The sequence below is a fragment of the Herpailurus yagouaroundi genome, unplaced genomic scaffold (genome assembly GCF_014898765.1).
Source record: "Herpailurus yagouaroundi ecotype Mexico unplaced genomic scaffold, PumYag 184, whole genome shotgun sequence".
Lineage (NCBI taxonomy): Eukaryota > Metazoa > Chordata > Mammalia > Carnivora > Felidae > Herpailurus > Herpailurus yagouaroundi.
Genome location: NW_024412415.1, coordinates 38351261 through 38486865, shown reverse-complemented (window position 1 = coordinate 38486865; position 135605 = coordinate 38351261). Strand labels below are relative to the sequence as shown.

At 54.9% G+C, this 135605-nt stretch overlaps 3 protein-coding genes across 5 annotated transcripts; 1 reads left to right on the top strand and 2 right to left on the bottom strand.

Annotated features, from left to right (window-relative positions):
* Nucleotides 1-14219: 14219 nt before the first annotated feature.
* On the bottom strand, nucleotides 14220-86275 carry LOC121041982 (coiled-coil domain-containing protein 33-like). Its single transcript, XM_040493249.1, is given in 17 exon segments — nucleotides 14220-14781; nucleotides 26587-26658; nucleotides 27615-27748; nucleotides 28378-28507; nucleotides 34420-34540; nucleotides 35389-35480; nucleotides 38932-39048; nucleotides 40613-40724; nucleotides 44794-44925; nucleotides 58675-58826; nucleotides 58829-58838; nucleotides 65254-65354; nucleotides 79783-79911; nucleotides 80230-80594; nucleotides 81483-83300; nucleotides 84473-84665; nucleotides 85868-86275. Coding segments are annotated over 15 exon segments (2169 nt in total). The 5' UTR covers nucleotides 81793-83300; nucleotides 84473-84665; nucleotides 85868-86275; the 3' UTR covers nucleotides 14220-14589.
* A 6312-nt stretch (nucleotides 86276-92587) lies between these two features.
* On the top strand, nucleotides 92588-116269 carry STRA6 (signaling receptor and transporter of retinol STRA6). 2 transcript variants are annotated; one of them, XM_040493240.1, is made up of 20 exons: nucleotides 92588-93072; nucleotides 93817-93855; nucleotides 95888-96065; nucleotides 99523-99589; nucleotides 99904-99989; nucleotides 101190-101329; nucleotides 101965-101988; nucleotides 102170-102336; nucleotides 103663-103785; nucleotides 105953-106020; nucleotides 106201-106277; nucleotides 106550-106611; nucleotides 107551-107713; nucleotides 110815-110890; nucleotides 111896-112029; nucleotides 113145-113262; nucleotides 113346-113447; nucleotides 114145-114308; nucleotides 114569-114718; nucleotides 115358-116269. In XM_040493240.1, the coding sequence occupies exons 1-20, from the start codon at nucleotides 92958-92960 to the stop codon at nucleotides 115504-115506; spliced, it is 2202 nt and encodes a 733-aa protein (XP_040349174.1). In that variant the 5' UTR covers nucleotides 92588-92957; the 3' UTR covers nucleotides 115507-116269. The 2 variants fall into 2 exon arrangements, with proteins under 2 accessions (XP_040349174.1, XP_040349175.1); XM_040493241.1 differs by lacking the exons at nucleotides 92588-93072; nucleotides 93817-93855; nucleotides 95888-96065 and adding an exon at nucleotides 97779-99370.
* Nucleotides 116270-118712: 2443 nt separating this feature from the next.
* ISLR (immunoglobulin superfamily containing leucine rich repeat) lies at nucleotides 118713-121968 on the bottom strand. 2 transcript variants are annotated; one of them, XM_040493245.1, is made up of 2 exons: nucleotides 121518-121968; nucleotides 118713-120715 (listed from the first exon to the last, which is right to left on the bottom strand). In XM_040493245.1, the coding sequence occupies exon 2, from the start codon at nucleotides 120705-120707 to the stop codon at nucleotides 119421-119423; it is 1287 nt and encodes a 428-aa protein (XP_040349179.1). In that variant the 5' UTR covers nucleotides 120708-120715; nucleotides 121518-121968; the 3' UTR covers nucleotides 118713-119420. The 2 variants fall into 2 exon arrangements, with proteins under 2 accessions (XP_040349179.1, XP_040349180.1); XM_040493246.1 differs by lacking the exon at nucleotides 121518-121968 and adding an exon at nucleotides 120917-121012.
* Between the last annotated feature and the right edge of the window lie 13637 nt (nucleotides 121969-135605).

Below are 135605 nucleotides of genomic sequence, written 5' to 3'. Positions count from 1 at the left end.
CCCCCCCCCCCCCCCCCGTCTCCCTGCCTAAAGCTCCTGAGAGAGAGCAAAGCAGCCCCAGGGGCCAGGAGCTGGCCCAGCCGCACCGCTACACCTACACCTGGGTGTTCTGTGGGCCTACTTCACAGCATCACATTAAGCCACTTTCTGACCGTGATGGAGCAAGACAAAAACAAAGCCACTCGGAAATCATGTCTGAACACAGCTAAAACACGAATATTGTTCAAACCACAAAAATGAGGGGCGCCTGGGTGACTCAGTCAGTTAAGCGTCCGGCTTCGGCTCAGGTCACGATCTCGCGGTTTGTGAGTTCGAGCCCTGCGTCTGGCCTGTGCTGATAGCTCGGAGTCTGGAGCCTGCTTCTGATTCTGTATCTCCCTATCTCTCTGCTCCTCCCCTGTTCTCTCTCTCTCTCTCTCTCTCTCTCTCAAAAATAAATAAACATTAAAAAAATTAAAAAAAACAACAACAACACAAAAATGACCAGACAGTCGACTTCTCTGGCCAAATTGAGTGCCTGCTCCTTTATCAAGGACAGCTTTGTTCCTCCTGCCTTCTGGATGAGAATTCAGAATTATTCCACCTCCTGAGAGCATGCAACCAGAGCAAAGGCCTGTGTCCTCAAACACTGTCTCAAATCACCTAACTAGAGCTGAATCCTTTCCGTCCTTTCCAACACATCCTTCCAGATGCCCCCACTCCTTGGCTGCAATGAATCAATAAACTCAGTTCTATTACAGGTGTGCACTTGGCTGTCTTTGGCTGGAGGGGATTGGGAGTACAGAGTACAGAGCACTGTCTTTTTAGATTCTTGTGTTCTCCAGGGTGGAATTCTAGGCTATTTTCACCCACCCATGCCCCTTTCATCATTTCTGTGAAGGTGTGCGTGCCCCCTGCTTTCAATTCATTGTCTCCTCCTCAAGCCACAAGAGGAAAGCCTCAGAGCCGGGCTGCAAGGAAGGGGGAGAGGTCCTGAGGGCCACCTGCCAGGTCTCTGGTGTGGGGGGGAGGAGCCGCAGGCAGGACATCCGGGCATCTGGAGGGATCCAAGGAGGCTGAGATAATCTTGAGCCAAGGGGACAGTGGATGGAGAGACTGGAGCTCCCTGTTTCCTAGCGCTCACCTTAGCCCCTGGAAAACCAGCACTAGGACAGTCAATGAGCTTCTAGTGAGCTAGAAGGAGCAGATTCCCAAGGGCTTTCTGGAGGGGAGGTTGGCATGACTGGGCAATCTCTTAGGGTACTTGAGGTTGGGACATCTGTAGGGCCCCATCCCTGGGAGCTCACCTACTTTGCCTCTGCCTCTCCAACCTCATCTAGATTCTTTCTTAGGGGCCATTATGTCCTCTACTCACCCCCATCCTCATTGGCTGGACCCTTTCTGGCTGGTTTGCCTCTCCTGCCTCCAGCTCATGCCAGCACATCCTTCGCAGCCTTGAGTTGCTAGAAATGGTACTCCCTCTCTGCCAGGCTCCGGGCTCACCCCACAGCTTCACAAAGTGGCTCTGCTTTCAGACTCCTGTGCAATGCTTCTGGTAATCCATGTGTCACACACTTCGCCTCTGGGAACTCGAGCCTCGCGGCAGTTGGCACCTTCAGAAACCCTTCTCATCTGGCTTGTCACCCGGCCTCTTTTGGCTACTTCCCCCCTCATGACTCACCTCCCCCCATGAATCCTCCTGGGCCCAGACCTTCACGATGCAGGCAGCGGTGAGGGGAGGGGCTTCCTGAGGGGCACTCCCACCTGGGGGCACCCTCCCCTACTCAGTCTCCTGGGATGCCTGTGCCCCTGCCCACCTCGGGCCCAGGGTTCCGTCTCAGAATCCTGAGCTAGACTTCTGCTTCAAGAAGAAGAATCTTCTTCTAGAATCTCAGCTAGACTTCTGCTTCAAGTCCATCTCCAGTCGTGCCTCAGGACCACCCTCCCAGAGTTCTTAAGCTCCCTGCCCATTTTTGAGGTCCAGATCTCAGGCCCTGCCTGCTGAGATGGAAGTAAAATCCTCAGTAGGGCAGCGGACTTGGAGAGGTCTGGGATAGGCAGGGCTGATAGTTGGCAACGGATTCCCTTAGGGAGGGGCTGATGGTTGTCTGTTGTCTGATAGGAAGGTTTTGGAGGGGCTGAGAGAGATAGGCTCTCTATCCCTTCTCCCCACTTCCCTACACTGTCCCCTATATCTTTCTGTGAATGAAGGTGCCAGAGGCCCCTCACGGCTCACAGAGCCCTCTGCAGGCACCATGGGATTTTTGCAGCCAGCCTACAGGGTAAGGGTTATCATTATCCCATTTCACAGCTGGAAAGACTCAGCTTCTTGTAGGCGCTGGCTGGGAGCTGAGCGGAAAGCAAACTTCCAGTGTCTGATCCAGACCTATCATCTCCCCGGGCTATGTGGCTGCCTAGGAAGCGGCCTTTTTATGTATTAATGGCCACATTTACTGAGTACCTACTGTGTACCAGGCACCTGGGGTGGGGTTGGGGAAGGGGACATAAGACAGAATGTAGAAGAGCCAAGGCTCAGAGCTGTGAGTGAATACTATTATGGTTAGGCGTGGGTAGAATATTCTGGGTTGGAGCACAGGTTTCAGAGGTCACGGGGGCCACCAAGGCTGAGGGACTCATGCTGCAGGTGAGGGAGCCATGGGCAGGTTTACAATAAGGGCAACATGCCTGGATTTGCACTTAGGATAGGTCACCTGGTAGCTATGTCCTAGAACGGAGGGGGCCGAGTGAGCAGGAGGGCCCCATTAGTGGACTGTCAGCTCCTGGTCTCTGAGTTAGCCTGCTGAGGGAGCCCCCCACCCACATAGAGGAGAAGAAGGGGTCTTCCTCTTGGCCTCCATGAGGCTCTCCCCCACTGTGAAGCAGGGTTCCCCACGCAGCCAAAGGAGGAAGGATGAGATGCCTCCAGTCTCCCCAACCAGTCCTCTGAGGGGGTCTGGCCGCCAGGCCCTTGCCCTTGCTGGCCCTTCTAAATCCCCAGACCACTGTTCAGCTGTCCCCAGGGTCCACCGCGAGGAGGTGGATTTGCATATCTGAGAGTAAAAAAAAATTCTGTAGGCAGAAGCTTAGCGCCATCAGGGCTGCTGAGCCCCCCTTTTGTCTGTTTGTGTAAGAGCTGGCTAAAGGCTGAAGGATAATTAGTCCCCCGTGGGCAATGCTGTCCCCCCTCCTTGAAGATTTAAAGGCACAGCCCACCTACTCAACCCGTGTCTCCTCCCCACAGTTCCCCGTGGGCTCCAGCCCTTCTCCTGCAGCCTCTCCCGCCCCCTCTTCTCAGTCCTGGAGGCTGAGGAGGGGATGGCTGCCGCTGGCAGGAGCCGATGAATGGGCATTTTATCTGATTAAACTGGGAGTGAACTGGCTCTTCTCTATTATCTTTGGAACTGATTGGATATTTAACACCAAATGTATTGTGTGTGTGTGTGTGTGTGTGTGTGTGTGTGTGCGCGCGCGCGTGCGCGCAGGGACCGGGCTTTTCTAGTCCATGTCAGGGGGAAATTGGATTGTACTGAAAAGCATTTAATCGGAGCTCAAGAGTACAGCCTAATAGAGTCACAGAGATGGGGGAGGGGCTGTTTGGCCCTTAGCCTTGGACAAGCAGGGCCCCTGCCTTGGGCCCTGTGTGTTTGAGGGTCCTGCTCTGGGCCTCCTAGGGCCACAACCTTCCCCATGGGCTGAGGAGTTGGTAGGGCCAAGGAGACATGTCCACCTAGAGCCTAAGCACCTTCCAGACCACAGCCTGTTACCTGGGACCCCGTAATTCCCTCTGACTTCCAGGGCCCATCCTCCTGAAGGCAATGTTTCATTGGGCCATTAAGGTGTGGGACTGAAACTGAGCCAGGTTAACAGGAAAGGGGCCATCTTCTAGGATCTGGGGGACTGGGGGCTGGGGGCTGGGCACCGCTCTCCCCATGTAGCCAGGGTCCAACGTAGATAGAATCTGGGAATTCTCTGAGGTGGTTAATAAGGTGTATTTGTTGAGGCAGATACAGCTTAATTCATAGTTTTCAGTTATTTGGGGTTCAGACAGAGGGTGTGTAGGTCTCCACCTGTGCTCTCAAAGGTTTGGGGTGGGCCTGGGGAGGGGACCTGCAGCCACAGAGCTCTGTTTTGCTCTTGACTAGGAAACTGAGGCAGCCCTCCCACCCAGACAGATGGGCTGGGAACACGATGAGTCAAGCTCACAAGGCTCTTGACTTCTGAGTCACGAGGCTTGGCCAAGGCAGCTGCAGGAGCAGGCTCTGGGCTGGAGACCCCATGCCTGTGCTGGACCAGTGACTGCTCTCCCTCTGTCTTGCCCCATGGTCCCGGGAGGGCTAACTGAGCTTCCAGTAGTTTGCTCACCTCTAAAGTGGGGATGATAACTGTGCGTCCTTCATCAGGTTGGTGCAAGGATGCAATGAGATTATGGCTAAAGTTCGGGGAGCAGAGTACGAGCTCAATAAAGATTGATGGATGTAATTAGCATTGTTAAAAGGAGGGCTAAGCTGGCAGTTTGTGGAAGGAATGGGTCCCAGTTCCCAGGTGTCACCCCTGGTTCTGTAGTCCCTCCCACCCTCACCAATCAATGATTCAAGCCTTCAGCAATTTATGGCCTCATCATCTTGGCTTTATTTACCGGGAGAGCTGCACTTCTGCCCCACCCACCCACTGTTCAATCAGGAGCGGAGATGGGCAATGACACAGGGATGCATCAGCGGTCTTGCTAAGGAGCAGAGCCAGAGGCCATCCCATCTCCATCTGCCTTGTTTGCTAGGACAAAAAGGGCAAATCACCAAGACCAGGTCTCTGACTCCACAGAGGGGAAGCTGGGGCCCAGAGAGGGGACGCATGCAGCCAGGGTGACTGCTCTGGTCGGCGGACCCAGGTCTCTCGGTGCCCCTCCTACCCCACGCTCCATCAGCTGTTAATTTTCTCTCTGCACTGGGCAGGGGGGCAGGGTGGTGGGGGAGGCTCTGCCCCAGTGGGCCTCTCATCCACATCTCCTCTCAGCCCGATGTTTGGGTGCTGGGGGCAGGTCCTGGTTTGGCCAACTCACTGTCCCATCTGTTCCCTCCATTCTAACCTCCATGCCCTAAGACTTCCTCATCTCTCACTGCATGGATGGGTTCTCCCCATTTTGCACATAAAGAAACAGAGGTCCAGAGAGGGAAGGGACTAGCATGAAGGCCCCACAGTGCCTCTTGGTGAGACCCCAGGCTAGGACCCCACCTGGGAGAGAGACCCAGAGACAGACAGACAGACAGACATAGGTAATCTTGACTCAACACATTCCTCTGGCAGGAACAAGTTCACCAACCTATATTTCTACTAGCAAATCAAAGATCTATCATGCTTTCATACTAACAACTACTGATGACTGACATCTGGGGTGGGATGGGGTGGGGGTGGGGGTAGGTACACTCCCCTCTGTGCTCTCACAGTCTCCTGAGCCGACTGCACCCCAGTCCTGGCCACCCTCCCACACTGATTCCCCATGTGTCTTTTGTAGGACAAGGACTTTTGGAGGGAGTTATCTTTTTTTTTTTAAGTGGGTTAAAAAAATTTTTTTTAAACATTTATTCATTTTTGAGAGACACAGTGCAAGTGGGAGTGGGGCAGAGAGAGAGGGAGACACAGAATCTGAAGCAGGCTCCAGGCTCTGAGCTGTCAGCATATGGCCTGATGAGGGGCTCAAACTCACAAGCTGTGAGATCATGACCTGAGCCCAAGTCGGAAGTTCAACCAACTGAGCCACCCAGGCGCCCCTGTAGGGAGTTATCTTTATGTTACTATCACTGAGCTTGGGGATGTGCTTCCAGAGAAGGGTCAGAGGGGAGGCCTGGGTGAGTCATGTTGCTACCCCCTCCCCCCTTCCCCCAGCTCGAAGGGTCCACGAACACAGTGGCCTTTAATAAACCTCCTGCGAAGTGGACAGCCCTTCAGTTTCCTGTGCTCTCTTGTCAATCTCTCCATTCTCTCCAAAGCCTCGACAGTCAGGTACAGGGAGAGTATTCCCTCCACTTAACAGATGCCACAGGCCCAGAGGGGTGGAACGATTTATCCAAGGTCACACAGCTCTTGAGTGGTAGAGACCGGACTCAAATGTCCGACAGCTGCACAGATTAGAGGGCTCTGCAGGGCAGGGTAACAGGGCACATGTGAAAAAAGCTGGCCAAATGAATGAATGAATGAATACATGTGTCAGACTACAAAGTCAATAGGGGAGGAGAGAGGAAGCTCAGGGTCCATGGGGGTGCAGGCATACTTGACATTGGTTTGCTGTGTCCCCTTCTTGGCTCCTCAAGCACTCTTATCCTTGGGGCACCCCTGGGGCTGGTGCCCCTTTCTTAGCAGCCTCCCCATGCTGTCTCACTCTCCGTGGTCCCTGCAGACTCCTCCCCAGCTGGGCTGGGAAGCTTTCTCATTGGACGTGTACCTCCCACTGTCCAGATCCAGTCCCTAATGTCTGTGGGTCCTGAGACAGTCTCTCAGCATGTGCCACACTCCTTCCCCAAGGGGCCATCCCCTGGGCCTAGTGGTGCTTCTCCCTGAAAGTACTGGGCTCTGGGGAGGGTGGGCTTTGGGAAGAGGCCGGCATGGCTCTCAAGGGCAGGCTCAGGTCCATCTGAGCAGGGAATTCTCGGGTCTTGGCTACCTAGAAAGTGATCTAGAATTGTGGGCCTTGGGCTCTGGGGTGCGTTTAACCAGCCCCTTGGACCCCTGCCCCCTGGGGAGAGATGGGTATGGAGAAAGCCCAGGAAGGACCCTCTGAATCATCTAAGGAGGGTACCCCCATCTTGTCCAATAACCCTGTTCCATGGGCCTGGACGCCCTTTCCTGGGGCCAAGGTCACTTGCTCCTTTGGTCAAGTTGATCAGGAAGACAAGCCCACTCCAGAGGCCAGTGGCTTTCCCGTGCTGGGCTGCACCAGGCTCCCCACCTGCTCTAGGGACCAGGCAGAGGGTGGTGCACCCATAAGTGCTGTGAGTATGTGGAGTGGGGGAGGGCAGCTGGCCTGCGGGGGGGCCTTGCTCAGCGCTCACACACACCGAGAGACAATAAATCGACAAACACTTAATCTCTCTGCAAATTGAAACGGAGCCGTAAATATCTGCTGCATCCCGGCAGCTGAGTTATGAGTCTTGTTTATTAATCTCTTTAGTCCCAGGTGATGGATGGGGGAGGAGAATGGCCCACCAGAGACTCAGAGGGCGGGGGCAAGGAGGGGAGAGGAGTGGGCCGGGGGTCTGGGAACGTCCCTTCTGGAGAAAGGGTCAGAGGGTGGAGGCCTGCAGGATTTGCAGGATTTGCAAGATTTGCAGGCCTCCCCCCCCCCCCCCCCCCCCCCCCCTGCAAGGACTCATGAACACAGTGACTCATCATAAGCCTCCTGCACAGTGGACAGCCCTTCACTTTCCAACACACTGCCATCCGCTATTATCAGTCCTCACAGCCTCAAGAGCGGGACAGGGGAGAGCATTCCCTCTACTTAACCATGAGGAGACAGGCCCAGAGAGATGGACTGATTTATCCAAGGTCACACAGATCTTGAGTGGTGGGGACAGACCAAAGCCTTCCAGAGCTGCATGAAGAGGAGGGGAGGAGGGGCCGCAGGGGGAGACAACAGGGTACATGTAGGACGGGCTCCTTATTTCTTCCTTTCCACTTTTCTCGCCTCCCTCCCTTCCTCAAACGCTGGTGAACCTGCCCTCTCTCTGTCTCTCTTTCTGTGTCTCTCTGCTTTTCTGTATGTGTAGGAACTGGTAGAGGCGGAGAAGAAGAGTCAGGAGAGGTAGAGTCAGGAGCTGATGAGGGCTTCAGCTGAGCCCGGGAGCTGTGACTGTGGCACACTCACAAGATCTGTTTTCAGGAATCCACCCCCAGTGTCAGCACTCAGGGCTCACAACTTAGGGGTCGCAGGAGTGCAGGGGCAGAACCGTGGAGGGCTGGATCCCTGAGAGGACTTCCTGCCTGCGGGAGCTGGGCCTGGAGGGGTGGGTGGGGTGGGCGTGATGTGGTGCTTGTGCGTGATGAACACATACCTGGGCCTCTGGCCATGGGGACAGATGGGACAGGGGTACTTGTGGAGGTGACGGGACAGAAGACTGACCTGGCAAACTGGGGCCATGAGCACTGGGCAGTGGAGTTGGGGAGCTAGAGGGATAAGGTGGTGTTTGGGGGACGTGTCTGGTGGTTTCTGTGGCGTGGCCTGGGAGTTGGGGGCATCTGATTGGAGGCTGCTGGCTGTACTTTCTTTGTCTGTCTCTGATTCCAAAGTATTGGGGTCCCCTGGTGGGCTTAGACACAGGACCTGGGTGATCTGCCTCCCAGTGTCACTCCAGCTCATGGGGGCCAACGCCAGGCTCCTGGGCTTTGTGATACCACCATCCCAGGCAGACATTCCTGCAAGTGACCAACGTGGGCAGTGTCATCAGGTTAACCACTGCCTGTGGCTGCAGGAAGCTCCTGCTCAGGACCCATCACCTGCCACCAGGTGGTGCCTGAGGAGCAGGGCCTGGTCTGAGCCTCTCAGCCTCACCAGCCTGCAGACCTCATCCTGGAGGGGGGCCAAAGGCAAGACCATGGCCCCAGTCACAGTGCAGGGGCCCCAAGGGACCCCGGAACATCTGCTCCAACCTCCTCTGCCAATGGAGGAAAGGAACTGGGGATCAGGGAGGGGAAGAGAGCTCAAGGTCACTTTAAGGAGGTGCAGAGAGCTCTGTGAGAGCAGGGGACCATGTGGAGCAGAGCTGGGTGGGCAGAGGGTGTGTGCCCTGTCGCTATGGGGCTCAGAGGGCAAGGGCATGGCAACCGTGAGTGGAGCGGGCCCAGGTCAGGGGAGCTCCCAGGCCATGCAGGGTGAGACTGTCTCTGGTTTAGCACCACAAGTCCTACGGCTCTGGGATACCTCAGATCTGGGCAGGGGTGGTTGGGCACCCTGGGGCCATGCCAGGCAGGCATGCAGGACCATGCTCCCAGGTATCTCTGCTGCACGGCCAGCCCCCCTTTATGAAGGCCCTCACCTGCCCCATCTGGCCCTAAGGGGCACTTAGAGCAGGGTGTGCAGTTCTGTGCTGTCAAAGCTCAGGGACGCAAAGTGCTCACAGCCACCATGGGAAGGTGTGGCAGGGCTGGCCCCTCTCCACCTGGCTGGGGGGGTCTCCTGCCTACCTGCGGTCCGGACCCCACCCCTGCTGCTGTGTGGCCTGGGAGAGGTCACCAATCCTCAGGCCTTCCTCCCCGTCCTTGCCCATGAAATGGGGCCCCCTCTCTTGGGGCAATGGTGTCCAGAGGAGCAGAAGTCAACTTACCACCCTTAGCAGAGGTTAAATGGGGTGGCGCAGCCAGCAAGCGAAGTTAAAGAAATGAGGACCAAGGGATCATTCTGGGGTCCAGCAGATTTAAGAAAGGAGAAGAGACAGAAGCTGTGCGAAAGCGGGGGCGGGCACGTGGGGTCAGGAAGGGGAGAGATGGAGGGAGGGGGAAAGGCTTTCAAAGACAGAATGAAAGAGATGAGTTATTCCAGTGTGGTGAGGTTGAGAAAACTCCACTGAATCTTTAAACAACCCTTGTCAATTATTCATCTGCTGGTATGAGGGCCCTCTGGTCTGCCACAAATCTCCTCTGAGCACAGGAGGAAAAGGGGGGGGGAGATAGGGGGAGTCAGAGAGAGAGAGAAAGCCAGAGAATCAAAAAGAAATAGAAATAACTGAAAAAAGGCAGAAGCAGGGAGAGGCAGAAATAAGGGCGGGGGAGAGGGAGAAAAGAAGGGGTGTGTTGGGGGAGAATGGAGGGAGAGGGCCAGAGAGAGGAGGGTAATGTCCCTGTGCTGGAATTTCTACACTAGAAACAGCACTGATCACACATTTCTTGAATAGCAACTGAGTACTTCTGCCTCCGTTCCTCTCTCTGTACTGAGGGCTTACTAGGTGTGCCCAGCAATGCTGGGTAAGTGTGGCACTTAAGAAGATAAACTGTCTCAGCCATGCCCCTTTGCCATTTATCCCTCGCCAAATATTTCCTGTGTGCGTACCCTGGGTTACTCTGTTGTTTCCTGAAGTGTGGCTTGCTCCTACCTGCTGGGAACTTCCAGACTCAGGGCCTTGGCTTCTTCCTCCACCACCCTGTCCCCCCACACAGCTGGACATAGCAACTAGGAACCTGGAAGGGGTAGGGAGTTCTGGTTTTCTGGAAGGTTGGAGGAAGTGCTTGATGATAGAGCTGCCGGGGGAATGGGGAATCCTGGCACACGACAGGTGCTTTATAAGCCCTTTGTGAATGGAACCAGGCCTGTCTGGAGACTGCACGGAGCCCCTCATCTTACCTGCTCTTGACATTGCCTGGCTCAGCATGAGGTGGGCTCAGGAGGGATGGGGGTGAAGGGGACCGCTTGCAAGTTGTTTAATATTTGGGAATTGCCATGTTCAAGACAAGTCTTAACATCACACTCTTCACACTCAGAAGCCTAGCTCTTCCAAAAAAGACTTCCTGGGTTGCTCAAAAGGGAGGTGAAGACTTCCTTTAGCTCTGCCTGGGCCCTTACACTTGACCTGAGATCACACCTGCAGAACCCTGGCTCTGGTGGGTCCACTCAGGACAGGAGCTTTGCCCCACATGGACAAAGTGGCGCCTGAAAGGCCTGTGTTAAAACCAGCCCCAGATTAGAAAACACGCATAGACACTTCTCTAAAGAAGACATCCGGATGGCCAACAGGCACATGAAAAGATGCTCAACGTCGCTCCTCATCAGGGAAATACAAATCAAAACCACACTCAGATATCACCTCATGCCAGTCAGAGTGGCCAAAATGAACAAATCAGGAGACTATAGATGCTGGAGAGGATGTGGAGAAACGGGAACCCTCTTGCACTGTTGGTGGGAATGCAAATTGGTGCAGCCACTCTGGAAAACAGTGTGGAGGTTCCTCAAAAAATTAAAAATAGACCTACCCTATGACCCAGCAATAGCACTGCTAGGAATTTACCCAAGGGATACAGGAGTGCTGATGCATAGGGGCACATGTACCCCAATGTTTATAGCAGCACTCTCAACAATAGCCGAATTCTGGAAAGAGCCTAAATGTCCATCAACTGATGAATGGATAAAGAAATTGTGGTTTATATACACAATGGAGTACTACGTGGCAATGAGAAAGAATGAAATATGGCCCTTTGTAGCAACATGAATGGAACTGGGGAGTGTTATGCTAAGTGAAATAAGCCATACAGAGAAAGACAGATACCATATGGTTTCACTCTTATGTGGATCCTGAGAAACTTAACAGAAACCCATGGGGGAGGGGAAGGAAAAAAAAAAGAGGTTAGAGTGGAAGAGAGCCAAAGCATAAGAGACTCTTAAAAACTGAGAACAAACTGAGGGTTGATGGGGGGTGGGAGGGAGGGGAGGGTGGGTGATGGGTATTGAGGGGGGCACCTTTTGGGATGAGCACTGGGTGTTGTATGGAAATCAATTTGACAATAAACTTCATATATTGGAAAAAAAATTAAAAATAAAATAAAATAAAATAAAACCAGCCCCAGATGGAAGAGTTGGCAGCTGAGAATGAAGAATGAAGGCGGACCCATGGGTGCACTTGGGAATGGGTGCCAAGTGGGCTTGTTGGGGCCACAGAGGTGAGACTGGCAGGCCCTGGGGCAGCGGGAAGCATCTGTGGCTCCCGGCAGAGAGGGCAACAGACCATGTGTCCCCTCCACTTCCTTCTCCCTTCCCAAGGTGCTCCTTTCTCCAGAAAATGTTCCATTTCTTATTAAGCCAGAGTAGCCTCTGGAGGGACTCAGAAGCAAAATTGTTTCTTGGGCTCTGGAAATGTGCTACAAGACTAAACTCAGACAAACCACGCTCCAGGAATCTGGTGCCACCGAGAGGCTCACAGCCTGAACACAGAGTCAGAGAGCCGAGGGAGGTAGGTTGTCACCTGCCATGTCACTGGGGCCCACTGCCACCCCCCAGGCTCTGCTGCTGACCTCACGTCCAGGCGTCACACACTGTGATGGCACCATCGCCACCCAGATGTGTTCCAGTGTTAGTCGAGTGTCTCCTCCTGCTCTGTGACTCTGTCCGCAGCTTACACACTGTGTTCTATGCTCGTTACTATGTTCTATGACTGCATCTCCTATAATACAGTGCTGTTTAATATCACTGTATGGCTTGGGTCTACCACTATGCAACTATACTCCACTGCTCCCTCACTGTGTTCTATTGCTTGTCGCTTTGTCTCTTGGTTGCGTGAATGAGCTTGTCTATTGCTATGTAATTTTGCTTGGTTGCTATGAAACAGTGACCCATTGTTACATGGCTACCTGTGATTTCACGGAGCTACAGATTGTTGTTACCCACCCACGTTCAATTGCTTGTGATGGGGCTCTGCTGGGCATGTGAATGTCTGGGTCCTGCCCTGGTCCTGGCAGACTCTGGTGAGTGGGTAGGAGCTGGAGCTGGGGGTTGGGTCTCCAGGACCCAACTAGGGCAGAGAGTCCGAGGTGGGAATAGCCAGATGGTAAATCCAAGCCGAGAGAGGGAGAGAGAGAGAGACAGAGAGAGGAAGGAAGGAAGGGGCGAATAATGGGTTGGAGGACAAAGGCAAGGGAGGGAGGGAAAATGGAATGGAACCAAGAGTCAGGATCAAGGAGGGAGCAGGCTGGGCCTGAGGAAGGCTGTGATGGGCAAGGGGAAAGAGCAGGCCCACTGTACTGAATACTATATGTATTCAGTACAGACTCACTGGGTCTGAGGGACCCAGTGGTGTGAGGTTGGCCAAACAGTATAGGGCTGGGTGTGTAGGCTTCTGCCACTCTCTGGTATTCACCTGGTTATAAGCAAGACAGCATGGGATAGTGGGGTCAGGAAGCCTTGGGCAGGGTCATCCCACCTCAGAGCCTCCTCATGGCCATCCTTCATAAAATTAGGAGATTGGACTAGATGCTCTCTAAGGTTCTTTTGGATGCCCTTGCTGTCTAGCCAGGGGTTCTATCACAAGGCCCAGTAAGTATTTACCAACATCTTGCCAGGTGCCCAGCAAGGGGGAGGGTGGAGGAACCAGCCCACCAACAGGAGTGCTGGGGAGATTTCCAGAATCACAACACCTCTGATAGTCCGTGGGTATAGGGGAGCCCTAAGCCCCCCTGCATGCACTCAGAGCCTTCTAGAATCTTGTCTTAGTGCTCTTGGGCCACTTATTTCTCCCCCTCCCTTTGTTGCTCAGTTTCTTGCTCAGTTACTCGGTCTCTTGCTCAAAAGTTACTCAGCTTGTTTTCTCAGGCTGCAGTCTAGTGCCATCTCTTAGGGTTTCATCCTTAAGGGAAGATGAAGACGGACTGCAGGCCAGTCACACTGCCAGAGTCTCCAAATGCAAGGTCTGAATGTTTATTCAACCAAGGTGAGGGCTGAGCTGGCAGGTCAGGCCTGAGAGCTGCTTTCCCAAGGGGCAGAGGTGAGAGAAAGGGGTACAGAAGGTGGCCCACGAGTGCTCTGGCACCTGCCAGTGGGGGCCTGCTCTGGGGTGGGCAGGGACACCCATGTGGGAGCATCCTGGGCACACCCAGCAGATAGCAACCCTTTCTATTCATCTGATGGGACACGTTCCAGAAAGGTGCAGAAGTGCCAGGGGAAGATGTGGAGGCTGTCGGTGGAGAGGGGCAGGTCCTGAGAAGAGGAGGCCGAGGGCTTCCCTATGGACTGGTGGCCTTGCTCAGGATCTTTCTGAGCAGCGTTCCCCATGGGATCCGCTGTGGAAGAGGGAAGGAAACCACATGTGAATTCACCCACGGTCATTGGGGTGGAACCCCAAGTGGGGACTTCAACTGGACTGTCTTTTGGTAGCCTGTTCTTAAGCTCTCTGCATCAAGGGGCCAGGATTCAGCACCGACTCCTCACCAAATTAAGATACTGCCTTGGCCATCTTCACCAACCCTTTCCCAGCATCTGGTCAACTGGCAATAGGAAGCCACTGCAGCTCCCATGACCAAGGACACAGACTTTGTAATCAAAGATGGTGTCCTCTTTTCTTTAAGTCCCAATTTCTTCTTTTAGAAATTAAAACTAATGGGGTACCTGGGTGGCTCAATCAGTTGAGCATCCGTCTGACTCTTGATTTTGGCTCAGGTCATGATCTTGTGGTTCACAGGTTTGAGCCCTGTGTCGGGCTCTGCAGTAACAGCATGTATGTAGCCTGCTTGGGATTCTCTCCCTCTCCCCCCTCTCTGCTCTCTCTTGCTCATTCTTTCTCTCTCTCTCTCTCTTTCCCTCAAAATAAATAAACTTAAAAAGGAAGCCAATGACTCAAAGGGGCTTCCCATTACCCAGTGGACCTGCTCCTGAGAAAGTTCTGGGTTGATCACTACGTGAGTCAATGGATCCCTGCCTTACAAGTGTTGCAAGGGTGTGCTTTGAAGGAAATTGTGTGAGAGTTCCATTCAAAAGGTGAAGAAACTGTAAGATAAAGAATCCATACCTTCTACCAGTTTAGCTTTGGGGTGAGTCACTCACAGAGTATATCTGAAGGGAAGTCTTACTTGCCACCTATGGAATGAATCAGGTGGCAGTCAAACCTCTTCTCTGTGGCCCTTATTACCGCTCTGGTCCTCCTAGCACTAGGTGGAGACACTCACCATTTCGTGGGATATCTTGGGCGCCAGAGGTTCTTCCTCTGCTTCCTGAGAGTCCATTGTAGAGCTCACCAGGGTGTTGGACGCATGGATGGTACCCAGCTTCTCATCTAAGACCTTGGGGTCTAGGATGGGCAGAACCTTGCTGTTGTTTGGTGTCAAGAAGTTTTCTGGCTTCTGGGGAGAGAAGGTGCAAAGAAATTTCTGTCTTTCTACCGCAAGTGTGCTTACGAGACCCCCAAGCCTCTCCTCCTCCTGGCTCAGGAGGCCCTGCAGGCTTGGCCCCTGTCTACCTCTTAGCACCTGCCCCCTTGCTCCGTGGGGTCTTACCACACTGTCCTTGGCATTCCCCCAACATGCCAAGCTCTTTCCTGCCTCAGGGCCTTTCCATCTGTTTTTCTCTCCGCCCAGAAGTCTCATGAGTCTTTACATGGCTGTCCCCTTCTCATCATTCAGGTCGCAGCCCAGATGTGATCTTTCTAGAGAGGCCCTGGCCTTCAAGATAGAGGCTTATCCTCTCTAAAGTCAGCCCTGCTCCAATATACTCTCTATTCACATTATCCCATTTTACTGTCCAGAGTACTTAACTCTACCAGAAAATTAACTTTCAAAAAATGCGGTCTGTCTCCCTCCTCTAGTACCCACACTAGGAACGCAAGTGACATGTGAGCAGATACTTTGTTTATCCCCAGTGTCTGCCTCATTGTAAGTGCTCAGTAAATATTTGTCACAAGAATAAATAAACCATGCCATCTAGGACTCTCATACTTGGTGCAGTAACAATAGCCTCTAAAATCTCCAAGCTCCTTTGACACCCTTTGCTGGGTAGATTTCTTTTCCATTCCATCTCTGCTGTTCCCTTCCCCATATTACAACCCATTCGTCTCCTCTCTCTGTACTCCACTGGGCCTCCTCTTTGGCCTTCCCTGTTCTTTTTCCCCTTCTCTTCTTCCCTTGGCATGACTATTTCTCTCATCTCTGCTTGTCTACAACTCAGCCTCTCCATGAAATCTTGATGGCCTCCACCCATACTTGCACAAAGCTTTCCTGGGATCTTCCAGCCCAGCAGCTGGCTCTCTCTGCTCTTACACTGTTCTCTAATTCCAGGCTTATTTGCCATTTTTATTTTTTTGTTCAAATTTTAAGTTCCCTGGGCTTAGGGACATGTGTTAGGCTCCCTTTGGGGAGAGGTTACTTTAAAGCTCTTTTGGAAATCCATGGTTAGCCCTAACACATGCCCGTTGTTCAAAGGCTGTAGGGACCTCAAAGGTCCTTCCTATATCAATTGTTGGAATTCTGTCATGGCCACGTAGCAGATAAAAATGGCATCGTCTGCACCAGAAGCTGAGAGAACAATGGGCACAGTGCCAACCAGGACAGATGTTCTCAGCATTACAGGTGCCTGAATGCCTGACCCTGAACAAACAGAGAGAATGAGTACAGGTGGGCCTCTCTTTAAGTGTAAACTCTATACGAAAACCCACACATATGAGACAGATGAATCAGGACAAGGATGCTTAACGCTACCACTCAGATCCTTTAAATAATGATTCCTTTATGCCCTTAGAAAATACAATTTAGGGGGGCACCTGGGTGACCCAGTTGGTTGGGTATCCAACTCCTGATTTCGGCTCAGGTCATGATCCCAGGGTCGTGGGATCGAGCCCCGAGTCGGGCTCTGCCCTGAGCGTGGAGCCTACTTGGGATTCTCTCCCTCCCTCTATCTCTTCCCCTCCTCCCCTCTCAAAATAAATAAACTTAAAAAAAGTAAAATTTGGTATGCAGGAATTCATTAACATGAAGTCTTTTCAGGCTTATGTCAGTAGAGTAAGGGATGGATAGTGGTACAAGGACAGAGGCATCCAGTCCAGTATGGGTCTCATCTCCCACTCCTGTCAGATGGGTACAAGGACAGATAATTCCAAAGAGAAAGCAGCTATATGAGGACTCTTGGAATGAGAAGTGTGGAGCATTGGGTGACCTTGAGGCTGATTTTGGTACCTATTGTGGTTTAAAAAAATTTTTTTTAATGTTTATTTATTATTGAGAGAGACACACAGAGCGTGAGCAGGGGAGGGGTAGAGAGAGCGGGAGACACAGAATCTGAAGTAGGCTCCAGGCTCTGAGCTGTCAGCACAGAGCCTGACACGGGGCTCGAACTCACAGACTGTGAGATCACGACCTCAGCCGAAGTCGGTCGCCTAACCAACTGAGCCACCCAGGCACCCCACCTATTGTGTTTCATAACCCAAACTGCTAGGCCTGTTTTGTCTCTGAGCTTTAGGCCTGCTATCTCTCTCCCCTGCCTCTCCCAGTGGCTATAGTTTAGGGAGGGCAAGATTCCTTTAAAAAAATTTTTTTAACGTTTATTTAGTCTTGAGAGAGAGAGCGAGAGAGCAAAGGAAGGGCAGAGAGAGTGAGACACAGAATCTGAAGCAGGCTCCAGGCTCTGAGCTGTCAGCACAGAGCACGACACAGGGCTTGAACTCAGGAACTGCGAGATCATGACCTAAGCTGAAGCTCAACTGCTCAACCGACTGAGCCACCCAGGCGCCCCACCGGAGGGCAAGATTCCTTTAGAGGCTCCCCACTGAGCACACCCAGTGCCTCTGTGTAGCATCTGAGTCAGGTGATTTGGGGTTGCCTTATCTCTGTGTTTTAGATAGGAAAAGGCACCACATGTGTCTCCTGTTCTGAACAGCTAAGCACCAAATTGGCTATAGCAGGAGAACTACGGAATACACAGCAGATGCATGCATAGGTAGATGGATGCAGGAGAGAATGAAGGGAAGAACAACTAGCCAGGGCAAAGACTAAGTCCCCATTGACCAGGTGGCCGCTGGGGCTGAGGCGAGATGCTGATTCAGGACCTATAATGACATTTCTCCTCATTTCCAGGCAGAAAGCCAATCTCAATGCCCTGGATTTCATAGACTGCCATCTAATCCAGTTAGGGGAGGAAGTGGAAGTAATGAAATCAAGGGAGAGGTCTCCAGAGGAGCCCCATCAGTTCTAAAGCAGGGACACATTGCAGAGGGTGTCCCCTCCCCCAGACCTGTCTCCCTGACATCCACCCTGTGTGGGTTCAGCACCAGTTGGGTAAACTCAGTGGCCCAGACCTGACATTTACTGGGCCCCTGATCAGAGCTGGGTACTTATTAGCTACTTAAATTTTTTTTTTTCAAAAGAAAGGCAGATTGCCACTTACAGTGCCCCATTTAGATGTGTCTGGGGTCTTGGAAGCTTGACTGCCCTACATTCTCTTACAAATAGACCTTGAGAACTTGTTTGGAAGTTCTAGCAGGGGAGTGCAGCTACTCATATGCTCATATGCCCTTGACCAAGAATGTTCTTCCGCTATCTACCAAGCTGAGTCAGCTTCTGAAGAGATGTACATGTAGTGGTGAGGGAGGAAGGGGACTCCTGCCCACAAGTCTAGTCCCCTGCTCTAATCAACTTCACCAGGATCCATTCTGGCCTGGGGGCAAGTCAGTGGGTGACCTTTACAGAAAAATCTTTATATTTCCATACAGTACAAGCCCTAAAGGAGGTAGTCTGGTCATACAAGGGGTGCCAGGAGGACCACAATGTCCCACACAGTGCCTGAATGCTCCCTAATCATTCCTTTTTCCCAATATTGCCTATTTAGACTCCTCAGTCTCAATCTGCCCACGTTTTGGGGAGGTGATTTTGCCCTCCTTTCCTTGCTTCTCATGAGAGGGGAGCTTGTCTGGGGCTAAAGGAAGGGGCCAGGCTGCTGGAAATGGTGGGTGGTCAAGGTGGAGGATGGGGGAAGAGGACAATGCTTAAATGGGGATGAGGAGGGGGTAGAGCCTTGGGGACTAAATCCTCCCTATGTAAGCCCAGCCTTTCCTAGCTCTCCTCCTTTCTTACAGGTGGGGATGGAGTCTGCTAGCCCTATAAGCCTGCTTGTTTGCTTTTCTATTTGGCAGACCTTGCCCTGCTGGCTGAGGGAGCGTTGGGCTGACAAGTGGCCTCTCCCTCTGTGGTTCCGTGGCTGCAGCATGTCCTGCTTCATTAGAGATGTAATTGGAGACCTACTTTGAAAGCTCAAAGCAATGCACAGCCATGCACTGGCTCAGACTCGATGCGCATCCCACGACTGCTTGTGCTCCGCAGCTGCCCCACACCACGTGAGTGTCGTGGTGGAGAGAAGACACCCCCTTCCTTATGCCTCTCAGCCCTCACTGTTGCCTGCCTGCAGAGGAGGGTCTTTTGAGACAGACCAGGCCAATAGCATCACAGGCTCCAGGCTTCTTGGGTCACCTGTTTCGTCCTCCTCTCCTAACATCTTCTGCCTCCCTCCTACCGACTCCATCCCCTAAATCCCTGATCATGCAAAATGCAACAGTTCCAGCCGGCCCTGGCAATTACAGACTAGCCAGGATGCAGCTGCTGTCCTTGGTGCTGAAAGCGCCCGCCTTCCGGCCTGCCCGCCTCTTGCCCCGCCCTGAGCCTTCTCGCTGGAGCGCACTTGCTCTTAATTCAATTAGCTGGCCCTGAACCCTCCCCAGGGAGCCTGGAGCGGAAACTGACAAATTCTGTTTAACAAAGACATTTGTCCCCCGCCCCACCGGCCTTGGGCTCTGCCTGCCTGTATCCCGCTCATTAGGTATCTAACAAAGTGCGTCCCAAGAAATCTGCTTCCAATCGCTAGTAATTCAGGAGGCCTGATGCAATTTACTCCCTGATAAGGGTGTCTCGCCCGCTGGCAAGCACCATAATGAGCCCTGTGCAGCAGCTCCCCGATCAGTCACTGCTTTGTCATTTCCTGTGGCCCCAGTTGTAGGTTCTTATCTCTTCAGCTGAAGGCGAGGCTCAGAAAACGGGCCTCTCCAAGAGGGCTTGCTGCCTCCCATGCATATCACAAGCCTCATTACGGCATCCCGCATGGTCTTGCAGCTGCGGTGGGGTTTGAAGCTCTGAGTCTGTCTGCCAGCAAAGAAGGGCCTGAGTGTTAATCCTCATTGGGGCCATAATTTATTCTCCAGAAAATGGTATCAGAAGGTTAATCTAAAAGCAAGTTGGGGGTCAGGGGAGGGGAGCCAATGATAAGGATATTTAAAAATTCTGGCAAGGATTTTAGTATTAAATAGAGCCCTAGCTATAGCTGACTGGAGAGTCTGTGGGCTCACTCTTGTTAGCTTGAAACCTGGTCTTTTTGCATTTAATCTTTTCCCTTGGTCTCTCATTTACATCTAGAGAGACTTTGTGCAACATATAGGTCAGATCACATCCTACTGCTGGCCAAAGACCTTCCTTAGCTTTGAACCACTTTATGGCAAAGTCTAAACTCTATATCCTGGCATCTAGGCCCTCCACAATGTAAGCCCCATCTAACTCTCCAGTCTCGCTTCCCACAACAGCCTCCATATGTGCCATGTGCTTCAGATACTGTCATGCCTCCATGGCTTTGCACTTGTGATTCTCTGCCTGAAACACCCTTGCTTTGCCAATTTCCAAGCCACTCTTTGAGGCAGAGTTCAAACCATTCTTCTCTGTGACTCTTCCTCTGACCTTTGTATGCAATGCACTTCAACCAGAACCCTTAGCAACATGGGTGATAATGATCTGTCAGGGTCCTTTACTCCTTGGCACAGATTAGGGATCTAAAAAATGGCTAAGGGGGGAGCCTGGGTGGCTCAGTCAGTTAAGTGTCTCACTTTGACTCAGGTCATGATCTCACGGTTCATGAGATCAAGCCCTGTGTTAGGCTCTCTGAAGTCAGTGCTCTCTGGACCCAGTGTTTTAGGTCCTCTGTCTCCTTCTCTCTCTGCCACTATCCCCTCTCTCAAAAATAAACACTAAGAGGCAAAAATAAAAATACAAGTAAAAAATGGTTAATGAATTCATGCCTGAATGGCCTTGGGTGGACTGGGGTGCATCTGGTTTGGCCGAAGAGAGGTCTAGGCTATGGTAGTCTGGCTTTGAGATGGGGAGAAATCCAAGAGCAGCCCCCACTCTCTGAGTGGTTTGGTCCGGAAGTTTTGCTCTCTCTCTCTCTCTCTCTCTCTTCTCCCCTCCCCCCTTTTCAATACACCAATTGTGCACTGGGGTCATGGGAGAGCAGAGCAGGCCAGAGGAGGGCCCAAATGTCCATCTTCCTTAGCCATCCCTATATCCAGACTCAATGCATTCCATCTCTGGCTGAGGGTCAAAGGCTCACATTCTCAAAGCTACAGAGTCCTGTGGTTGGTGAGGCATTTGGTATGAGCCTGCAGTATGGCTCTTGGTCCAGCCCTGCCCACTCACAGGCCAGGAAGCAGGTCCTCACTTTCTCCACCTCCTCCACAGCCCCAGCTCAAGGCAGGATGTAGTGGAGACTTCAGCAAATCTGGCCTCTAGAGAGATGATTGTCTGTCTCTTCTCCATTTCTTCATTCCCTGAAAAATTGCTGTGAAACCAAATGTGGGGCTGGTGATGTTTATCTTCAGCACTTGACAAGGCCTCCTGATGTCCTTATGTATGTGAATCTGGTGGAGCAGCTGTCATGAAGGGCGGGCGCCGAGTGATGAATTAGCAAGGCTCCATTGTTCCCCTCCCCCAGGAGCCCTGTCCTCATCTCTGATGAGTTCAGCATGTTTGTCAGCAACTACACTGGGCTGGGCACTTACACAGGCTCCTTCATTCAATTGTCACTATATTCCTGGCTGGTAGGGATCATGACTCCCTTCTATGGATGAAGAAGGTGGAACTCAGGGTGAAAGGTCAAGTGAAAGATCCAGGATTCAAACCCAGATCTAAGGATGTACACTCTTTGGGTAGGGGAACTGGGATAGAAGGAAAGGCAGGCAGGGGTGTTGGGAAGTTGTGGGAGGGGAAAGGGTCTTTTTCTCTGGATCCATCATCATCCATGTGGTAGCATTTTCAGAGCTGAGGACTTAGGGGTGGGGACAGAACCAACCTTCCAGAGGATGGAACCAGCCGAGGAGGCTCCTGTGTCATCCTAAACACTGGGCCTTCCAGGCAGCTGCGTTTGGTGAGGAAATGGAGGTAGGTTTGTATTGGGGCTTCTCAGAGGACCAGATCAGGGCTTTCATATGTGGCCTTCAAAGAAATTTATAAAAATTCATCAAAAGCCAGTGTGATTTTGCCTGTCCTCTGGGCTCCCCTCCACATTTGTCAAACAGCCCTTTGTCCCCACGTTGGTCTGGTCTCCAGAGAGCTTTGTAACTGATTGGAATGAAAACACCAGGGCAGTCCATGCATGGCATTGAAGACCTGCCCACCTCTCCCTGTGAGAACAGCAAAGGGGGAGGGTCAGACAGGACTGTGGGAGCCGCCTCTTCCCTCAGTGGGTGGCAGCAGGCGCCACCTCCTTCTCTCCACAAAGGCACTCACTCTGTGCTAACATCCAAGGAAACCTGTGGATTTCAAGTTCTCCCAGCATCTCTCAGGGCTGTGGGCTAAGAAGGAGGCAGCCAACCATGTGAGGGGCCCTATTTTTGCCTGGTGCCCTGGTGCTCTGCCTGGGTAAGACTCTGGATTCCATATTCCAGCTCAAGAGGGCACACGGTTGCCAAACACTCAAAGCTTGCAGGAGGCACATTTCCATGCAAGGAGGCAGGGACTGACACAATGAGCACCTATCGTGTGCATGCTGGGCTCCAATCCGCACGGGTCAACCTAGGAGACCTGGTCAGGTGTGGGCCTCACTTCAAAGAGGTTGCCTGCAAGCTGGAGGGCACCAAAACTGCGGTGGGATCTTGAAACCAGTTCATTAAAAGAGGCAGACTGTTTAGCCTGGAGAAGCACAGATTCCTGAGGGACCAGATCACACTCTTCAAAGAGCAGAGGCCAACATCAGAGGGGGAATGGAGGAGAGCAAGGGGTTATTCATATATGTGTATGTGGAGTAGCCACGGGCTCCTGGATTCTTAGAGCCGAATGGACCTCCAAGGCCAACCCCCACCGAATGTGCAATAAAGAGAAGTCTGCTGTGTATATGCAGGTGTACATTCTTTTTCAGTTTTTGTGAACCTATGTGTAGTTATTCATGTACTATACACACAACTCCAGCTTAAAGCAGATCACTGTAAGCAGCAGGTGCCTGTAGAGAAGTCCCATCAGAGGGAAAAAGCTTAACCCATCACCAACAGAACCACTTCAAACACAATAATATCCCAAACCAGGAGGCCACTCCATCTTGCCATTTACAGAAACTGCAGGGTTTTTGTCAGCTGGTCTGCCAGCCGGCATGCTGAATGGCTGACCATGCGCCAGTGTCCCCAGAACCGGTACAGGAGGCTGGCCAGGGCTTCACTGCAGCTCCAAGTGGCGGAGCCAGGAGCCTGGGCAAAGAGAGAGGGTAGGCTCAATGTGGGGCGATCAGTTCTATCTGTTGTGGCCACTGAGCCATGGGGCAGGGTGCTTCTGGTGGTAGTGAGCTTCCTGTCATGGCAGAGCACGAGTAAGACCACCTGTGGTGGATGTTGTCAAGGAGAATCCTGTCCAGGGGGTGAGACTAAGAGACACCTCTGTGGTCTCTGCCTATTTGGAAATTCCACAATGTTCTTGTTCCCCAGAACGCTGAGAAGGGGTGAAGTGGAAGCAGTGGGTGTGGGGAGATGGTGTTCACCAAAACCTCAATTAACCCGGATGACCAGTCTCATGAGAAAGAGGCTTGTGAGAGAGAGGATGTATCCTCAGGAGGGAGGTACCCAGATAAGGCATGCATATTCACTTCTCCTGAAGCATCGCTTTTCAGTAGCACATCTGATCATGTGCCCCTCAGATGGAATTGTTAGCCACAAGGATGAGGGGCCCCAAGAAGCCCATTATCCCAAGCCCCCCCGCATCTGAGTGTCCACAGGACTCTAAGATCCCAGGCTTCAGGCAGTGGCTTGTGGAGCTTTGAGCTGTGTTTGATTTCAATGGGGGAAGAAGCAATGTTTCTGGTCCCACAGGCTAGAATGCAAATGTGAAGGCCAGGTACCTCCCACCATGGATTTGCAGACACCATCTCAGGTGGAACAATAAGATCGAAGGAATTCAGAACCTGTCAAGTGTTTGCTATTACATCACCTCGCTGGGTTTCATCAGGCCCCTTACGAGGAGGTGATGTCTGCTCATGAACTGACTGGCTCATTGTCTGGTCCACACTCCCTGTCCTCTAAAAATGCAAGCTTTATGAGGACAGGGCCTTTTTCTCATTGTCCTCTGTGTAAGATCGCTAAAACCAGGACAGTATCTGCTACGTAGCAGGTGTCCAATAAACATTTGCAGTTGCACGGAGGACAATGGGGCAAGAAGAGTGAAGGTGATGGTGAGTGATGGAGTTGGGGATGGGCCCTCTGGACTTGGCTGCAATGCCATCCACCTGTTCATCAATTCTCAACATCCTCCCATTACCCCTTAGGGAGAAGGATGCCAAAAGGGCTCATGGCTCTCTAGCAGAGAGCTGTGTTCAAGCCTGATGAGGGAGAATTCAAGGCAGATGGGCTCCATGGCTGCCGGCCCCTCCCTCTCCGCATTGCAATCCACAAGGGCAGCCTAAATTCTAGGCTTCGTCAAATACACGCGGAATAAAAGTATGAATGGATGGTTGCAAGAACCTTATGCCGGGTCCACTACATGAGCAGTCAACCCCCAAATTTGGAGTTCAAGATTCTAGAATCAAAGTGAGTCAGTTATTGGCCAATTCACAGATAGTTTCACCAAGAAACAGTTTAGCCACAAAGAGATTTAGCTTCTTTGTATGCCAATGTGGGTGTGAAAAACGTCTGTGTGTCAAGTCGCATGTGTGTGTGAGCATGTATATATACATTAAATGTGTGCACCTTTGCAAAGCAGTGTGTGTGTGTGCATGTTTGTGCACATGTGTTCTCTGCATGCGGGTATTTGAATGTGATGGTGGGAGAGAGTGTGCACGTGTGCAACTGTGTGTGTGAGCACTTGGCCGCAGAATCTGAATTTCCTCTCGTACTATTTTCCTGGTACACACCCAATCTCGATCCCTTTCTTTTCCTTTCTTCTCGGAAATCCATTACTGAAAGGTTTTCTACCCGCCTCCAGGGGGAGGGGGGCTGGGGGAAGGGGAAGCTAAAATCACAAGGCCCAGATCAAAACACTCAGCAGCTAAATGAATTCGGCAGCGTTTTCCCGCATGACTTGGAGGGATAATTTAGTGAGGCCGCCAGCTGGAAGGAAAGGGATTAATTCTGCACTTAGCACAGCTCCAGTGAATAATTCATTACTGAGACCTTTGTGCCTAGCCCCTGGGCAACTGGGGAAGTGTCCCGTCCACCTGCCTGTTGCCTGCCTGGGTCCCCCAGTGGCCTGACCAGGGGCACTTGATGCTCCTTTCGGTCCTCTGGACACAGGTGCCCAGTAAAGGGACAGGAGGCAGGGCGAGGTGAGGAGGGGACAGGCAGTGGCCACTGACAGACTCTAGACCCCGAGAAGAGGCCGTGGAGTGTTGAGCTCCAATCTGGGAAATCTGTGACATTTTCTTTAAGTACCCTTCTTCTTTCCTGGGGTCTTTCATTGCTTCTGCGTCTTCCCCTCTCAGTACCTTCCTGGTCCTACATGTGGTTTGGTGTTTGGTGTTGGTGAGGGCTGTCTGGCTGTATCTAACAAACTCTCTTTCACCAGGAATTAGAGGAATTAGGAGACAATGCAGAACATTCCAGAAGGGGAAGTGCTAATGGGAGGTTCCAGGTACTCACCAGAGGTCTTGCAGGGACACAACTGCAGGTGACTGCATTCCCAGACTATACCTCTTACCCCTCACCATGGAATTCCTGTGTTCTCCATGCATAAGGCACAGGGCCAAGTATTGCCCCAGTGCTTCTGGCTATTTTTCCTGGTATGGGACGCTGGAAGGAGTGGGCTGACCCAGACATCAGCTCCTGCCAGTATTTCCTGGGTTCATGGTCCTGAACTGCCCATATCCCGGCTTCGTGCCTGTCCCAGCACTACCGACTAAAAAGTGGAAGAATTCCAGGAGGGGCCGGTGCCCTGGGGCCAGATGACCAGGGTCCAACCTGGACTCTGAGTCCAGGGAGGGCTGACGAGAGGAAGAGATCCCATCCATCAGGCAGGGCTCAGCCAGTGGTATCTTTCCACTTGGCTCAACCCAGCTGTGGCAGGCAGGATTCCAAAAACGGGCCCTCAAGATTCCACACCCTAATCCCCAGGACCCATGTCTATGATGAGCTCTGACCCCTGTGATTATGTTACATGGCACAGTTGACCTTAAGATGGGGACATTATCAGAGTGGGCCTGCCCTAATCACATGAGCCCCTTTAAAAGCAGAGGGTTTTCTCTGGCTGCTGACAAAGGAGAAAGCCAGAGAGTTTAGAAGTGTAAGGGGGATTTGACATGCCTGCTGGCTTAAAGATGGAGGGGCCCATTGTGAGAAGGAATGCAGGTGGCCTTCAGCAGCCGAGAGGCCCCTTGGGATATAGCCAGCAAGGAAACAGGGACTTTGGTCCTACAACGGCAGGGAACTGGATTCTGATGACCACCTAAATGAGCTCGGAAGCACATTCTTCCCTAGAGCTTCCAGAACGGAATGTGACCTCGCCAACGTCTTGATTTCAGCCATGCTGTATCAGATTGCCTACCCACAGAAATGTGAGCTCATAAATGGGTGCTGTTTTAAGGTGCTAGTTTGTTCCACAGCAACAGCAGCCAAAATCCTACTTCACCCTGGTAGAACCTTGATCCCAATGAGCGCAGCTTGGCTTGGGCTGGGTTAGAGACTGACTCCCAGATCTGGGTGGCCCTCTGCTTTCAATTCTTTTCTTCCTAATCTCAGCTTTCTATCTTGTTTTCCAGAGCCTCAAATCCCCCTCAGATATTTCTACCCAAAGCAGCTGTCTCCTCCTCCCAGAAGCCCCTGGCCCCAGCCCCTGAACAAGGCCAGCAATTGTGAAGGAGGTTGGAACCCACTGTGGGGCTCCACGAGCTGGCATACGGCTGCCAGGCCCTGACCTTCCCATGTGCTGCAGCCTTACCTCAGAGGAAAGCAGCTGGAAGGAGATATCCACTGTGGGGGCCTCACCATTTATGGTTTTCAGCTTGGTGTCCTAGGGGAGGAGAGGGGAGCAGTCAGCCCATGCTGGCCAAGACAGCTTCTGCCTCTGCTCTGCCCAGTGCTCTGGACTGCCCAAGAAGGTGCCTGCTAGGGGCTCTGCTCGGGGCCTGAGAGGGAGGTGGGAGCTGGTCCCTGCCTCCACTCACCCTCCCTGCCTCAAACCTCGCTTCCCAACTCCACTGTAGACCCGACTGGCACTTCCAGACCTGTTTCCTGGCAGAGTAGGGAAACTCCCATTTATTGGGGTCTATTATGTCAGAATGGCCAGAAGTATTTCAGGGGAAAAGGTGGCATACAAATAAACAATGATGTAATCGTGTATTAATTCTTAATGAGAATTTATTCTGTTCTAAATACTCTACTTTCTAAATACTTTTGCTTCAAAAAAATCTCACAGCCACCCTAGGAGAAAAATTCTATTACTATGAACCCATTTTACAGATAAGGAAACTGAGGCACCGGAACTTTAATTTTCCCATGGTGATGTAATCTGTTAAGGGGTGGAATTGGAATTTGGATCCAGAGAGTCAGGCTCTAGAGCCTGGGCCCTTGGCTCTTTTGTCATACAGAGAGATCCTATATGGGCATGTTGTTCCCATTTTAGAGATCGGCACTTTGAGGTTCAGAAAGGCGAAGACACTTGCCCCAGGTTGCACAGTGAGAACTAGGGCAAGTCAGTATTTAAACCCAGGCTGGTTAAAGGATTGAGCTCTTGCCACCATCCCGTGGGGGCTCCCTGTACTTCTGCTTGTGTTGCTGGGGCAGGAGCTCAGGGGAGCTCAGGGGAGCTCCTTACACATGACAGTGGTTGGCTTCCCTGGTAGGGGCCCTGGTGGAAGCTGCTGGAGAAGCCAGATTCACTTGTGCTAGTGTGGCAAGGTGGAGCAGGGTGCAGAGGGGTGGGAGCAGGCCACCCATCATGAGCTCCGTCCAGGGTTGGGGACTCACGGTGATGGGGAGCCTCTCCACGTGCAGCCCATTCAGACCTTTCCCTGTCAGCATCTTGCGGTACAAACGGTTCTTTAGCGGCAACACGGAGATGCCCAGGGGCTTGCTGAGGGTCCACGGCTCACTGCCTTTCACTGTAGAGGGAGGACCAGCTGGGACTCCCACCAGAGCCCCCACCCCAGGCTCCTCGGATCCCAGCATCTGAGGCCCCACCAGGCGCCCGATCTGTTGGTACCCGACATCTAGTTCTCCCATCCCTCACTGCCAGCCTCTTTCCTGTCTCCCGGCCTTGCCCTGCACAAGGATCCTCCTCCTCTGCTCTTTAGGGCTTCCTGAGTTCCAGGCCAAACTCCAAACGTATTCTGGGTTTTGGGGTGTGTACATGGATCTCCCTTGTCTCTGCCCTTGGGGGCTTTACCCTCTGAAGGTGGAACTCAGGCTTGGATCATCTGGTCTCTGAACTGTTTCTCCTGTAGTCTGTGAGCCCTGGGGGATCCCTCCCTCCTCGCTGACAGGTACATGGGGAGGGGACAGGGGTTCAATAAAAATGCATGGATCTAATACAGGAATAGGACCCATGTATCCTGGCCCGTGCCATGGAACAAGGACAAGGAAGGCTGCCACGTGCTCCTCTACCTGTCTGCATGCACTAGGAACTGGGTCCCCTTAACCCACCCCTGCAGGGGGCAGAGGCAGGTGGTCTGAGCACCCCTTCATCATATGTCCTGATGCACGGCTGCCCTGGCCTGGCAAGCGCACTCACTGGAAGTCGAGGGGTAGAACTCCAGCACCAGGGCTGTGTCTTCCGAGAAGTTGGTGGCTCCGTCTCGGCCTTGGAAGAGGAAGGACTGATTCCATGAGGGCAGCTCCGGGGGTCCCCCAGGCTTGGACAGCTGAAAGGAGGCAGTGGGAGTGGGTGGTGAGCCCACAGCTTCTCCTAAATGAAGGATGTCCAGATATACCCATCTATGTGTGTCTATATATGTCACAAACGTTTGTCCCAATTACCAAAGCAGCATACGTGTAAGGCATGAATTTTGGAAAATACAGAAGAATAAAAAGATTAAAAAGAAAAACGCTAAATTCCTACACACTAAAGACAACTATCCTAAGCCTGTGCATTTCTTTCTAGTTTTTTTTTCTGAAGCCTATTTTGTATATAATTGCCATCCTAACATCTTATGGTTTTCACTCACCATGAAAACCTGAGCATATCCAGAGTCACAGGTAACCCTGTAATCCACGATTTTCATAGCTGCAGGACATTTTCTCACGTCCAAGCACCCTGGCTTCTCCCTTCCCATGTTTTCCTAGACTCTCACTGCATTGAATATTCTTTGACATGTATCTCTGTATCTCAAATTGTCTCCTGAGTGCCCAAAATGGAGACCCTGAGTTAAAGGATGTGCCGTTTAAGGCATTTGACTGATCGCTGGTAAACTAGTTTCCTGAAAAGTCGCACTAGTATTCACACCCAGGGCTGTGGTGGTATCAGAGATGCCAAATTAGACATGGCCTCTACCCTTGTCACCAGTCCCTCTCTGCCCCACACAGGTTCCCCAGGCCTTTGCAGACGCTACGGCAGGTCTGCAGATGCCTGAGCCTTGGTGTGTCTGCAGGGCATGCCAACGGGCATCTGGGGGACTTCATAGCATACTAAGTCCGCAGCTAGAGCACACACGAGTACTATTTAAACAATGAGACAAGACAGCATTGACTATGGCCGCAGAATAAGGGGCTAGATGAGACATTCCTGAAGGTGGTCAGCAGAGTTGTCTTGCGGGACGAAGGACCAGAGGAAGGCTCTGAAGTAAAATATGGCAGGGTGAAGGGAAGGAGGAGGGGCTTCCGGCTGGGAAAACAGCCCAAGAAAAAGGTCCGTGTGGCAGCAAGCGTGGCAAGGGTGGACGACACCTGGAATGAGGAGGGACTCCAGGTAGAGGAGTCCTGGCATCTGCAAAGGCTGGAAAACGGGGAGTGGGGAATGGAACACAGGGGCATCAGCCTGGAACACCCAGCAGGCAGCCCTGCATGGTCCCAACACAGGGAGGGGCTGGGGTCATTGGTGCGGACCCCCGGCAGGCTGCCTTGCCTCTGTCCCCAGCCAGGGGCTGTCAGCAACAGTGGCGGCCGCTCCCACCTCCTGCTCCCCTGCGGGAATCAGTCAGTGCTCAGAAAGGTCAGCACAAATGCACTGCTGGCTCCGGGAGTTATTGATGCAGGACCTCGAAATATCAGTGTGGGTCCACTCCCCCCGTGGTGGCAGGGCCCTGATGCCTGTCACACTAATGTGCCTGCTCTGGTTCTTTGAGGCCCGGCCTGAGGCTCAGCTGTGTCTGCCTTGGCCCCTGCCCCTGGAGACATGAGCTGCAGTCACTTTGGGGCTAGGGGTCCTGAACACAGGGGCAGTGACTGGGGCGATGGGAGTGTTCCTGAGAACAGGCTCTGGAGGGAGCTTGGGGACAGCCACTTGGCCCTGGGGCCAGGTTAGAGAAGCTGCTTTCAGGCTCTGTGGGGCTTGGGAGTGATCTTTCAGGATTGATCCCCAAACCATGCCCATCCCAGAGCCACCCTGTTCTCTTGAGTGCCAGAGGGCCTTCCCCATAGCCTGGATCATCTGCCAGGCCCTGGGACACTCAAGAAGGACCTGTGACTCGGTCCCCTGCTGCCTCCACCCCTGCTTCCCACCCGGCGGTGGGGGGTGGGGAAGAGGGGTATTTAATGGATGCTAGCTGTCCTCTCTGGGGCCTACTAATGTGTCTAAATGGAACCTACTAAGCAAGAAATAGTGTCTGACTGCTCAGTAAGGACAGTTCTTTCCCTGAATGGTTTCCCAGGATGAGTCCTCCAGGAAAGATCCCTTCAGACCCACAACTGGGGAGACAGGGTCCAGCTTCTCCTGTGTATGAACGGAGTGAGGGGGAGGGGCAAGGAATCAAGGATTAATCACATTCACAGTCTGATGCCAAGGCCCTGGTGAAGGTGTCAGTGGCACGCGTGTGTGTGTGCATGCACATGCACGTATGGAGTGGGCAGGGCATGGGGTGGGGAAGCCATTGACCACAGATGCTAATGGGAAAGGCCATAGCAGGCTGTGGAATTAAGGGATGTGATTAACCCTCGGCTGTAATCTTCAGCAAAGCCATTAACCCCTTGCCACTGAGGCAGACCTGCCTTCCCTAGGGACAGAGCCTTCATTACATGGGCCCATGGGCCCTCCTTCCATCCCCCCTGGGCCCACCACATCCACACCCACACCTGCCACTGTCTGCTCTGCCCATTCCAGAAAGAGTAGTTGACAGTGGCTGATGCTGAAGGGCCTCAAGGGAGTCAGGACGCCTTAGCTCTGGGCGCAGGTCTGCCTCAACCTTGCTGCAAGACCTCCGGAAGTCCCTTCCCCTCACTGGAACCGAGCTGTCACTGTCCACTGGGAACTGTCTTATGCTCGATGCCTTGGAAGACTGTTGTGAAGGCTGAAGGAGATAATGGATACTTTGATATCGAGGTGAAAGTTCAGTTGAACTCAGCAAATGCTGACTGGGGGCTCCTGCATGCTCTATACCTCAGGGGTGCTCAGGGCCTACAGGTGACCTAGAGTCAGACCCTGTCCGCTCTGGAGTTCACCGTCTTCCTAGGTGATAGGACACACACACACACACACACACACACACACACACACACTCCTATGATCTATGCAGAGGCCTAAGCAAGTTGTGAGTTCTGGAAGCTGGGATGTCAGAGGAGAAAGTGATGACTTCTGAACGGGGTAAAGGAGGATCTGAGGGAGGAAGACCATTCTAGGCTGAGCACAGCAGAGTTGGGAGGCCAGAGAGGACAGCACGAACGTGGAGAAGAGCTGGGCATCCAGAGTGACTACAGAAAGCCTGTGCGGGTTGTAACAGTGAAACAGGAGGCTGTAGGGGACGAGGCCTTGTGTACCTGGTGGCCAGCGAGGGCTTTGTCCTGTCAGTGAAGGAGTCAGGGATCCAGGGGAAGAGCCTCGATCTGGGGGAGGCATTGCCCTGGCTGCTTCTCACACGCTGAATGAGATGGGCCCAAGTGGAGGCTGCTGCGGTGGGTCACGCCAAGAGAAGACGCGGCCAGCACTAGGGCAAGGTCTGCGGGTTGGAAAGGGGCCCCATGAGAGCTTGGGTACCGACTGGCCATGGGAGCTGAGACAGGAGGAGATGACAGGAGCAGCCTGCTGGCCAATGGCCCTACCCCAAAGGTTCGGGGTGCAGGGGAGGAATAATTCCTAAGTCCCACCCTATTTCGTGTCCCTCCGGTAGAGTCAGGTCAGCCCTACGGGTCCACCTATCTCTTCACTCACCAGTTTTGCCGTCATCACCAGGCTCCGAGAGGGGTGAAGCAGACTCTAAGAGCCGCCTACCCCTCAACCATTCCCCTTCCTCCCTCCTAGCCAACAGAAACTGCTTTGGTCCAGGCGGCCACCCTGCACCTCATCTGTGCACTTTGGCTACAGCAAGGCGATGATGCCACACCCCTCCTCAGTGATTGGCTGTGAGAGAAGTGCATGTGACCCAATTCTGGCCAATGAGACGAGAAAGGAGGTCTGCGGAGGGGCTGCGGGTGGGAGGTTTCCAACGCTACTTAAAAGCCACAGGTGAGAAGGAGAGGAGGCTCCTTCTTTCTCTGGTCTTGGTCATGTCTGGGGTACCCCGAGTATTTTGCCTCCATGAGCTGTTAGCCACCTGAAGATGGCAATCCAGGGATGGTGGAAAGCTCCTGAGTCCTGAGGACATTGCTAAGTGGTGCATCAACCAATTCTGGCAGCATCCTACATGGGGACCCCTTGACAATTGTAACAATAAATATCCTTAGAGCTTAAGTCCATGAGGTTTCTGTTACTTGTAGCCAAATGTAACAAGGGCAATGGCCAGGCTGGCCTCGGGAGGCACTGGACACTAGGAGGGGCAGCTCTGAAAGGGATGGGGTCCACTGAGCTTCCTTCCATCCTGGGCTTGGGCGCCATGCACAGGTTACTCCTTTAATCTCTCCTAACAGCCCAGTAAAGGTAGGAATCTGGAATTGGAGAAATTGAGCTCATGCAGCTGGTAAGTCACAGAGTGGGGTGGGGGTGGGGGTCGAACTCAGGTGTGCCAGGCTCTCAAATCTCTGCCCATGGTGCTTTGGCTTGGTGGGCAGCTGGTGGGAAGTCACAGCAACTGAAGATGTCAGAGAGGCAGGTCCTAGAAATTACCTGGTCCAACCACCACCTCTCAACTCAGAAAGGGGCTGCGGCAGGGGTGTGTATAAGCTGCTGACTGGTGCCCCTTTGAGGTAGGGCTCTGCCCACCCCTACCTTGTACCACAGAGGCCTGTCCCTGTCCTTTCACTGCTGGTACGTGGGCACCTCTGTGAGTTCTCAACCTGACCCAACTACCATGTTGCCTAGTGAACAAGTGTCCTGCCATTACTGGAACCCTGGCCTTGAGTCCCACACATGCATGGGGCACAGGAGGCAAGTCTTTGGAGCTAGGGGCACCTCCCCCCCCCCCCCACAAAGATTCATTAGCAAAGGCAGCCAGAGAGGGTCCAGGGATGGGAGGGGGCTCCCTCATTAAAGCAGCCAGTGCTTCCTGCCCCTTGGGACCGCCTGCTGATTGGTTCATAATTTTCTGGGCAAATGCAGGGCCATGTGTGAGATGACTCTGGGGAAATCAGGCCGAGGATTGGTTTGGGTTTGAAGCCTCTGTCCCCAGGGTCCCCCTTCATCCCACCCCTCCCTGACACCATCACTCTTGCCTGTGTCTGAGCCTTCAAATGTCCTTGCCTTTAAGTGAAGGCTGGGGCTCCAAAGGGGTGCCTCATTCTGTATTTGCCCTGCCAGACATGAACTGTGGTGGGCAGACAACAGGAAGGACTTCCCAGGCACCCCGGTCTTCTTCAAGGCCCAGGAATGTGGGGATCACCATGTGGGGCAAGCTCCCGCTGAAGTAGAGACTATGGGAAGAGACTGAACTGGCCATTGCCTGGAGCCCAGCCACAGTCTGCACATCCCTCCCCAACATATTCAAATACACCACCCTCCTCTCCAGACATGATGTGCTTCATGCCCTGTGTGTCCCATCCCTATTCTCACACTCTTATTCTCTACTGCCCTGCAACAACCCTCCCCTATTGAAAACTCAAGAGCCTTGTGTCTGGATACCCACTCTAATCACCCAGGCTTCATATCCGTATGGCCTCCAAATAAAAAAAAAAATTTTTTTTTATTGTGGTGAAATATACACAAATAAACCGTCCCATTTGAACCATTTTTAGGTGTACAGTTCAGTGGCATTAAGTAAATTCACAGTGTTGCATAACCATCACTACTATCTATTTCCAGAACTTTCTCATCATCCCAAATAGAAACTCTGTACCTATTGAACAATAATACTCTATTGTTCCCCCTGGCAACCACCATTCTACTTTCTGTTTCTATGAATTTGCCTACTCTAGGAACCTCATATAAGTGGCATCAGATAATATTTGTCCGTTTGTGTCTTCTCTGATTTTTACAGCTCTGACAGTCCCTCCTGGTTTGTTATTAGATTACATATTATCTTGTGTTGATGTTTGACCTTTTCCTATGTGCAATGCCTATCTTCTGCGGACAAAGAGTGCCCCGAGGGCAGCTCCTCCCCAGCACAGACAGGCATGGCTCTGGGTACATGGCTGGGTTCAATAAACTCCTTAATAGTCAAGGGAATCGCTGACTGAAGGAATGAATGAATGGACACGTGGGTGAGACACTAGAGGTCTGAGCCAGTGACAGGGTGTGTGGGGGAAGGAGCCATACCTGAGGACACCCGTTCTGGCTGACCTGAGGAACATCCAAGTGCAGAAGAGACGGGATTGGGAAGGGGAGTGGGGTGATGGGCAGCCCCACGAAGGCTGGGTCCTGCTTCATTTGATTGACCCTGGGGAGGCAAGGAGACAGGGGTCAGCCCATGAGTGCTACAGATGCCCAGTGCTCTTGACTCTCTGCCCAAGCCTGGAAGCCATGGAGTCCCGCTTGGACGGACTCTGGACTGATGTGAGAGAGGAGGAGGCTGCAGTGGCTTGGACACCAGGACAGGGGATGGATGGTCCTCCTGATTGCTGGCCCAAGCCTTGGGAAAACTCACCTTGGTCAGGAGATAGGCTGCAACTCCCAGGTTCCTTTCCCCATGGCTCACTGTGGCCTTGGCCACATCTCAATGCCTCAGCTGGCCCATCTTTAAAATGCCTCACCTTTGGAAGTCCTTGTCAGAGTGACCCACCCCCAAGGTTTAGGCTTAAGGTGGGGAGCACGGAGGCTGTAAGGGCAGGATTCAGGGTGTGTGCATGTGCTGAGCTCTTTAGGAGGGCTGGGAATGAGTGAATCAGTCATCTTCATTTCTCCAACAAGCAAGGGGTATTCACAGGTCATCAGAACTCAACAGATGGTTTGGCTGAGTCTTGTTGGGCCACCAGAGGCAGTGACAGAGGCAGAGAGCTCTGCCTCCCCATCCCATACCCACCGCATCAGGTTGGGAGGGGCTGAGGACCTCCTCTCCTCCTCCACATGTTGGCCTGCCCTGCAGCCTGCTCTCCAGAGAGTTCTGAGCCACCCCTCTCCAGGGGCTGAGAGCACCTTCCTGGGACCTCAGACCCAGTGGGAAGGTTTAAAGGGCCTTGGGGAGGGTAGGTTTCTAGGCCTCCTGGAATCATGTGGCAATGATAGCCTTTCCCCTCCTCTGTCCTCTGCCCTCCCCACCCTCCTTAAGTGAGTGTGGGCCCCACTCACTTAAAATCACTGTAGTTGGGAACCACCCTGGCAATGACCACCATGGGGTCAGAGTTGTTGACCAGGGCCTCGTTGATTCCCCGGAGAAAGACCTGGGGAAGAGAGGAGGCAAGTGAGCCTTGGGTGGCCTAGGGCCCTCTCAGAAACAAGGCCAACCCATCTACCATCTTTCTCCCCAGTAATGAGATCATCTTTGCCTCCATCTGCCTCATTCGGTTCTCTGCTCAAGGCTACTCTCCTTCAGACGCTGGGCTAGGCATTGGGAAGGCAGGGGGAGAAGACACAGATTCTGTCCTCCCCATACCTCTATTGCCAACCCAAGAAATTCCTGATCTGGCTACTGGCCCTCACCCCTTACCCACCAAATGGGTTCCCACTAGCCCCTCAGTCCTCACCCCAACTCTCCCCAGCTGTGATTCCTGTGGCTTCTTCTACTTCTCTGACCCCCATCAGTGGCCTCTGCTTCTATTCTGGCCCCCAATCCATCCCCTTTCTCAGGCAATTTGACACATGATGGCAAAAACCACTTTTGTAAAAATAAATGGGATCATGTTATTTCTCCTGCTTGAGACCCAGAGATGACCCTCCTCCCACTGCCCTTAGAATGAATTCTATAATTCTAACCATCATGGTCAAGGCCTGCATGTGTGGCCTGTCTGCCCTCAGCCCACATTTCCACCAATCCCTCAGTCCTTGGCTCTAGCCTCTTTTGTCTCACACCTCCAGCATACTCACTTGTTTCTGCCTCGGAGTCTTTGCATACGCTGATCCCTCTGCCTAGATTCCCCACCCCCACCCCCAGTGACTCAGTGGCTGACTCCTTCTCTTCCTTTAGAGCTTAAATGTCACCACCTTCTGGAGGCCTTCTGTGACCTTACTAAAGTAGCCCACCCCATTCTCTTAGCCCCTGGATTGTCTCTTCTCTAGCACTCATCATAGCCTGTGTTTGTTCTAATTCTTTCTTGCTCACATTGTGTCCATTTGACTAGAACCTAGTCTCCACAGAGGCAGGGATCATGTCTACCTCATTCACTGCTGTATAGCCAGCTGTTAGCAAATGCATGTGATACAGAGTAGGAGCCCAGTATGTGTTTGGGGAATAAATGAGCACCATTTAGGAAGGAGAAAAGTAGAGGATGGGGAGGGAGAGGCTGATTGTGTTTCTGAGCACGAGAGAAACAGAATCACTGAGACCTGGGAGGGCAGGGCAGGAGCCAGGAAGTGACCTCAGCAGGGTGGGAGGGCTGGGCTTGAGCTGGTCTTGGAAGGTGGATGGGGGCCCTAATTACATGGGAAGAAGAGCAGGAAAAAGAAGGGGCTGTGAACACAGCTGAGGGCCCACTCACAACAGCTGAGTCACTATGTCACCATGGCGAGTCCCTGCTCCATGCCGGACCTTAGTATCCCAGCTCATACCCTGAGGGGTTGGACTAGACTGTCTCTGGTCCTCCCAGTTCTGACCTTCAATGGGAGGAGAGTGCCTGAGAGTAAGGGCTTGTTCTGGATCCTCTTTCCTCCTCCCTGGGCACTCTCTCCTAGGACCCTGTGCCAGGACCCATCTTAGCAGGTGGCTAGCAACTCCACACAGCTGTGAGCTGATAAGGCCTTAAGATAGTGCTCAGGGCCTTTCAGTGCTCACTGGGGCCCCTGGAGACTGAATCCCTTCCCCACATTCAAAGGACTGAATCTGATGCGGGCATTTCAAACTTCAGGTGGGGGTGGGAGTCTGGGCTGAGCGAGTCCACTGCAGAGGTGTCAGGCCCTCGTGCACACAGGGACTCTAACAGGTGTAGCGGCCGAGAGCAGGCCTCTGAGAGGTAGGGGTTGCTGGCTAATTTACACCCGTTCAGTGCTATATGCTCAGGTGTGAATGAGAGAGCTGCCCAGGTGCACATGCTCATGACAGCCAGTGAGTAAAAGAAGCAATTTCTCTTCCCACTGTGCTCTCCAGTCTGCTATCAGGACTGGAAGGGGGGCATCTATCTGCGCTGGGGCCGCGGAGTAGGTGGGGTGCTTGAGACTCTCCTAGGTAAGTCTGGAGGCTGGGGTGGGAGTGGGGCAGATCCTCAGTGGGAACCCCCCACTCCCACAGGCAAGGGTTCTGCCAGGTCTTTATTTTTTTTTATTTTATTTATTTTATTTTATTTTTTTTCAACGTTTATTTATTTTCTTTGGGACAGAGAGAGACAGAGCATGAACGGGGGAGGGGCAGAGAGAGAGGGAGACACAGAATCGGAAACAGGCTCCAGGCTCTGAGCCATCAGCCCAGAGCCTGACGCGGGGCTTGAACTCAGGGACCGCGAGATCGTGACCTGGCTGAAGTCGGACGCTTAACCGACTGTGCCACCCAGGCGCCCCTCTGCCAGGTCTTTAAAGGTACGGTCTTCTCCCTGTGGGGTGGGGCCTGGGAACAGCAAGGCCAAGCTGTTACCACTCTTCCTTATTCTGTGTGTGTGTGTGTGTGTGTGTGTGTGTGTGTGTGTGTGTACTGCTGGCAGATCCCAGGAAAGAACATGATGGAAAAGGGAGGGAGATTAGAACAGGGGGAGCCTACAGGTCTGATATACACTGGCATGCAAGGTGGCTGTGGGGAAGCAGAGATGTGAGTCAGGAGCTCTGGACTTCCATACCAGACTCTCCAAGTCTCGGTGTCCCCAGCTGTGAAATGGGACTAAAGAACACTTTTGTCCTGCCAGGCTTATAGTGTCGTGGGGTGGGTCAGATCAGCCACGTTGGGGCAGGGGAAGCCCAGAGCTTGGGCCTTCTCGGATCCCCCTCTCATACTCAGGCCAACACTACTTAAGTCTGTCATCTCTGGGAAGTTTGAAGGCTGTAGGGGAAAGGGAGCGGGGATAGGTCCCTGGACATCTTTCTAGAGCATTGCCCAACTTTCTGAAGCTGCTGAAAAGCTGAGAAATAGAAGGTTGGGGCATTATGTGTGCCAGCTAGGTCTAAGTTGAGCCAAGCCTGGAGGAGGCTCCGTAAGCAGTTATTGAATGAATGAATGAATGAATGAATGAATGCCTAATTGGAAGGCCAGCCAAACCTCTTCAGAAATAGGACTCAAAGAAGAGGGGGAGGCCCTAAAATTTTGGGGGTTGTGGGTCAGGGGTCCCTACTCCAAGTGGGACAGAAAAGGAGAGAAACAGGAAGGGAATGTGGGCCAAGGTGGGGGGTCTTTTCCTCCCCACCCCCCATGAGATTCAAACAGACATAAGGCTTTGGGAGCCTCCCTTTCTCCATCCTCCCTGCTTGGTATGTGTGGAGCAGAGCAGGACTGTATGCCTGGGAAGTGCTGGAAAAGGTTAGGTGTCATTTTCATCTCCATCCCTAACCCATCATCCCCGTCATCCCAGGGTGGGTTCTTCAAAGTACTTTGGCTATTCTTGGAAGGCCTTGTTGCATTCTTCCTTCTTAATTTCTTCCCCAGACACCCCTCCCCGCCCCACAAAGTCAGACTAACCAGAGGTGGCCAAGGAGAGGGCCTGGGGTCTGCTCCAAGCTTGCCCCTTCACCCCCCACCCCCTGCTCCAGTCCTGGTACCTCCAGAGCAGTGTGGTTGCTGCCGATGTCGCGGTGGAAGAAACTGCCTTTCCGAACGATGGTCACATACAGTTGGGTCTTGGCAGTGGCTTCCTCAGCTTTCCCTGACTGGGTGGGCTGGGGACAGGGCAAGGGAAGAAGACACACAAGAAGGAGAGTGACTAAGGGGCAGACCCTGGCCATAAATCCAGCCCTCTGCACACAATCACTTGGCATTGCTCCACCGGGGCTCCGAGTTGATAATTAAAGCTCATGGTCCCTGCGAGCCCTTCCAAGATCAATATAATAAATCTTCCCTTTTCTATTTGAATATTTCATCGCCCTCACAAGGACCACTGCCTGCCTGCTCTCTCTGTAAAGATGTGATAACAAGGCCTGGGTTGTAAGTGGACAGAGAGCCAGGAGGCCTGGGTGATGATCACAGAATCACAGCTAAAGCACTGTCTTCCAGGTGAGTCATGAATCTCTCTGGGCCTTCCTGGCCCTGCCTGCCCCAGGTATCTCATCCAGGCTTAGGGAAGGGGCATAAGGAAGGTAAAGACCCTAGGCCATGGTTGAGGTGGTGCTTGGAAAGAGGATCAACGCAGGACCTGGTGGGAAGCAGGGAGGGAGGAAAGGAGGGGAACTGACCTGAACTGAGCACCCACAATGTGCCAGGTACCTCACTAGAGGCTTTATGTTCATCGTTGCATTCAGTTGTCCAAATGGCCATGCTCAGTGTCTCTATTTTGCCAATGAGAAGTAGAGGCCTAGGGGGTTAAGCGGCTGCTATGGATATATTGTTAGCAAGAGGCAGACCTGGGATAGAAACCCAGACAATCTTGCGTCACATTGTTCTTTCCGCCAAACCATAATAGGGTCTGGAGTGCACACTGAGGGGAAAGTATGCTTCTGTTCATCTCTGGCCCAGTGCCTAGCATGCAATCAAAGAGTGAGTCCTTCCTTCCACCAATTGGCATGGGGGAGAGGGAGTGGGCAGGGGAGCTAGTCTGGGAAGTTCAGACCATGGACTGAGGTCCCTGAGGCTCCCCTCTCCAGGCTCATGTCAAGTTCCCTACAAGAGGGGTGCACTCCAGGGAGCACTTTCTTTCCCACACCCCAACTCTCCTGGGACTTCTTCCTGCTAAAGCAGTGTGTGGAGGCCGCACAGAAAGAACGGACTTGAGAGACAGCGTGACCTGGGCTCACCCTCCACTCTGCTACTCACTTGCTCTCTCACCCAGGTTGAGAGGATTCCTCTCTCTGGGTCCCAGTCCTATGTGTGCAAAACAGAATTCACCTTGATGATTAAAGATGGTGTCTAGCCCAGGACCTGAAACACAGTAGGTACTATGAAAATACTGTATTTCTTTGATTTTTAGATATATTCCCACTTTTAACATACATGAAATCAGAATATATCTTTAATTGGTGTATTCATTTCATGTAGTAGATGTTCTATGCTATTGGGCTGTTTTACAGAGATGAGTTTGGAGAATTCCAAATTTCTCATGGAAATCGTTCATGTCTACCTGTCAGGAGCTGTGCTTCCTGAGTCTCATACGACCCAAGACTTATCTTACTGTACGGTGAGCATGGGAGGCTCTGAGAGAATAGCTGGGCACATGAGGGTGGTTACCATCTGTTCTTCCTCTACCTGTTCCAGGCCCACATGGGCCCAGCACCCAGGGCCCTGACTTACCTTCACCAGCTCAAAGTGGTAGGGGTGGAAGAGACTCAGGTATTTGATGGGGATTTGATAGGACAATAGCTCTTCTTTATTTTTATTGTCCATCACCTTGAGGACCATATCTGAAGAGAGAAAAAATGAGCTCAAGGTCAAAACAGGGCTTAGTGGACCAGCGTCACCCCTGGTGAGGTGAGCCAGTGGGAGGTGAGACATTGCTGAGAGCAGGGAGCAGGGGCCATGCTGAGGAACCAACACATGTGTGGGACACACACATGTACACAACTTTAAAAGCACTGTTTGAGCTCCTGTGCAGGGCAAGTGTCCGTGCTAGGTACTGTTGGGATCCAAAGATGCAATTCTGTCCAGTGGTCCAGAAACTCCCAGCCCAGAGATGGACACACACAGTATGGAGCTCCCATCACAACAGACACACATGAGCTGGCACAGAGATATGCACGCAAGCAGGAATAGTACCTCTTCCTAGGAATAAGGCCGCTTCCCTTAGTCAAAGACATTCTCACCAGCAGCTCAGGCAGGAAGGGGAGGGCTTATCTCCCACATGTTGTGAATGGGGTAACTGAGTCTCAGTAAGGAAAAGTGATTTGCTCAAGAAATCTTCCAATATCAATAAAATATCTTCAAGGACATGAAAATTAGTCTAACACTAAGAATAATGCACCACTTAGAAAACTCCCTCTAAAGAGACTACATTTTGTCAAAAAATGCATGAACTTCAGGATGAACTCTGAGAACATCAATGACTTAGAAATAATCATGGAAATGCTCCTTAGTGAGCACCTGCTGTGTGCAAGACATGGGGATGGGTGCTCCTGAGTCATTATTCCAACAAATCGCCACCACAACCCCTCAAGTAGGCATCACCATCTGTTTTTAAACTGTGGACAGTGGAGCTAAGAGAGGTTTATATTACTTGATCGCCATCACACAGCTAGTAAATGGCTGATGGGAGAGGCTAGGCTTGTAACCCTGGAGGCATCTTTTCATTCTGGAAGTCTATGGTGTGAGAGAGAAGAGGAGATGAGGAGGGAGTAAAAAAAGAGGAGGGAGGAGAATAAGAGAGATGGAGGAGGGAAGGATCTAAAAGATCTAGAGAAGAATGGAAAAGGGAGGATGGGAAGGACGAGAGTACCTGATGGAGACTGGGGTAGCCCCTTGCTCTTTGCCTCTTTCTTGAGACAAGGACACATCAGCACCATGGACAGCTGCTGGAGGGGCGGGTTCAGCAGTCTGGGAGCCCTGTGTGGCTGGGTCACTTGGAGCTGGGTGGGTCATTTGGATGAGCATATGGAGGGTCACCTGGGTGGGTCAGTCGGTTAAGTGTCCAGCTTTGGCTCAGGTCATGACCTCGTAGTTTGTGAGTTCAAGCCCCGCGTCAGGCTCTGTGTTGACAGCTCAGATCCTGGAGCCTGCTTCGAATTCTGTGTCTCCCTCTCTCTCTGCACCACCCCTGCTTGCACTCTATCTCTCTGTCTCTCTGTCTCTCTCTCTCTCAAAAATAAACAAACATTAAAAGAATTTTAAAAATGACTGTTGGAGGAGCATATGGAGGAGGATGAGGAGGAGGAAGAGGAGGAGGAGGAGGCAGAGGAGGAGAAGAGTTTTGCTAATTACTCTTCCTTTCTTCTTTTTTCTCACTGCTACCCTGGAAACAGAGAGGGAAATACATTTGTCAGAGTCCCTCAAGAGCTGGCCAAGTGGGATCTGTGCTCGAAAGAAAGAAGGGGAAATGCGGAAATGGGCATCCAAAAGACCTGAGGTTGCCTTGAAGGAAGTAGAATAAGACAAGAGGTTTGGAGTGAGAAGACCTGGCTTCTAATACAAACACGCCAACTTGCTCTGTGACCTTTGTCAGTCACTTAACCTCTCTGAGCTTCATTTTCCTGCTCTGCAAAATGTTAATATTTTAGAAAGGAAAATCGTTGTCTCTCTCCTAATATTGTTGCGGGGAGGGAAATGTGTTTTTCAAGCTATGAAAGTCTAAGCAAATGCTCCTTGTAGCGGTCACTATTTTCCTCTTCATTAACCATCTGTAGTGCTCTGTATACTCACTGAGCCCTGGGCAGAACTGAAAAAAATTCAGCTAGGGGATTCCAGTGCTCCCAGCCAAAACTTCATCAGTAGCTATGGCGGCTGCAGCCCCTCATGGCCACTACGCATGGGCCCTGAGTCCCTAAATCTGGTTGGAATTTGCTGAAGCTGAAGAAGGGGTGAGTGTCCTGCATTTCCCCCTCCTACCCCAGTCTTTGGAGCCCTGTGTGGGCAGCCAGCAGATGAGCTGTGATTGGGGGGAATGGACAGCCATCCCTCCCTGTTCCTGTCTCCATGCTACAAACACGCTTCATCAGCTTCTTCTCTGGGCATTGTGCCTCTCCAGTCTCCCACCGCTCCCTTTGTGTGGCCAACAAGCCATTTCTGCCACCTGCCTGCTTTGGCCCTGACACGGGTCTGCAACTCCCCTTTGCTTTCATTAACACCTCCTTGAGCTCCCTCCCCCTTCCCTCCACCTCTTGGCTTGGCCCCCACCTCCCCACCCCCACCACAGACATCACCACAGCAACCAGTTCCAACCAGGTTCCAATGAGCATCCAGCTACTTCAATCTGCAAAGAGGCACCTGCCAATATTCCCTGCCTGCCCATGAGGCCTCACTACCCTCTTGTTCCTGCAGTGAGTCCTGTCCCCTCTCTGCTGCACAGATGGGCCCCAAGGCCACTGACTCATCATGTCCTTTCCTATAGTTACATGACATGTGCAGAGCTCAAGGTGGGGTCCCAGACCACGTCCACTCACCACAAACCCTAACTTCCTGTCAGCCACATAGATACATGCACACACACACACACACACGCATACACACATACATGACACACAAACATGCATGCCTCTGTGTACAGACACAAGCATGTACTCACACACACCACGTTCACACATACATACGAGCCAGCGGGCAGGCATTCACAGAGACATGCACATTCAGGCGCACACAGGCACATGCGTGAAATCCTAGGTCAATTTTTTGTCCTCTTCCACATTTTCTCAATTCATCCCAACAGCCCCACCTACCCCTTTAGAGGCAGAAAAATATCGTCTGGTGTGACCCAGAATTGGCTCTGTCCCCCTTTATTGATGGGCCTCCTCACCCTCTGTCTCTCATCTTCCTGTATCTTTAGCAGCTGGCTTTCTGCTCTTTATGAGGCAGACGGGAATTCTAAGTCCCTGGTGAGATTTCAAGGGGGGGAAGTAAAGCCGGTCCTCTGAGGGAAGGGCCACCTGCAAGATAGGAACTTGAGGTTCTTCTGACCGGATAAGAGCACAGACGCTGTGCACACCTGTGGGTCTGTGCTGACTATGCCTGATGCCAGTGCCCATAGCTGTCCTGGCATCTGCCAGTCAATACTCCTGGGTGCCCAGCCCCAGGTCTCACCCAAGAGTGGAAACCACGAAGTGCACACACATACTCATGTACACCTCTACCTGGAGATTTCGGTGTAAGCCCTGCCTTGAAAAACTTAAATCACCTCCAGTGTTAGAATTTGCTGAAAGACAGGAGCTGGAAAGGCTTCTGGGGGTGGAGGCAGAGGAACTAGTAGGCGGTTTCTATGACAGTGGCCCGTGGCCCTCAGGAAGCACAGGGACACTGCTGTCTCACAATGGGCAGTGCCCAGGAGACAAAGCAGGATAAGGAACCATTCTAGGGAAAAAGCTAGAACACTGGAGCCTCAGCGAGAGTGTGTATGGCTGATCCTAGGTCCTCCACTTATTGATTACCTGAGCTTGGGCCAGTTCCCTGAAACTCAGTGTTCCCATCTAAGCAATGGGAACAGCACTGCTCCTCCCAGGAGGAGCTCCCAGTGAGGGATGTGTGGGGATGTGCCAGGAAGCTGTAATGTGCCGTTTCAGTGGGAGATGGTAGTAATAACAACCATGAAAATAATAACAGCGGCCGTAAAAAGATAAGCTTTCATTGTCTGGGAAATTCATTTATGTGGAACAACTCATTTTTCGAGCAGACTGAGGAGATGAGGCGTGACAGTATTATGATTTTTTTTCTTTAAAGTGCTTTTAACTGAGCCCAAAGAGGTGTTCAGGTGGCTTCCAGCTGACTCAAGAGGGAGCCTCCCTCTGCCTCACACCCCTCCCGTGCACGCCAAGCCACGTTTCGCTCCTACCTCACCTTGTCCTGCATCCTCAGTTTGGAGCTCCACTTTGACCGTGTCCCCCCAGATGGGGGCTATGGTGGGCTCTGTGGTCACAGACGTGACTGCCTTGGCATTCTGGCCCTTCACATCCTCAGATGTGGTTTCCCTGGGGAGGGGAGGAGCAGGCTGAGTCAGAGGAAGGGTGTCCTGCCCGCTGCTCACCCCTTCTAGACACATTGTCCATAAATCTGAGCAAAGGGTGGACAGAGAATGGAGAGCTCCCTCCCAGGCAGACACACTCTTGTCATCCCAGGCCCAGGGGACGCCAGGTCTCTCTCCTTGGCTGCCCTGACCGCCTGGGGGACCACCCTGTCTCTCCGGCCACCGCTGAGGCCTTCACGTGGACTCAGGCACCCGAGGCCAAGGGTGGGGATGGGAATGGGGGTAGACTCCTTGCCTGTCTGACTTCCTGCCCTCTGCCTTGGCAGGGTTCCCCAGCAGGCGCCTATGTGCATAGACTCCCCATCCTGACTCTCTTCTTTAGGTTCTGTTCAGTGGGAGGAAGTCTCTGGGCAGGGCGGCTGTGTGGTGCCCGCCTGGCTGGCTTCTCCTTTGACCTTCAGTTCCCTAAGCTGCTGGCCCAACTCCCAAGGCTCGGCCCAGCTTCCTGGGCTCTGAACCTTTTCAACGGAGCACATGCACACTACTGCCTTTTGCAGCACCCACTTCGTGCAGGGCCCTGGGCTGGACACTTAGAGCTGGGCACGGGGCAAGGCAGGGGGGCGGTGAGGGGTTGTGCAGGGCCAGCCTGTCCAAGGAGAGGTGGGATCTTGGGCCCTTTGCTTCCCAGTGCATCCCACAGGTATCTGACACTTATGTCCCTGAGCTCCCGAGCCATCAAACAGTTCAGCAAGAGAGTTAATACTTCTTCTGTTGAGGAGGTTATTATGTTGGGGCTGTAAATAGCACTGCTACATTAACTGCAGCAATCATGGGTGAGGAACCATCCCAGAGAGCCTGGAGCAGGGGGAGCCACGCCATGTACTCAGGAGGGGGAGGTGCTTTGCACCAATGGTTCCCCAGGCAGAAGCACAGATGGTGTCCTCACCAGCCTTGGCCCTACCCCGGAGGCCCCCAAAGGGAGTGTGGCGCAGGCGAGCTGGCCCAGAAACTCAGAGCCAAAGTGCCCCATATGGTAGCTAAATCAGCCTGTGGCCTTCCCAGCCCACCCTGTTCTTCCCCTCCAGGAAGCCTTCAGAGCCCCCTGGTCCTCACTGCTCCCTCTGGCCTCTGGACTTGAGTGACACAGCAGCCTGGATCTTTGCTCCCCAATTGTCTACAGGACTCCTGCGGACAACCATTCTTGTAAGAGTCCTGTCTCCAAGCTCCAGGGCTCAGCTGGAGATTCCTCTCTGCTTCAGCTGAGAGACAGTGTGGCCTGGTGATGACAACAGGGTCCCTGGAGTTCCTAATAGCAGCTCTGCCCCTTATTAGCTGTGTGACTTTGTCAAGGTACGTGCTCTTGTGGTACGTTACTTCCTTCACTGTGAAATGGGGTTGATAATGCAGGGCGGTTGTGGGCATGAGATGCATTCATGTGTGTAAAGTAGTTGACGTGTTGTTAAGTATCATGATGGTGCTAATCATCATAATCGTTTTAATTGCCCTTTTAATCATCATAATTGTTTTAATTGGCCTGGTGTCCCCCCATCTTGACCCCAACTCTGGGTCTACCTCTGAGGATCTCGGGCTGCCGTGGCCAAGGTATGGAGTCCTGGGGAGAGGACAGGCTTCGGAGCCACACACAACTGGGTCTGAGGCCGCAGTTACCTCTTGACCAGGCCACCTGCCCTCTCTGAGCCTCAGTTTCCTCCTCTGTAGGTGGGATCTCCCTCCCAGGGTGGTTATAAGGACCGGGAAGAAAGCATGTTAAGCTCTTGGCACACAGAAGGCCCCAGTTCATGTTATTCCCTCATTTATGACACAAGCTGGGTGTTTCTCAAAAGTCGCTGACCCAGGGCAGCCTGGCAGGGGCAGGGGAGCACCGAGAGAGGGCTGGGATGATGAGGGGCGTGCCTCCCAGACTCAGCCCTGGTCCAGACACTTCGTCTCTGCACACCTGCGAAGAAGGCCCCTCTGGCCCGGGGCTGTGAAGGAGGCTGCCAGGCTGGAGAGGAGAAGGCATCAAGGCTGGCAGGGGTTGGAGCTCCCTGCCTCCTGACTTGCTAACCTCCGCTAACTCAGGGGTGCCGTCTGAGCCCCTCCTCCTGCCCCTCTGTGCCTTACACTCTATGTAAGGATGAGGTCAGTCCTCTACACCCCAAACATCTGACCTGCTCCTGCATGGACACCCAGTATTTTGTGTCCCTGGGGGCTACCCAGTGCTCAGAGCAGACAGACTGAGGGTGAGCAAGGGACCTGAACCACAAGCAGTGCAGTGACAGAATGCAGGTCGGAACCCGTGACCTGTACTTGCCAGCCTGTCTCCCTCTTGCCGGCAGGAGGGATTCCAGGTGGAAAGAGATGGGGGAGGACAATGGACAAGGCCAAGGGAGCCTGCTGGCGCTGACGCTGCTCAGGCATAGAAGGGGTTAAGCAAGCATCCCCTTCCTCCCTTCTCTCACCAGGAGAGGTCTGTCAGAGCTAGGTGAGTGGAGATGAAATAACTCAGGAGGGGTGAGGCCCCAGGGGAAGGAGGGAGGCTTTTAGCAGGTGGAGGGAGGCTGTCAGGGTAATGGCTTTTCCTGGCACAGCTGACTCCTTCAGGCCTTGATGCTATTCTAGAAACTAGAGATCTAGAGGGGCGAAGGGGGCCAGTTCACTCCTTGCTCCTAGTTCCCATTCTGCACCTCTCAGCTGGGCACATGGAAGGCGAGGTTGTAGGACCCCTGGCCCGTGATGGGGCTCAGGTCTCCCAGGGAAGCTTCCGAGCCCAGGGGACCTCTCCAGGACCTGCCTCCATATAGCTTACTATAAGAGCGGGATCCTCCCTCCGATCCTTAGAGCCCTGGCCTGGCTCTCGCAGGCAGGCCCTGGGGGAGCTGCTGGGTGCTTCAGGCTGGGAGCCTGCTGTCAGGGGCTTAGACTTAATCCAGTCAAGGGAGGAGCAGTCATACCAGGATGGAACTGGGGTTGGGTTCAGGGGTACAGTTTAGCAATCCTGGGTCCTAAGCTGCCAAGAAACAGAAACCCCTCCCTACCAGGCCCACCCCCCAGCGCACTGGAGGGGTATGTGTGTGTTTGACAAAGCTGCCAGGAGGCCCTTGGGTTCCCACCCAAGCAGGGGGTGGGGGCCAGGCCCAAGCACATCTGTGAGTGGGAGGGAAGAAGCCGGATTTTTTGCTTTCCTTCTCCACTGTCACCAAGGGAGACCGTTGTCTGGCCCCAGAGGCCGTCGGTGAGGTGAGCAGTGGGAAAGTACAGGGCACTGATGGGGTGGTGAGTACAGGCTCCTGAGCCATTCCCCCGCCCTCCACCCATCCTCTGAAATGCCCTCTAGAGCATGTATACCTCTAGGGGTGGGGGGTGTGCCATTGTCCCTGCCTCCAGGAAGGCTCCCCTGACCAGCCCCTCCACCAGCCCGTGCACGTGTGTGTGTGCACGGACACACAGGCTTCCCCAGGGAGGTCTGTGTGCCACACATTACCCCGTCTCCATACCCTCCTCCACGTACCAGCCCTCAAGCTGCCTCCCAGTTCTCTAAGCCCACCCCCCTGCACTTGCCCTGCCTGTCTGCTTGGTCTCCCACACTCCTCAAGGTGTCAGAGCATGAACAAATGTCAAAGTCTGGCCTTGACAGGGTCCAGGGCTTTGGAAGCTCAGGATGCAGACCACCTGCTTGTCCTGAGTGTTGATCCCAGGGCAGCCCCTAGGGTATCAGGGGGAAAGGGAGGACCCTAATTTGGATCTGTTCTGGCTGCAGGGGTCCTGGCTAGGCAGGACCCGGAATCCTGGAAGACCAGAAGGATGTTCCCAGAAGCCCCAAGGAAGGAGATGCTTGGGCAGAATGAAGATGGACGAAGGGCAGAACATTTACATAGATGGATGGGAGAACAAGAGGCCTTGTAATCTTTTGACCGGGTCCTCCACAGCCCTATCACTTGCTCACCTGGGAAACTTAGAGGCAGGTGAGGAAACAGGTTCAGACTAAGATTCCTTAAGGCCAGATGCCCAGTGTGTCATGACTGGACCCCATTCTGTCCTGAGAGGGCAGCGCAGTTCCCCTCTACTTGCACTCTCCATGTCAGCCTCTGGGCCAGGAAGGCCAGCCTCCCCATCCCCCAGAAGTCTGAGGCAGCCAGACTCCCAGGCATGGACCTCCTTCCATCCCTGGAGGGCACACACACAAAAAAAACAATGACCTGTCCCCTGCCCAGGTCTCCAGCCTTATGCAACAGGGGCAGAATGGGAGAGTTGGCCCCTACAGAGGTGGTCACCTGAATGGGGTGGTCAAAGGCCGGATTCTTGGGTTTGTGACCCTGCCTGGGCTGGACTGGGGAGGCAAGGTTTCCTGGAGGATGCAGGGCTTGAACAGACAGAGAGGAGAACCTTTCCAATCGGAGGATAGAGCCTGAGGCTTTGAGGAGCCGTGAACAGGTCTGGGGAGGGCATGGCTGGCTGACCCAGGGTCAGTGTGTTGGGACATGGGTTGGGGTAGTCAGAGACAACAGGGAGGCTTGTGGTCCTCCCTGGCCTCGTGCCTTTTCCAGCCCTCTCCTCTCCACACGCATGTGCATTGTCCTCTGAGGCCAGACAGGAAGGAGGAGAAAGCCCTGCCTTCTTACCTCTGGCCTTGGCCAGGCTCCCCTGGGATTGCTGGGCAAGAAGGCTTCCTCAAAAGAGGAGCTAAGACCCCAGGCAGGAATGTCTGGTCTGAAGCTCCTTTCTCTCCCCCTCCCACCGTACCAGACAATAGCCCATCACCATCAACATCCCCCCTCCATGTGTGCCCCCCACCCAGCCCCCAGTACAGCTGGTTCTTATGGATTTTGAGCTCTTGGGAGGATGCCACTTGAGGCATAAGAAGGGCTGTTATTCTCAGCAAAGCAATGGCTCTCATCCTGGGTTTCATTTATTAATTGGACTCTAATGAACCATCACTAATTGCTGATGGTGCTACACCACTATAGGTGGGCCTCGATTTAAGGAACAACCGACTCTGGAGCACTGGAGGCCAGCCAACTCCCCGTCCACATGGGCATGGCTGCTCCCCCCCCCCCCCCCCCCCCCCGTACCTTCCCACAGGGGGCGGGTGCTGCCCTGGAAATCAGAAACAAGCACTCCGGTAGAGGGAAAATTCTTTCTACAAAACAAGAATTCTGCTCCTCACTTTCCTACCCATACTTCATCTGAAATAATCCCATTGTTCTCAGGGGAGCCCCTCAGGGTCAACCACGCACCCCTCTCCATGCTCAGGGAGGCAGCAGGGCAGGGGGATTCGGTCCATACAACCCAGGGCAAAACCTCACCCCACAGAATTTTGTGATGGGTGCAAAGCCAGACTCAAGCTCCAGTCTGTTGGGCATGGTCATACCCTGCATCCTCTCCCAGGGAGGATTTCCTGGTTTTCTAGGGAAAACTTTTCTCTCCATGGAAGCAGGAGGTGGTGCATGGGCCAGTGTTATCTGCCAGCCTCTGGAGTGTCCAGCTGCGGTCAACCCTGTGGCCTAGCTTGGCGAGGGGCCCAGAGAAACATCTTCTTAGGAAGGGAGAGGGTACAGCTGGCTAGGAAATACCATGGCCCTACGGGATGAAATGATAGTCCCTTGGCAAGGTATCGGCCTGGGTGAAACAGCCCTGGGAGGTCTCTCCATGACTTGAGATCCTTCTTGATCACTCTGAACACCCCCTCTCTGAGTATCAACTTCTCATGGATGTAGCCTTAGCACAGGAGGAATGTGGACAGACATATAGGTGAACTTCCCAACCTCAGGAGAATGACCTGAATCACTCTCATTCTTGTCTCTGGCCTAACTTGTATGGTGTATGGTCCACATTCTGAGTCTGGCATCTCAGACATAGAGCCCTGCCTCCTGCCCCCTTCTCAAGAGACCAGCCTTCCCGAGGGGCCCAAATACCCAAGTGCTGGCTGGGGTCTGGAGCCTGCTCAGTCGCCCTCTGCCTTGGGAGACTGTGGGCAAAGGACAGGTGGGTATTATCTGTTTAGTACCCCCACCACACACACACACACACACACACACACACACACACACACACACGCTAGGTGAGCCCCTCAAGGGCTTGTCCTGTCACTGCTGAAGCTGTTTCCAGTTCCCACCTAGGCACAGTGGGACCCAGCAAGTGTTTACTGAATGGGGGAAGGTGTGGAAGAACCTTCCTTTCCTCTCCAGCTCTGCTAGGCCAGGCCCCTGGCCCAGACTGCTGGGAACCTGCTCTAATCTGGGGCAGCTTCTCAGTACTGCCTCAGAAGCAGCTGTTGGGCTGGGACGAGGGTTCAGATCTCAAGTTCTAAGCCCAAGTACATCCTCAAAGGGAGGGAAGCAGAGCCCAGCTGCGGGGACTGGGCTCCCCGAAGGCCCTGGGTCCCCAGGGCCGGATCCTGGGTCTGGTTTTCCTGCCACACTGACATCCTAAGGGCCCCCAGTCATAGTCACAGGCTGGCCCCAAGCCCTGCTTCTCCAACACCCCCAGGGCACCCTAGCATGTACACGGCACTTTCCACAGGCCCCAGAGCTGCCCGAAAGTCAGGCAACAGGTCACAGGGAGGGAGATACAGGACAATCAACCTCTCTCCCCACTCAGGGCCAGCAAATCTGCCCCTACCTTTGTTTGGGGGCAGCCACCGCCTGCCCTCCCCAGGGATAAAACCCCACAGCCTCCTGAGCATTTCTGGGCCAGTCATGCTGAAGGCCGGAGAGAGTGGATTAGTGTTCAGGCTCACAGGCTGTGGGTTTGAGTCTCAGCCCTACCGACTGCGTGGGCTCATCCTTTAAACATCTCTGAGCTCAAGACAGTGTTCCATATCTCACAGGCTTCTGGATGGATGGTGAGCCCCAGGGGGGCAGGGGGGAAGGGGACGAGAAGGCCAGTTTGGGAAGGCTGAGTCTGAGGTGGAGTATACATCGGCTGGTGGGTCCATGGGGCTACAGGGCAGGAGAGAGGACTGGGCTGGAGCTAGACATTCCTGGACCTTCAGGACGGGGCTTGGGGGTAGCCTGGGATGAGGGAGATCTTCAGGGAGTGGGGGGCAATGAGGGATCCAGGGAGATGCCAAGGACTAAACAGGGAGCACCAACATTGACCGGGTATGGGGTGAAAGGATCCCACAGAGGAGTGGCCAGAGAGAAGAGGGAATCAAAGGGGGCTCGTCCTGGAAGCGAAGAAAGAGGGGGCTTCAGGAAGGGGGATGTGCCTCTGAGACACATATAGAGAGTGGGTCCCCACGGGGAGGCCCCTGGGAGAAGAGGACAGCTGGCCAAGTTGGAGGCTGAGTCTGAATGGGTGGAGGGATCAGGAGAAGACATGACGCGAGGCCCAGAGATTCAGCTGCGCAGAGGTGTTTGGTCTGTGTGTAGAAACTGGCTAATTTCACACAACAATGTGGATTTCTGACTTCTCATGAAAAACAGAGACAGCCCACAACCCAAGCCTACAGTCCTCCACGGCAGGAACCTGAGGGGCTGACTGGGGGCTGCTTCCCCGAAGGAGCCCTGCGCTCTTGACTTGGTCTCACACACTGGCTGCTTTCAGCATCTGTGGAGCCGGCTCCTCAGGCCCGAAGGCACTGACTTTGCTGCCCCCGGTGCCCCTCCCTCTGATGGAAGCTCACTGCGTGTAGGGAGACAGCACAAGGGCAGGAGGAGCTGAACTGGACCCCAAGCCCCAGTTCCCTGCCCAGTAGCCTGCCTCCCTCTTTGATGGATGCCAGACCATGCAGCATCTGACCTGGAAGCCTGAGGTGGGAAGCAAGGGGCACAGAAGCCAGTCAAAGCCCCAAGGGGGGACCCCACTTCCTGGCCATCTGTGATGCCCCGGAGGCAGGGGTGGGGGAAGGAGGGGCCCTGTCAGCAGCTTTGCCCGTGCTTAGAAATAAGCAGCCGAGACAGCCTGTGTGTTATACAATGGGGACACCAGGAAAGCTCCCCACTGGCCTGCCTCGTTGCCTGAAATCTCCCCATTAAAACTTGCTTCTCTTGGTAAGCATTGGCCTCTTGGGCTGCCCTCCAGGATTCCAGTGCCTCTGCAGAAGAGCTCATGCTTTTTGGGTCTGAATAAATGTTTCGGGCATGAGAAGGACCTCAGGGGCCCCGCATGGCGGTGATAGGGGAACATCTGGAAAGATCCTTAATGGCTTCAGTCTGGCTTGCGGGGGGGGGGGGGTGGGGGGCCGGTGGGCGGGGGACGGTCTCAGGCAACCCTCCCCTTTTAACCACTGACACCAGCTGTGTTTACAGCTCTGGGATACAAGGCCGTTCTCACTGAACAAAAATTCTGAGGCTCTGAGCCTCAAGGGACTGACATCATTTGGAGAAGGTGTGGAGAGGTCTGGCCACACCATAGGCTGGGGACTCTGCAGGGGAGATAAGACCCGAGATTCTCAGGCCTCTCCAGGGCCTTCTCCCCCATGCTGTGCCTTTTCCCACAAGCATCCTGCTGGAAGGGAAGGAACCTTGGCCTCTACCAGAGAGAGTCACTAGTGGCCAAACAGAGACACTTATCTTTATCTGCTCCATTCTTACTGGCCAACCAGACAAGTCCCTTCACTTCCCTGGGTCTTGACCTCTTTGGCCATCGCATGGGGCTAATGCAACCTGCCTGCCAGGGCTGCTGTATTAGAGCCAGGGTGCAGAAGAACCGAGCTCTGCGTGAGCTCAGCGTGGGCCACCATCAGCAAATGGGGGCTGCTTTTTTCCTGGCACTGTCCCACGCTCACTGTCACTGTGTGTATTTTTGTTATTTTTGCTGAGCCCAGCCCTCTGGCTGCTGAGATAAGCTCACGGGTCACCTATGAGTCATGCCAGGCCTCCACCCACTCTGCCCAAATCCCTGCCCTCTGGAGCCTTTGGCCAAGGCTCACAGCCAGGCAGGGGGAAGGTGTGGGCAATCCAGATCCCAGGAAGGGTCTTCAGACTGCTCACTGGATCTTCTCTGGAAGTCTGGGTTAGGACCCTGAGGCCAACACCCCTTCTAAGAGGGGCAACCACTGCATGAGGATCAAGTCAGGGAGTGAGGTTGAAAAAGCTTTTAGATTTTGGAATCCTGGATCCTGGCTTGGGTATGCACTATAGTTCTGTGACTCTGGCCACCTCACAGAAATCTGCTGAGCCCTTAGTGACCTCATCTGCAAAATGGGGATAGTATTTTACCTAGCTCAAAGGACTAAGTGATGATTAAATTATGGGAAGCACATACATACCACACACACACGTACACACACATGGACAAACACATGCATTCCTAGCATATTTGCCAAATACATGGTAGGCACTTGGTAAATATGACCTTTAACCTTCTCCTACGAGGACCTTACACAATTGTCTTACTTTCAGTACTTTCTCCAATTAGTCACTAGGGTCAGAGCTCTGTCTGTGGCCAGGGTAGGGGCCCAGTGTGTGATTAGGGCTCAGTCTATGACCGGAGTCAGGGCTCAGCGTATGACCAAGGTCAGTCTCAGTCTGGGACCAGGGTCAGGGCTCTCAGGCTCACCCAAGAAAACCAAAGATCCTCCAAATATGACTCACTGGCTCTGACCTGTGCTCTGCCCCGCCCACTGTGGCTCCGGCCAGGCCTTCCCCCACGTGCACAGAGGAAGCAGCCCTTCCCCTCCCTGTCCTGGCTCCAGCCCTGTTCCTTAGCTCTGGGCAGCAGGTGGTCAGAGCAGCCACTGCCAACTGGCAACCCAGCCACCAATCCTTTGGCCGAGGGTTAGAACCCCACAGGATGTCTCCTGGCTGACCCCTTCCCCAGACCCTGCCTGTGAGGGCACCCCCCACCTGTCAGGGCCACTGCCTTCCTGGTCCCTGCTGGGCTCTGACTGGCAGGTCTCTCTGTGCCAGGCCAGGAGGCAGGTGTTGGGCACTGCTCAGGCTCAGATCGGTCAGGGGAGACCTGGGGCCCGGGCACTGGCCCAGCAGACCTGGACTTGGAATCTGTCTTGCATGTACAGCTGGGGCTCTTGTTGTCTCTTAAGAACGGACACTATTTCCCAGGCCAGAGCACGAATCAGCTTGGCAAGCCTTGAAACAGCACAGAGACCAGAATAGACATCCTGGCCACGGGAAGACTAAGACTCAGAGAGGGACAGGGACTACCCTGTCAGGGGCAGTGAGCCAGATTCTGGGGTTTCCTGATCCCATTCTCACTTTTCTCCACTGCCCCACCGCTTTCTTCTGACAGATCTCCCATGCCCACCGTGGGCACTGGGGGTAACCTTTACTCTGTGTCATACTTCACACCTGTCAGCATCTCCCACTGGCTCCCCATCCCTACAGCCCTCTGAGGCAGCTTCCTGGGAGAGGCATTTGAGCAACGAGAGGACAAGGAGCCTTCCCAAAGTCACAGAGCAAGCTAGAAATGGGGCCGGATTCACTCAACAGTTATTGACAGCCTCCTATGCTCCGGGTGCTGTGTTAAATAGTAGGGATAGAATGGGGAGCAATACAGACCTGGTGGTCACTTGTTGAACTAGAGGGCCACTATGGGGGTAGGTTTGAGGAAGAGTAAGCCAGGAATCCCATGAAAGCACATCAAACTTGTGAGGCCAGCTGTGACACTGCAGAAGTAAAAAGTCCCAGGGAGGTGTGGAATGTAGGAAACTTTGGCCTGGTCTGGGAGGTCAGGGGGGACCTCCTGGAGGAGGTGATTTAGCTGGGATCCAAAGAGGGGAGGGGAAGGGAGAATGTTCTGGGGGAGGGATCCTGAAAGGCCTAGGGAGAGAGGAAACAGGGTCTGCTCAGAGAACTGAGAGATAGACACGTGGTACAGCTGGAGCGAAGAAAGGGAGATGGGAGTCATGCTGCTGGGGATCTGGAGGGGGCCACAAGGACCCAACCTTGCTGGGTCTAGAATCCTCTTTACCCTGGGAGCAGTGAGAACCCTTGGGGTTTGAAGATGGGTAAGATCAGATGTGCTAAGAAGAGAAAAGTGCAGAAGCTTAAGGTGGGGCGAGCCGGCAGAGAGAAGCAGCCAGATTTCAGATACAGGAGACACATTTACAGGACTCGGGGATGGAGTGGGCGGGGGGGGGGGGGGGCGTTGGGGGGGGGGGAGGAATATGACTACTGACAGCAGGATGAGGATGTTATGCAGACAGTACAGAGGAAGAGGACGACCAAGGGTTGAAACCTGGGACAGGCCAGCATCTGGAAAGATGAGATGCCCAGCGGACGTAATGGGGTCAAGCACAGCCGCCATTTTAGAGAAAGCTATTTCAGAGGAGTAGAGGGGTCAGACTGGAAGCAGGTCAATGGCTCAGATGGAAAGAGTTGGAACCACAAGATGAGCCACGTGGACTTCTTGGTCTGGGTCAATCACGGCGAGAGGTGTGCTCTATTATACTAGATCGGCTTGAGGCTGGAGCCTGCACAGGAGTGAAGTGACCAAGCCCCCAGCTAGGGAGTCCCCATCATTAGACCTGAGTTCTCTTCAGCTCCCCACTAATGGGCTGAATGAGTAAATGACTCCGGGGTACTCTTAGGCCTGTGCTTTAACTCCTACTCCACCATTGTCCCCGCAGGTCGGCCTGCTGGGGATGCAACAGACCCAGAGAGAGGGCGGAACTAGGCAGGGACAGGAAGCCCCAGAGGTGAGACCCCTAGGGATGGCAGAGAGCAGGAGGCTCAGCCAGAAGACCAAGCTGAGGGCACCAGAAACACAGGCATGAGAATGATGAGAAAAAGTGTTTTGAAAGACTATGGAAGATCAATATTATTAATATATATTAAATATATACCCTATATACTTTAAGCATTGCAATATTCATCGTGAGAGGAAGGAACGCTTCGGGGGACTGGCTTCTCATGCCTGTGGTCTGCTTTGTTAATGGCGTATGTGGAATCAGACATCCAGGGCACATCAGATTCTTCCCAGGGCTTCTGGCTTCTGAGGGTCTGGGTCGTCCCTTTGGGGTTCCTGCCTGGGGCTGGGGGCTCGCTGCGAAAGCCTCTTTCAGGTTCCTGACAGCTGGGCCTTCCTTCTCAGAAGCCCTCCCTTCTGCTGTCATTTGCATCTCATTAGCACCCCCGGGGCTGGTGGCGGCTCAGCCGCCAGGAGCCCTGGAACGCCCCGGAACGCGGGGCCGCAGGCTCGGCCGGGCTCTGCTCCCTGCCCCCTCCCTGGGTGGAGATGGGTGCAGCCATGCGCTCTCCCCGCCGCCCCCACACCCCTCGCCCAGGCTCCGGCCGGCTGGGCTCCCGCCGCGCGTTCCCATGGCAACCGGGTGAAGGCGAGGGTCGCGGTGCCCGCCGCAGAGCAACGCGGCGCCCCGCTCCCCGCCCCGCCGCCCAGGCTGGCGTGGTGATAGGCAGGGCCTCAATCTCCCGAGATGATCGGCGATAATTGGTTTATGGAAATAGCTGAGGGGAGAAGGCGAGCTCCCTGCCAAGCCCACTCTCTGCCACCTGTCCCTCCTCACGGCGGAAATGGAGTTGGGGGAGGGGAGGGCCGAGGAGCTGGGTGGGTGGGTGGAAATGGGCCTTTTGAGACAAGCAAGTGTCCCACCTGTTGGTCTCCAGCACACCATCTACCCTCCTTTCAACTGTGTGGAGGTGCGGGGGTTGTTGTCATAGCTACTGGCTGGCTGTCTCCGTGGCTCCTTGATCCCTAAGTCGGCGCTCAGGCCCAGTCTGGGCGCATTGTGGGGGAAATGGACGACCTGGGATGTGTCCTCTGGAGCCCCGGTTTGGGGAACAGAAGAACAGCCCATAACTGTAATTATGTGAAGTGTGTCAGATCAGAGTTGCCATTGCTGTGCAGCTCCAGAGAGGAGAGCTCAACTCTGGTGGCTGCCTGGAGGAGGAGGCAGTCAAGAATAAGGCTTTGAAGGTGGGATTTCAGGAGTGTTGGGTGAGGGCTGGGGCAGGCACTCCCCCAAAGGACATGTGGGCAAAAGCCTGAGGCAGGCACTGAGCTGGAATTAGCAGAGGAGGGGAGGTGTAGAGTAGCTTGTGGGGAGGCCCTGGTGGCTCCCACTGTTTACAGAGGGGCTCAGGGATGACAAGCTTGGCGGAGGGGTTACTGTGCAGTGCTTCACAACCAAGATTGAACGGATGTCCGACCTCCGTACGGAAGGTTGGCTGGATGGACACTCTGTCACCCCCTGATGCCCTCCTGGGAGAAGCGAGGCCCACAGCATGGGCAGCAGATGGCGTGGCGGGCCTCACTCGGCCACCAGGCTGGGAGAAGCGTGCAGCCTGATTGCAGCTGGCTGACGGGAGACGTGGGGTGCATTAAAGGACCAGAACTAGGGAAGTCCCTAAGATAGAAATGACCTGAGAAGTGGGGGGGGGGGGGCAAGGAGGAAGATGGCTGTGAGGACCTATCCCAGAATAGGGCGTGGGGGGATGGGGCACCCAGAGTCCCGGAGAGGCAGGCTCAGGCCTTCTTCCTTTGATCACCACCCCACTCCAAGCCCAGCCCAGCCCAGGCTTCTGTATCCAGGGGCCCTGCCTCCCTGAGGTCAAACTGTGGCCAAGCCCTGCCCAGCTGGCTGTGGGATCAAGGAGTGGCTCTTCCTTCCTTCCCCAGTCCTGGTGAACAGCTTCCCACGCAGCAGGGAAGATGTCAGGCCTCACGCGTACAGAGCCTCCAGCCCCTGTGTGATTCACACTTGGCTTTCCTCTCTGGGTATCACGGTTCCCACCCCCAACCTTTGGTTGCTCACATTCCAAATATCCATCCACTGGTTTCTGCTCACAGCCCCGCACCAGCCCCTGTCCCTACTCCCGGCACCACTTACACTACCACGTATGGCCACGGCTCAGAGCCATCCTTGCAGGTGGGTAGGTTGGTGGCCCCGTGGAGAGTGACCATGATGGTCTCCTTATTAGGGGGAGACAGGTGGCTGGTGACAGATTCCACACTCTGTGAGGTGTTCAGGGGCTCCTCTGGGCTCTCAGTGACCTGTGGAGAGAGCCAGGGCTGAGTGGCCTCTTCCCGGTGGTCCCCTGCCCTTACTGCCTCCTTAGAACTCCAGCCCCTCACCGATCCCCTCCCCACCAAGTGCCTTTCCCTTTGTCATCCACCCACCCCCACCCAGTTTGGTCAAAGGGCACTTGCCTTTGACCCCATCTTCTCCCTACCTCTGTCCCACACCCCACGTCTGCCCCAGTCCGTGATCACTTCCTGCGGAGGGAGACAGGGCTTCATCTCTCAAGTCCAGTCTCACTGCTAAAACCTTTGCTTTTGTGGGTGCCCTTGCCTCTAATTCCTAAATCCCACCTGCAGCTAGCCTTCTCCCTCGGTCTCTCCTGTAACCTCAGCCCAGTCCATCTGTCACCTTAGGTCCTTCCTGTGCACAGCCCCTTACAGTTTACAAAGTTCATCCACATCCATGGAGTCACCCAAGGCATTAATGAAAAGGGACGAACGTGTCTGTCCCAGATGCCCCTCTCTCTTCTCCCCAGAGAACCCTGCAGACCAGGAAGGAGTGGCACCTGCCTGCACATGGCGCCCCCTAGGCTGGCTGCCCCAAGCGGACACACATGTGGGAGCTCACCAGCTCACCAGCTTGTGACTCAGGGCCTGAAGGACCATGGTATTCAGTGAGAGCTGCTGAGAGGAGACAGAAGCAGCGGCCGGGCAATCAGGAAAGGCTGCTGGGAAGAGGAGGACCTGAAGGGTTGGGACCTTTTATCTAGAAAGTTTGCATGAGGCACCTGGGTGGCTCAGTCGGTTGGGTGTCCGACTTTGGCTCAGGTGATGATCTCACAGTGGTGAGTTTGAGCCCCGTGTCAGGCTCTGTGCTGACAGCTCAGAGCCTGGAGCCTGCTTCAGATTCTGTGTCGCTCCCTCTCTGCCCCTCCTCTGCTTGTGTTCTCTCTCTCTCTCAAAAATAAACATTAAAAAAAAAAAATAGCAAGTTCAGTCTGTCAGACCCTGACAGGGGGCAGGCCCTGGTAGGGGGATCCCCTGGCTCAGTCCTGATGAGCACCGAGCGTCAGCAGAGCTGGGTTTAAACCAGCTCTGCTCCTCAACACCATGGACCCGAAGCCCCGTCATGCTGAGAGTCAGTTTCCCCAATGGGACAATGTGGGCTTGGACCAGCCTATTTGGAAGCTGCCCTGCTTCCTGTGTGAGGGCCCCAGTTCCCCACACATTGTCTGCTCCCACCTTGAGCCTGAGGGTTCTGGGCGCAGTGACTCCTGGCTCTCAGAAGCCTCTGGGCAGAGGGAAAGGGAAGGGCCTGAGGACTTTGACGCCTCTTAACGTCATTCCGTTCTGATAGTGGCGGGGTGAACATTACATGAGCCCTGACAGCATGGCCTACCAGCCCTGCCTTCAAACCATGTCTAGGGGGCCCCTGGGTGGCTCAGTCCGCTAAGTGTCCAACTTCGGCTCAGGTCATGATCTCAGGGTTCATGAGTTCGAGCCCCACATCTGGCTCTGCGCTGACAGCTCGGAGCCTGCTTAGGATCCTCGCCTCCCTCTCTCTCTGCCCCTCCTCCACTCGCGTGCACTCTCTCTCTCTCAAAAATAAACATTAAACAAAACAAAACAAAACTCATGAAACCATGTCCAGACTCTGACCCCTTCTGCATGCCTGACTGTTTCCTTTCTGGCACTCCCTCCACCCTGCCCATCTCACAGAGCAGCCAGAGTGATCCTTTACAGATTTCAATCAGACCAGATCTGTCACTGCTCAAAACAGTGGCTCCCTGTTTCCTTCAGAGCTTCGCTGGCCCGTCAGGACCTACACACTCTGGCCCAGGAAACCGACCTCGCCTCATGCCCCTGGGCGTCTTGCCCACTGGCTCCAGCCCCGCTGGCCTCTGGGTGGTTTCTTGCACATCCCAAGCTGGCTCCCACCTTCAAGCCTTTGTCTGGGTGGGTCCCTCTTCCCCTGTATGTCCATCCCTGTGGCTTGTTCCCTCACTTCCTACAGATCTAATGTTATCACAAAGGCCTTCTTGGTACAATCTGTGGTCCTTGACTAACAAGATGACTAATTAGGAGGTGAGAAACCCCCAGCCCCAGAAGTGCCAGCTCTACAGAGAGACCCCTCCTTCTGCCTGAGGAAGGCCCCCTCCGCAGGACCCAGGGGGCGCCTATCACCATCTGCAGAGGTGTTGAGAGTTATCCTTCCCCCTCTCCCCCTCTCCCCTGCCAGGCCATGATGGGAGGAGGGGAGGGAGGTCAATGTGCAGAAAGAACCCCTACCAGAAGGAAGGGGACGGGGAGGGGGGAAACAGGCTCAGTGTCACCTCTCGCTTCATAGGTCAGAGATACTGCCTTCCCAATGTCCCACCCTCACTGTGTGCCCCCCGTAACCCACTCCACTCTCCATCAGGCTTAGTCTTTTGGTTTAGTGCCAGGGGAGCAAGACCAGCGACCTGGAGTGTCCAGAAATGTAGGTTTCAGTCCAGGTCTGCCCCAGCTCCCAGTGGGGTCTTACTTTTCCCACCTGGTCAGTGGGGATATCTGGAATGGTTTTGTAATCTTCCCTGTGGAAGGCCTAAGGTTCTGCAGTGAGGTCAGGAGGGGTGACTAACGTGTCTCTCCATCACCCTGATGCCCAGGAGAAGCCCAAGATGGTGGCCCCCTCCCCCTTGTTTCTGTGGGGGTACAGGGCCTGTCCCCAGCCTCCTATGGCCCCCAGAAGTGAGGACCCAGCATCACGGTAGCCCCACAGCCCAACCAGTGATTCTGCAGACCAGGCCCATGAGTTGTGTCCTCTCTCTGTCCCCTACTGCCTCTATGCCTCCCCTTGTGGGACAGCCTTCTGGGAAATACAGCTTCCAGGAGGCTGGACAAAAACTGCTCGTGCTTCACTTCTGGGCATGAGGCCAGATGCCAGGCTGGCGCCTCCTGGTGAGGGCCGCAGGCATGTGCCGCTGGGCAGGCTGGGCCCAGGGCCAGGGAGGCCTGGAGCGGGGACTGTGGGCCAACCTCTCAGCCTTCCCCTTCCTTCCTTCCTACCTCTGGAAGGACAATCTGCAGGCTTCCCTCGGAGCTGTGTCTGCATCAGGACCAAAGTCCCCCCTCACCCGGATTCCGGTTCCCCAGCTGTATCTTAAGGGCTTTGAGTTAAAAAATGGCCTTTCATGTTCCTTCTAGTTTCAGCATCTAAACTTGCTTGGGAGTTACAATGGCCACTGGAGGGCCCTCTCCTAGGTGGGGAATCAGGCTCAGGGAGACCAAAGCCCTTGTGTCTGGGCCCTCGGCTTTGCTAGCGGGCAGAGTGGGAAGTGGGATGGGGTCTGTGTCTCCACCTTGTGAGGTCTCTGCTCTGCCCTGTTAGTGTTTTCTGGACATGCTGAGCTTTCTCTGGGCCACAACGTATACGCCCTCGGGCTCATTACCCAAGTAGCCAGTACTTGTTAGTAAGTACTAGCCATGGGAGTTGTGGCGTTTGGACAAGGGAAGACTCTTTTGAAGATGCCGCAAAAATCAGAAATCATAAAGAAAAGACTGATCGCTCGGATTACATTAACAATCCACACCAACTTCTATGATAGCCTCCAATTCACCACAGTCCAGAGAAAAAACAAATAGGAGAAAATATCTGCAATAGATATAAAGGGATGAATATCCCCAATACACAGAGATCTGGAAGCATCACCACAATAAAAAAGACATGAATAGAAGCTTCACAAAAGAGGAAATAGGAATATGTGATACTATATGTACACAATATGAACATTCTTACAGGAGATTCTACCCAGTCATTAAAAATGTTCCACAAAATTATGAATTAAACAAAACAAATGCGGGGCACCTGGGTGGCTCAGTTGGTTAAACGTCTCGCTTTGGTTTCAGTTCAGGTCATGATCTCATGGTTCGTGAGTTCAAATCCCAAGTCGGGCTCTGTGCTGACAGTGCGGAGCCTGCTCGGGATTCTCTCTCCCTCTCTCACTGCCCCTCCCCCGCTTGCACACACTCTCTCTCTCACACACTCTCTTTTTAAATAAGCATTAAAAAAAAATAAATCAAACAAATCCATTTCCTTCTCAGGGCTCCTACGAATGCTCCTTGGATCCCCAAACCCAGTTTGGGTGGGTGGGTGGGAATGAGCTTCAGGACCAGCTGGCAGCTTAAGGTCTCTAGGTCAGGCCAGCCTGGTGCCCGGTCCTGAGTGTGTGACATTCAAGAAAGTAGCTTAAAGGGTAGAGTCAAGGGGAGGAGCCAGCTTTGGGTAGAGAACACCAGGAACCCCAGACACCAAAGTCGAGGGTAATAAAGTAGAAACCACAGTGGGGCACCTGTAGCTATTTGGTTTGAGTCTAACAGCAAGAGAGGGTGTTCCCAGCTTAGCAAGTACCTGGTGCCTTTGGTCTTAGCTCATTCTGCCACCCCAGTTGGTACTTGGCACAGTCGAGGCCATAGGCTCAGCCTTGCCAGTTAGCAGGAGACAAGGGAGGCCTCATATTGAACAGTCTGCATTTCACCACTCAGAGATTTTAGTCCCCTCCTGGCAAGGTCTTGCTGTTCTGTCACAGATATTTATTAAGCACCTACTATGTGTCAGCACTGTTCTGAATTCTGGGGATACAGCAGTGATCAAAACCAACAAGAAGCCCTTCTTTCTAGGAGTTGGAGCATCTGCGGCCTGGGGCAGGGGTCTGGGCCAGGGCTGCAAGGGTGGAGGATGGTGGAGCATTGGCAGTCCCAGGGCAGCAGTGTGGGAATCTCCCAGAAGATCCTGGAGGGGGATGGTTGAGGCATCTCAGTAGGGTCTCTGCGCCTTTGTGACAACACAGCAAAAACTCCTTTCCAGGCTCTGCGGGGGCAGGGGTACTATACCCATTCAAGCCACATTTTTCTCTGGGTCATGGGGATACAAGACAGAAACAACCAGGTAAGGGTACCAGGAGCTGATAACACCTGCAAACACACCGAATTCAGATCCCACGTGGCCCCAGAGTACAGTATGCCTACCTTGGAAGAACACTGAGAGACCACCTCACTCTCCATTTCACGGCTGTGAAAACTGGGACCCAGATAAGGGAAGCTTTTGTCATGATTTAGGAGCAAATAAAACAAGGGACTTTGAAGGAGAGATGAGCTCATACAGATGAATGACCCCTGCCCCTAGCCCTCACCTTTTTCTTTTTGCGTCCCATCCTCTTGGGGGCAGGAGTGTTTGGCCTTGTTTAACAATCTTGGGGACCAGTACCTGATATTGGTGGCTGACCAGGCACTGGCCCTGCCCAGCTGGCCTGGGCACCGTGGAGTCTTGGGGCTTGGCAAACAGTATAGAGCGTCAGTGTTGTCTCGGGTTGGGGGAGCATACGCTGGCTCTGGGAGCTAGATGGGGGGGAAACAGTGGGGGGTTGGAGATGGCAAGGTGGGGGGCAGCCTGGAACTTTCTCAGAAGTGAGACATTCTTGGAGTGGAGGTGTCCTCAGGGCTCTGGGCTGTGACCAGCTGGGTAGGGGTCAGCAACGGAAACAATCGGCTCTTTGTACCCCCAGGAAGGTAAAGACAGGGGTGGGTGGCCCTTTCTCTGCCAAGACCTGGAAAAGCTGTGAGCTTGTCCACCCAGCTGGGTCACCTGGGCAACACTGTGTGACGTCATAGGGCAGAGCAGAAGCCACATGGGTATAGTCCAGGTATAGTGGGGCGGGGGAGCAGAAGCCCTTCTCCCTATTTTTGGAGGTGGGTCCTGCCTGCTCTCTGGCATCCAGTCCTCACCCTCCCTGCTTTTGAGACCCCAAACAGTCTATCAACCCGATTCACCAATGGCTCTGTATGCCCAGCCCCACTGTGGAGACCCAGATGCTACCCGCAGGAAGTTGCAACCTGATTGGTAAAAACAGTTATTTCTGTTAATGAATGTACAGCCATCCTGCCTCTTTGGGTGCCTGTGGTCTTTCGTTTGTTTCATAATAATAAACATGGGGCGCCTGGGTGGCTCAGTCGCTTGAGCGTCCGACTTCGGCTCAGGTCATGATCTCGCGTTTCATGAGTTCAAGCCCTGCATCGGGCTCTGGGCTGACCGCTCGGAGCCTGGAGCCTGTTTCCGATTCTGTGTCTCCCTCTCTCTCTGCCCCTCCCCTGCTTGTGCTCTCTCTCTGTCTCTCAAAAAATGAATAAATGTTAAAAAAATTTTTTTTTAAATAAAAACATACAAAATAATAATAAACACAAAGTTCAAGAAAATGGTTTCTTCTTGGCGGCTGGGCCGGAAGGTGACAGAGAGAATGGGGAATAAGTAGATATGTTATTGTAACGTCTCTTCGATTGGGCGGTCAGCTAATGGGTGTTCATTATATTGTTGCAAATAAACTATAAATAGCTAACGACGGCCGACAAATCCAATTCTGAGCTCCACAAGAAATTATTACAAAGGTAACAATTCTTTTTATTGAGCACTTACCCTGTGCCAGACGCGGTTCGAAGTCCTTTTCCGGACAGTGAGATGGCAGAATGAGGAGTGACTGGCCCTTGGCCTGGGGTGAGGTCTGCTCCCCGGGGAGGCTAGATGGGAACCGGGCCCCGAAACATGGTCAGAACCCTGGTCCGGCAAAGGTGAGATCTGGGGTACTGGGTGGGGTTGAGAGGTGCTGGAAAACTCCTGCGGCCTGCCTCTTTCTTCTGCCAGCTGTTTCAGAGCCCATATTGAGGGTTCTTCCCATTTTCCTGGGTCTGGGGACCAAAGCAGGCCCATCCTGGCAACAAGAGGCAGAAGCTTATGGCTTTCTGGAGGCCTCCTCCTTACCCCTCCACCCCTAGTCTAGAGAGAGGCAGGAAGGATGCAGCTGTCCCCAATTTAGAGACAAAAACTGAGGCCTCAAAAACTGAGGCCTCACCTACAATCAGAATTGGAAAGACCAGCCAAGGTCACCCAGATGGCCGGAGATGGAAGCTGGGAGTCCCACAGCCAGTTTTCTCCCTCCCAGGTCTGCTGAAGGTGGAGCCCCTGCCTCCTGGGCCCATCTCATCCCCACCAGGCAGGCGCACGGGTGGAAAGGGTCTCAGGGATGGTTCCCCAGCCACCTTACTGTGCCTCCTCCTTCCTGTTAGTTTCCGAGGCTGCAGCAGCAGACAGGGGAGGGGGACCAGTGCTGCCTCAGTACCTACGTGAGCCATTCACGGCCCAGTTCAGCCTTCTGCAGCAGGGCTTGAGAGAGGCCAGCAGGACACTTTGGGAGCAAAGTTTAAGGAAACCAGTGAGCACTGGTTCTCAGGGCTTGAGAGTGTTCCTGCCATCACATCTCCTCAAATTTTTTTTTTTCAATTTTTTTTTTCAACGTTTTTTTATTTTTGGGACAGAGAGAGACAGAGCATGAACGGGGGAGGGGCAGAGAGAGAGGGAGACACAGAATCGGAAACAGGCTCCAGGCTCTGAGCCATCAGCCCAGAGCCTGACGCGGGGCTCGAACTCACGGACCGCGAGATCGTGACCTGGCTGAAGTCGGACGCTTAACCGACTGCGCCACCCAGGCGCCCCACATCTCCTCAAATTTTTACCCCAGTCCCTTCCCTGCTTCACTGTGGCCCCTCACCCCCCCTGCATGTGGGCTCTGCGCTCTCACCCAGCTGCCCTACCAGCCATCTGAGCTTTGTACCCCTGGAGCCCTAGCCTTTGGCCTTCCTGCCTGGGAAGAAGATAAATGCACTGGTTCCAGGCGGTCTGGCTCCGGAGTGCTAGCGAGCCCTGCACACTCAGCAGCCACCAGAAGGGCCTTCCTACCACCTCATTTGTGGGCTGGCCGGCTCCCTGGGCCAAGGACCCCTGTGACACTCTTGTGCCACGCTAGCCCTACCCCCAGAACTGCCTCCTCCTGGCCAATGAGAATGCCATCAGCCTGGGACTGCATGTGGCTTTCCTACTTAACAACACCACGAACCTCACCTTTCCCTCTGCCTCCCCAGCTCCTTCTCTTGCCTCATTGCCCATCCCTGGTAAGGGGTACTCTGCCTCCCCCAGCCAAGGGAAATGAGCCTGCTCCCCAAATGCCTAGAGGCCAGCCCCAAGCTTTGATGACTCAGATTCCAGTGTGAGCAGAAGCAGGTAATGAGTGATCTCACAGCTAATAGGTAACCCTCCCCACCTCCCTCCAGGAGAGAGTACTTGGACCTGCCCTGAAGCTGGGCCAGGGGTTAAACACAGCCATTTAGGGAGCCTCCAGCTATGGAGGGCAAGCCACTGGACTGGATCTGAGGCTGGCTCTTGGGGAAGGAAAGGTCCTGCTTCCTCCTATGGCTTTGCACTGTGATTCACAGCTGTCCATACTTCCTCATGCTGTGTCCCAGGGCCCAGCTCCAATTGTCCCTTTAGGCCTAGATATCCCTGCATCCAGTCCAGGGAAGGGTGTCTCCCAGGGCCTGCAAACTTGGCCTTCCTTTCCCCTTAGTCCTGTCCCACACCCCTTGACATCCTCCATATTCCTCCCACCCTCCACTCTCCACCCCCATCACTTTCTCTGTATTTCGTCTGGTCCACTGCACTGGGCTTCTGGGAAAGATAAAGGATGGAGGGTGTGGGAAACTTAGCGAAGCTTATAGCTGTGTGATCTTGGTTCAGAATAGTGACCCTCTCTGAGCTTTGGTGTCCTTCCTTTTTTAATTTTTTTTTTTTTACATTTATTCATTTTTGAGAGACAGAGAGAGACAGAGCACAGGCAGGAGAGGGGCAGAGAGAGAGAGAGAGAGGGAGACACAGAATCTGAAGTAGGCTCCCGGCTCCGAGGTTTCAGCACAGAGCCCGACGCGGGGCTCGAACTCACAAAACCGCAAGATCATGACCTGAGCCAAAGTCGGACGCTTAACTGACTGAGCCACCCAGGTGCCCCTGGTGTCCCTTTTTATACAGAGGGGAAATCAGGGCTGCTCTGAGGATTGAATGAGGCAATGGAGGTACTGCTCTTAGCACTGATACTCAGTTGAGTGCTCCAAAAATGCTTGTTCTTTTCCTTGCTGAACAAACTGGGACCTGGCAGGTTCTCCCCAGCAGAAATGGGCCAGAGAAGCAAAAAGTGTCTGTAGGGTGAAATACGGACACCTCCACCCAGTGCTCAAACCTTCACATGCCCTCCCCCGCCACCAGATATTCTAGCCCCGGTCTCCCTTTTCCCCAGATCCACTCTGTGCCCAGCTTCTGGACCCCTCCGCACAGCCACACCTTTCTGGCAGACCCCTTGCCAGAAAAGTCGCCTGCTTTCCTACCTAAGTTCAATTTGTCCTTACGGTCTGGCTCAAGACAGTTCATCGAGGAAGCATTCCTGACTCCCTTCATCCCCTGCTCTGAACAGTCCTCTTTGTCCATGGTGACACCTGCCTGTGTGTGTGCTGCTGAGTTCACCCCCAACAGGTGATAAACCAGAGGCAGGGGTGTGGCACCTGGCCAAGTCCCTGCCCCTCCCCCAGAATTTGACAGGTGTCAACTGAGGCAGTTCTCTTACAGAGTCTCTGTTCTCCAAACACCACATCACGTCCCCGCAGCCGGAGTGGAATACATAGCAGGTGTTCATCTGTTGGCTGTTGAGTGGCCGACTTCAGAAGGGTCACCTCCTATAATTATGGTGGTGAATCCGCAGCCTGCCTGGCCTTAACCTTGGCTCGGCCAGGCCCCGCAGCAAGCATCTGGGCAAGTCCTCTGGCCTGTCAGGGCGGCAATTTCTCCTCTGTAAAGCAGCGAGGATAGCCTACCTGGCAGGGGCCTGGTGAGGAGCAGGTGAGAGAACAGAGGCCCGGCACATGGCAAGCGGCACTGAACCGCACTTCCTCCACGTGCACACCAGCGTGTGCCCACCTGAACCCCCGTGGCCCCCGCTTTGCAACAGGGGACTTGGGGTGATTGTAACAGGCGCGCTGTTCTCGTTGGCTCAGCAGGCACATTTATTGACCGCCTTGTTGAAGGAGCCTTCTCAGCATTCGGTAACCAGAGTTCTCACTGGGGGCGGCCCAGGGCCTATCTTCACGTCGTGAATCACTTTGCTAAAGATGCAACGTGGCTTTGGGGCATTTTTCTTTTGAAAAATCAATAACTCATTAACAAAGAACTAAATAAAGGGGTAAGCAATGGAAGCCACCTGCCATTCCCTTTCCTCAGGTGGGGGCGCAGAAGCCAGACCCACCGAAGTGGAGGAGGGGGTCCACTCGGGGTCCACTCGGGCTGGGGGTGCCATAGGCTGAACCCTCGCCCTGACTCTTCCAACCCCACAAATGTGACTAGGTCCCTCCTCTCTTTCAGTAAACACTTCAGGAGGGCCCCACTGCTCTCAGGAGAGATTGGAGTTTTCTCAGGAGACCCCGGAAGGCCTCCCAGTCTACTCACCCCAGTCTCTCCAGCCTCGTGGAAACCGATCCCTGCCTCACACCCACGCTCCAGCCACACTACACGCCTGTGGCCCCCTGAAATGGGCTCTGATCTCTCCAGCTTCCCGACCTTCACATTCACTGCTCCATCTGCCTGGACTGTTGTCGTCCCTCTGCCAGCCTGAATCATTCATGATGCGTCCTCAAGACACAAATGGAACAACCTCTAGCAAATCTGCCCTGAAACCTTCTCCCACTGCCCCCATCCCCACCCAGGGGTATCAGATCCACAGCCCCCAGGCCTCTCTGCGCCCAGGTACATGACCCACTATTACTTTCTGGGAGAGGGACTGTCTCCTCTGAGGACAGGGACTGTGCCTGGCGGTCCCATCCTCAGGGGCCAGACTATTGCCTGGCACAAAGTTGGTGCCAGGTGGGTGTTCACTGAATGAGTGAGGGATGACATTAACATCAGATGTCTTCCTCCTCCCTGTAGTTCCCCAGAAGCCCCCACTTCAGCCTAGGATAATGGTGACTGCCCCCCAGATAAGCCTCCTTCCTCCAGGGTCCAAGCCCTCAGTGGCCTTCTCTCCCCTTCTAGGGCACAAATAGCTGGTGGGTGAACCTCATAGTAAAATCAAACACTCAACAAGCACTTGCTATGTGGCAGGCCTTTCTATACGTTTTACAGACACGAACTCAGTTGTCACAAATAGGCGTGAGATAGGTACTATTCTAGTCCCCATTTCACAGATGGGAAAACAGAGGCAGAGCCTGGAGCAGAAGGGCCAAGCTTCAGACCCAGGCCACATGGCTGCAGAGACTGTACTTGGAATCACAGCCCTTGCCTTTACTGAGGGGCTTGTGGGGAGTCTGGGGTGGGGGAGACAGCCCAGAGTACCCCAGCCGTCACCCACCACCCGCCACGCCACCACCCGCCACGCCACCAGACAGGGCCTCAGGGCTTGCTCTGCAGCTGGGATGAGCCAGCAGGTCGGGGGAGCTCCAGTTACAGGAAACTGCTTATTCAGGGCCAGCGGGCTTGGGATCCCTGATTCCCTCCCTCTCAGATTCCCTACTCAGCTCGGGTCCCTCGCCCACACCGCCCACCATCTCCACCAGAGAGCACAGCCTCTGGCCCTAATCTCATTTGAGGCCATGAAATCGCATTTGCGGAGTATTAATGCAGCACGGAGCTGGCCCAGCCCTGCCTGGCTCCTGGCGGACAGGAGCCTGCAAAGCAATCTCTCGGGGAGGCGGCTCCCGGAACACCCGCCGACAAAAAGCAATTATGCTTTAAGAGGAAGATTAAAATAATATTTCCCCACCCCCCCTCCCCCATGCCCACCCGAGGGCCTCAGCTCCACGTGGCCCCCACCGCCTCCCAGCCCAGAAGTGACTCAAGGGCAGGCTTCCTGCTGGGTGCGAGGTGGGGGCAGACTCCGCCCTCTCTCTCCTGGGTGTGCCCCCATGGCCGGCCCCTCACCTGACCCCACGCTCCCCACCTTTTATTCCCCCAAGTTCCCAAAAGAAACTGTGCTCTCTCAAGCTTCTGGGCCTTTGCCTAAACGTTCCCACCCCCTGGAGTGTAGCCCTCCAACCTGTCTATCCGGCAAGCTGCCATTCACCCAGCACAAGGATCATAATAGCTAATGTTCTGTGAGTATTTAATATCTTCTTTAAATTCATTGCATATTCAAGCCAACAATCTTGTGTGTGTTGGGGGGCACTGTCATCCCCCATTTTACAAAGGAAGAAAGGAGGCACAGAGGGATTAAGTCCCAGCGCAGGACGATGGCAGAGCAGGGATTTAAGGTAGAAGTCTTTCCCCCTTCCCCCAGAGTAGACCCAGTGGCTTCCCCTCTGACATCCAAGGACCACAGTGGCCTCGCTGTGGTCTCTTATCTCCCCAAGAGCTCTGAGAGGCCAGGCCTGGAACAGAAGCAGGATTTAACACACATTACTTGCGCGGAAGAATCAGGCACCTCCCCGTAGCAGCAGCAGAAGGCCTGCGGATGTGTGTCCCGTCCCTGCCTCCAAGCCTGGATCCCTGGTGCCTTCCAGTCTGTCTCTGTTCTGGAAGTCTTTGGAATCTCCTCTCCTCCAGGAAGGGCTCCCGAATTGTAGTCAGGCTAGCATATGATTTAATCCTCACAATCATGCTGCAAAGTAACCATCACCCCCCCCTTGCCCCCCCCCCGCGGCCAGCCATTTCACAGAAGAGAAAACAGAGAAGTGACCTGATCAGGAACACCCGGTATGGGGCAGAGCAGGGATCCGAGTCCAAGGTCCATGTTTATCCACTGTACCTTCTTAGCTATAACTTTCTCTCACCCCTCAGGTTGGGAAAGGGCTGGATTCTGTCCTGAGATTATTTATGCAACACTGTTTTCTGTGTCATCCACCAACTCCAGTGGGCTAGGGGGGGTTGCGTGGAGCCTCTGAGCCATTGACAGCCCCAGCCCCGTTCCTAGTCCCTCTCCCCAATCACCCAGCACAGTGAGCACTCGTTGTTGGGGTCACCTTAAGCCTCAGTGATCTGGCTTGCCGGGAAGAAAACTGTTCCCCCAAACTGCTGCCCCTTGATCCCGCCACACCATGTAGAAAGCTCACCAAAATACGGGTCTCCCTGAGACAGAGTGCCATAAGTCACTCCCACCTCTGTGCTGGTTGCTGTACCTGAAACGACAAAAGGCTTGGCGGGCCCCTGGGTTCCAGCCTGGCTTTGCTACTGACTCCATGGGAAGACTCAGGCAAGCCATCCACCTCCACTAGGGGCTCAGTTTCCTGCTCCAGAAAATGGACATTATGAACGCTACCTTCCCACCTCCCAAGACCCATGTGATGCTTCAGTGGGCTTCGCAGGTTCCAGCTTTGCAAGCCTGGCTCAGAGAGGCCTGGGAAAAACAGGTGATGGCAGAGGGTTTGGGGCACATGGAGCCAGTACCTGCCCTCCATTCCCTTGGCACCCCTGCAACTCCCCATCCCATGAACATGCTCTCCCCACTTCATCCCAGGGTGGGAACAACATTCTTGCTGTTCCCACGCACACACCTCCACACTCCTGCTTCCACACCTTTGCTCACACTGACCTCTCCACTTGAAAACCACGATCCTCAATCTCTCCCGGAATCCCACCCCTTCTTTGAGGCAGGGATCAGATGTTCCCCTGACATCTGTGAGGTGGGTTTTAATGAACCAAGCAATTTCCCACCCCCCTCCTCACCTGACCTCACAACCTTGCCATCAGTAGGCACTGCTCTGCCCATCGTACAGATGAGGAACTTGAGGCCCAGTGAAGTCAAGTGTTTTGCTCCAAGCTACACACACACAGCTCTCGTGCAACTGAGAAATAGGGTCTTCTGCCTCCCGCCAGAACTGGTTTTCCTATGGCAGACCGAATCCTTGATGACCACCCGGTCATGCCCATCACTTCCTCCCCAGGTCCCAGCAGCCCTCGCAGACAGCTTGGAGAGTCACTGTCCTCCAACTCCTCCTACTGCCTCTCCCCACCCAGCCTGACAGCTCCCCAAAGGTTGGGGGATACAGCGACCTTGTTTACTGCTGGGGGAATGGATGGCCAGACAGATGGATGGATGGACCGATGAACACCCTGGGCTCAGGGAGGTTGGGCCATTGGCCTCCAGGGCAGGCTATCAGATCCAGATGGAGGAGGGATATCCTCACTCATTCTCCATCTCTTGGGGGAGGGGGGTGGGGCCCTGTTAGCCTCAGCTGCTCCTGAGCCCAGGACCTCTGCAGAACCAGCCCAAGCCCAGGCTGGGATGTCTCAGTTGACTCCCAACAGGCCCAGGTCAGGGCTGGATGCCCATCAGTGTTCCTTCCCTGCCGCCCTCCCCCATCCACTGTTTTATTAAAGATCAGTTCTTACAGATTGGCTTCACATGGGGTTTTAATTTCACCTCATACATCACACATGCCATGTCCCCAAGTCTCTTTCCCCTCTGGTAGAGGCTGCACTGGGGCAGGGGTGAGGGGTGTTCTGTACAGAGAGATAAAGCCAGGAGGGTCCCAAGGAGGTACAGATCTGCGTGTGGGAGGGTGTGTGACCCACGTGTGTCTATCAGTGAGTTGGTGTGAATCTCTCTTTGTGATGGGGAGGGTCCCTGCCTGTCCAGGATGAGATGTGGTGGCTCTGTGCGTACCCGCACACCCAGGAGGGTGGCTGTGCTCAGGAGTGTCTGCTGGGGGCACATCCACCTTCCAGTGGTATAAGTGAAGGAGAAGAAAGGAAGACAACCATAAAACGCCACATGACTGGATCCTCCTGCCCCTCCCCCCTCCTTCTTTCACTGTGAAGGTAACTTCTGGAGATGAGAAGGCCACCATGGTTCCCTCCCCTGGGCTGGCTGGAAGGACATCAGAAGCAGGCACCCCCTTCCGCTCCATATCCCCTTCACCAGACACATCTCTCCCTCCCTCCCTCCCTCTCTCTCTCTCTCTCTCTCTCTCTCTCTCACACACACACACACACACACACACACACACTCACACTCAGACTCACTCACACAGACTCCAGAAGGTGTGAGTCAGCAGTAGCCCCTGGCTGGAGTGGGGGAAGGTGGAGATGGGGGGGAAGGGCAGCAGGGCCATCTGGCACGCTCAGTTACAACAATCTGCTAATGGAGCTTCTTCCTCGACTAGCACCCAGGCTGGGCCAGCCTTCTCCACTCCAAAACCTGGGGGTCCCAGAGGGTGGGGCTCACAAGTTCCCATCACTCCTCCCCTGGGAGGCCGGCTAGGCAAAAGGAAGCAACCCTATTTTCTAGATGCAGAAACTGAGGCCCGGACCTATCAGTTTTGCCCAATACAGACATCTTAACTCATTACTAGAACAGCAAGCATTTATTCAACGCCTCCTGCAGGGCAGAGGCAACCGTAAGCTAGTTCATGTGTCTTTCCAGCAGTCGAGGACACAAGGATTGCTCTCCTCCATTTCACAGATGTGGAAATGGAGGCTGAGGGAAGTTATGTAATCTGCACAAGGCCACATAGCTACTAAATAAATGCTAGATATTGATCTGAACCCAGGTCTATCTGACCCCAGTATACCTGCCTCTCATTGTAAGCTGCCTGAATCCCAAACCTATTGTATACCCCATCCTTCCGAGCTCCAGACACTGATCCTGATAGCACCTCAAAGGCATATAGAGGTGACCTGGAAATCAGGCAGGGCAGGACTGAGGGACAGGCTTGGCAAGGACATAAATATGAGACCCCCCCCAACTTATGCATGTTCAGGTTCTTATCTGCTATGTCCAGGGACCTCTGAGGTCTCTTTCAGAGGTCCCTGAGAGAGAAAATCTTTCAGTGCTACTGAAGAGGAAGAGGGGACATCAGGTGGCCTGCAGGGCAATTTGGTACATTTAGTTGACGGCCTTTCTCTTCCTGAGGGGGCTGGTCATGTCCTTGTCTCTGGGCCAGCACGGGCCAGCCCTGACTCTCCTGCCAACCTCAGCCCTCCATCACCGTGATGGGTCTGCATCCCTCCCTGCGTGGGTGACAGCGCTCTCCTGGAACGCCTTGACAGTGCCTTTGTTCCTCTGAAATAAAAGAAAATCGAGCTACAAAGGGAAACCTCAGGTAGCTTTTAACGGGGGCTCAGCTGCCTGAGGCAGAGTGTGTTTAAGCTGGAGGCTGTTGTCACAGGAGCAGAAGGGGGAGCTGCCTGCAGTCTCCCTCCCACCCCCCACCCCCACTATCCCCATGATCAAGTTTACTTGAGGAAAAGGCTCTTCCAAATAGCAGCCAAGGAGGAAATCAATGAAAATTGATAGAGAAATGTAAAGCAGCTGTCCGCTGTGCGCGCGCGCGCGCGTGTGTGTGTGTGTGTGTGCGCGCGCGCGCGCGCACAGGCAGCAAAAGTGTGCTGCCTGGACCCAGGCTGACCTGCTTAGGGCCGTGTGTGTGTGTGTGTGTGTGTGTGTGTGCGCGCGCGCGCGCGCGCGCACAGGCAGCAAAAGTGTGCTGCCTGGACCCAGGCTGACCTGCTTAGGGCCAAGAAGGCCAGGGGCTGGGAGTCACTCCAGCCGTGCTGCCAGAGGGGTGCTGGTGGCTGGGGGAGGGGCAGCCGCCAAGTCTCACTCGAGTTAAGAGAGAGATTAATATATTCAATCTGCTCAGGGTAATTGAGGGAACAATCGGAGTGTTTTTCTAAAGCCCATAAAACTGCCTCATTTGCAAGGAGGCGCTGACCTGCTCCAATCATCTGTATGTGCTGGAGCTCAGGAAGGGAGGAGGAGGGGCGACAGTATAGTCCCTATTCTGAAGGACTAGGGGACAGTAGCCTGGGAGGGGGCCAGCAGGCAGGGTCTAACCTGTTCTCACCTTTCCCACCTCCCACCTCTTAGTAGCATCCCAAGCACTGCCTTCTGGAGCCTCTGTTTCCCCACCTGTGAAATGGGCCATGGGCATCCTCCTCCAACAGGAGAGTGGGAGGGAGTGGCAGAAGGGGAGGCTTCTCTAGATGAGGCAAGCTGGCAGGGACACCAAAAGTGTGGCACCATGGTGAAGGCGTGTGAGCATAGAGGTGCCCAGCTCCCCCAGCCGGGCCAGCTCCCCACCCCCACCCTAAGATGAAACAGGCAGTAAAGTTAATGAAATCCACATTGTGTGCCTTTCTCCGCGTGAACCATTCCAGTCTCCAGGGCAATAGAAACAGCGTATGCAATAGCGAGCAATAAAAGGCACAATGAATTTAAAAGAGTGAAAGGGGAGGAGAGGGAAGACGTGGAGTGCACCGGGCCGGAGGCAGTAAGCGGAAGGCCCGGTGCACAGGGCCAGAGCTCTGGCTGGCCGGAATGGGACCGGAGGGGATGGGGGTGGGGAACAAGGGAAAGGTATGGGGGAGAGGGACCGGGAGGCAGGGAACAAAGGGAGAGAGACGGAGCCAGAAGTTTAGGGACAGAGGGCAGAGGGGATGCCCCGGACCAGCCACCGCCAGCTCCGTTCCTCTCCACTTCTTGTTAATGAAAGCCCCCAGCCTGTCGGTGCCAAAGCCACAATCAGAAGCCACAGGCTTAGAGCCAGGTGCTCAGCATTTGGTGATTGCTTTATTAGCTTTTTCTTCTTTTTTTTCTCCCTCCGGGGCAAAAAGAAAAAAAAAAAAAGGTGTTTTAAATGGAAAGAATAAGAAAAAAAGACCCTTGAAAGCGTCATTTAAAAGGCTCCTGGGGGAACGGAATCGTTTCCATGAAACAAAACTGCGATTGTTTGGAAGAGGTAAATGCCGGGCTGGAGTGGGGGGGGGGGGGAGCCCCGACACCCTCCCCTCCCCCAGCTCCCGCTCCAGTGGGAGGATGCTCGCTTAATCGCTCGCTCAGAGAGTGAGGGAGCCCCCACGATGGCTCCCACAGCTACGAGCAAGGAATTTTCAAGTTCATGTTTCCAGAAATTTTATCACTGGGAATTTCCAGCCCAAGGTTTTGCTCTTAAACAGCTCTGCCTGTGGGAATTCGTCCTGAAACCTTCAGGATCTCTCAGAGAGGTCCAGTGAGGTGCCAGAAGGAATGTGGCCCCTGAAAACTCCGTGGCTCCAGGCTCCAGGCTGTGTTGTCCTCCCCTTGCCCTCCAACCCCCCCCCAGGGAAGAATGGAGCCAGAGTCACCCCAGCCAGCGCAGCAGCCAGACTGTGGCCTGCACCTTGCTGCTCCCCTCACCCCAGGGATGCTTTCTGCCCAGCACTGGACGGGCCACCCTCATTCTAGTCAGATAAACTCCCTCTTACTCTGGGGGAAGGAGAGCTGGGGGGTGTTGGGGTAGCACAGCCATGTGGCCTTAAACCTGCCAAGAAGATAAGGAGGTAACGTCAGGGGACAGGATGGGTCTGGTGGAGCCCTGCCCAGAAAGGAAGCCACTAAACACCCATGCAGCTGGTGGCAGGAAACCTGGAGCTGGCTCCCTCCCACGCACGGGAAACTTCCCTCTGTAGCCTCTGCCTGTGCACCCCAGTCCCCCATCCGTGGGTCAGGGGCCGACGGAGTGATCTCCATCCTGGAGTCTGACTGTACCTGCTGGAAACATCCATGGGGGATCTGCCCTTCATCACCATCAACCTCCACCCCCCAGCACACACACACAGGAGGAAACCTGAGACTTGGAGAAGGGAAGGTGTTCCTTGTCGGCGTAATGTTACTGTGGGGGGATTGATTGTTCCCGTGGAGTCTCTGGGATTCGGGACATGCTGTGACCAGCACTGGTGTGTCATTTTAGGGCTATGTGTCCTGTGGGCCATGGCTGTGGAACACAATGGGTCAGAGTCAAAGTCAGTCACTGAAGTTCACTCAGAGGCCTGTCTCCTGCTGCCTAGTCATTATCATTGCATTCCTAACCCCCTTGCCCTCTGCCCACGACGCCACATTTGAGTCCCACGAGCATGATCAGTTCCGGTCTAAAAACTGACACACAGGACGCCTGGGTGGCTCAGTTGGTTAAGCATCGACTCTTGATTTCGGCTCAAGTCATGCATGAGTTCGAGTCTGGCATCAGGCTCTGCACTGGCAGTGCGGAGCCTGCTTGGGATATTCTCTCTCTCTCTCTCTCTCTCTTTCTCTGCCCCTCCCCTGCTTGCACTCTCCGTCTCTCAAAACAATAAATAAACATTAAAAAGAGAAAAACCCTGACACACAAACTGAACAACTTACGAGCTCACAATACACTTGTAAATGGAATAGATTCATTGGTTCACATGCCTGAGGCATACAGGACTGAAGATAGTCTGGAAGGAACAAAATCCATGCAGAACAGGCCTCCTGGAGGAGGTGACCTTGAGTCTACCCCCTTGCGTCCGAAGCCCAGAAATCCATTCCTGGCCCTGAACTGCATGCAATGAATGCAGTCTCCTTTCTCCAACCTTCTGGATCATGGTCGCTTCTCACCATCTCACCCTACCCCCACTTTCAGATGTCTTTCTCCTCCTCCTCAGTTGACAGCCAAGGAGAGCTGGGTGAAGTCCTTCCCTCTAGGGCTCCATTTTCTCCATCTGCACAGAGGGGAGGGAGGATGGTTTCGAGGGTCCCTGTGGCTCTAGGCCACATGCACTTCCCCAGGGAGCTGGCCACAGGCATGCAGCCCCAGCCCCAGTGTGGAGCCTCTAAGTCCCAGTTGCAGAAAGGTGCTCCCTGCATTATCTGTTCCCTACCAGTTTCCTGACCCTGTCGTCAGGGTTGTGATTGCTGACCCCCCAGGAGGGAAGCTATTTCCCTCTCCCTTGAAAGCCATTTTCTTGTCTTGGTAGAAGCAGACATCTGACACTTGAAGAGGGAGAATGGCAGGGAGATGATGGCATTAAATAACAGAAATTAGAGCTACGGAGGATGGCTCAGCCACCCCGAGGCCCCCCTTCCCTGCAGCAGCCGCCCCCTCACATGCATTCAGGGCTGCAGCCTGCAAGCTGTCTGCAAGGCCCGGCCTCTCAGCGGTCACAGAGAGCAGAGGACTGCTTCTCCCTGAGTTCTGAGGCTCTTGTGTGTGTATGCAGTCCTGTGACAAACTAGGACAGAGGGGCCAGGGCCCCAAAGTCAGGGAGCTTGCTTGCAGCCTGAGAGAGCGGAATGTCACCGAGAAACCGGGGGAACTCCAACTGCCTCACAAGCACCCAGGGCATCCTCAGCCTCCCCGGCACACAGCCCTGGGCATACAATAGGCGGTCAAAAGTATTTGTTAATAGACTGGTGAATGAATGGCTGAACAGGGGCCAAAGTGGTCCACATAACGGGCTGAGACCTGGCAAGAGAAACTGGCCCCTGGGTTCCTTTCAATCTTCCTGGCACATGCCAGCAGGTCACGTTGTATCTTTCCCCTGCACCAATGGTCTCCCCTTTTGCCTTCCGAATTGAATAGCCACCTAGCTCTTCTGCCGTCGTACCCTGATTCCCTCCACTTTCTCTGGCCCAGCAGCCCTCCCCGAGCCCGATCAGCCCACCACCTGGGCTCTGCTAAAGCCCCAGGCCGATGCACTGCCCGGGAGAGGGGCTGCAGGAAAAGCCAGCCACCTTCAGCTCCAGGCTTAGCTCAGTCTCCTGTTGCCACTGAAACCCTTTCCTTCTCCTCAGGCAGCTTATTCTAGTCTCTCCGCCGGGAATACCTTCCCCAAAGCCCAGAATTGACATCCTGAAATCTCACCCACCTAGCGCAGGGTCTGACAGGGTCAGCGCCTAACCAACGTTTGATGGCTGAATGAATGGGTAAGTGAGTGATGAACAAATAAACGAGAGACTCATCTCCAATAACATCTCTTCTGAGGAGCCTTTGTGAGGCTCCAAAATCTGACCTGCACACTCCCTCACCAGAGTGCCCCTTCCAGCACATGGCTTCCAGGACTGCATGATGCCCACACTGTGCCCACCGTCTTTAAGCTGGGTGGCACCATGAGCTCCAGGACTGACCTAGCTTTGGATTCCATGCACGACTGTGCACGAAGTTCCCCAGGAAATGTTGTTGGTATTAAATGGACTCAAGCATCCTCGGGGATGATCCTCAGTTTCTCCACCCATGATATGGGCTGCCAGCTTCCACCTACACTGGCTTTGAGGCCCACCAGACACATGTCTCTGCCCGGCTGCCAAACACGACCATACTGGGAAACCCTCCTTCAGCTTGTACAAGGACGAGCAAACTCTCTTACTTGGGTCCGAGGCTGCCAGAATCCTGATTCAGGGCTGAGTCCCTCCTGGCCGTGGTGGGAGCTGGAGGGGCTTGAAGGGGGACACACACAGACTTCCGTCTCCTGGTCACTTCGGGCATCTCTCAAAACCTGGTGACAACGCGTGAGATTGAGTTTGCGGAATGAAGGGTCTCGGGGACACTTACCCACTGGGCAAAAGACATCCCACCCCGTGGTGTCCCTGCTCTGTGTGGGCTTTGCTCTATTTTTCTGTCATCCCCTTCGGACTGGGGGTGACCTGCCTCCATTCTCAGACTGCACGTTCCCCAGAACTGAATGAGGCCACCCTGGGAAGTTCTGTTGCTCAGTTCGGGATTTGGGGACATCCAGGCTTATCAGAGGCTCTGGGTCTTCTCACTGGGGAAGCAGTGATGCCAGAAGCTGAGCGGGGTCCCAGGGAACACCCACCTGCAGCCTGGGCAGCTGGGGCTCTGGGCGTGATGACACGGGTCCTGGCTGGCCGGCCCCCGGAGGGCAGTTTGGGGCTAGAGGCTGAGGGGCCCGGTGCTCGCGGAAGGCCACGCTGTAGGTCAGGCCCCCGCAGTGGCGGGCCGTGGGGTCCGCGCTGGCACGCAGCAGGGCCAGGCTGCCGCAGTAGTGGTACAGGTCCTCGTGCTCCCGCGCCCACAGGTTCATGCGGGGCTGGTCCGGGCGCGGGAAGACCGGGAAGATGGCCTCGCCCACTCGCTGGGCGGGGTGTCCCGAGGCCCCGCCCAGTCGCAGCGCCTCGACGCGCAGCTGCGCGTCGTGCTGCCAGTCGTTCTTGCAGAACCCTGGCGGGCGGGGTAAAGTGGGGGGTGTGGGGTGGGGGACACATGGGCTCAGGGACGGTGTCTGGGGTCTCCCTGCCTCCCCCGGGGGGTGGAGATGACTGGCAGGGCCCTCAGGAAACCTGGGGGGACTGCCCTTTGGCTGGAAGCTAAGAGGCTTGGCTAAGATTTCCCTGCGGTTGACACCTCTAGGGCCCCTCACTTTACCGATGTGGGGATGGGACGGCTCTTACTCGGGTACATGGTCCTGTATAAGGCCACGTGGAGGGAACAGTGCAACCTGTCCTTGATCCTTGGCCACCTGAAGGCCTCGGACTTGGTTTCCGCATTCCCTCACATCTCTCCTCCTCTAGGTAGCCTGCCTAGATGGCCTTACAGTCTAGGTGTGGATCTTCTCCTTCCAGATCACTTAACTATTCTCTGCTTGAGATTCCTGCCTCTCTACCTAGTCTGGAAGCTTCCTGAAGGCCAGACCGGGTCTCCACCTCCCTGTCCACCCCCATGCCCACAGTCCAGTGGTGCTCAGCCTGGGGACTCAGGGCACTGGGATTTAACGTTACTCAGTATGACATCCGGCAGGATTGTGCCCAAACCTGCTGTGCACTCAGCTCTTGTAAATTTACAAAGCCACTCCTCATGTGTCCTTTCATTTCTTCCTCACCCAAAACCCTGTGTTCAACATCCATGTCCCCATGTCACACGGAAGGAGTCAAGGGCTCACTGAGGGCCAGCATTTGCCCAAGATCACACAGGCTGAGCTTTGGGATCCAGTCTAGAGTTCTGACCCGCCCCTCCCAGTTTCCCTGAGGCTCCCTGGGGTCCCTGACAGGGGCTGAGGCAGGAGTTACAGGGTCCTTCTCTCCCCCCCCAGCCACTACCCTTACTTCATACCTTTGGGCAAAGTAAAGACAAACTTCTTCCCGGTAAGGGCGAGGTTCTGGCCAGGATCCTGCTGCTCAATGACATCGGTGACAGCAGAGCAGGTAGGGAGGGGGTCCCCATCATTTACCTGCAGCAGTACCCCAGCCCCAGAGCCGGCCTGCAGGGGGTTCTCAGCTGTAAGCCGCAGGGCATATCTGCCCTCCTCATTAAACCCCACACTCAAGACTTCGAACTCCAGATCCAGCTCCTTCTCCTCGGCCTTCAGCCTCTGGTATTGCAGGGATGCAGGAACCCAGGGTTCAGGCCCCCTGAAGGCCATGGTCTTGCCAGGGACTAACCCCCAAGCTGAGCACTGCCCCCTCACTCCCACAGCCCCAGCCTGGGCCCCGTGTGAAAGCCTGTACGCCGGGCTCACTGGGCTATACCTCACCCCTCTCTGTTTGTTTGAGGAGAAACCAGGTAACAAGCCAGGAAGCTGGGCCTGTCCTGGGGAACAAAGGCTGCCATTGATCCCACCCTTTTAGCATTTGGTCATTCAACAAATATTTATTGAGCATCTAATGTGTGCCAGGCATTATTTTAGACGTTTGGAATACAGCAGTGAAGCAAATGAAGGTTCCTACCCTCCTGAAGCTTCTCTTCTAGTGGGGGAGGGAGGCTGGGACCCCACTGGGAGGCTGGTATAAAAATAGACACTAAATATGGAAAATCAGTAAATTATAACATATGCTAGAAGATAAGTTCTATGGAAAATTAGCACAGGGTCAGGGATGAGGAGTCCTGGCGTGGGTAGGGGGTAATCAGGACTTCCCATTGTCCAGAGAACCTGTCTCCACATGCCTATTCATTCCCAGGAGTTGTTGAGTTGGGTGGGTGAGAGGGTCTCAAAGGAAAAGGGACAGCATTTGTTCTCTGGGAGCATGGCCTTAGCACCTGCTTCCGGAAGCAATTTACCTTCACAATCAAAACTCACGATATGGGGCACAGCTTCACTTTACAGACACCCCAAAGCTTCTCACACCAAAGAGTTGTCAAGCTGGAACCCATCCTTCCCGATGCCGATACCCGAGAAGAAAAGGGAAATTCTGAACACTCCTCGGTAAGAACCGTCTCTCTACCGTCACCACCACCACCATGACCATCTCTGCTGTCATCACCATCCCCACCATCCCTCCATCTTCGCCTCCAGTATCATCATCATCATCATCATCATCCATGCTACTCTTCATTGAGCAGCAGGCACTCTACGTGGCTCCATGACGTAGATATAATCATTCCCATTTTACAAATGAAGAGTCTGAGGCTGAGAGAATCTCAGATTACACAGCTAGTAAGAAGCTGAGCTGAGATCTGTATCTATACCTACACTCTCCCCTACTAACATGTCCTGGGACTGGCTCAAAGATTGAAATTCATACTATCAGGGGCTGCTGTATCCCAACACCGGAGAAGTACAGTTCTACAGTTCTGAGTCCAAAAAGCACATTTACGGGTAGCATAGATTTCATTTAAGAGTTCATTTGAATTCACCTTGATTGGAATGCATTATTTTCATAAAGTAGGAGATAACCAGATGGTATTGGCCAGCCCCACTAAGGGTCCCAATGTATGTGGTATGCTTCCTCTGCAATGATTAAAAATCCGTTTCTTCAGGTCCCCCAAGGAGAAACTGAGTCAAAGAGGGTTTAGAAGACCAGAGTTCCAGTCACCTGATTTGCACATGAACTTGAGCAGGTCCCTTTCCCTCTCTGGGTGTCGGTGGCCCCGTCTGTACCATAAGTGTGAGTTGGGTGATAAGTCTTCCCACAGCTGTGGTGGCCTGAGACTCTGTAAGTTGTATCGGGAAAGGCCATTTAGGGAAGAGGGTGGGTGGCCTCGGCCACCCGGGAACCTTTGCCTGCATAGCTGGGCCTGACCCACCAGCCTGGGTCCAGAGGCCATGACTTGCCCCTGTTCAGTCTAAGGTCTTGGAGTTTCAGTGATTCAATTGAAGCAGCTCTCTTCCCTTACATGTTTGAAGTGACCCCAAGAGACATTACAAGATGGGAGCCACTCCCTTCTGCCCTGGGGGCAACCCCTGTGCACGCCCATGCAAGCAGGCCCCATGCATACTCCTAGTCCAGTTGGCCATGTCGGTCTCAGCATGGTTTGAGGGCCCTTGACCTCTCCCCTTTCTGGCCTCCCCTCCCCAACTCAGTCCCTGGGGAAGGCTGTGTGTGTGTGTGTGTGTGTGTGTGTGTGCATGTGTATAGTTACCTTTTAAAATTGTGGTCAAGGGGCGCCTGGGTGGCGCAGTCGGTTAAGCGTCCGACTTCAGCCAGGTCACGATCTCGCGGTCCGTGAGTTCGAGCCCCGCGTCGGGCTCTGGGCTGATGGCTCAGAGCCTGGAGCCTGTTTCCCATTCTGTGTCTCCCTCTCTCTCTGCCCCTCCCCCGTTCATGCTCTGTCTCTCTCTATCCCAAAAATAAATAAACGTTGAAAAAAAAAATTTTTAAATTGTGGTCAAATATACATAAAGTTTACCATCTTAACCATTTCTTTCTTTTTTTTTTTATATATGAAATTTATTGTCAAATTGGTTTCCATACAACACCCAGTGCTCATCCCAAAAGGTGCCCTCCTCAATACCCATCACCCACCCCATCTTAACCATTTCTAAGTGTGTTTAGTAGTGTTAAGTACATTCACATTATCGTGCAACCAAACTCCAGAATTCGTCATCTTATAAAACTGAAACTCTACACCCATGAAACAACTCCCCATTCCTCCCTCCCTCCAGCTCCTGGCAACCACCATTCTACTTTCTGTGCCTATGAACGTGGCTACTCCAGGCACCTCACAGAAGGGGAATCACACAGTGTTTGTCCTTTTGTGCCTGGTTTATTTCACTTAGCAGAAGGTCTTGGGAAGGCTCACTTTTGCCCCAGGCCAGGCCTGCCCTGACTCCCCTGCCTGCCTTTGCTGGTGCTGTTTCCTCCGCCCCAATAGCCCAGCCACACCTGGTGTCACCCTGGGTGTCCTGCGGACCAGCTAAAAGCCTCTTCCTCTGGAGCCGGGTCAGTGATTCCCTCCTCTGCCCCACTCTGCACCTTCCTCTTCTGGCTCAAGTGGTGACTTTGCCATACTCGACTGAGTCTTTCTTCAGGGATCATGTCTGTGTGTCCAGGCCAGGGCTGAGCAAGGGATAGGTACCTGGGGGACCATTAAAGCATGAATGAATGAATGAACGAATGCATGAACAAATGAATGAAAGGGTAAATGAATTGATGGACAAGCCCGACTCAGCTTTTGCTTGTACAGAAAATCATACGAAGTGGCTCTTTTGGCTACTTCATCTGGATCCCATTTGTGAGAAGTGAAGACCATTTGGGGCTTTTGACTCACACTTGGACTCAGAGATGCATTCTGGTGCCTCACTGCAGGCTGGTGCCCAGGAGGGAGGGCAGGGGGGTAAGTGGCAGGGCAGGACACAGTGGGTCCTAATGGTCAGGCTTCTCTGGGCCTGGCCTCAGTTCCACAAAGTCTGGAAACCTCAGTGAATTTTAGCAGGTCAGGGCTGGATAGCACTCCCATTTTATGGATAGAAAAACTGAGCCCAGGGTAGCAGACCATGACCAGATCCCTGCTCCCTTCCCAGGATTCTCTCCACTCCCCAGCTGCCTCCCTGATTCAGCCTTCTGTGGTTTTCAAAAGATTTAAACAGCAGGCAGAGGCCTGGCTCCCACAGGAGTCAGGAAGGGGCAGGGTGTGGGTGAGGAGGAGACAGGCAGCAGTGCTGACTTCCAAACTGCCCTCCTCGGCCCAGCATGAGAGGCCTTAATGGAACCCTCCAGTCTTCTTTCTTCCCTGGAAGAATGGCCACTCAGAGGCCATTGGCTTTGTCTGGAAGAGCTGGGCCTGTAATTAGCCCACCTCAGAGGGCCCCTTCCTGCTTCCCACAATGGCTCCTTTCATCCTCTCTTGTTGACACTCCCCATGGCTCCTGTGGGCCCTGAGACTCCCACCTCTATCCCCAAGGAGCCACCTCCAGCCCCCGGGGGGGGCGCCCCCCCGACTCCTGGTCTTTGCTCAGAGCCGAATCCTCCCAGTGGGAACATCTGTGAGTTCCCGGATCTTCCCAATAGTGCTGGCACAGTTATCCCCTTCTACAGATGGGGAAACAGAGGTTCAGAGAGGTCAGGTAAGGGAGTGGAGGGGTGGAGCTGGACCTCAGGCCTTCTGATTCCCAGGCCAGTGTGGTCACATGGTCATCACTGCTCCACCCCGGGACTTCAGCACCCAGCCCCCCTCCCGCGGCCTCTCCCCCAGACCCTCTGAGTGGAACAGTCTCCACACCCCACTCCTTTCAAGCCCACAGCGCCAGAAGCCGCGGGGTGACGGAATCATAGACTCACGCTGGTAAAGTGAAGCATGGCAGCCAGCCTCCCTCCCTGGCACAGATAGGAAAACAGGCCCAGAGCGGGACAGAGCTTCTCTTGTGGTCACTCAGTAGCTGGTAGAGGCAAAATCAGAAGTCTGGTCTCTTCCCTCCACCGATTGTGGGGGGTCAGGGCTGGGGCCTGGCTACCGTGACACTCTCCCCTCTGAGTGGTGCGTCTGATCCAGTCCCCACACCTCCATCAGGCTGTGTGTGTCCTTCCCCTCCTGGCTTCCCGCTCCAGCTCTGGTGCGGAGCACTGGCAGGAGAATCTTGGTCATCCCTACAGCCCTCTAGCTCTGGCCTTCTGCTGAGCGGGAGCTGGGGCTGTGCCCGTGACCCCTGGGCTCACGTGACAGCTCCTCTCTGCCAGCCTTGGCTCAGAAAGGATAAACCTCCTGAGGTAGCAGGAAGGAGAGGGTTCTAGTCTCTCTTGCTGCCTCAGGGACAGCACCGACGACCTTTGCCCTTCCATGCGCCTAGTCGCTCGGCTGTTCTGCTGGCTCTGAGGACTCAAACTCCTGAGCCGGCCTCCTTGGGGGTCCCACAGACTCTGGGGGTTCGGAGACCAGCGCCAGTCCTCCCCCCGGCCCTGGAGGCAGATAGGGCAGGTAAGCGGGGAGGGAGAGACAGGAGCTGGCAGGGGCAGTGCCAGGCTAGCTCACGACAAGGCCAAGGGAGGGTGCCGCCTAAAACCTTCAGGAGGAGAGACAAACTTCACAATCAGATGTAGAGACAGGGAGACAGAGAGGGAAACGAAACAAAGAGCAGGAAAGGGGAATAGAAAAGGGAAAGAGAGAGGAGAGAGAGACACAGAGACTGACAGAGAGTGAGGCAGAGACAGAGAGTGAGAAGGAGAGAGAAAGATGGGGGACAGAGAGACTGAGTCAGACACCGTGAGAGTGGGAGAGAGAGAGAGAGAGAGAGACAATAACAGGGGTGGAAAGAGAGACTGACGGGCAGGGACAGGCAACAGAAGGACGAGGAGACAGAAGGAGAGAAAAAGAGAATGGAGATACTGACAGACAGACCCACCAGTAGGCACCAGTGGGTAGAGGTTCTTCCGTGTTCTCATCAGACACGATGCTGAGAGCTGTGTCTCGAGCCAGCCACTTAACCGACTCTGAGGGCCTTTGCCCAACCCCAGGGACTGGGTTCCAGATGGGGTCCCCCAGTCACAGCAGGGAGCAGAGTCCAAGCTCTGGAAAGGGAGGTTTCTGGGCAAAGAGCTGTGAGCTCTGTATTTGCGTGGGGGTGTCGGGGGAGAGAGGATTTCTGGTAAAACTTCTCCTCGCTCAGCCACTGCCCCTGACATCATGTGGCCTCTCTGGGCCTCAGTTTCCTCTGGATGTGATGGTGAATAGTCTCTGAGATCTCCTCCAGCCCTAAGATCTGGCCTTAGCTCAGGCTCTTTCTTTGCAGCTAATTTACTGCTCTATCCTAGTTAACTCATGACCTCCACCTCATAGTCCAAGATGGCGGCTTGAGATCCAGCCATCACAACTGCATTTCCGCCAGCTGGAAGGAGGGGGAAGTAAAGAAAACATCTCTCTTTTAAAGAACACCTCCTTTGGGAAGTTGTGGCCAACACTTCTTTTTCTATCTCATTGGCCCATATTTAGTTTCAGGTCTGCATCTAAACTTCAAGACAGGCTGGGGAATGTGCTATACTAGGCTGGGGACAGAATCCATTTCACAGAGCTCAATGATGCCTTCACAGCTCCTCTCTCACAGCAGGCTTCAATACAGCCTTACAATGTTTTCCTTTTGCTTACTAGGTAGATAGATAGATAGATAGATAGATTTCAAGCAAGTGAAAATCCCCCTTCATTTCCCCAAACTCTTCCCTCACCCAAGTGTGACCACTGTGAACAGCTTACTGCATGTCTGCTAGATTCATTTTTTAAGGTATTTACAGACACACACACACACACACACACATGTGCACATACCCGGCTTAAAGGAGCATGGAATGGGATTGTGATTTAGGTATTGCTCAGCAACTTGCATTCATGATTATTATACTCGTCCCTATGTCTTGGAGGTCCCACCATGCCAGTCCAGGAAGAAGCACCTCACTCTTTGTGACCGACGATAGTACCTTACTGTACCGACTTAGCAAAGCTCGTCGATGGATGTTGAGCTCGTTGCCAAGTTGTGCAGTATGAACCGCCTTGGGCATCTTCCCTGCATATGTGCACCAGTGCTCTTTGAGGATAGATTCCCGAAAATGGGCCAGAAGTTAATTCTCTCTGTGTTGTAGTTTACCTCTTTCTATGTAAAATATCTTCTCACTGCTGTGCCCCCTCTGTCCGGGGTCGTCACCGTCATGGAAGCCAATCTCACGTCCTAAAGCCTGTGTTCCTTAGGCTGCCCCACACTTTTATTGACTGGACCCCCTTCTCCTTCAGGGAGGTGGAAGGTGTCTCCCCAGGGATCCTTCTCCTGGGAATTTAGGGCTCTGCTTCCGGTCCCCATCTTTATCCCTTGCCTCCCCTCCCTGCCTGCCACAGCACCGCATGTTAGCATCTTCTTAGCCTCCTTCCTCTTTTCCGGTGCTGTTTGCAAAGTCCCCCTTCCCATGGTCAGGGCCCTCAGCCCAGCTGGCCAGCAGCGGGAGGCCGATCTGGTTATTAAAAGCTTAGCTGGTGGTTCCCCTCTGGCGTGGAGCAATTCATCAGGCAGTGGCCCCCCGGGAGTGATGGATGGTGACAAATGAGGGTAGGTAGGGGGTTCCTGAGCCCTTCCAGGGCCACAGCTGGGGAAACTCAGCCATCAAAGCCCTGTGCAGGCTTCTCCACCAGAGGTGACTCTGAGGGCCAGGGAGATCAAGTTTCGGGCAAATGGTTTGGAGGTGGGGGTGGAGAGGCTCCTCCTGAGACAAGCCGTCCTGTGTGCTGTGTGGGGCCCAGCCTGGCTGTGGGCCTGAACTGGAGAGATGGGGGTGGGGTGGGCTTCTCTGATCCTGGAATCACAGGCGGGAGGCCTGGGGGGGGGGGCGGGGGGGCAGGAGGCCTGAGGGGTGGGAGGAGAGGCAGGGCCAGAGCCGCAGAAGGAGGGATCTGCCTTTCCGGGAGGAGGAGATCAAACACCTTCTAAAGCAGGTGCTGGGGACCCTGCTTAGGGCCATCTGCTGAGACTGCACAACCCGCCAGCCTTCCGGGATCCCAGCCAGAGCTGGTGCTGGCTCTCAGAGGAGGAGACCTCAGTTGTTGGGGAGCACCCTGGGGCTGGAGCCAAGCCTTGCGGGCCGGGTAAGACCAGAAGAGGTGGGGGAGCAGGGAGAAGGTACTTCAGTCAGGGGTGGGGGGGTCAGAGCCCCAACAAAGGCTTGGAGGCAGGAAGGTGGCCGGAATGGTAGGGTAGAACAGTTCTGAGGGATGAAGTTGGAGACCTGGAGATGGCTGTACTGGGGAGCTGGCTCTAAAGACAGGGAGACATCAGTAGAGTCGTGTCTGAGTACAGTTTGCTGTGAGAGATTGATGGAGAACCCTGTCCTATGGCCAGCAGGGAACAAGGAGAGAGAGCTCAGAGAGAGAGAGAGGGAGAGAACTCAGGGGACCTGCCCAGAGTCAGTTCCTCAGTGAAGAAGGCAGGCAGCACGAAGTCTATGTGTCAAGGCCCGAGCACGGTGGCACCACTCCAGGGAGCACGTGCTTGGAAGGGAGACTCGGGGCTCTTAGAGCTGAGGGATCTGCACGGCCCTGTGGCCAGTCCTCCTTTGAAGGCAGAAAACCATCTGTGGCATCTTGATGTGACCAGCCTCTTCTTGTTTGCCTCCCCTGATAGGGGACTCACTACTCTGTGATGGTAAGAAAGCTACCTTTGTCCTGAGCTGAAAGCTGCCCCTCTAGCTTCCCTCCTCTGAGTCATTTCTAGCCTAGCGCTCCGGGAGGGGAAGAACATGTCTCTCCCTGCAACAGCCGGCTACCTTCCTCCTACTTCTCACCCGGGTTTACACTCATACCAGAGCAGGCTGGCCGAAGTCCCTCATGTATGATGATGTTGTTGGTGAGGGGGAGGGGAGGATTCCAGAAAGGGCATGTCAGGTGATGCTTCTGATGCTCCCACGTAGCAAGGGAGGTAGGAGGTAGAGAGGTAAGAGGTAGAGAGCCATCCACACTCTCCTCCCAAGAGCTTAGTAGCTGATAACATGCCCTCCAGCCACTGAAAGGGGTCAGGCTCCATCTGGGGGCAGGTTATGAACCTGTGTGTGTCAAGGGCAATTCGATACACAGGCACTGTGAGAACAGACCCAGAGCTCACGGGCCTGCATAATGTTGAACCTGCACCGGCTGCCTATCCACGGGGGACCCCGGGGGCGGGGCCCAGCTGCACAGGCAGGCACATTCCCACTCCCTACTCCCGGGCCAAACACCCCTTGGGCATTCTCTGCTGTGCTGCTGGGGACTGGGGGTGTTGCTGAGGTTCTGACTTGTCACTGAGGTTTGGGTGTTGTGGAACTTTTGTGGGGTGCAGTTGAACTCGGAGAGCCCAGAGCAAGGATGGGAGGGTCGTGGGCAATGGGGTCTCTGGACCTTCTGCAACTGCTCACCATGGTTCTGATCAACCTGTGCTTGATTTGCCAGTGTCTAAGGGTCCTTGGATTGTGGCCAAGGTTCTGGGATCCGGTGTGATACTGAAGTTCTGGGCGTTCATGGGGGTGATTCTGTGGTTCCAGGAGTTCTTGTGGTGTTACTAGAATTTTGAGGATATTACTGAGATTCTGGACGTGCTCTGGAGGACCTGGGATTCCTTGGGGGTATTTCTGTGATTTGGGGGATGCTGCTGGCCCTCCTTATTCCCTCTGGCCCACTGTCAACTCCCTCTAAGCCTAGCACTTTGCCCTTTGAGGATTTTGATAGCCACAGGCTGCTGAAGGCACACATGTGGGCCTCTGTTCCTGGATGCAAACATTCCTGAGATTTAATCAACTTGAACAAAAACATGGGGAGGAAGGAAGCCCTGTCGTCCCAAGGTCCCAAGGCCTTCGTGGGCCAGCTCCAGCCCTCGGGGCAGAGCAGGGCAGCCCTGTGCCAGGCCCAGGTAGCAGATGGCCCTTATCTTCCCAGAGCGCAGAAGCTTTTCGTGACCCCCTCCTACAGTGAACAGGGCTTAGCCACCTCCCAATCTGTGCCCAGCTGGGAGCTCTGGCCTGGGCTGCCCCTTAGGTATTTGCATCAGCCTTATCTGATTGTGCCCACATGGGCTTATGCAGGTCACAGCTAAGTGGCCCTGACCCCTGCCCTGTCTTCTTGCCTTCCAGACTCCCCTTCTCAGCTCTACTAAGACACCTCATTCTTACTCTCATTGCTGACCCTGTCTGACCTCAGGACCCTGCTCCAAGCCCCCTCCTCCGGGAAGCCTCCAAGACTGCCCAAGACATAGCCTTACTCCCCCTCCCTACCTCTCTTCTCTGAGCTTCTGCAGTCTGTCTCTGAAGTGCCTCCACTCTCTAGCCCCTTCTCTCCTGATGGCAAGTGCCAGTCTCTGACTCTTCTGGGTATGAGTCACCCTATAAAGCCAACTCTAGGGGCACCCGAGTGGCTCAGTTGGTCAAGCATCTGACTTCGGCTCACGTCGTGATCTCACAGTTCATGAATTCAAGCCCCACATCGGGCTCTGCACTGACATCTCAGAGCCTACTCTGTCCCTCTCTCTTTCTCTCTCTGCCCCTCTCCCACTTGTGCTCTCTCTCTCAAAAATAAATAAACAAACATTTTTTTTTTTAAAGCCGATTCCAGTGGGTAGGCTGTGGACTCTGCCACCAGGACTTTGGAGAAATTCTTCAGGAGCACATCACTACCATCCTTCTCTTCTCATTACATTTCCTGGCAAGCTTGCAGTCTGGTCAGGTGACATCTTTCCTAACATCTTGGAGCCAACCCTCCCATTTTACAGATGCAAGTGACAAGCTCTTCCAGCTCCAAGCCGAGGAGGTACTTTGGGCTCAAGGAGTGGGGGTCCCTCTCCCAGCCTGAGCCATGTGGCCACCCAGTAACCATGGATCTTCGACCTCCTTCTCTACCCCCACCAGAGTGAATGGAGAGGCTGGGGACCAGGAGGGTGGCTAGAAGACAACAGGGGACACTTGGGTAGTCACAGCCCCTGTGGCTTTGACCTTCTTGTTACAGCCAGTGCCTGGTGTGCTAGCTCCACATTCTTGGGCCATGAAGTCATTGAGAACAGTGAATAGTGGCCTTGGGGAGAGGAGAGCCCACAGTCAAAGAATCTCCAGGCTGGTAGCCCCACCCCTCCTGGGGCAGAGGCAGGGTTGAGACCCAGAGAGGCCAAGAGAACACTCAGGATCACACAGCCAGCCCCAGGGCTCAGGTAGGCTGCCTCCCCAACCAGGGCATTTCTCTTTGCTATATAGAAACTGTGTTCTTTCCTCCTGGGCCTGCTCCTGCCTGTTTCCAGCACGGCCCTGATCAAGGTACTGGGCACCAGGCTGCCTTCTGTCAGCTGTGCCCAACACCCAAGGAGAGGGACAAAGCTCGCAACTTCCTCACCTCTGGTTAGGGCTTCCCTGAAGACGGCCTCTGCATCTCCCTGGTGAGGAGGGAGGTGATACCATGGGCACTGGAGTAGCCCTGGTGGGGAGAGGCCACTGGAAGGCATTAACTGGAAGTCCCTTTTGGGGAGGGGGCAGGGTTTGGTTAGGGGAGAGGTACTGTGGGGGAGGGAGCAGGCCTGGGCTCTGCAGGGCCCCTCCCTGCCAGCGTGGCTGCAGCCCCCGAGGTTGAGAGACACTCCTTCAGGCAGCCTGGATGTCTTTCCATCCAGGTGCCCAGCTGGGTACCCCTCTCTTCCTCCAGGTCTCTGCTCCAATGTCACCTCCTCACCAGGGCTTTCCTGACCATCCAGCCTAACGCAGCCAACTCCTGTCTGTGTCTCTTCTCTTGTCCCAGTTTATTTTCCCTCTCAGCACTCATGACACGGCCGTCTCGCCACTGCCCCGGTACACGTTGGCTTCCCTGTCTCGCTCTTTGCTACATCCTCAGTCTGTAGAACCTTCCCCGGTGCATAAGCAGCATGCAATCCACCTTTGTTGGCTAAATGAATGGATGAACAAACCAGACTGGGGAGGCTTCCTCCAGGGAAGGAAACAGGCAAGATGGTCCAGTTATGAACATAGAGGGAATGAGCTCCCCATCACAGACTGGACTCCAATTGTTGGAGGTATCATGATGGGGATTTAAGATCAGATGGGACTTAGTTGATCTCTAAGCTGGGGGTCCAAAACTCCTCAGCAGTGAAGGGAGTGCGGGGCTCTGGTGTTGGAGTAGAGAGTTCTGCGAAACCTAGCTGGAGAAATAGCGGCCCGCACCGGACAGGCCCCTGGGGGAGTGACGGTCACTAGAGCAAGCCATGGCTTTGCCAACCCAGTTTATAAACGCATTGTCACCGGAGAGCCCCATACTGTGCATCAGCAGAATGAGGGAGCAGGAAGCAACTGAGGCAGAGCTCTGCCCCCAGGACGTCACAGTCAGGCCTGGGAGGCTGGATTCACCCCAGGTTCCTGGGATCAGACAGGAAGTGTGGGCTCCCTCATCGCATCACACAAAGTGCCGACTCTGTTCTGCGTCAGCTGACACTGACAACTCTGTGGGGTGGGGCGGGAGTTCTGAGCCGTCTTCCTGGAAGAGGGGCCATTTGGGAAGGAGGGGGAGCAACCGAGGCTGACAGAGAACTCGGGCCCTAATCCTGAAAAGCCTTGTGGGCCTGGCTATTAAATTTACATGGGGAGATTTTAGGATTTCAAGCTCTGTCTCCTCTGAGCCTCCCCCAGGGCTGTTCACTCTATCAGGAACACACTTCCTTCTACCCCCACTCCCACCCTCAAGACCCCCACCCTCCCCTCACTGGTTTTTCCTTGCCCTCAGATCTCCACAGAAAGGTTTTTTTTTTTTTTTTTTTTTCCAGGAATCCTCCACTTTTCCGGACCAAATTCAGTTTCCTCTGGTACGCATCAGAGCATTCTGTACCTTCCCTTTGTAGACAGGAAGACTCAGACTCCAGGTTATTTACCCGCTTGTCCCCCACACACTGTAAACTCTCACATCCCAGGGCCCAGAATAGTGCCTCCACTTAGTCATTGTTCAATGAATTTATGTTAAAAGAATAAATGAGGGGTGCCTGAGTGGCTCAGTTGGTTAAGCGATCGACTTTGGCTCAGGTCACGATCTCTCGGTTTGTGAGTTCGAGCCCCGCGTTGGGCTCTGTGCTGGAAGCTCAGAGCCTGGAGCTGTTTCAGATTCTGCGTCTCCCTCTCTCTCTGCCCCTCCCCTGCTCATGTTCTGTCTCTCTGTCTCTCAATAACAAAATAAAAATGTTAAAAAAAATTAAAAAAAAAAAAGAGTAAATGGATGGGGGCACCGGGGTGGTTCAGTTGGTTAAGCGTCCAACTCTTGATTTTGGTTCAGGCCATAATCACAAGGTTCGTGAGTTTGAGCCCTGCATCGGGCTCTGTGATGACAGTGCAGAGCCTGCTTGGGATTCAGTCTGTCTCTGCCCGCCCCCCCCCCCGCCCGGCCGCTCCTTCCTGCTCCCCGTCTCAAAATAAATAAACTTACAAAAAATAAAAAGAATAAATGGATGAATGCCTTTAAAAAAAAAATCCTGTTGAATGAATACCTTAGCTGGGGAGGGCCATGTCCCAGGGCCCCTCTGGGGTATTGGAAAGACAGGGACCTTCAAAGGTTCAGAGGGCCTGACCCCCACCCTGGGACAGGGGCCTGAGAACTGTTCTCTGTCTTTATCTACATCTTGTCTCCCTTCTGAGCTGGGGCCAGGAGGGGGAGGGGAGCTGGCCAGGGGTGCAGCCTCTCAGGGGAGGGAGGATGCAGAGGAAGCCCCAGCCTCTGCCAGGCCCTGCCTCCCTTACCCTCACCCCACAGCCTGGGAGGAGCAGGAGACCGGAGGGACCCTTCTCGCATACTCGTGGGTCTGGTTTGTGTTTAAAGGACTAATCTCCGCCTTGTGGGGGTGAGTTATCTCCTTGTGAAATCAAGTTGGAGAAACTAGAAGGGTTTACCAGTGAGACACATGTTGCCTCCTTCATGGAACACCAGGAGAAGGAATGGCTAGACTCCCCCTCCCCGCCTCCGCCCCTAGCCCAGCTCCAGCTGTCTCCTTGGGTTGCAGGACCCTGGACTTGTGTGTAACTGGCGCGCTGCAGTTACAGTGGGCAAAGGTGTGGGCGCTTCGGGGCAGGCGCTGGGGGCAGGTATGTGTGTGTAGCCAGGTGCCCCCCCCCCCCACCCTCCTGGCCGCACCCCTGCAGGGTGGAGCTGGGGCCTCCTGCCCCGGGGAGGGGGACTTTGTCAGGACCATGATGGGATCCCATCAGGAGGGCCAAGGGAGCCAGAGACGGGCAAGCTAAGGCTGGGCAGGGAGGTGGGGGGGTGGGGTGGGGGGGGGTAGTATCTCGAGGGAGCCTGAACAAAGAGGGGGATTGGGTTCAACCCCTGAGGGCAGAAAGGACCTGGAGCTCAGCTGGGAGGGTCCAGGCTGTTTAGGCCTGCCTGCTGCCCGCCCACCCTTTCATCTCTGCGGCTCCTTCCTCCCTGCCCTTCCTTGAGTGTGTGTCTGTGGGTCAGTCTGGGTGGCTTTGGGGAGGGGGAAGGAAGAGGGGGGGTCTCCGTGGGCAGCTTGGATTGGACAAACTTTCTTTGAAAATGGTCCTTTGCACAAAGGCTGGGGGTCAGACCGACAGGTGCTCCAGCAAGAACCTAAGGACCCTGAGGGGTGCATTCTTCCCAAGGGGATAACTATCTCCAGCAGGAACGGGCAAGACGGGGCGGGAAGGGACGGGAAGGGACGCAAAAAGCCCTTCCCCTTTTCCCGTGCCAGCCTGCCCTGGCCCTCTCTCCCAGACAGACTTTTCCAGAGAGCTTAAAAGCAAGAAACTAACCTTTAGGATTAAAGAGAAACGTTTTTTGTTTGGGTTTCTTTCTTTCTTTCTTTCTTCCTTTTTTTTTCCCCCCCTCCTAAGCCTCTTTTCGTATCGGTGGTGGCTTTTTCCCTGACTTGTCTGGGGGCAAGGAGAAAGGCCAGAGAATGTCGTCCCAGGCAGTGGGGAACCAGACCTCTTCTCAAGCCACGGATGACTACTCCTATGGCAACTGGTACATCGACGAGCCCCAGGGTGGCCAGGAGCTCCAGCCAGAGGGGTAAGTTGGAAGCCCTGGCTCTGTCCCCCAGGAGAGTGGGGTGTGGCCGAGGTCACCGGTGGGGGGATGGGGAAGCCCCTGGGCCAGGACTGCTAAGATGAACCATGTCGCTCATTTGCTGTGTGACCCTTGGCAAGTTACAGCCTCTCTGGGCTTCAGACCCTTGTTACGTGGGAATAACAGCCCTTGCCCTGATGTTGGTACTTGAGGGGGACCTGGGCTGGACTGTCACTTACAAAGCACCCGTGTGGTTTGTTAAAAATACAACCTCCTGGGCCCCATCCCTGCAAATTCAGATCCTGCCAGTCTGGGGCGGCTCCCTGGGTGACTCCAGCTGGGTTGGAGAGTGAGTGCTGGGTGAGTGGTTGAGGGAGGTTGGGCCTGCCTTCAAGGGGTTACTGGTTCCTGTGGTGACCATCTGGGGCGTGGTGTTCGCAAGTGTCGGGTTCTCTGGGCAGGCGAGGGCAGGGGGAGACCTGAGGAAAGAAAGTCTTTGAGGAAACATACCACCCTGTTGCCTTTGGCTGGCTCTGAGTCTCCATGAAGATGAGGGGGTCCTTTCATTTTTGCAGGAGTGCTCAGGCGAGACCAGGGGCAGGGGGCAACCACAGCGCGGTCAAGTGCGGCCAGAGGACTTGCCAGCCCCTATCTTTGTTGAGTCTGGGCACCCCGGCAGAGGGGCCGGGGCTCCCTGGGCCCCACAGGCCGCCGAGGACTCCTCGCCTGTGTGGGCCCCAGAGCCCTGTTCTCCCCTTCCTGTTCCTGGCCCTGGCCCCAACCCCCACCCCCCCCTCCTCTGTCTGAGGGCTTACAGTACTGGAAAGGTGAGGCTGGGGGGGTGGGGTGCGGAGCCAGATGTATACACATCTGCTCTCCATCAACAGTGGAAACTGGAGAAGGAGACATGCCTGTGTGCCTCCCCAGGGGCTGGGGCTGCGGCTGGGCCAGGCTTGGGTCACCCAGCAGGGACAGAGGCCCCACCCAGGCCTGGGGGAGGCTGCTGTTGTTTGGAGCACTCAGGATGCTGGCCACCTGGTCAGCAGTTCCGCGGTCAGCAAGGGGTTTCCCACCCCCTTCCCGAGCTGATCTGGACAGTCTGTGGGCTCCCCTCGTCCCTGCTGCATATTTTGGGGGCGGGAGAAGTAGCAGAACGGGGAGGGGCCCAGGAACCCATGAGGGCACAGATCCTGACTTGGGTTAAGACCTTAATCTGCAGCTGAGTCCTTGGGAGCCTCAGGGCCCGGGGGGATTGGTTGGGGCCGGGCTCTTCAGATACGGCTCAGAATGAAGTTGGGTACATAGCAGGGCCTGCGTGATGGGGAGCACTGCCTGTCATGTGCGTGGCATCTGGGATTTGCAGCTCCCTCCTCCCGCCCCAGGGAAGAATGAGGAGGTTTGCTTGAGTCGACTTACTTGGCCAATCCAAGTCTAGTTGCTTGTCCCCCAAACCCCACCCCCGAAGGTGGAAGCTCAGGGGAATCCCAAGGAGATGAACTTGGGCTCACTTCTCCTTGAGTGAGTCAGACACCCCAGGGAGATGGCGCACAAAGCTTTGAGGAGTTCCTGATGGTAGTCCCCCTTGGCACGTCAGTGTGCCCCAACAGGCTGGGGTTGAGGCTGGTGGGCACTGGTGACAGTGGCTGGCTGGACTGTCTCCTGGTCACACTTAGCCAGGGGCCCTCATGGTAGAAAAGCTTGGGGGGTGGGCAGTGAGTCTGATGGGGTGAGCTGTGTCATCTGGGGTCTTCTGTGGGCATAGGACTGCTCCAAGTAAGCCGAGCTGACCCTTTCCTACCCCCCGGAGCCCCTCTGAACAGGTCGTGTGCCCAGCCCGACATCTGCCCATGTGTTATCCCCTCCTCACCAATACTGATCTTCTCAGCCAGAGCCTGGGGACACAGATGCCTGTGGCAGCCGTCCAGGATGACACTCGCCTCCCCCGCCCCCTCACTTCAAAGGGGAATTGGAGGCTTCCCTCCTGGCCTGCCTCCCAGCAAGAGGCCAACACCAGGCCTTTCTGCTGTGGCGGTGGGGGGAGGGTATCAGGCCCCCCCCACATCAGCCAGCCAGCCTTTCCCTCCCAACCCAGAGAGATGTGCTTGCCTTTCCCTCTGAGTGGGGCCCTTTGTAGGCTCAGAGCCTAACGTCTAGGAACAGCAGTCTTGCCCCTCTGCTTCAGTGTCCTCACCACCACTGAGTGTCTGAGACCAAGCCCGGGCTTCCTTGGCTACATGTGATTCTGGTCCTCACCTCTCATCTTGGAATAAGGCCTAGAACTCAGCGGTCATTCTGGAAACTCCCCTTCCTTCTACTATCCTGTCTCCAGGCACGTACATTCTTCCTCCTACACACCTCTGAGACGCACCCTGCCATCCCCCTTCCCCAGCCACGGCTTGCGCTCAACTGCTTGAAAACGCCGATTCTCAAAGACTTTTGATGTACGGAAATGACCATTTCATACGGGTCGACTTAAAACCTCCTTTCACGCTCCTTACCTCTCCCGCCTGGTCAGATGTGGGCGTTGGAGCCAGGTGACCTCAGTTCGAATCCTTGCTCTGCTGCTTTCCTGTGTGATTTGGGCAAGATACTTAGCCTCTCTGAGCTTTGGTCTCCTTGTCTGAACAAGGGGGATAATGATAGCACCCACCTCCTAGGTAATGCCTGAGTTAAGACAGGGAACAGACAGCATCGGGCACTTAGTCAAATTCTTTGTAAGTATTACTTGCTGCTGTTGTGATTCAAACTGAATCACAGAAATCTCCCCAAATCCAGAACAACCACCCTGTTCAAACACCCTCAGTGGCTCCCTAGTGCCTCTCAGGCCTGCTGCGACCTGCTTCTGGCCTGCCCTCCCCCCTGTAGACTGTAAACTGAAAGTGCCTGGCCCCGGCCACACGGTCGACCGCCTCATGTTCCTTCCTCTACACGGAGCTACTTTTCCCCTTCTTTGCCTCAGCAGGTGCTAACCATCTTTTAAACTCAAATCAAAGGGCCAAATCATAGGGCCAAACACTTGATTGCTTGACCCAGGCAATAACATTCAACCACTGTGCTGAGAAGGAGAGGTCTATGAGGGCTGGAGCAGTCAGGGAGGCTTCCTGGAGGAAGGAGGAATGAAGTGGGCCTTGAAGGATAGGAAGGATGTGGGTGAGAAAGAAGAGGGGTCCAGGTCCAGCTGGCCCACTCTGTTTCTCCCATGTTTTCCCCTGGGAGCCCCCTGTCTCCTTCAGCGCTGTAACCTCAGAGCTTGGCACGGGGCTGGCACACCACGAGGGGCGTGAAAACCCTGGAGTGACCCTGAGAAGGTGGAACGGGGCACGCTTGTGTAGGAGAGACCGGAGGGTTGAGGGGGGTGGTGGGTGGAGCCCCAGGGTAGACCGCCTGGGACCCCGAACCTGGCTGCACACCCAAGGGAGTCCCTAACACGGCCCTGACCCAGCATTCCCTCGCTCTGCAGGGAAGTGCCCTCCTGCCACCCCAGCGTGCTGTCCGGCCTCCTCCACGCCTGCCTGGCTGTGCTGTCGGTGAGTCCAACCTGAGTCTGGACTGGCTTGCAACCAACTGCCAGGCCGGGCAGGGGCTCTTGCGTTCCCTGCTGAGGCTGGTGAGGGGGGACCCCGGGAGCTCTCCCAGGGTGAGGACCCCAACCAAGATGCAGCCAAGTCCAACCTCTCAGACTTTGGCCACCTCTCTCTGGCCAGTCCCCAGTATGCCTCACGCTTGTGCCCTGGGGGAAGAGGAGGGAGGGGGCGTCCTGGGCATTGAGGCCAAGCCCTCAGACTCAGCCCCTCAGGGAAAGGTCTGGGCACCCACGTCCTGCTCTGTGCTCTCCTTTCAGATCCTTGTGCTGCTGATGCTGGCTGTGCTTGTGAGGCGCCGCCAGCTCTGGCCCCGCTGCGGGCACGGCAGGCCTGGACTGCCCAGGTTGGTGCCAAGGCCTGGGCACTCCCACTCAGGTGGCCCGGCTGACAGGAGCCACTCTGGGAGCGTGGTGGTTTGTTAGGTACCTAGACGTCAGCTCAGGTCTCGGTGACGTCCCCACCCTTTCAGCCTGGGGGCTCTCCCTACACCTACCTGGTTCTCAGTTTAGTCAGGAGCCCCAGAGGGAAGGTGGTGGTGGGGGGGGGACCCGCTCAGGCCCACCTGCTCCTGTTCCAGGCCCAGGGAGACACAAACCCAACAGGGCCCGGCTCCAGGATACATTTCCTCAGACGGCCCATGGTCTGGACAGGGGATGCCCATGAGGGTTCGTTTCTCTTGAGGATATCACCAGACCCTGCTGTTTAAAGGCAGATCATGAGAGGCTGATCTCCAGTCCCTGTGGCTAGAACTTTCTTCCCCTATCTCCTTTAGTCCTGCGACCCCAGAGCCTGGGACAAGGATGGCCCTGAGGAGATGGGCCTGGGCAGGCTTATACGGGAGAGAACAAAGTGTTGGGGGAGGTGGTGATGGGAGCCCCAGTGTAGACAGCCTCATTCCCAGGCCCAGACCACACACCCAGGTGGGTCCTGCCATGATGGCTTTGGGGAGGACTAGCCTGGGGTTTCTGTCACTGGTGGGCCCAGGAAAGAGCTTGTGGGCTCGGAGGGAAGAAGGAATCAGGACGGAGCTCTCGAGGCATGAGGTGAAGCTGGATGACAGAAGCGGAAGGTCTGAGAGGCCTGCCCTGAACCCAGAGGGCCAGGGCCTGGGACGGCTGTGCCCGCTGTCTGCCCTCTGCCCCGGGCCACACCCAGGCCGGGGCGGTGGCTATTGCACAAGGATGTTGTGACTCTCCGAGCTCTCTGAGGGTTTGCCAGCCCAGACAGACTGATTTGTGTGGAGGCAGCTGTTTCCCGGAGCTTCCAGGGTGGGCGGAGGGAGCGGTGCTCTGGCTTGTTCCTAATGTGTGTATGTGTATCAGCGGGATGTCCTGGAGTCCCTTTGCCACAAGGCCCAGAACTTGGTACACAGCAGGCACCCCACAAACACGTGTGGGATGAATGGGTGATGGGGCTTCAGTTTCCATCGGGAAAGTTTCCACCTCTACCTCCCCGGTTTATGGAACGTGGCACAAGGGAATGGGGGGGTGGGGGAACAGGGCCTGAGTGACTCCCTCCTGTCCTGTCCCTGTCTCTGTGCCAGCCCTGTGGATTTCTTGGCTGGGGACAGGACCTGGATGGTGCCTGCCGCTGTCTTCGCGGTCCTCTTCAGCTCCTTGTGTTTGCTGTTCCCCGCCGAGGACCCGCTGCCCTTCCTGACTTTGGCCTCACCCACTAGCCGAGGTACCCAGTGCAGCTGAGGCCCTGGGGCTAGATCGGTGGGATGCACCGGGTGGGAATTCAGAGCATGGGGCAGGGCCCTTCTGTAGCGAGTCAGGTAGCCCCCATCCGAGTCGTAAGCCGCTGCCGGGAAGATGCTGACCCGCTAGGCTCCCAGCTGCTCCCACAGTGCATGAAACCTGCCCTTTGTGGGTCCCAGCTGTTGGGTCACTACCACCCTGTCCGCCTCTTCTGTTCTTGTGCACACCGCACCCCCAGAACAGCGCAGGCTGAATCCCCCAGGCAGCCCAGCCCTCTGAGAACGGAGGAGAGTGGGGAGAAAGCAGGAGGGGTTCTGGAGAATTGAGAGCTGGGCTCAAGGAAGCGAGGGTACAAAGGACAGCTGCCAGCAAGAGGGGCCACTGTCCTCAACCTGATCTCTTCAGATCAACCAGTCCTCACAATGACCCTGCAAAGGGTGGGTAGTAGCCCCATCTCACACCGGAGGACCCTGAGGAGGGTCCGGGAAGGGAAAGGGAAAGGTAATAAAGTAGCAACTTTAAGTTTATTGACAGCTGACCAGGCACCTGTGCTAAGCCTGTACATGTGTCTTCTCATGATGTCTTTGCTAATATACTACCACCATTTCCGTTTTACAGATGGAGAAAGTGAGGCTCCCAGAGGTAACTTGCCCGAGATCACAACGCCGGTACTAGTCAGAACGTGAATTTGAATGTGGGCCTCTGGCTCACTGAGCCAGCTGAGGGGCTCAGACAGCGGAGGCAGGAGAGATGTGGGGGCTGGACCTAGGCCCCACATCTGCCTTGCCAGCACGTGTCTCCCTCTGCCCCTCTTGCCTTCCAGGGCCCTGGAAGATACTCGCCCTGCTCTATTACCCTGCCCTCTACTACCCTCTGGCCGCCTGTGCCACGGTCAGGCACGGAGCCGCACACCTGCTGGGCAGCACGCTGTCCTGGGCTCACTTCGGGGTCCAGGTGTGGCAGAGGGTAGAGTGCCCCCAGGCACCCAAGGTAACCGCGGACTCACAGCAGCCTGAGGCAGAGGGGCACGGAGGGCTGCATGAACCAGCATGGCTCCTCTCCTCTTATCTATGTGCTGGGCTTCTCTGCTGTCTTCCACTGTGCACAGAACTCCACTCCTGTAAACACAGGCCCTTCCACACTGGGCCGTCTGTGGGAAGAACAGGGGACGAGGCTGGGCCTGTCCTCAGCACCGTCTAGGAGGGGACAGAGAGGGGAAAGGGAGAGCCTGAAATCCCTCCATTATTGACTCCCCAGCCTTCCTTTGGTCAGGCTGGAGTGGGGGCGAGGAGTGATGGAGGAAGACAAGCCCCGAGTAGGGGGATGGTCTTGGAGGGTAAAAAGAGAATTCTAGAACCTCAGAACCTGGTTCGCTGGCTGCTGGCTGGGGGTGTGACGCTGCCCCATCTAGAGCCCCAAGGGTGGAGCCGGACAACCTGAGCTTGAACCCAGCTTCTTCTCTCCCTCCTCCCTCCTTTCCTTCCACAAACATATTTGAAACACATACTCCGTGCCAGGGATGTTTCCAAGCACTGGAACACAGCTGTGAACAGGACAGATGAAGTCCCTGGCATCCCAACAGTTGTCATTCCGGAAGGGAAGACACAATAAGTAAATATACAAAATGATGCCAGGTGATGCTACGTGTTTTGAGGAAACCACATCACCATTCTGAGGCTCAGGTTCCCCCCTGCAAACGGAGTTGATAACGCCAATCCTTCAGGGCAGAGATGCAGATTGGTTGCTTTCTTTGAGAGCTGGGACTTGACTGGTCCTTTTCACCACTCAGAGCCTGGCACCTACTGAGCTCCCGGTAAAAACGTATAGAACTAACAAATAAGTGAGTGAATACAGAAGGAGCCCAACCCTGGGAAGGTCTTGGTGCCGGGAGGTAGGGCATGTACTTCCCCGATGCCCAGGTCGCAATTGTACACAGACAAAATTGGGCCCTCTTTTAATTTTCAGGGGCCTATGCCCAAAGCCCAGGAACGAAGGAACATAGAAAGCGGGTGTCCCCGGTTTCAGACCCCATTGCAAGGAGGAGGGGATTACATAGCTTCTTCTCTTGGCTCCTCCCAGGGCTGTGGGGGGTCCGGGAACCCAGGGGAGGGTGAGCATCTCCACAGGGCCTCACAAGGGGAAGCGAGAGTGTTGGTGCTGAGTGGCCCAGGTAGGGGGTGGGCATGAGAGACCCAGAGGCCTCAGGCCACCCTCATGGCAGGTGGGAGTAAAATGGCAAGGGAAATTGATCCTGGCCTTCTGTTGGGGGAGGCAGGCAGGAGGTTAATGTGTCTGGGAATCTGTCTGTCTGCCTAGATCTACAAGTACTACTCCCTGCTGGCTTCCCTGCCTCTGCTTCTGGGCCTCGGATTCCTGAGCATTTGGTACCCGGTTCAGCTGGTGAGAAGCTTCAGCCACAGGACAGGAGCGGGCTCTGAGGTAAAGGGGCTTGGCTGGGCTGGGCTTCTGGTCACACCCGACACCCTGAGCTCCTGTATGTCTGTTGGTGCCCTGTGGGCAATCGCGCTTCGTGTCGGGCATAGCACATAGCAGGTGCTCAGAAAATATTTGTTGAGTCACCAAGTGACTGGGTAGTCCCCCCTCCCAGGGCAAAGGTTAGGCCAGGCCTTCAGCTGGCACCCAGGATACCTGGGGCACCCCGCCGGACGCACAATGGGGACCCAACAAAGGGAAGTGGACCAGAAGGCAGAAGTCAGAGCTCTGCTTCTGAGACACAGAGGCTCTCAGAAATGAGACAGGCCAGGAGCCGTGTGCCCACTAGGAGCCCTGCAGATGCCGACATGATTCAGGAGACACCCAGGGCAGAGTCGCTTCATGAATCAGTTCTAGGTTGGATATGGTTGGATGAAGGCAGATGAAGGGGTGGGCTGGAAGAACTGAGGCCGGGGTGGGGTTGTGGGGGGGGGGGGGGGCGGCGGTGAGGAGCCTCCTGGAGGAGGTAGGCTTCAGTAGAGGCCCTGAAGGATAGGAAGGATTTGGAGTAGGGAGAGAATAAGGAGAAGGTGTGCAGGTGTAGGAAAAGAGGAGTAAAGGGGCAGAGATGGCTTGTGTCTGTTTCGTTCACACACAATTTGTAGCACTGGCCAGGTCTCAGCACACGATAGATACTCAACACATATTTGTGAAGTTTTTAGATCGATGGGTGGGTACATCATAACGAGAGAGAATTCTTACAAAACAAGGCAATCTTATTAGGAGGCTTTCTAAGCACCTACCAAGTGTCAGGCCCCAGGCGAGGTACCCTGGACTCAGAGCCACTGACTTGTGTCTGACCTCCAGGAGTTCCCAGTGCCCTGGGGGGATTCAGGCAGCAACAAAGATTCACAGGGCAATGTGAGAAGCACTGGGCCCATCCCCCAGCCATGGGCTAGCTTGGAACTGGGGGGGTCAAGGACTCTTCCTGGTGGGGGAGGGGAGGAAGAAAACCATCCCACAGAGGCCCTCAGGGGGAGGGGGACAGACTCAGGAAAGGTTGGGGACTCAGATGCCGAAAGGGCTTGGTCAACCCTTCAGTTGGGGAAGGTGAAGGCCAGGCTTGAGGCGGCCCGTGGGAGAGACAGTAGGGAGGTGGCTGCTATACGGACCGTGGGTGTGCGCGCGTGTGCAGGGGATGGGGCGCGGTCAAGGGGGTGTGGCAGGCAGCTGGCCCACGGGCCTGGAGCTCTGGAGAGGGGCTGGGACTGAAGCTAGACAGGGAGCCAAGGTCCCCAAGGACAGAAGGGGAGTGAGGCGGGAGAGGCCGGGTGGGCTCAGGTTCTCTAGTGGCCGCCCTGGGTCCTCCGTGGGCCCACCCGACTCTGGGTTTGGCTCTTACGTGGTAACACTGGGCACGTCTCTACCCTGCCTAGTCCCTTTCCTTCCCCCTCCAGGGATCTCCTCTGCCTCACCTCTCCCTCCATGCATGCCCTTCCTCTTGAGAAGTCCTGGGAGAAGTAAAATTCTCTTTGGCCCTGGGTCAGGGAGGTTTAAGCCTCAAAGGACCCAGTCAAGCTTCCAGCTGACCCACGCTTCCCCTGGGTTTCAGGGTTGCCATGGCAACCTGTGACAGGCTTGCAGTCTCATGATCAGGGGCAGGGGCTAACCCCATCTTACCATGGGCCTCTGCCACTTGGCAGGCCGCTTAAGGCCTGGGATGGGGCTTAGACAAATCCCGTGACCCTTGTGATCTCCCTGGAGTCGGAGGAGAGGCCTGGGGGATGTGACCTGGAATGGCCCCCTCCTGTGTCCTGGTCAGAGATGTGCCCGTGGGACATAGGTTCCCTTCTGCCCCAGTCTCAGCCGGCAGAGGCCTGTGGGCCAGGAGGAAAGCAGTGAGCAATGGCTAAAGCAGGAGAGAGCTGGAGACAGACCTCAAGAAGAACTGCTCACACTGAGTATTTTTAGGAGACTGATAGTCTCATATTTGTGGAGGAGAAAGGGCAACTTAAGGGGGCACGGACCTCGCCCCCCCAGGTCAGTCCTCTGCACCCTACTACAGGCAAGAAGCTTTCGTGGAGCCCACTGTGGTTCCCTGAGCCAGGGACCCAGGGATGGCTCCAGGCCATCTCCAGGTCTCATCTGCTCGTCCATTTGTCTGTCTCCACAGGGGCTGCAGAGCAGTTACTCTGAGGAATATCTGAGGACCCTCCTTTGCCGAAAGAAGCTGGAAAGTAGGTGAGGTCCTAGGCATTGCCTATGGGCCAGTGGGCAGAGCTGGTAGGCAGGCTAGTTTGGGGGGGAGGCTGTCCCTGGGCAGCATGGTGGGGCAGAGTGAGGAATAAGCCAAACTCTGGGGCTGGGGCTCAGGGCAGGGGTTTCACCTGAGGGCACCTGCCTGCCTTGGTCTTTCCGCAGCTCCCACACCTCCAAGCACGGCTTCCTGTCCCGGGTCTGGATCTGCTACGGAAACTACATCTACACTCCACAGCGAGGTATGGAGTGGGGAGCTGAGCTCAAGAGTGGCAGGTGACCTCACCCATTCCTTGCACAAAACAGCTGCAGTGGGAGGCCAGCTCCCGTCCCCCAGAGCCCCTGTCAGGAGGAACAGCCCCAGCTGGGGACAAGGGGAAAGCCCCTGGCCTGGCTTTGGTGGGTCTAGGGTCCTGTAAGTCCTGGCCCTTTTTCTGGGCTCTTCGGGAGGGGTGGGGGCTCCCAGGCCTGAGTGGTGCTGGGCTTCCCACATCCCTCCTTTTGGCGACTGCAGGATTCCGACTCCCTCTGAAGCTGGTGCTTTCAGCGACCTTGACGGGGACAGCCATCTACCAGGTATGTCCTGTCCCCGCAGTGCCATTTGCCTCTGGACCCCTGCTCCCAACCCCCAAGCCTGGGATGGCACAGGCCCAGCTCAGCTCCCCCAAAGCCCAAACTACAATCCTGTCTAGCTGTTTCTGGACATCTTGGGAATGCTGGCTGACCCAGAAGAGAGGGGGTGTCAACTCCTACTGGGCTCAGATAGAGTCAGAGCATGAGTTCTGGAGTCATACAAACATGGATTTAAACCCTGACTCCATCATTTGCCTCCTGTGTGACCTTGGGCAAGTTATTCAACATCTCTGCGCCCATTAGCTCAGCCGTAAAATAGAGGAAATAGAATTACTTTCCTCTTTGAGCATTTGGGAAGTTTTAGGCAGATTTGGGCAGTTAGGAAGGACTATGTGTTTAAGAAATACTCCCCTCCCCCCCAAGCACACCCCCAGAAAACCAAAAAGCCCAAATCCTGAGAGATAGGCAGGATTTTTTTCTCCATTTGACAGATGGGGGAAATTGAGGCTCAGAGAGGTGGATTGACTCGGCCAAGTTCCTATTGCTAACACCTCATGGTAGCCAAAATGTGAACCCTGGTGAGCCTGGGCTCATCCGTATGAGACGCGGCTTTTGCCAACGTGGGAAATTGGAAATTTCATGTTCTGAGGTTTAGACGGTTGTCCGAGAGACAGATGGGCACAGCTGTGCCGCTTGGAAGCACGGCTGCCGCCCGTTAGGCCAAAGTCAGATCTGCTCGCGGCGTGCGGGGTAGGGGCAGGAGGACGCCGCTCTTGGGGCAGACAAGAATTCTGGTGGGTGCTGGCCCTGTGGATGCAGCCGTGTGCCGCGGCAGTTTCTCCCCCGAAGTCTCCCTGCTGGCTCAGAAAACGCTTCTCCTGGGATGGCCGCCTGGTGTGAGCACGGCCAGGTCCTGGCACCTTCATTCTGGGGCTCTTCCAGGTGGCCCTGCTGCTGCTGGTGGGCGTGGTACCCACCATCCAGAAGGTGAGGGCGGGGATCACCACGGACGCCTCCTACCTACTGGCCGGCTTTGGGATCGTGCTCTCAGAGGACAGGCAGGAAGTGGTGGGGCTGGTGAAGCATCAGCTGTGGGCTCTGGAAGGTGAGGCCTCCCCAGAATCCCTGAGGGCCCGTTCGGGGGACCTGAGCCGGACACCCAAGCTCAGTCCCAGCTTGCCAGGGACATGCGGGGTGCTTGTGGGTATGTCTCTTCCTCTGTGTGGGTCTCAACTGCCTCCCCTCCAAACTGGGCTGGTTGCAGCGTCCAGTTCCAAGTCTCTGAGACCTGAAGGAGTCATCTCAAGCCCCTTGTCAGCTTGTGTGGTGTCTCCCACCCCGGCTCCAGGGTGCAGCTCTCTGGGCATGGAGATGGGCAAGGCCTTGGATGTGTGGGCTGAAGGGACAGCCCGTTGAGCCTTGCTGAGGGTAGGGAAGGAGGAAAGGAGGCAGTGACGTGGGACACTGGGCCGGTGGGGTTGGGCAGGATGATGCTTTCTCCTCCTCAATCCCCATCCTCCTGGGCCGTCTCCTTTCTCCTTCCCTCCCTTGACAATGAGCCTGTGGGCCGGGGAACCATACCAGCCTCCCCTTCTGGGGTCTGATGCCTCCTTTAGCCCTTAGTCTTGTCATCCCAGGCCCTCCCAATAGCCCTGCGGAGGAGACTGAGAAGTGTCCCCCCCTTGACGCATGGGAAAGGATTCACTTGGGGTCGCACAGCCAGGCAGAGTGGAGCTAAGAGAGTAATACAGTCTCCACCACCTTGAGCCAAGGCCTGGTGGTCAGGAGTCCTGGGCCTGCACCCTCTGCTGACTTGGGGGTCCTGGGCTGGTACGAGCGCCCTGGCTTCCGAGGAGGAACATGGGAAGGTCGGAACTTAGGCTGCCAGCCTTGCAGGTGGAGGTGTGACTGCTCAGCAGCTGTTCCTGACTGTTAACATCATCCTCTCCCCGCAGACCAGGCATGCCGAGCACGGAAAGGGGCAGGAAGTGGGGGTGGGCAGAGATGTGTGCAGTCACCACTTCCTTCCCTGCCCACCACTCCCACCGCCTTCCTGAGCGTCTCTGCTCCCATTCGAGAGGCTACCCTGGACATGTGGCCCTACAAGTTGGACAGGTGACAAGTTCTAGGTGGGCTGAAAATGACACCTCCAGGGAGGTTTTCTAAGTTGGCTGCCAGCTGGGCCACAGGCAGGAGCAGACATGGCCCACATCGGCCCACATCCAAGGTCACAGCAGCCCTGTTAGCTCAGCCTCGTCAATCCGCAGGAACAGGAAATGGAGGCTCAGAGGCAGGAGGCGACATGTCCAGGATAGTGGACTTTTTCTACTCACCACACTGGCATTTACAATCACCTGCTGCAGCTTCCAAGCCTAAATGCTTCCACTTTGGATCTTGTTGGATTCAGGGGCCAAACAGAGCAGTGTTTGCTCTCCTAGTCCGCAGATGAGGAAAACTGAGGTCCAGGAGGGTCCAGAGCTACGTCCAAAGCCACTCAGTAAGCCAGGGATGGGACTGAGATTATATCCGGGCTCAGGGGCCCTTTGGTCTGTGCTTAGCTTGAGGAGCTAATGTCTGCTGAACCCCAAGACCCTATTTTCCGGCTGCCCACTGGGCACCTGGACCATAAGCCTAGCATCGCTCACAGAGGGCCCTGCCTCTGAGTCACATGGACTAGATCAGACAGCTCAGATGGAACTCCCGCTCCTTCACTTAAAAGCTGTGTGACCCTGGGCAAGCCACTTCACTTCTCTGGACTTGACTTTCCCCACTGCAAAACAGGCGTTAAAGCTACAGAGGCAGCCTTGCCGCTGAGGCCCTCAACCCAGTGGGGGGAAGACCGATCTATCTGGGGGGAGGAAGCAGAGAGCAGGAGGATTTTGTGGGTACCAGGATTTGGAGAGACCCAGGTTTGGAACCAACTGAGGGAGAAAGGAGCGGAGGTAGATGGACAAAGATCAAAGGCCAGGCCTGGGGCCAAGGGGGCTGCCCCCCCCCTGCCCCCGCGTTAACCCATCCACTCACCTGCACAGGCTCACAGACAGGCGCCTCACCTGGCAGAAGGTGGTCCAGAGCACCCCCTTGTTGGTGCTGAGCTGGCTCCTGAAGGGCAAGAGGAGCAGGACAGAGCTGCATGTGCCCAGTGCTTTCTTAGGTAGCAGTTGTTCAAGCCTGGCTGTGCCTGATAATCACCTGGTAACTTTTTTTAAAATCCCAAGGCTCAAGCCGCTTGCCAGACTCCAGAAACTCTGAGGGTGGGGCTCAGCCTCTATGACTGAACAAGCCCTCCTGGTGATTCCGCCGCCAGCCTAACTTCAAGAAGTTAGCAGGCCCTCAATACCTGTCGGTGGCCTGGTTGATTTCAGTCAATGGCTGATTGAAATGGATCATTAAGGCTCCATCTTTGCGCAGCCCCCAGTGCTGCGGCTCTCAAGTCGGGCTGCATTCAAAAGCCAAGGACTGGGTCCCACACCCAGAAATTCTGATTTCATTGGCTTGGGGTGCAGCCGGGGCCACGAAGGGGTTTTAACAGCTCCGGGAGGTCGTGCTGTGCTGTCAGTGCAGAGACCCACCTCTCCGACACCTGAGGCTACAGGGAACCAGTGCCTGCCTCTCCTTGTGTGTTTGCTCCTGCTCCCCAGTCTCTGGATGGAACACAGACACAGGAACGCTTCCCTAGGGTGACTGATGCGATCAGGGGGCAGGCACGCCGGGCTGATTCTGGGTCTGCTTGGAAACAATTGCAGGTCTCGAGCCATCACTTCCCAGCAGCGCAACTGGTGGGTCAGGCCCTCTCGCTGAGCCTCAGCCCCCTGGTCAGCCCAGCACCCCTTCCGTGGGGTTGTTGTGAGGGTGCAGACCGAGGCTGGGTGTTGATGGAGGGCAGGAGGCTTGCAGCCCCCAATCCCTGCTAGGCCTGAATGCAACACGCCGCAATGGAAGCAGCAAGACAGATGTGAAGACCAGGTCTGCAGCCTCAGAGCTGGCCTCTCCCTGTCCTGGCCGCCAAGTCGCTGGGCAGGAGACCGCTGAGAATGTTGACTTGCCCTGCATCTGAGAACAGGGGGTGGGGTGGTGGCAAGGGGTCTCCACTCAAGGCGGAGCGTGGGTGGGGGGCAGGGGTGACTCCTACCCGGGCACCGCCCCGGCAGCAGTTTGGGGGCCCCGGGGAGGCCGTCCACTTTGTTCTCTCTCCCCCCGCTTCAGTTTGCTACATCTCGGCCTTGGTCCTGTCGTGCTCACTCACCTTCCTCATGCTGATCCGCTCACTGGTGACACACAGGTCAGTGGCAGGCTCTGACTCCCCAGTGCAGCTGTGGGGAAGAGGTGCAGGAGCCCTGAGCCAGGAGGCCTGTGGGGAAAGCCCCGGGTCTGGGAAGAGGGGAGAGCCACTGCAGGCCCAGGTGGTCACTGTGTCCGCCTGCCCAGCTGCCCTGTGGTGGGTGGAGAAGGCGGGGCCTCGCCGTGCCCACCCTCCCGGGCTTCCTGTCTGGTGGGAGTGATACAGGGCTGGAAGACCCCAAGCTGGGGTGTGGACTTTGCCCTCTGAGAAGGGACCACCTGGGTGGGCTGGAAGGCAGCCTGGGAAAGCCGGGGGTTGGAAGAGGCAAGAGATGGGGGAGGAAGGGTGGCCAGAGGCAGGAGGAACAGTGTCAGAAACAGGGACTGGAGTGAACCTGCCACATGCCAGCGTGGCTGTGGAGGTGGCCCGGCTGGTGCTGGGGCGCTGAAGAGATTGTGATGGGCCATTGAATCCCAGACTGCCTCGCTTGCCCGCACACTGTGAGCTGTGAGCAGAGTGGGGAAGAAGGTTCTAGTTAGGAGCAGCGTGGGTGGGAAGGGGAGCAACGGCAGAGTGTGCATTTGCCAGGCCTCAGGGTTTTTACCCAGGGATCTTTTCCCACAGGGTTGGCCCTACTTAGGCCGGCGTTCAAGGCCCTCAAGCCTCTGCCTGCCTGGAACCTTGCTTCCTGCGAGTCACTCTCCGTTCCTACAATCGTTTCCTCGCCTTTCTGACTTGGCTCAGGTTGAGCCTTCCGCCTGAACTCATCTCCCTCGATCTCTGCCTTGCACTAAAACTTACACTCATTCATCCTTTAAGACTCTACTCAGATACCACCTCCTCCAGGAAGCCCTGTCTGGCTCCCACAGCCCTTGGCTTTCCTGCCTGTGGCCATAGGTTGTAAGGAGACGGGGAATTCTGCCAGAGACTGGCCCAGAGGAGGAATTTAGGGAGTGTGTGTGTTCCCTGAGATCTCCGCTTTCCTCACCCCCTTCCCCCAACCAGGGTCAACCTGCAAGCTCTGTACCGAGGGGCTGCCCTGGACCTGGGCCCCCTGCCCCGGAGTCCCCACCCCTCCCGCCAGGCCATATTCTGTTGGATGAGCTTCAGTGCCTACCAGACTGCTTTTACCTGCCTTGGTGAGCACCCCCTTGCCCCCTCCCCCGCCCCAGCTGGGGAGGGGAGAGCACTCAGCAGGTCTTGGCTGCCCCTGGGTGTCTACCCGTGCTGGGGCAAACTGGGGCGAGATCAACAAGAGGGACCCACCTTGCCTTCTCTGCCTTCAGGAGGCTCACTCAGGTTGAGGGAGAGGGGCAGGTGCAGAAAGAAGCCCTTGGGGAAAGGATGGCCCCTCACTGCCACCAGGTGTTTCCACAGAGGGTGAACCCAGGGCTGGAAGGTGGGAAGTTCACGGAGGCACATTCCTGCTTACATAAGGGTGGGTTATGCCACAGTGGGCTGCCTTGTGGAGGTAATGAGATCCCTATCACTGGGGGTATGCAAGCAGGGTTCTGTGGTCATTGTTGGGGCTGCAAAGGGGGTCCTGCCCTGAGAGGGTTAGGTTAGGTTAATTTCTAGCATGTTTCTGATTCTCCCCACGGGCAGCGCAGTGAATAAAGCCCTCTGAAATGGGAGGGGGCTGGGGCCAGTGTGGCAAAAGCCAGGGCCTGATCTCCCTGCCTGCTGGTTCCTTCGGTCCTCACCTCCCCGGGGGAGGAGGAGAAGAATGACAAAGGAGAAGAGAAATTACTAGTGCAAAAAGTTGTAATTCCTCCTCTTGGTAGACTTTATACCTCCCAAGCTCGTTTAGACACATGACCTCGTGTAAACAAGTAGCCAGTTGTTTCCATAGACGAGTTTCTGGCATCAACTGTGTGCCAGGACTCTGGCCAATAGGAATGCAACACTAATTTAAAATGCAATCTTGTCCCCAAAGGCTTGGGGACAACTGGGGTGAAATAACGTTTGCAAAGCACTTTGTGGTTTTCAAAGAGTCGCCACAGACATTATATCATTGGATCCTCCCAGCAAGCCTGCTGAGGTAGGGGCCATGACCTCATTTGACCAAGGAAGAACCCAAAGTTCAGAGAGGTAAAGTAACGTGCTCTAGTTGGCACAGCTAAGGCAGCGGCAGAGCAGGGATCTGGAACCAGGTTTGCCCCATTCCTAAGCCCTTGGGTTCCTGGGAGTGCCAGGGTGGGCTGGGGTCCCACAGAGCCTGATGTCTGTCCCCCTGCACCTCCCTGTCCTGCAGGGCTCCTGGTGCAACAGATCATCTTCTTCTTGGGGATCATGGTCCTTGCCTTCCTGGTGTTCATGCCCGTGCTCCACGGCAGGAACCTCCTGCTCCTCCGATCCTTGGAGTCCTCATGGTGAGAGAGGCAAGGAGCTGAGGGCTCTAGGCCCACCGCCCAGAGGGCCACTAACAGTGACATCCTCCCCACCCCATCTGCAGGCCCTTCTGGCTGACCTTGGTCTTGGCCGTGGTCCTGCAGAACATGGCAGCCCACTGGATCTTCCTAGAGACTCGCCATGGACACCCAGAGCTAACCAACCGGTGAGGCAGCTCCTGGGCTTGTGGTCTCCTCAGGACCTCAGCCTCTTCTTCTTCGGGGTCTTTCCTATTGTGTCCTTCTTCCTCCGCTGCCATCTCTCCCTTTTCTCTCGGGAAGCCCGGCGGAGCGTAGGAGAGCTTGACTTTCCCAAAGAGAAAGAGAACAGTGGCCCAGCCGACTCCAGAATACCTCTCTGCTCACCTGTCACAGTGCCAGAAATACTCCATGAGGCTTTCCTGCTTTGGGGATCAGCACCGCTCTCCCCTGGACCCTCTGTGTTCCCCAAAACCATGTGTCTCCCTCTTTGCAGGCTAACAGAAACATTTCCATGTTAGATGGAAAGGCTGTGGGAGGACCTCAGCCCCAGGAGAGACTCGGAGTCAGTGGACAAGGGACCCAGAGGAGGGAGATGGGACACTGGGGTCACAGAAAGTTCCAGGACATAAGCCCCAGCTCTGCCACTGATAGCCTTAGCTAAGCCATCCAGTCTCTCTGGGCCTCAGTACCACCACCTGTCTCCCAGCGTGGTGGGGGGCAAGAGAGCAGGCCCAGCACAGGGCAGGGTGCTTAGAAGGTATACTCGGTAAATGATAGGCAGTGAACAGCGGCTGTGCTTAGTACCTAGGTCTGACCCTGACCCCGAGGAAGGGGCTCGGTGGGGGAGGGCCAGCCTCAGCCTTTTCTCTCCCCCCACCCCAGGCGAGCGCTCTCCGCAGTCACGTTCTTTCTCTTCCCCATCAACGTGCTGGTGGGCGCCGTGGTGGCTGCCTGGCGAGTGCTCCTCTCTGCCCTCTACAATGCTGTCCACCTTGGCCAGATGGACTTCAGCCTGCTGCCACCTCGAGCCGCCAATCTCGACCCCGGTAGGGCCGCCGGGCAGGGGCCAGGAGCAGGGGTCGCTTAGGCTGTGCAAGCAGCGAGGGAGGCTCTGCCCCGAGCTAGTCCACGAGGGACTGTGACAGGTGTGGGCGGGGGAACCCACGGGCAGCGCAGGCGCCGTGCGCTCAGGGGGCCGGGTGCGCGCCGGCAGGCTGCTCAGGACACTTCCGGTACGTGTGTTAGGGGTGGCGGCGGAGGGGGGGGGGCTTCCTCCCCCAGCGCTGCCGTCCTCCACCCACCGCAGGCTACCACACATACTGCAGCTTCTTGAAGATCGAGGCCAGCCAGTTGCATCCAGCCACGACAGCGTTCTGCGATCTGCTTCTGCGAACACAGCGGCCCCAGCCTCTCCGGGGCCCCCAGGATGGCCTCAGACCCGGGGAGGAAGAAGAAGGTGGGCCTTCCCCCTGGGGATGGCGGGAATTGAGCCCACCTTCTCTGAGGGACGAGGCATGCCCCCGTCCCTGCCACACATAGGACGTATGTACGACGTACAATGGAGTGAACCGCAGGAAAATGCTCACTTCCTCTCTCCTTCCGCTGCCTGCGGGAGGAGGGAAGTGAGCATTTTCCTGGTGCCTCTCGAGGTAATTTTTTTCCTTGATCCCACCGCACACTGTCTCCCTCTGCGCGTTCCGTAAGAGTGCACACACACACACACACACACACACACACACACACACCCTTCTCACGCAGAGAAGGAGAGGTCTTCCCCTTCCTTACCGCCAGGGAAGTTTGCAGTAGGGAGGTGGGTACCGAGCTGGCTGTCCCAGCCCTTCCTCCAGTCCCCTCCATAGAGCTGGCCCCTCTCTCTTCTGCCTGCCCCCTGCGGGACAACACCCTGAGCCTTTACAAACACCCCTCTGCGGCCCACACTTCTCCCAACCTCCCACCCTATGAGCGGGCCCCTGGAGCCCCGGGGTCACCAGCCTCCCCAACAACGCACATGAGGCTTTCAGACTGCTCAGGTTTGGTGCCAGAGGGGTTGGCTGGGTGTTTGCTGAGTGACTCACAGGAAGTCTCTCCCTCTCAGGGATACAGCTGCTGCAGACCAAGGACCCCATGGCCAGAGGAGCAGGGCCCAGGGCCCGCCAAGGCAGGGCCCGCTGGGGTCTGGCCTACACCCTGCTGCACAACCCGGCCCTGCAGGCCTTCCGGAAGACGGCCCTGTCGGGGGCCTAGGTCAACGGAGCCCAGCCCCGAGGGTGCGGGAAGCCACCGTGTCCTTGTTTGTGCTGGGGTCCTCCCCTCCTCCCAGCCCACCCCCCCCCCCGCGTCCCCGGCGCCCCCCCCCCCCCCAACCAGGGCAGCCTCTCTGCCAGCAAGTTCCCCGGATCGGCGACCAGCACCAGAAGCCAGGGGTCGCTGTGGTCGGATGGAGGTCTGCCCACACCAGGAGCTTCCCGAGGGCTCTGGTCTGCACCCTTCGTCTTGGGAAGCCAGCAAGGGCTCCAGAGGAAGTAATTGGTGGTGTAGGCTCTTGGTCTGGGAGCCAGTGGAACCGGGGAGGCCACATCCAGGCCCCTCCCCATGCTGGCAATGCCACCAGCCTCAGCCTCACTGCGGTCTTCTCCTGCCTGGCCTTGGTGAGGTTCAGCCCAGAACAGCTTCACGTTCCAGCTCAGCCCCACCTCAGCCTTGGATCTCACCACCACGGAACCAGACACAGGGCTTCCTCTCTCCTCCAGCTTCCCCCTCTCCTCTTGGGGGGGCCTCGTGCCTTCCTGCGAGGCAGCCCAGGAGGAAGCCATGGGCTCCTACTGGGCAGCAAAGTCATGGCTCAAAGCAGGCCCCACACCGAGCTGGCCACACTTGAGAGCCTGATATTTTTGCAACTGGTATGCCTTTAGATATTATGAAAGGGGTTAGTGTGCTCCCTGTAATAAACTTGTCCCTGAGAAACAGTCCTCCGTAGGAGGAGGGTACGTGGGGGAAAACTGCCCGTTCTGCCAGTAAATCATGTATGGGGCTTGGGTGGGGTCGGGGTATCCTGGTCACATGTGGGGCTGGGTACTCCGTGCGGGGCAGAGGAGAACCCATAGCCATATCCTTTTGGGTGGTAGAGGGACTGGGGACCCTAGGATGCCACCTCTGAACTATGTGGACATTGGCTTTGGAGGTAGGACTTCTCCTGGGTCCTTGAGAATGGGCAGGACTTAGGGAAGAGAGATTTCAGGAAGACGGAAGCAATATGAATAAAGAAGCGGAAGAGGGGGGATGGGGCACAGGGTGGAGCTGTCCTAAAAGGAGTAGACCCTGTGTGCAGCCGGGAAGGGCAGCTGAGGTGGGGGTGGGGAGGCGGGGGGGGGGCCCCCCTTCCCTTGCTGGGGACTGGTGGAGGTGGGGGATGGATGACTGAGGGTGTAGGGTCCACTGTGGGCTTGGTGAGGGTGGGGGAAAGGTGGCCACTCCACAGATCTGGGTCAGCGGGGCCTTGAGAGATGTCTGCACAACCTCTCTCTTCACCCACATTCCCACACTCCACTACGGCCTCAAATACACTTGAAGCTAGGGGTGGGGCCAGGGAGCTCAAACCCGCCTTTGAGGCTGCCCCAGAGGGGCGGGGGAGGGTGGGTAAGAGGGCGGGCTCTGATCCCACTGTAGCCCATTGAAAAATGTCTTTCTGACCCAGTGTTGGTGACCGACAGCGTCACAGGGCTGAGAAGGCAGACTGGGTCTCTTCCCTTAACAAGGAAACAGTCACAATAGAGTGTGATCAGACTGGCACACTGGACACCCAGGGCTGTGTGAGCCAGAGGAAGGGACCCCATCCTTGTGGGGGCCAGGGGGTGGGGCACCCAGGAAGGCTTCCTTGAGCCAACTTAGCCAAGTGAGGAAGGGGGGAAGGGTGTCCAGACCAAAGGAACAGCATATGTAAAGATGTAGAAGATAACACATCACAGACTATTACGGGAACAATTAATTAGCAGGTCCAAGAGAGTCACGTGGAGGGAGGGTGACATCAGAGAGTCAGGCAGAGGGACAATGAATGGCTGGCTGGGGAATTTGGACGTCACTCTGAGGGTACAGGGAGCCACAGATGACTTTGAAGCAGGAGAGTGACTGTTTCATTCAGAGCACAGCTGTTCCCCAGCTGCCCCTGACTCAGGTCTTAGGCCCAGGTCCCATTTCCAAAAGCCAAGCTTGCTCAGCTGTGAATGGGGGCCAGAGACATCAGGGATCCAAGATGAGTTAGGGTATCAAGCCTTCGATAATCAGAGTCCATTGGACCCTTAAGCATCCTACTCGTCCTTTGTTTTCTGAGGAAACTGAAGCCCAGAGATGGGCAGTGATTTACCCAAAGTGGCACAGCACGGGGGACTTGGCTCCACCCTGCTGCTTCCCACCAGATGTGCAGACATCCCTGACATGTGCTGCTGGTGACATCAGCTCAGCAGGAGCTGCAAGCTGCTGAGGGGGGCCGGGAGGTGCTGCGTGTGGACCAGGAGGAGGGGGAAGGGAAGCTGGCCAGACTCCTCGGCCTCCCTGCCTCCACTTTGCTGGGCTCAACAGTCCTGAGTGCAGAACCTGGGAGGCCGCAGAGCCTCTCCCACAGGGTCGTGTCCCTATGTGTAGCCCCCTTCGTTCTGGAAACGGGTGGGGGGGGAGACACATCACTGACTCGGCACGGATGTGGGGATTAGTCTCCAGGTTCTGATTCCATCTACATGCTCCCCACTCTAAGAGACCCTCAGGCCGCTGCCAGGCCCTCGCCACCCCCCAGGTCAGTCGCCGATCCACCTGCTGTGTGGGGAAGACGCCCAGGGCCGACTTCTCCTCCAGAAACACCATTTCCTCTTCCTGGAAAGCACCGTTGGTGTCCTGGGCTCCCCCCTCAAAGATGCTCTCTTGTTCTCACTCTCTGGGTGTTTTTTCCTCTCCCCCCTTCTCGCCCCTACCCTGCGTCCCATCTCCCCCTTTCTCTTTCCTCCCCATCTTGCTTGTCTGTCCCCATTTCCTCTCCATTCCTTAACATCCCTTCCAGGAATAGGACCGGGAAGGGGGGGCCACAATCCAGGTGCTTCCGTTCCCTGCCCTCCCCCCCAATGCCTCCTTAGGCCACTGCTGGCATGAAGCACTGTGCAGGGCCATGGACCCAAGGGAAGCCTCTGGGATGCTCGTCAGGCCCACAGCCCCGTTTGTCCTGTGGGCTCATTTGAGGACAGGGATGATCTGCCCTTCACCTCAGCTTGAGGCCCGGCGCTGAGCCCACCGGCCCAACCCCTTGTGCTACCTGCTACACAGTCTGTGTGGGCCTCACAGGCCCCGTCACACGTGGACAAGCAGGCTGGTTGTCCTGACCCTCCGACTCCCTATCCTGTCCCCAACCGGGATGGGGGCGGCAGGGGAGGACCCTAGATTCAGACAAAATGCCAGGCAGACGCAAGGGAGCATCAGAAATGCTGTTTATTTCTCGGCCGCCCCCTGGGACGGCTAGCCTCTTTGGAGGGGCAGGCTACAGATGCATACTTGGAGAGAAAGGCAGGATAGGTGTCCGGGGTGGAGGGGCACAGGGTGGGAGGAGATGAAGGCCATCCCGGATCCTCCGATCCTGTCTGAGATCAGGGCACAGACTCCCGAGCCCCCAGATCATCAGGGAATGCCAGGAGGCAGCGGGAACTCAAGCGGGTCACCAAGAGCCCAAAGCTATGCCAGCCACCGCCCGAGACCCTATTCCCTGTCTGCTTCAGGTCACTTCCCTGCCAAGCCCCCGGCCCCAACCCTGTGCCCCCAGCCTTTGCCAGCTGGTCGGACCCAGTGCCTGCAATTCCATCGGTAGGGCTTCCCCCGGGGGGTTAGGGCATCGCCCTGTTAGCGAGCTGCCCTGATGGGGGAGCACGGGCCATGTGGTTAGCAGCAATCAGCACCGCACACGGTGAGTATGGGATCAAATTCTGGTCTAGTCACTAGCTTTGAGCAAGTTTAGAAGTCGGGGGTGGTGAGGGTTCCAGAGGAGGTGAGAAGGGAGGTAGGAAGATGTGAAGTCCCCCACACCGGCCTTGGGAGTCGCCACCCTCAGACCCAGGTGTTGCTTATTATAAGGGACATCCACAGAGTCAGGGGAGGGAGGGGGGGTGGGGACGGGGGGGGGAAGGCTAGAAGGAAGTGAGGAAGAGAAGGAGGAGGCTCTGGCCTAGTAGGAACAGGCCCGGGGGCTGCTTCCCAGGGGCCCCTCCTCCCACTGCTGCAGCCTCAGGGCCCCCCGCGCGGCTGAGGTAGATGATGACGACGTTGTCCTCTGGCCCTGAGGGCTGTACCTCGTTGTCAACCGTGTAGCAGCCCTTACCCTCAGCCGCTTTGCCGTGGAACCTGCGCCCCAGCGCATCCTCCCCACCCTCGCCCGGTGTGGCCAGTGCCACGTTTACTGAGCTCTCCGCACTGCCTAGCTCGTTGGTGGCCAGGCAGCTGTAGGTGCCCTCCTCCAGCTTGCCAAAGTCTGGGATGAGCAGGCTGCCGTTGGCAAAGGCCTGGAAGCGAGGCCGGCCGCCGGCGGCCAGGGCCCCGGGCAGGGCACGCCCGTCGGCACCCACGTTGGGGCTGGTGATCTCCACGGTGCCACCGGGCGTCTGGATGTGCCAGTGGAGCTGGGGGGCCGGTTGCCCCTCCACGTCGCAGTGGAGGGCCAGCACGAAGCCCGGCCGCAGCTCGGCACCATCCTGGCTGGGCTGGTAGGTGAGCTGCACCGAGGGCGCCGAGCAAGGCAGCGGCAGCAGGCGGTTCAGCGGCGTGCCCTTGAGCACGTGGGGCGAAGTGCAGGTGATGTTGTCTTGCTCCGGGATGGACACGGCCGTGGTCAGGGCCCACGTCTTGAACCACACGATGCCGCAGGTGCAGTCGAAGGGGTTATCGTTGATCTGCAGGTGGGACAGAGCGGTGAGAGGCGCGAAGGTGCCTTCGGCCAGCGCGTGCAGGCGGTTGTGGTTGAGCTGCAGCGAGCGCAGGGCACGAAGGCTGCGGAAGGCGTCCCGGGGGATGAAGGTCAGCTCGTTGCTGTCCATCTTGAGCAGCTGGAGGGCACTGAGGTTGTGCAGGTCGCTCCAGGCAAAGTCGGAGATGAGGTTGTGGCTGAGGTCCAGGCTCCTGAGTTGGCCCAGAGGGGCGAGGGCACCGGCGGCCACCACACGGATCTCGTTGTGCGCCAGCCACAGCGACTGCAGCAGGGGCACCTCCCGGAAGGCGCCCTCTGGCAAGCTTGGCAGCCGGTTGGCCGACAGGCTCAGCGTGGTCACGTTGGCAGGGAAGCCGGGTGGCACGGCCTCCAGGTCGCGGTAGGCGCAGTCGGCGATCTGGAAGCCGTACTTCTCGCCGCAGTCGCAGGGCTCAGGACAGGCCTGCGCTAGGCCCAGGAGGACCGCCCAGCAGAGCAAACGCAGCTCCTGCATCCTACCTCCTGCAGAGAGGGACACGCCACCAAGGTGACCCCAAGGGCCCGTGCAAGGCACTCGTCCCTCTCGGGACCCCAGCCAGACAGAGCTCTTCCCCCTCACAAGGCCCTGCCCCCACAGAATCCGGCTAAGACCCAACACCACCTAGCCCCCCTGCCCATTCTACAGAAGGGGAAACTGAGGCCCAAAGAAGGGCCAGGACTTGCCCGAGGTCACGCAGCCAGAAGGGGCGAAGACGGGACGGAAGAGGACCCCAGCTCCTCCTCCAAGCAGAGAGCTCTCCCTGCCTCGGCCAGCTCCGAGCTGATTTTATGACTTGAAATCCGTTTTCAGCCGCCCCCTCCCCCAGCGCTCCACGGAACCTCCCTCCTGCCCTCCCACATCCTGGCCACAGTCCCTCCCACCGGAGCCCCCCATAGGTATGCTTTGCCCCGGCCCAGACAAGGCCCCTTGTGCAGTGCACACCGCCCCCATCCACCCCATCCGCCCCCCTCCCGCTCCTACAGGCTATGACCACAGCAGACACCAAACCCTTTCTACAGAATCACACCCGTGGCCTGTTCCTTTCAGACTACGCCAGGCAGCTGCCTAAATAAACCCCCGCCAGGACCTCTCAGCTGGCCTGGGGGAGGCCAGTGGTTCAACCCAAATGCTGCCGGGATTTCCGGGGATGCGGTTGCTAGAGGGGCAGACGCCCCCTGGACACATCCAAATAAGGGATTGTCCCAAGCACCCCGAACCAACGGGAAAGTGCCAGGCAGTCGAGCCTCCGTGCCCGGCAGGCCTCCCCCTTTCCCGCTGGCTTACCTTCAAACTACTCTTTCTTAGCCAAGCGGATCCACTTCTAAGATGGGACCAAAGACCAACAAAAGACAGAGTTGGCCCAGGGCAGGCTGCGGGGCCACCGGGCGTGCAGGGAGGATGCGGAGGCTGGAGGAAGGGGCACCCTGGTTCCTGCCCCACCTTCGAACCGCTCGCCCGTGCCCGCCCTTCCCCAGACAGGGTGCCTGGGGCCTCGCTGAGAGCAGGCTGCAGGAAGGGAGCCCAGACAGCCCGGACACTCCCTCCTTCTAGCAAAACAACTGCTTCTCTGCAGCAACAAGGACCCGTGTTTCATAAGTGACACCAGAAACTCGAGGGGGAAGAGATGCCAAATTTTTTTTCTTTTTTTCCCTCTCTCTCACTCACTTTTAGCAGCTTCAACTTCCTTAAAGACACAGCACTAGCTGGACAGCACCCAATAAAAGATGGGGCTAGGAGGATTTTTATGGAGCGAAGAGTGAGAATTGAGTCTCCCGGAAGGTGGGAAACTTCTAACCTCGCTTCAAACAAGAGGAAAGATGGGGGGGGGGGTCTTCTCCAAGCTGGGGCCGTATGAGTGATTGTGTGTGCACATGCGTGCGACATTTCTAGGCGTGGATGAGTGTGTATGTGTGTTTGTGTGGATGTGGGTGTGGGACTGTGTGTCAATGTGTGTGTTTGGGAATGTTTGAGCGTGTGTTCGTGTAGGTGTGAGACTGCATCGTTTTGTGTCGTCTCTGTGTTTGTCTGGTGTATACAAGCGAGTGTGTGTATTTGGGAGGGTGTGTGTGTGTGTGTGTAGAAGTGTGTGTCTTTGTGTCCATGTGTCTGTGTGGGTGATGCTGTGTTTCAATGAAAAGCAGAGAAGGCCCAAGTGTATGAAAACCCCACCAGACTCCAACACCCCAGCGAGAAGCCAAAATGTTAGTCCTGGTTTTGTGAGAAAGCACATCTTCCTCGTCTGTGTCAGGCCTGCCTGCTGGCTCTGAGGCTAGGCTGCTCTAAGCACATGTGGTCCAGGGAGGTCCCCAGGCGCCAAGGCGCCAGACCTGGCTCCCCACTTGGCCGGGAGGGGAGAGATCAGGGAGGCGGGCAGAGGTACGACAAGGCACCGAACCCCGTAGCAGAGAGTCTTGGACACGAATCAGTTGGACTTCAGTTTCCCTGACTGGGATTCTGAGAGACCCAGGTTCACACAGACAGTTCCATCACCCAGGACTGCCCACCCGGCAGGCAGAGGTGAGGCTGAGGGTCTCGCTCCTTCCGGAATATTCTCTGTGTCCTCCCACACTGCTTGAAATCCCACCACTGGAGCTGCCTGTCTGCGGAGGCTGCACCGCTCTCTGGGCCCCGCTCTCCCAGCACTAACTGTGTGGGAAGGACATATGCCTCCAGGGTGAGGGTATATCTGAGCTTTTCCCCCCGAACAGGAGGGCCCGGAGGAGTCAGAATGGGGAGGAGAAAGAGGCCCCAGACAAGAGAGTCAGAAGAGCAACCAAAAGATGAGAGAACCCCCTCGAAAACACTTTGTGCACTGGATGCTTTTGCCCTCCACAGCACAAGCCTACTCATATCCCCTCAGCCCTCTGCCACAGTCTTCCTTTTCCTCCTGTCCGTATACCTGGCTGAATTCTGCTCAGCCCTCTCCTGACCCTCCTGGCAGGGCCAAGGACAAACAGGTACCCTCTTTGGATGAAAGCATCCCCGGGGAGCCCTCCATCCCAGCTCACCGTGTCGCCATCCCTCTGTCACCAAGCGGGGCTGCAAGTACCGCGTGCCCCCTGCAAAGCCCCTCAGTCTGATACTGAGAATATTCTCGCAGTCCGAGTTCCGACCCACTGCAGGCGAAGCCTTGTCTGGCGGCGGCGTTGCTGTGTTGGGGAATTGGGAGGAAAGTCCTGAAGTCGGTAGGCCCACTAGAGGCTGGAAGCACATACATCGGGAGTTCAGGTAACCAGAGGGGAGACTCAGCGACCTCAGTGCCAGTCACAGAGGGTTTCCTGGGGGAGGGGGCGTCGCTGTGCTGCTGTACCCGCCTACACCGCCTCACCCACGCCAGGGGGCTGCCTCTGAGGCGCTCTCAGGAGCCCACACTCTCCCCCCGGCTCCCCCTTCCAAAGCACACAGGCCCAGAGTGCGAAGATCCCGCGCCCCCCCCTCCCCCCCCCCCAGCCCTCAGACCCTCCTGCTGTGGCTGGAACCTGGCATTTCAGGCTTCCATTAAACATCACCTCATCAGAGCAGCTCTTCGGAGACCACCGAAGCTAAAACAGGCTCCCCCCTTAATTGTCCTCATAGACCTCCCTGGCCTTTCTTCGGAGTTCTTACTGTCATCTTTCTCGATGACGCTTGTTTTCCCTGGAGTTGTCTTCATCTAGGTGTGGGGAAGGGGGGCTTGTTGTTTTGGGTTTTTTAGTGCTTCTCACTAATTCAATTCCCCACTCTCCCCCAGCTGGGTGAATCTCCTTTCAACGTAAATAAACCCATAATGTACTCTATCCATTTTATCTTGGAGAAATCTCTCCCTGAGCCTTCTGACCTGCTCCAATTCGTTTAAGTTTATTTATTTTTGAGAGAGAGAGAGAGAGAGAGAGAGAGAGTGCAAGAGCAAGTGGGGGAGGGGCAGGGAGAGGGGGAGAGAGACAGAATCCCAAGCAGGCTCTGGCGCTCTCAGCACACAGCCTGACACCGGTCTCGAACCCACGAACCGTGAGATCATGACTTGAGCCGAAACCAACAGTCGGGCACTTAACCAACTGAGCCACTTCCAGTTCGGTTTATTTGGACCCTGGCTGCGCTATAGTCACACAGAGATGGCCCACCTCCCTTGCTCAGGGGTCCATTGCTCAGCTCTCTGGGCTTGGGCCTCTTGCTTCCTGGATCCCACATCTTCCCCTTCTCAGTTTACACTCTCGCTTTGTTGGAACCCGCCCTCCAGTACCTTCTGGAAAAGGTTTGTAGGAGAGGTGTTGTGGGACCTGCCTATCTGAAGACTCTTTGTCACTCTGAGTGATAGTCTAGCTGGGTAGAGAACTCCAGATGGAGATCTCTTCCCCAGAACTTTACAGGGGCCCTCCCTTGAAAGCCGTTGCTCTGTTGTTGCTTATAGGGCTGGTGTGGGGGGCTCCGCCACTGTGTTGGCATCAATTGTGTGTGTGCCGCCTGGGATTTGTCTTTCTGGAAGCGTGGAGGTGATGATTCACTACGCTGCGCCTTGCTGAGGGCCTGCCCTTCCAAATCAGAAGTTCATGTTCTTCAGCCCTGGAAAAGTTTTTGATTTACCTCTTTATGATTTCCGGACCTCCATTTTCTCTGTTCTCTCCTTCTGGAACCCTAATCAACCAGATGTTGTGCCTCGTGGAGGAACCCCTAACGTCCTCATCTTTCCCCTCCTTTGTCTCACTTCTGTATCTTCCCGTCGCTGTCTCTAGGAAGTCTCGTCTATGTTACCATTCTGCCCTTCTAATGGAGTGTTTGATTTGTAAGCTTTACATTTCAAAGATTCCTTTTAATTTGCTGACTGTTCTCTTTAATATATGTCGTACCCAGTTCTTGTTTCATGGATACTGTAGCTTATTTCTGTGAAGATGATGATACCTGTCTCTCTTTTCTGTTTAGGCTTCCTTCTGTCTGCACTGCCTGTCTCCTTGTTTGCTAGCTTGTTTGGACTCTGTCTTTCCTATTCGCGGTTTCCTCAGGTAATTCACTCGGCAGAAATGTAGTCCTATGTGTTTAATGTGAGATCCCTCCACTAGAGAGGAAGTGCACTGAAGGCAGACATCTCATCTCCCCAGTTGCTGTTAATTTCTGGCACAGAAAAGATGTTCAATAAATATTCCTTGACTCGATGAATGGGCCAACTGGGTGGTCATCAAATGCCAGAGATGAAAATACCATAGAGGCCACCTCCTCTACCTCCTCATTTTACAGATAGGCACTCAGGGTCCAGACAGGGACAGGGACGTGCCCAAGGTTACACGTCCCCAAAGGGGCCTTTGGATAGGACATCTGAGGAACATTTCACACAACGTGGGAGAGCCTCACTCTTGTCAGGTGGTTGAGTACGTTACTAGCCTTCCTGAAGGAGGGGAGCCCTTGCAACCCCGTTCCCCACCCTCGAAGGCCTTGATGACAGCTGAACACTAGTCGGCCCTCAGAACCTCACTGTGGAGGAGCCATCGGGGGCTGAGGGCAGAAAATGTAACAGGGACTCGCCTATCTGGGCAGAACTAACTCTACCTGCATTGGTCACTGACGACTCTTGCCCACTGTCCAGATCCCACCCCTGCCTGAGGGTGCAGCCGTGCCCCGTCTCCTCCAGGAAGGATGAAAAGACAGGGCTACCATGGCCAAGTGGGCCCCAACCCAAACCCATCTGAGCCTCCAAGGTACTTGACCACCCCTGTATACCTGAGGGAGGGTCGCACACAGCCCCCAGCTATTCACATACCTCCAAGGATGGGGGCTTACTACCTCCTAGGCAGCCCCCTCTAATCTCTTCGTAGCTATCGTAGGCTGAAAATTCCTCCCCAACGGCCCATCCCACAAGAGATAATGGGATCAGGCGGGAGGCGAGCCTGAGGTTGGCCCTCCTACCTCCTCGTAGCCCAGGAGCTCCCTGTCGGCAGCCTGGGCCACCATCTTCCCAGTCCTGGCCTCCTCTGAGCTGGGCTCAGTCCCCAGGACTGGAGAGCCCTTCTCAGGCCCTCAAACCCCTCCACCATCCCTTGATCCTCAAGAGCCCCACCGCAGTGGAAGGAAGAATTGCGGAATGGGGAGGGGGCGAAGAGGGGCCAGGTTTGGGAGCCCTTCCTGCCTACCCCAGCCTTGGCTCCTGTGGGCCTCAGTAGTTCATCATAGAATGACCAACTGTTCCAGTTTGCCGAAGACCGAGGGGGTGTTCCAAGATGCCAGACTTTTGGTGCTAAAATCCTGACAGTCCCAGGCATGCTGGTCACCGGGGCAGGGGACGTGCCCGCTTCTTCCCACAGAGGTTTTCCTTCCTGCTCCCTGTTCTGCACCCCCTGCCCTTGGCAGAGGCCAGAATTTCTCTTCCCTTTCCTCCGCACCCCCTTCCACGGAGCTGCTACCCCTCCCCAGCTGTGGCTGCTCAGCTTGTGACTCCTGCACCCCAAAGGGGCCTCACTCCCGCTGACCAGGGGGCTGCTGGCGCGGCCACGTCAGCTTTTCCTGGAAGGCCAGAAAAGATCCCAGAGAGAGAGAGAGAAAATAGAGTGAAAGGGACAGAGCGCGGCAGAGAAAGGACTGGGGAGGAACTGAGACAGACACGGGAGTGAGAGAAAGCAGGTGCTCACTGACAGCCAGGGCTGGATCCGAGGTAGAGACAGGATTCAAGATCCAGAAAGAGCGAACGAGAAAGAGGGTCCGATGGGCCCTGAAGCGGGCTCCATGAGGGAGGAGACAGTGGGGGGCGGGGGGGGGGGTCTCAGTCCCACCCTGCCTTCCCTCCACGGCTCATCGGGATCATTGGGAGGAAGCTCAGCAGCTCATGGGGGGACTGGTTCAAGTTTCCTGGGGGTTTCCTGGGAGGGAGAGGCCAGCCTGGGACCTTGAGAAGGTGCGTTACGGAAGGAACGTTGTGCAGGTGCGTGTGCGTGCGCCTGCGGAGGACTGAGATCCGCCCACACCATCAGATTATGGGATTTGAGACAGTCCCTCCCTTTCCTGGGTCTCAGTTCCTCTGTCTTGCATGGGAGATGGAGGAAAGGGCTTAGGGTCCTTCAGCCCTGCCGTTCTAATGAACGTCTGCATTTACGTCTACGTGAGGAGTCTGCACGTATGCGTGTGTTCATGCGCAGTCAGTTCTGCTGTGTGCGCGTGAGCCTTGCTGGGTCTGCGTATGTGATGGTGGGTGCGTGCACACGTGTGGACCCATGCGGCCGTGTGTTCATAAGCTCACTGCGTGCCCCTGAGGCTGTGTGTGCGGCGGCAGGGCGGGCCCCATCTTTTCCCTCCCAAATCAGCTGCAGCCAAGAGGCCCAGCCCGAGCAGAGGTGGCCTGGCTCAGACGTGAGGGTTTCAATCCCTCCCACCTTGGAAACCAGGATGTGCCTCTGACTCTACCTCCGGCCTCATCTCCAGCCGAGCTCGGCTCACCGAATCTGGTCCACATTTCAGCTGCTCCCACCTCGGGGCCACCCCTCTTGCTCTTTTCTCAAACTGGAGTCTGTCCCCCTTGGATTCGCGGGGCCCACTCCCTCTTGTCTTTGGACACTTTGTTCAAATGCCTGCTCCCTGGAAGGGCCTTCCCGGCCCAGCCTATGTAAAAAGGATTTGTGGGGCGCCTGGGGTGGCTCAGTCCGTTAAGCGTCCGACTTCGGCTCAGGTCATGATCTCACAGTTCGTGGGTTCGAGCCCGGCGTCCGGCTCTGTGCTGACAGCTCAGAGCCTGGAGCCTGCTTCGGATTCTGTGTCTCCCTCTCTCTGCGCCTCCCCTGTTCACGCTCTGTCTCTGTCCCAAGAATAAGTAAACATTAAAACAAAATTTTTTAAATAAAAATAAAAAGGCTTTGCCCCTCTCGGTGTCCACACACAGTTTAGTTGTCCCTCTTCCCAAGACCCACCCCTGCCATCTGTGAGTGTATGTCTCATCCATTTCATCCATCTTTCCAATCCGAACGTGAGCTCCACACGGGTGGGCACTTGGCTCTGAGCAGGTGCTCGGTAAATCCTTGTTGAACGAATGGATGAAAAAGTGGCCTCTGGGTTTCCACCGGGAAGCCTCTGCCCCTGGCCCTCCTAGCTGCCCAGGGACTCACCAGCCCCTCCCTTCTACGTGGCTATGCCCTCCCTCTCAGCGGCCCCTCACCAGCCAGGATTTCTGATTCCTCCCCTGGCACCAACCTTGCTGCCCTCTCCTGAACTTCCCCTTAGTCTGCAGGGCCATTTTTAGCAGCAGCACTAACCGGGGCATATTTCATGGGAATTATTTTTGTTCTTCCCCCAGGCCGATCCCACAGTTTCCAGGAATCCAGGCCCTGGCCACAACCCAGGGCGTGTAGCAGATTCCAGTTTTCCACCCCAGCCCCTCCCAAAGGCGAGAGGTAGGAGTGAGGGTGTTTGAATTAAGGTTCTTTCTAGACTGGGACCAGAGTTACAGGGTCAGGATCCCAGTCCCCGTGTTAGCTGTGGGGCATGGGCCAAGGGCCCATGTTAGCTGGAAAGACCAGGACTAGATGTGGTGCAGGTGTAGCGGGTGGGGGCGAGGGTAGTGTAACCCGTCAGTGAAGCAGGGTCTGAGGTGTGAATGGGAGGGTGACAATCACCCCTGTGGCCACGGCGTGGAAATGAGGTGGTGGGCAGAGGGCTAGAGAGGGATGCGGAGAGACGAAAGGAGAAGCAGGGAGGCGGGGTGGAGAGAGAGAGGAGCAGGCAGAGACCGACACATGAAGAGAACGGGGATCGGAGAGGCCGGGGACAGCCAGGAGCAGGGCTGAGCATTTCGCTGATGGCAGGGTCATGTGGTCCCTGCTTTTCATCCACAGGTCAGGCTGTGGCGCGGTTTCCACGCAACCCCGCTGCATGCCACCAACCGGAAAGGACCAGCCCGCAGGTCCCCGAGCTTCTCTCAGTCCTGAGGGGCGTGTTCAGCCATGGCTGCTGACCACGGGGAAGGCAGGCGACAGGCCGTGCGGACCTCGGCCCGAGGCCCCCTCTCGGGGGACATAAGAAGAGGAGACGGGCGGCCAGTCTGCCTGGGGAGGTGACTTCGGCTGCAGAGGCCTCTGGGAGAGCAGTCCGGGCCAGACAGAAAGCTGCACAGCCCGTGAGGGTTCCAGAAGTTCCTAGAAGGGAGGTGAGAGAGAGGTGGGGTCAGGAAGACTTGAGAGAAGGGTTGGAAACTTGACTAATTTTCAAAACAAAGTAAAGAATGCAAACGTTAACACAGGAAATCAAATTCCCCCTCTGTCCCTCCCCCCACCCCCACCCCCACCCCTCGCCCCCTGTGCCGTCCACTCCCCAGGGGCAACAGTTTGGGATGGTTTCTGTTTTTAGTACCGCTGCGGTTACACACATCAGACCTGCCCAGAACATTTGCAGAGCCTGGGGTAAAGGACATTTGGAGGCACACATCCCATACGTCCAAATATTTAAAAGTTGTAAATCCTACAAACTGTGTAATATGTTTCATTCGCTATCTTGACAAATGTGCTGCATAACCACTTGAAGGCCAAGTTCAAATTTAGAGTTCTTGGACTCCTCAGAGGCCCCTGCCAGAAACAGACAGGCAGCCCCCAGTCCCCAGCCCCCCACCCACAGCTGTCCTATTTCTCTCCCCACCCCACCCCACCCCATTCTGTCCCACACCGTGCGGGGGGCCTGTGCGTAAGTAGGGAGACACCCCAAGCTCTGTCCACATCCCCAACCTCCCTCAAACTGACTCAGACCCAGGGGAGCCCACATCTTGGTACAGTCCTCCCTCGGGAAGAGTGGTCAGGGTAAAACGTTTTCAGAGGCCCTGGAAGCAGACTCAGGCCATTTCATTTAGGCAGAGAATTCCATGGTCCCAGAGCCTCAAAGCTTGCTCCAGAGTAAGGACATAGGCTCTAAGTAGAAAGGTCCCCTTGGAAAGGCATGGTCAGGGTAGGATTGCCAGATGAAATACAGGACACCCGTTAAATTTGAATTTCAGAGAAAGAACCATACATTTTGGTATATCTCAACTATTACATGGGATATATTCGTGCTGAAAACAAACAGATAAACAAAACAAACAATAACAACAAACCCTTATTCATTGTTTATCTGAAATTCTACTAAATCTGGCAACTCTAGGCCAAAGGGAAGGTCAGAGCAGAGCCCTCTAAAAACTCGGGGCTCCGAGGGGCACCTGGGTGACTCGGTCGGTTAAGCATCCGACTTCGGCTCAGGTCATGATCTCACGGTCCGTGAGTTCGAGCCCCGCGTCGGGCTCTGTGCTGACAGCTCAGAGCCTGGAGCCCGTTTCAGATTCTGTGTCACCCTCTCTCTCTGCCCCTCCCCTGTTCATGCTCTGACTCTCTCTGTCTCAAAAATTAAAAAAAAGTTACAAAAAAAAAATTTTAACTCGGGCTCCGGGAAGGGACCCCCCCCCTCACCTGGAGTAAAGTTATTTGACCTGAATAAGTCTCAATTATATGCATAGACTATCATGTCTTAGTGGAAACTTTAGACAGTATCTACTCACCCCCTGCTATGGGTTGAATTGCATTCCCTTCAAAAAAATATGCTGAAGTCCTAAAGCCCACTACCTCAGAATGTGACCTTATTCGGAAAAAGGGTCTTTAGAGAGGAATTAGTTTCTGTTAAGTCACCCAGATTTTGGTACTTTGCTATGGCCAGGAAACCAATACACCCTTCTACAAAATAAGATTTTAGCTCACTTAACGTGTTTCTATTCTTCCCTCCCTTCCTCCTTCTGGTTTTTTGTAGTTAAAACGTTCTCGGTTCTTCTATTGGTTACATTTGTGCTTTAAATGCCCCTTACTTACTGATCCCTAGAGTGGAGATGCTATCTAATGACTTCCCACTCACTGTATAACATGAGACATGTACCGTTCCCATTTTTCCTCTCCCCCAACTCTTCTACCTCTCAGCCTGTCTGTAAATCTTGCCTTTATATCTTAAAAAGATGATAATGTTGGGGCACCGGGGTGGCTCAGTCAGTTAAGCGTCCGACTTGGGCTCAGGTCATGATCTCACAGCTCGTGAGTTCCAGCCCCGCGTCGGGCTCTCTGCTGTCAGCACAGAGTCCGCTTCACATCCTCTCTCTCCCTCTCTCTCTGCCCTTCCCTTGCTCTCTCTCTCCCTCTCTCTCTCTCTTTCTCAGAAGTAAACCAGCATTAACAAAATTCTTCAGAAGATGATAATGCTTAAGTACTGTTTTGAAGTCATGGTTATGACAGTTGCGTTTTGTCCATATATAGATTTTAAAAGTAAAAAAAAAAAGGCAATAAACCAATATTACATTCTCCTGCCTGTATGAGTATGGAGCCAAGGAGTATGTACCTAAGAATTACATTTCTTGTTTTTCTGATCCAATGTCACAATGCCCAGGCTACTTGGAAGGGTGACTAAGAACACGTCAAGGTCAAATGTATTCAATTTTCTCATGCTCCATCGAAGCCTTGCTCAAAGGCATGTCATGTTTCTTTTGCAGGCATGGCTTTTTGTACAGCTTTGAATTTTCTTGGAGTTTCTAATTGCTTTCTTTATTATTGTTGTCAAAAGAATAATATTCCTTCACCAAATACTAAAAACGACCCAGCTTTGTACACATCTTCTTATACTGACGTTGTCTGGTGTTTATAGCCCCTACTTTCCTTAATTGCTTGCTGTGTTGATGTATGAGCATCTTCTGTTTATTTGTGCTTTTCGAGCAGCTGAAAGCCTTTGGAAATCCCAAAGACTTCTCAGTTGCAGGACCCAGAACGAGGCTGGGCTTGCTAGGGCATCTCATCAAAGAGCCCATTTGAAGCATCATGCTCCTTCCTCCCTAGCACACGATCGTAATATTCCTACTATCAGTGCTGGGGAACTTCTGCTCCAAGGAGGCCCATTGCTTTAGAGAAGTTTTGAGGGTCCCCTTCCTGACAGAACTCCAACCAACATTTGTCTTTTCTGGTCCCCCCTCTGGCCGTTCCCGGCTCAGTGACTGCCCTCAGGGAGCGCCTAATCAGGACCACATTCTGTTGGTTTCTTTGTCTTCCTCCTTTATAAGGCTCCCACACAAGATGACCCCAGTTGCCCGTGCTGGAGAACGAGAGTTCTCCTTCACTGACTGGTCTCCCTGTTCTTCCCATCATGTACTGGGCCTTTTATCTCATCTCTCTCCCAAGGAGGAAGGCTGGGCAGCGGGTAGGAAGGGGGTAGAGGGGAGTAGTGGGGAGCAGCTTGATTGACCAGCTTCAGGGGTACAGAAGCTATTAGGCTGGGTGAGGGGACCCCAAATGCCAGGGAGAGGACACTTTTCTCAAAGGTATCAGCAGCCACACACGAAGCCCTATTTCTTCCAGGTGATGTTTTTAGGAAAGTATCCCCCAGTGTTTTGGCTGAGAGGGGATTAGGGGAAAAAAATTAATTATCCCTATTCTTAGCCTCTTTTTCTTTCTTTTTTTTTAAATTTTTTTTTTCAACGTTTATTTTATTTTTGGGACAGAGAGAGACAGAGCATGAACGGGGGAGGGGCAGAGAGAGAGGGAGACACAGAATCGGAAACAGGCTCCGGGCTCCGAGCCGTCAGCCCAGAGCCCGACGCGGGGCTCGAACTCACGGACCGCGAGATCGTGACCTGGCTGAAGTCGGACGCTTAACCGACTGCGCCACCCAGGCGCCCCATAGCCTCTTTTTCTTTCTTACTAGAGGCAGAAATTACCCAAAATATTATCTGCCATTCTTTAAATATCTGTGCCAGACCCTTTATACACTCCCATCTCCTTCCAACCACATAAAAGGTAGATATTTTTATCACCCATTCTGGAGGATGGAACACTGAGGCTCAGGTTAAGGAATCTGTCAGTGTCCCCTTGGTTAGGAGACAAGGGGACTGGAGTTCAAACCTATGTCTGATTGTCAAGCCTTAGTTCTTCCATTCCATTGAGGGGCGTCACAGGCTGCATAGGATGTGGCGTCAGCAGAAAAAAGACAGGACAGAAGACATAAAGGTGGAGTCTGACCAAAATCCCAAGCCCTGCAGAGGGCCAGTAAGAGCTAGGATGTAGGAAGCGAGCAGGGCCAGACTGCCCACTGGCTTTTCTCCTGTGGGCACTGGGGAGCCAGTGCAGATGCGAGGAGGAGTGGGGTAGACAGCTGTGAGAGGTATGAGGAAGTGACCAGATGGGCCACAAATTGGGTCTAGGGTGAGCAGAGGGGGCTTTCCCAGCTGGCGGAAAGTAGTCACTGCTCCATGGTCACGTCCACCGACGGGCAACGCTTGCAGTGTAGCAACACTCCTTCATTCATTCGGCTCTCTTGGGCTCCGGTCACAAGCAGGCAGCGAGCCAGGTTCTGGGGACAGAGCAGGGGACAAGATTGACAGCAGACGATCATGGAGCTCACATGGATGCCACCCTCTGAGAATGAACTTTTGAGCAAGCGTCTCCCCTCCCCTCTTCCATTCCTCCTTTCCTCTTGAGAACTTTCAGGGCTCTGGTGTGAGCTTCCGGAGGAGGGGAGAGTCTGGGTGATCCCCCTACCCCTACACTAGCTCAGCCAAAAACAGATTCTTTACCCAGAATGTGCTCAGTGTCACACATTCCCAGGACCCTCGCCACACCTGTTCCACTCTCTGGTTTCACCGGAGGAATTTTCTTTCTTTCTGTTTTCTTTTTGTCTCAGTTCCATTTGAGACAGTTGTGAATGTCCGTCAAGATAGCTGCTGTGAAATTTGTAAATAACAAAATATCACTAAGCATCTGCTAGAATGGCCGAAAAAGGGGAACAAAATTGGACTCCAATTATCAAATGCTATCTAGGACGTAGAGTAACTCATGCATTGCTGGTGGGGGAATGCAAAATGGCACCGCAACCTTGGGAAACAATTTGGGAGTTTCTCATGATGTGAAACATACATTTATCATACAGCATATCAATTCCACGCCCAGGTAGTTACTCAAGAAAAATAAAAACATACGTTCATACAAATCCCTACATGCACATAATCACCGAAAGCTGAACACAGCAAGAATGTCCATCGGTTAGTGAATGGATTAAAAATAACAACAATGGAAGGGGCGCTTGGGTGGCTCAGTCGGTTAAGCATCTGACTTCGGCTCAGGTCATGATCTCCAAGTTTATGAGTTCGAACCCCGTGTCGGGCTCTGTGCTGACAGCTGAGAGCCTGGAGCCTATGTCTCCCTCTCTCTCTCTGTCCCTCCCCGGCTTGCACTCTCTCTCTCTCTCTCTCTCTCTCTCTCAAAAATAAATAAAACACTTTTTAAAAACTAAAAAAAAAAACAACAGTGGTACATCCATCCTATTAATTATACTCCTTAGTAATAAAAAGAGTAGATCTATTGATACAACATGGACAGCTCTCAGAAGCGTTATGCTGAGTGACAAACACAGGATGAACAACTTTAAAAATTTTTTTTAGTGTTTCTTTATTTTTGAGACAGAGACAGAGACAGAGCGTGAGCAAGGGAGGGGCAGAGAGACGGGGAGACACAGAATCTGAAACAGGCTCCAGGCTCTGAGCTGTCAGCACAGACTCCAATTCGGGGTTCGAACCCACGAACCGTGGGATTGTGACCTGAGCGGAAGTCAGACGCTCAACTGACTGAGCCACCCAGACGCCCCCAGGATGACCAACTTTTAGAAAGACAATCCAAGACACAGCCACACCAGGCCAGACCACAAAAATCCACAATACAATATATAATAAATAATTATACACATATGTGCTATTACTTTAATAAAAATATACCATACAAATATGAAAATAGGTGTTTATCTGAAGTTACATTTATTCTGTATTGTTTACTTTGTTACATAAATGCTATTATTGAAACAAAACAACAATTAACACTGGCGATTAATACTATTTAATAGTAGAACTAATGAATATGTGATATGTATGAGAGAAATATATTATTTTTATATACTCTTTAGATCCCCCAATACTGTAACTTATTTAAATTTTTTAAATTCTATTGGATATTTCCTTTTGCTTTTTTTTTTTTTTTTTTTTTTTTTAGAGAGAGAAAGAGCACAAGTGGGGGAGAGGGGCAGAGGGAGACAGAGAGAGAGAATCCACCCAGGTGCCCAGATTTTTACATTTTGTAGACAATAATGTATATTCTTTTTTTTAACTTTTAAATGTTTATTTATTTTTGAGAAAGAGAGAGAATGCAAGTGGGGGAGGGGTAGAGAGAGAGAGGGAGACAGAAAATCCGAAGCAGGCAGAGAAGACTGTTAACGCAAAGCCCAACATGGTGCTCGAACCCACGAACTGTGAGATCGTGACCTGAGCCAAAGTTGGATGCTAAACCGACTGAGCCACTCAGGGAACCCCTTATAATGTATATTCTTTTTTTTTTTATTAAAAAAAAAATTTTTTTTTTTTATTTTTTATTTATTTTTGAGAGAGAGGGAGAC

Excerpts from the sequence above, each read along its gene's own strand:
- STRA6 (XM_040493240.1), top strand. The coding sequence starts at position 92,958 with ATGAACAAACCAGACTGGGGAGGCTTCCTCCAGGGAAGGAAACAGGCA. Across the intron at positions 99,990-101,189 it reads GGCAGGCCTGGACTGCCCAG|CCCTGTGGATTTCTTGGCTG; the intron begins GTTGGTGCCAAG and ends TCTCTGTGCCAG. Across the intron at positions 114,719-115,357 it reads ACCCGGGGAGGAAGAAGAAG|GGATACAGCTGCTGCAGACC; the intron begins GTGGGCCTTCCC and ends TCTCCCTCTCAG.
- ISLR (XM_040493245.1), bottom strand. The coding sequence starts at position 120,707 with ATGCAGGAGCTGCGTTTGCTCTGCTGGGCGGTCCTCCTGGGCCTAGCG.